This window comes from Crinia signifera, chromosome 2 (genome assembly GCF_055691185.1).
Source record: "Crinia signifera chromosome 2, ASM5569118v1, whole genome shotgun sequence".
Taxonomy (NCBI): domain Eukaryota; kingdom Metazoa; phylum Chordata; class Amphibia; order Anura; family Myobatrachidae; genus Crinia; species Crinia signifera.
Window position 1 is genome coordinate 286,487,169 of NC_139218.1, and position 144,179 is coordinate 286,631,347.

The 144,179-nt window shown below is 42.9% G+C and overlaps 3 protein-coding genes, 1 non-coding gene and 1 pseudogene across 5 annotated transcripts; 4 read left to right on the forward strand and 1 right to left on the reverse strand.

Annotated features, from left to right (window-relative positions):
* Nucleotides 1-26,750: 26,750 nt before the first annotated feature.
* GPR180 (G protein-coupled receptor 180) lies at nucleotides 26,751-47,817 on the reverse strand. Its single transcript, XM_083168793.1, has 9 exons — nucleotides 47,400-47,817; nucleotides 45,559-45,717; nucleotides 42,584-42,784; nucleotides 40,752-40,932; nucleotides 39,435-39,484; nucleotides 38,968-39,125; nucleotides 36,917-37,108; nucleotides 31,981-32,058; nucleotides 26,751-28,159 (listed from the first exon to the last, which is right to left on the reverse strand). Exons 1-9 carry the CDS (start codon nucleotides 47,530-47,532, stop codon nucleotides 28,001-28,003), a joined length of 1,311 nt encoding a protein of 436 aa, XP_083024919.1. The 5' UTR covers nucleotides 47,533-47,817; the 3' UTR covers nucleotides 26,751-28,000.
* Nucleotides 47,689-95,838, forward strand: TGDS (TDP-glucose 4,6-dehydratase). Of its 2 annotated transcripts, none has more exons than XM_083168794.1 (12): nucleotides 47,689-47,938; nucleotides 58,193-58,259; nucleotides 62,644-62,712; nucleotides 63,340-63,430; nucleotides 66,723-66,865; nucleotides 69,046-69,144; nucleotides 70,660-70,719; nucleotides 81,024-81,067; nucleotides 83,435-83,600; nucleotides 87,285-87,343; nucleotides 90,280-90,346; nucleotides 92,047-95,838. In XM_083168794.1, exons 1-12 carry the CDS (start codon nucleotides 47,868-47,870, stop codon nucleotides 92,158-92,160), a joined length of 1,050 nt encoding a protein of 349 aa, XP_083024920.1. In that variant the 5' UTR covers nucleotides 47,689-47,867; the 3' UTR covers nucleotides 92,161-95,838. The 2 variants fall into 2 exon arrangements, with proteins under 2 accessions (XP_083024920.1, XP_083024921.1); XM_083168795.1 differs by having other exon boundaries at nucleotides 47,692-47,938; nucleotides 90,280-90,377.
* On the forward strand, nucleotides 73,971-74,041 carry LOC146060917 (U2 spliceosomal RNA; annotated as a pseudogene).
* Nucleotides 95,839-100,437: 4,599 nt separating the features above from the next.
* On the forward strand, nucleotides 100,438-100,510 carry TRNAF-GAA (transfer RNA phenylalanine (anticodon GAA)). Its single transcript has one exon. It is a non-coding gene; the product is annotated as a tRNA-Phe (tRNA).
* A 14,257-nt stretch (nucleotides 100,511-114,767) lies between these two features.
* DCT (dopachrome tautomerase) lies at nucleotides 114,768-132,692 on the forward strand. The gene is made up of 8 exons (XM_083168796.1): nucleotides 114,768-115,255; nucleotides 119,872-120,171; nucleotides 121,103-121,203; nucleotides 122,322-122,488; nucleotides 127,690-127,869; nucleotides 128,815-128,950; nucleotides 129,763-129,964; nucleotides 131,176-132,692. Exons 1-8 carry the CDS (start codon nucleotides 114,964-114,966, stop codon nucleotides 131,355-131,357), a joined length of 1,560 nt encoding a protein of 519 aa, XP_083024922.1. The 5' UTR covers nucleotides 114,768-114,963; the 3' UTR covers nucleotides 131,358-132,692.
* Nucleotides 132,693-144,179: the final 11,487 nt, after the last annotated feature.

A 144,179-nucleotide genomic window follows, 5' to 3' on the forward strand; every position in this document is an offset into this window, starting at 1 on the left:
ACAATGAGATTTTGAGATTATGGGTCAGATGTATTAAGCTTTAACAAGAGATAAATCCAAGGGTGATAAGGAGAGATAAATGCCTAGCCAATCACCTGCCAACTGCCATGTTACAGGCTGTGTTTGAAAAAAGTCAGTAAGGAGCTGATTGGCTGGACGTTTATCTCTCCTTATCACCCTTGCATTTATCTCTTGTTAAGGCTTAACACATCTGCCCCAATAGGAGCTATTGGGACTTTGAGATGACAAAGGAATTGCAATAGTATAACATGCAGAGCAAGTATTTTCAGGTGGTAGCAATAGGAAAAAAGGTAGATTTTGAGATAGTTCTCGAAAGACAAAATGTTAGGAGAAATTGTGTTCAGGTGAAGTAAACAGTTCAAAATGTGGAGCCAGATTGTAGGAGTTTTAGATGTGGTAGTGACAGGTGATTACCAGACAGAACAAGTGGTCAGCAGTAGATTGTAGAGGGCAAGTAGGAGCATACCTCAAGATGAGAAGAGCAGCAGTTAATGAAGATTTTGAAGGTGATGGCAAGACATTAGAATTTGATTCTTGAGGAAATAACGAGTCAGTGCAGGGATCTGCAGATAGGCACAGATAATATGGACTGGGGAGAGATCAGTCTCGCAGCAGCATTTAGGATGAATCGTATATGCAAAAACAAATATGTACGCAACGCCAAACAGTAGGAAGTTGCACTGGTGTAAGTGGGAGGTTATGAGAGACTGGATAACAATAGTCAAAGCAAAGTTTGGGAACGTGATCTTTGTGTGCATAAAATAGAGACCAGTGGTTCCCAAACTTTATTGGATCACGGTGCCTTATAGTACCAGCATTTTTGTTCACATATCCTCTAGGATAAAAGTTCTTTACTGATAAATTTGGGAAAAGATATAACATTAAGTAACTTGTGCCTAACTGTCATCCTTAGGGTCAGTTATGTAGTGGTGTAAAGTAGTTCTTATGACTGACAGCGACTAGCACTGGTTTGTCCTATCACTTTGACCATAAATAATTTGATTTGGTCTTGGACCACCAACCCGAGGCACCTCTGCAAGGGCCTTGCAGCATCACAGGGTGAAGTTTGGTAACTACCACATTAGACCATCCTTTCCCTCCCCTATTGTAATGATGTCAACATTTACTTACCCTTTAGATTTTGAGCATACACAGTAGCAATTTGCAAAGTTTATGCAAAGTACAGACATTTGATAAACTCAGCATCAGACCAATTGTCCGCAGAGGTATAACTAACTAAATAAAACTGTGTCTCATGATATGATAAAGGGGATTATACATTTAAAGATTTCATTATCATTGGAACTGCTAAAATGGGATAATCAGGCAATAATTTTATGCAATAGATTTTATAACAAGTTACTCACTTTATTGGCTTAATTCAAATAAGTCAACATTCTCTATAAAATAACTGGCAACAGTAAAATAACCCAGATTTGTATGGCTTACCAGTATAATATGTCCTTTTATTAAAATAAATGTAAAGACCAGAGGCAAGAGCAGAGGCAAGAGCAGATGATAAAATATTTTTGTGCAACTAAATGTGTTAAATACGCCAGTTGAGGTTGCAAGCAAAGTATTGTCTGAATAGATAAACACACATAGGCAATATCAGGATTTCTTTAAGTCATTATTATAAACAAATGTACAAATACCACTGGTCCAAGCACTGATAAAACTGCTTAATTCAAAGAGTTGATGAATCTATTTATCTTATATAGGTAATAACTTAGGCACCCAATACAAATCATTTCCGACAAGGCTCCATATGTACCCTAACCCTTTACCCTTACCCCCCTAACCGTCCCTGCTAGTACCTAAACCTAACCCCTGCAACCCACCACCTAAACCTGGTCCAGTGTCCTGGTCCATGTCGGCGTCCAGGTCCATCTCGGCGTCCGTGTCAGCGTCCGGGGTCCGAAGTAATCCATAGGGGACCTGTGGAAGGGAATTATACTTACAAGCATCCTATGGCGAAGATCTGTCCTCTTCAATCAAGCAGTAGTCCAGGGGTCTTGGCAAAACAAGAAACCAAGTACGCGACCAAGCCGGACTGAGCAGAGCCGAACGTGTGTTTGTTTACATCGTGCGGCTCCGCCCCAGAATACCGCTATTGGCCGGTTTGCGGCACCTAGCAGCCAATCAGGAGCCACTAGGCCGCAAGCCGACCAATAGCGGTATTCGGTGGGCGGAGCCGCACAATGTAAACAAACACATGTTCGGCTCTGCTCCTGGACTTCTGCTTGATAGAAGAGGATGTGATCTTCGCCATAGGATGCTTGTAAGTATAATTTCCTTCCACAGGTCACCTATGGATTACTTCGGACCCCGGACGTCGACACGAACGCCGACATGGACCCGGACGTCGACACGAACGCCGACATGGACCCGGACCAAGGGAGACCGAGGGCTATCTACTGGCTCAAGATAGGTAAGTATCAGTATGTATGGGCTTTGGATGTAATAACGCTTTATTTTTCTTGTGTGTCAGTGTGTTTATTTGACTATTTTTACTACTGTGGAACTACAAGTGCCAGCGGGCCCTTTAATGCCCCTCATGCTGGGACTTGTGGTTCTCCAAGTCCCAGCATGCGGGGGAGGCTTGCTGGGACTCGTAGTTCCACAGTATTAAACAATCGTTTATTCTTTTTTTTACACAACTTCATCAGCCCGTTGACCACCTCACAGGGTCACCGGGGACAGCACCAGGCTTCAGCCTGGTCAGGTAAGTCCTGGAGGGGGGGGGCCACACCCACCCAGGGCCCCTGGCCAGGCTGACTGGTCAGTAGGGTGATGTTTTGGCCTTGGGACCTTATATAATAAGTGTCCCCTGGCTGTGACATTACCCTGTTGGCTGGTTTGGCCTGTGGCTGGTTCTTAAAATACGGGGGACCCTAGTCATTTCGTCCCCTGTATTTTGGGAACCAGTCCCAGCCCTTGAGCCTGGGGCTGGTTTTAAAAAATCGGGGAACCCCTATTTGCCGGGTTTCCTGATTTTTTTTCATGTCAGCCCCAGCTCTTTCAGCCTGGTGCTGGTTACGGCTGTGGGGGAAACCGTGCAGACTGGCTATACAAATTTGTATTAGCGGCCAAGCGGCCATATATACGGCCGCTAATATGAATCATTATGCCATCAGAGGGTTACAAAGCAGTCGTATTTGACTGCTTTGTAAATTCACCTCCGGAACACGACTTTGCATACGGCTGAAAATTTTGTATTCGTATTCTTAGCAAATTTCCCCCTGTGACTTGCTTATGGTAAATATTTATTTTTACAATTTATTTATATAGTGCACATATATTCCACAGCGCTTTACAGAGAATATTTCACCATTCACATCATTCCCTGCCACTGTGGAGATACATTCAGTGGAAGGTCCAGAACTGGCTCTCTAGGTGAAAGTGCTGTCCAGCACATTCTGCTGTGAAGGTACGACCCACCCCAACACCCAATGTCTTTCATGATACAATTTTACCAATCATTGACAATGTCATCCAAATCCAAACAATAGAAGGCCCAGAACAGGCTCCCTGTGTCAAAGTTCTGCACAGCGCACCCCAACCCACTAGTATGTTTTCTAGGATCCAATGTTACCAATCCGTCCAGTGCCAGGCCCAGAACAGGTTTGCCAGGTCAAAGTTTTAGCTGGTGTACAACAATGATGATACATCCTGCCCCAAGTATGTTATGTTATATTTATTAATAATTGATGGTGTTTTCAATAGTTGTTTTTCTTTACAATGCAAGTTTTTAATTATAATTTTGGCTTGGTTTACATGGCAATCTGTTCCATTACACTGGTATTGTGATAATAGTTTTATTCTAAAACAGTTAAGCATTTGATACCTGACTGCAATCAATTTGTTTCCTTATGAAGATTTACATGTTGTTTAATTACTTTTTGATACCTACATATGCATTTTATTTATGTCCATTTTTGTTTATGGTTGTCTTGGTGGTCTGTGATCTGGCACTGCTGTTATGATGACTTTAAAAGTGATGATTTGAAACATTTAAGTTTAATTTATATATACCTTTCATTTACTGAATTATGGAGTGCAAAGCAACCCGCCAGCCATACATACATACATACATACATACATACATATATCTTTCTTGGTTTTTTTTTTGTACTGCCTGCATGCTTGGCTAGGACATGTATATATTGATTTTGTGTTTAGAGAGGGCTATTCATGTGCTTGAAAGAAATTAATACTGAGGTGTGGCTGTGGTCATACTTGCAAGACTGATGAGGGTGTTTTGAGTGAGATTGTTTGTGTAGATACAATAGGAAGTATAAGAGTGGATGCAGTGGATGGTTTTTTATAAAGAAAAGGAATAAGAAAGCATACCTCTTTGACATATGGATTTCACACTCACCTCTCCCTTTTTATACCTTTTGCCTGGGTGGCAGTATAGCATGGCAAGCAGCAGTAACATTGGTCTGGAGCACCTTTTTTGGAAGACATGTGATATCACTTGTATGGAGTTTATTTGGATACCACCTTCCATTGGGTATTTTGTGCGTTCACTGCTCATTTTATCCTTGTATTGCTTATTTGTCATATTGTGACCTAAATGGCTACCTATAGTGCTCCCAAAATGGCTACCTGACCCGGTGCTTTGTGAAAAAAGACATGGTTCTGACTATCTTACAAGGATCTTGCCATTTGTATCTTGCCCACTCTCTTTCATCAGACATTACCTGCTTTGCCCAGTAAAATCCTTGGTAATGTCCCTAAAATAGTTGACTCAACTGGATCCTTTGTGGGTCAAAGGTTAGGATGAAAATTAGTGGAAATTGATGACCTAATATGGCTGTGACATGCATTGAGTGATAATTCCACGGTCTTTATATATCTTGCATAGCGAAACCCCCTTTATTGTGTTCATTGATTCTGTATTATATTGTGATATATTGGTATATTGATATATGTTGTATTCTGACAAGTGTCTTGAGACCTACTGGAGAAAGAGCACTTCTTAAATAAAAATAATTATTATTATTATAATTATTATTATTACTATTATTATTAAATACTGACACCTGATGTAACCTGACAATGGGGTTTCATAAATGTCTTCTTCTTCACAAGCCCTGCAGTGTTTCTTCTTTCGGTCTCACACTTTCAACTCTTATTTATCTTAGATATATTTATCTTTATTAATGGCAAGGGTCAGAAAACATCATAACAGAATGGGCTGTAGATAACAAGAAAAATATGTACTTAGAGCAGCCTCTAGGAGCACTTCTGAATGGGGGTGCACCGGACCACCCATTAGACTGCCAGCTAGTGTTACCAGCCGTCCAGGCAGGGCCGGCACTACCCACTCAGCAGAGGATGCATGCAGGGAGGCATCAGGCAGGAGAGGCACTCGCCCAGCCCTGCATCCCCACTGTTGTCCTCTGTGGCTGCCAGCTGTCAGTGAGCCTGTCACACTGCATGACAGGCACCGGCACCAGTAGCACTAAACTCCCTCCCGGCTCCTAACCCCCTTGACTTCATCAGCAGGGCCTGAAAAGTGGATGGAGCTACACGGGATGGAGGGGCAGAGCTACACGGGAGGAGGGGGTGGAGCTACAGCTTAAAGTATATTAAGTGAGAGAGAAAGTTTTATACTGTGAGCAACTGGTGAGGGTGTTAAGCAGCGCTTCTACTGTCAGCAGTTGATGCAGGCTTTATGCAGCGCTACTACTGTTTGCAACTGGTGAGGACGTTACGCAGTGCTACTACTGTCGGCAACTGGTGTGGGTGTTGTGTATAATCAGCGTTACTGCTGAGGGCAACAGTGAGCTTTACGTATAAGCAATGCTATTAATGTGGACATTATGTGTAAGCCGCACCACTACTGTGGACATTATGTGTGTGTAAGGGTTTTACTACTATGGGCATGATATGTGTAAGCAGTGCTTCTACTGTGGATAATTTTTGAAAGGGGCACTACTGTGAAGTGTAATGTGAATAAGGGGCACTAGATGTAGGGCCATAACTAGGTGTGCCACTGTGGGAACACCACCTCATCACAGTTCACATTGCACACTGTCCCTGTTGTCCCCATTTAGAAAGGAAAATGTAGAGCCCTGGCATAATGTATATTGTGCATTATGGCATGTGGTATAATATGTAATGGGTGTGTGATGTGTAATAGGCATTACGGCGTAATTTTTTTGGCAATGTCCATTTTATCCCTTTTTATTTAAAAAAATTGTTGAGTCCTGGCATAACATATAATGGGCATCACAGTGTGTAGCATAATGTGTAATGGGCGTCATGGTATGTGGCATAATGTGTAAAAGGCATTACGGTGTGTGGCCTTATGTGTAATTGGCATTATTTTGTGTGGCTTTATGTGTAATGGGCATTACAGTGTGGTATAATATGTAATACCACACTCCCTATTTGTGATACCATGCCTCCTTTCCATGGGGCCACACCCTCTTTTCACTACACAGCTTCACTGCGCAAGGGTCCCACCTGCGGAAGTAGTTGAATCAGGGACCAGCCATTACCATATTTCTAGATTTGCCAGTGCCCATACAATACCACAAAGAAAAGACTTCAGTGTGTTCCTTGGCGCTGATCACATTTATTGTTGTCTAATAGATAAGACTCTCTCATACCACTTTCACACTCTCACAAAAATGGTATTTTAAAACGGTATTTAAAATGGGTCTGAGCCTTGACATTGCACTAGATTACCGTTTTAAATACCATTTAAATACCATTCCCATCAATCAACCCGTTTTAATCCCCTCAACACATTTCAAGGCAGAATGCAGGGGACAGCCTATCACAGGTCTGTAATCTGTTGTTTTTGCTAAATACCGTTTCAGAGCCATTCTCACTGCATAAAAAACGGCTCTGAAACGTGTAGGACTCTGCTTTTTAAACGTGTTGAAATACCGGTTATCTTTAACCGGTAAAACAACTCTGGCACTTTCCCACTGCAGCCTTAAACATGTTAAAATGTGAAAAAAAAACGGCAATATACCGTTTTAAAAGTGCGGTGTGAAAGGGGTATCAGTAAGGGGGTACCCAAAAGAATGCAAAATACAATATAATAGTGAAGTATTGTTAAGTTCTAATCTTCAATAAAGCATGCCTTTATAAAGATATACCATATATCGAAACTGGTCAGCCATAAGTGGGAGTATCGGGACGGAAGAACTTTCTACACATTGTTAGGAAAACAAGGCCCACCAGGGATGCCTGTTGACTTTCTATTGTGCCTTTGTTGTCTGCAATTTTATTGTGGACCATCACTTTTGAGTGAAAACAAAATAAGCGGACGCAGTTGATCCAGGGGTGACGGCAGTGTCCCTCACCATGCGATACTAGTCTAATATAAACAGTAGACCATCTGCTTTGGTACAAGTCCTAATGCTTTGGTACTTGATTGCTGTATTGGAGATTACTTAACAATACTTCACTATTATGTTGTATTTTACTTTCTTTTTGGGCACCCCATTACTGAGAGTCTTATCCATTAGACAACTCTAAATGTGATCAGTGCCCAGGAACACACTGAAGTCTTTTCTTTGTGAGAAATGGGATGTAGTCTAAAGATTGTCAATTATAATGTTGACACCACTTGAAGCAGGCTAAAGAATCCTATTTATCAGAGTATCCCCTTATAAAGGTTAGAAGGCCAAGTAATGCAAAAAAACATCCTCTAGAGCAGTAATAGTCAACACGGTACAATATTCTCATGCGTTTTAAACTAGATTGCATCGCATGCGATTTGCATGCAATGCAATGCGATTGGGACCTAGTTAAAAAAACATGGGCTGCAGAGACTTTATGTTCTGTGCGATGGGATGCCCGCGGGAGCGTTTTGCTTCCGTACAGGACCATTTTCAAGACCATGTTACCCCTACCAATAGCCAGGCTGCTAGTCAAGCTATCCAAGGATGACTTCTATCTACTTCTATCCCTGCCTTACCCCTCCGCTTGCCGATGCCTTGTCTGTGGTTGGGACCCGCAGATCTGCTTGTCTGCAGTCCCGGCGCTCCTTCTGGCTCCTGGCCCCCTTATAGCAGATCGTTTTTGAGGATGCGAGAGGAGGCGGCGGCCTCCTCTCGCATCCTTAAAAACGGTCTGCGGTTAGGGGCAGCCATTTTATGAGGGTCACTGCCTCTCGGGTATGATGCGTGGTCCCGAGAGGCAGTGACCTGACCTGAGTTGGAGATCGGACCGCCTGCCCATCTGAGCTCCGACTTGGCCCTCCTCCTGGCAGCGGGAAAGCTATAGCATGCAATGTATTGCATGTAAAAGGACCACATGTGATCCTGCTACCATGGAAGGTCACAGGCAGCTCAGGGGGAGTCAGATGACCATGAACTGCTGCAATACATCGCAGTAGTGTATGGCCACCTTTACACTTAAGGCTGAATTAGAAAATAATACTGAATATACGCAGCTTTCACATTATATAACTGTTTTATTTCTTGAAGCTGGTTCCCGATGCTTTCTGTTGATTACACTCAAACTCAAATTCTTCATGTAAAAGCGCTAAGTGTGAAGAAGATAGATGATGAACTTTGTTCAACGGAGGTGTGGGACTTTGCGCAAGAATGCCCGTATTTTTAAAACAGCAATCATTTATAAGTGATTGCTGCTTTAAAAATACAGAAATTCTCGTGGAAAGTACCGCACCTCCCGCTTCTGATATGCTGTTACATTTAGTCCAGAGTCACTAGGGTAAATTTAATAAAGCTTCTAAATATCAAAAGAGGTGATGTTGCCCATAGATTCTGTCTATCATTTTCTAGGATGCAATAGAGAAAAGCTAGACATACTCTGATTGGTTCCTATGGGCAACATCATCTCTTTTCATTTTTAGAAGAGTTAGTAAATTTACCCTACTGAACATAACTTTACAAATAGATTGTGTTTAGGCCCACTGACAATTCCTAAATGTACGTGAATCACCAAATTTTGCTTAAGGTTTGAAGAGGATAATGCATTGTTGCGCAAGTTTGGGATTCTCCTTTTACTGTATATAGAATTCTGATTAAAAAAAAAAAATCATTCAAACATTAACACACTTCACAAGTAAATATTATTTATTATTTATATTACTGCATTTTTGAAGGCAGCTCTCATCTTTTCCAGCATAATGATGATGGCGACAAGAACATTTAGTTCTTCCGATGGAATAAGCGGAACAGCAGTGGGGGACTGGAGTATTCCCTGCAGAATGCAGACTAGGCAAAGTAATACTCATGACAGCATTATATGTAAAACATTTCATTTTGGGGGATAAGATATTTAAATGTCCTTCAAGGGAGAGGGACTGAGCATTTTAGGAGGCATATTACTGAGTGTCCATAGAGCCTGTTTGGACAAACAATATGAGATTTTACATGTCCTCTGAAAGTTACTGTGTTTGGACTGCTTCTCGTTTCTTTATAGAGAAACACTTATTGGACATTCAAGGCACATTTTGATTGAAAAATCATGTTTATATTGACTAAAAAAGCAAAGTAATTACAATGTTAACATGTTACATAAAAAACAAAGGCTTAAATAAATTATGATTGAGAAAATGTAAAAGAAAATGTATTACGTAAGTATAAAAAGAAAAAGCTTGGTAATCACTAAGTTGATCCAAAAGCTGAATTGTCATTTTTACTTCTGTGGAATGCAGCCTCCAACGAAGGACTACAAAATGACAAGAGCATGTATGGCAGCATATCATATACCAGCATGGGGCGCGAGCCTGTGTAGGCACATGGGGCACAGATACAGCAGGTGCATTTCAGAAAAACACACTTTGGGCCTGATTCAGACCTGCTCGTTAGGTTGCGGCTGTTCGCAGCCTAGCAAACAGGTAAATGCCGCTTGCACAACCGAACACCCATCAAATTATTTTTTTCCCTATGCGCCATCCACCCCACGCAGATATCGATGCACCTGTGTTCCCAGGGAAACGCCCAGCATTTTTATGGGGATGTCCATAAATGCTGGCTGTTCTACTCGTCCCAGCCCCTTGCCCGTGCGAACACCTCGGCAAGTGTGATACTCACCAAAGGTGTTCGCACAGGGGGGCTGCACATGCGCATATTTGCCCATGTGCATGTGCCGGCCCACACAATTGGAAACGGGGCCAAATTCGGTCCTGACTGATTGGGTCTGAATCAGGCCCTTTGTTCATACCCTGGATTTTTCTCACTTCATAGAGGTCTCTTACAGGTCCTGATACAGGAGTCTCTATGTTTCGTTGGTAATCACAATACCGTCAGTCATTATTTAGGCACAATAACGACAATACGTACATTACGTCAGCTTGCAAAATGATGACACTGGCAAAATGACGACAGCTAAAACATTGACTGGAACATAATGTTGACACCGACTTTTAAGACTAACCAAAAATTTGTATTGTAGTCTTTTTAACTGTCTGTATTTTCTGTGTTAACATTTGTCAGGTGTTGACATGTTAGGTGTTGAAATTTTAAACATGTCAACATTATAACATTCAACATTGTGGTGTCAATCTTTTGACTGTCAGTAAAATTACTGCACACCATGATATATAAACGAGATGTGGTCGGGTTGCCAGCAGATGAAATCCCAGCACAGGAATCTAGACTGACAGCCACAAATGCAACATGGATCATAATGCAGATGATCCTTATGATCGGGGTGCCATCATGACAATGGCATCCCAATCGTAAGTATATCAGGTCTGGTTGGTGGGGATAGATTCGCCTGCAGGGAGGGAGTGTTATCAGTGGCACTAACCAGGGCAAAGCTAGGGTTAAGCACTAAAGGGGGTGGGTTAGGTTTAACCAATAATGGAGGGGAGGTCATGGTTAGCCTGTGGCGGGGGGACGTTTAGGCTGCAGGTACGGAGTGGGAGGAGAGGATTAGGGTATTTACGGGACACCTGCTGGGATCCCCAGCATTGAAATGCCGATGTCAGTGTTTTGACCACTGATATCCTGACCACTGGTCACGCATATGTATTATGTATCAAACATACTTCACACCAAACAAGTGTACATTGCAAAACACCTATATTAAACTATGAGCTTAGTTGCCTGCTTGCAACCACCTTTATGTGTGGGTCCTTGCCTGCTACCAGTCACCACCATCAGTGAGCACTTGCACCTTCCTTATACTAGATGCAGAAGATAGCTGCCCCACAGGCATAATTACACAGCCTGCATAGCCTGCAGTTCTGTTGACATGAGCTTATTGAACTGTTCCAACATGCCACATTACAGTACAGTTCAACTTCTTTGGTCTTATATATAGATGCAATAGAAATGGGTGCGGGATGATGGCCCGACAGTCGGTGCCTGACGGTCAGTACACAACATCAGAATCCCACCTGTTCAAATGGCTGACAGTTAGGCTCCTGACTGACAGGGGCTATTCTCCCTTGTGAGGGTCCATGACCCCCATAGAGAGAGAATAGAACCTGTGGCGAGCGCAGCAAGCCACCCAGCACGCAGTGTGGCGAGAGCCCGCAAAGTTTCTTCATTATGCTCGTCCCCTGTTGGAGAACCAGTGGTTGGGATGATGTCAGTATGCTGACCATCGTAATCTTGACCATCGGCCCTTGATATCAGACTCATAGAAATACATATTACTCTGCACTGCATGAACCTATTTCCAGAACTTGTGCAGCGTGTAAATTTCCATAAGATATACTCTTCAAACAGATGTATGTTCCACTGACCATAGCGTTCCTAATCCTTAACCTTAAATCACATAATTCAGGTAAGAGATAATTTCTTCTAATCTATAACATCTATGACCAACCTTTCCGCCAGAAGATTTTAGAAACTATTTATTGGCATTTAGGGACTTTCTGTGCAATCAACTAACAAATATATCCATGTCTAGTAATCTGGCAAGTAAGGCCATCTATTATTAATGCATTATAAAGTAAATATAGGAAAACTGCTCTTTCCATTCACATTAGATTCAAGCTGTGACTACTTGGCTATATAAATCTAATTTTCAAGGCGTGATGTGTTTAAACAGAGATTATCAATGGTGAGATAATATTTGGAGGATCTCACTGGAAGTGACTTTGATTGACTAGGATTACACCTAAGGATGGTCATATCCTTGAAAAGAAACAGCAGAGAGGGAGAAAGTGAGGGGCACAGGATTTGCTGGGCTTTGAAATCAGCTATTTAATGCAACAATCCTCTTGTAGGACTGAACCACAGCAGGCAAGTCACAATGCAGAGAAAGAAATGACACAATGCTGGATAAACATTTTCTTTTGGGCTAAGAAGACAGAGAATAGAAGACATATAAAGTGCATATAATGCATATAAAGAATCAAATCAAAAGGCAATAAAAGGGAGAGAAAGTGAACAAAAGGCGGGACGGGAGAAAAGAGAAATGCAAATGGATGAGACAAAAAAAAGGAACAAGAATGGAGAACAAGAGGGGGAAAATAAGTAATATTTCCTTGATAAAAATGCACAAAAGGGAAGATGAACTTTGTTCTTTTCCCCTCTCTTTCTACTTTCCTCTCTTTCTCCTCCTCGCCTCGCAGCACGCCAGCCTAAGCTGAGAGCTGTAATGTCATTAAATTGCAAATGCTTTTTCATTTCCGACACACACTGTTTACTTATCTGGCAAAAACATATGTTGGAAGGAATCCGTTAAATTCTGCCCATTGCCTTGGGTAAAAGTGCAATAGAAACGGCCCCAGTGAGCTCCCTCTTTCTTCTCCCAGCACTACTCTTATCAGGAAGACTGCTTGGCAGAAACTGGCTAGTTGAATGAAAAAGGAAGATACAGGCGCAGATTACGGAAGAACACTGAGCACAAAATTCCTGGAGAGAGGGTCACTCCATAGCAAATGATTTCACTGCTCTAGATCTGCATAAATTACTATTTTTAAGGCATCTCCAAACTCTGTATATTTTTCTCACTCTGTCAAACATTTAATTTCACGCCCCATGTTCTGAATATGCTAAAATGCATATCTCTGATGCACCTTTAAGCCAGAAAAACGAATGCAAAATTGAAGATAAAATGATGTGATTTGCACTACAAGCCTATTACTTGAAGTATTTACATATAGTTTACCTCCGCAATTCTGCAAACCATTTATTTTTCTTAAAAGGAAATAATATCTGGATTAAACTCATATAAATATGTATAGAGCTTTGTTTAGAGAATAGATTTGATAGTTAATGTAGAAAAAAATAAGAAATAAAAATAGACATTTTTTTTAGTAGTATACTCCCCAAATAACAGAATCTGACACCTCACTTGGAAACAAGAGATTCCACGATTACTGGCCTTATTCATTCTCCCTTAATATACTGTAGTGGGGATAAAGAATGCTACTTAAAATAGTTTAGAATAGTACATGTGTAACATTTCATACTGTAGAGATGATTTAAATAAATCCAAGTTTCATGTATTTTCAAGCACGGCCAAGACATATTAGCATTGTAATTGAAGTTTTCTACTGACCGACTAAGCCCAAAATATACAAATTATATGTGAGAAAATGGTAAAAATCACAACACAGAATAAGATGGTTTTTAATGTATCTTACAATGGAAAGTGTAATAGTAGGTGGTATTTTAAAGTTTGTTTTATTCTGGTTATTTAAGCTCAGGTTTTTTTTTAGGAATTGTCCACCAGTAATCTGCAAGTGGATGTTAGAGTTAGAAATATGGATTTTAACCCCACAAGCTGAGGTGTGTATCATTTATCACAAATACATTTATTGTCATAAGCTTTGCTGTGTTCCTAAATTGCATTTAACAAATCACATAAGAAAAGGTGTTAATTACATATAACTTAAAAAAACTCCTTTGATCTTGTGTTTGTTTTTTAATAAGGTAAATGTTGTGCAATGCACTGCAACTGCAATTTAATGTGACAGTGTTTTATATCCAGGTAAATTAATTGAATTCATTTCATTTAACTGGAAGCAGTCAGACTGAATTGCACCATACTGACACTATGCCGGTTAGTCAAAGAAAATGTTAACCATGTACATTATTGAGAAAAATGACTGTATGAGAGGAACAGTGGCATTTGTTTGTATAACTAAAATTGGTCATGTCTGTAGTTAATAGTAAAAGATCCTCTGCAGTGTATGTACATGTTCTCCACTTGGTAAACACAAGAACCAGTGATTTTAGTTTGCGATTCCCAAATTCACAAAACAACACTGATCATGTTAAGGTATGTACATACGCATCGATTTTACTTTCGATTTCCCCAATTCCACCCCCTTTCGATTTGGCGTTTGCTTTTCATTCGATTTCACATTCGATCTGCTCTTTAGCATTCAATATCGATTTCGATATCTAATTTGATGTGCATTCAAGGCACAATGTACACATTCAATTTACTGGATCAAATTCGATATTTCCTTTCCTGCACAGTTTATTTTTTTTTTCCGATATAGAGAAAACAGGAGCGCACCTCGAATCGAATGCAAATCGAAAGCATCTTAAAAACCATTCGATTTAGATTTGATTTTGCTTCTATGAGCAAAATTGAATTGAAAACCTGTCAAAATCCAAGCACGTGTACACCCCTTTATGCTTATGCCCACAAAGTTAGGCAATAAGAGTGAAAAGACCTTCTCTCCGAATATATAATTCCACCTACAGTACAGTATTATTAGTTTCAGCCTCACCTCTAGGAGGTAGCAATTATTCTAATAATAATGGTATTTTTGTGCCATTTACATAATTATGCATTACAAATGTAATTGTGTGGCTTTGTATAAATTATTATTTAACAAAGAAATGGGTATGAAATGTATGTTAAAATATATTGTAAATATAAAAATGTATGTGCTAATTAAGACAAATATGTATTGTTTCATCTACTTATAACTGGAAATTAGGAGTGAATATCCCCTTGAGCTGTCACAGGAGAAAATAATGGTATAAGAGGGATAGATTGGCACGTTCTATTACACATTTGTTGAAGCCGAATGCGATTTAAGTAATGTAACAATCTGCTGCCCTGTACCCCCCTCTTGTGGCGAATTCATAATGCATCCTGAACAGTACGTCAAAGTGTACAGGATTAAGTACCTAGTTAAAAACTTCATTTCATTTTAGTTTTAAAGTTAGAATAACAAATAAAACAAAAATTATGGCAAACATAAAATTGAGCACTTAAACTTTAAAAGTGGTTTAAAATGTAATTATGGTTTTATACGATTAACAGGATAAATATGTATTTAGAAAAAAAAACTAATATGTGATATTTACTACATGCAATAGTTTACAGGACATTAATATAAAAAAAAAGCTAATCTACATAAGTATAATTGAACGATGTTTGTGAGTGTGTTTGTGTCTGTGTGTGTGAGAGTGTATGGATGTTCCACGATAACTCTCGAATGCTTTAACTAATCATCTTCAAACTTTGCACACTCACTACCTTATCATCTTAAGGGACAATCTAATTACGAAGATGGGTTTAATCGGACGAGCCCTTAAGGGTGCTTCATAAGGGTCCATGCTATTTCTGTTGTTTTCATGCATTGTGATACAGTATGTCGTTGGAAAGCTTATGACTTCATGAATACAACACAATAAACAGACCCTTAAGTGGACCCTTAAAGGCCTATAAGGGTCCATTAAATGAAAAAAAAAATTCACTTTACAAAACTTTTGAAAACTGAAATCAATAAGCGACTCATCAGCAGAGTGGTCTGGGAATCTCCTCGAATTATATTAGCACCCAGAAATCCAGATCTTCCATTTATTTTAAGGAGAAGGCAGTTTCCTGTCATGTTGGCCTTTGCCATGACTATCAACAAGTCTCAAGGACAGACATTGGACAAAGTTGGGATATACCTACCAGAGCTCTTCGTTGCCTTTTCCAGGGCTCGAAAGTCAAGTGATGTAAAAGTGCTATTTGTAGATGATTTTTCACAGGGAAAGCTTTTGTCAAACTCTGATAAAACTTTTAAACATCGTGTGCAGAGGTTTTTCAATAAAACGTTGTTACTTGAGTGTGCCTGCATAGAAAATTTATTTAAAACATACTAAAATTTAGTTAGTCATTGGTAGTACTTTACCAATACGAAGATGTGTATAAAAAAGATATTATTTATGAACAAGCTGTGGGAAAATTGTTATTGTTTTTGGTTTTTGAAAGGAGTTTTTTTTTCAATTGTCAGATGTATTTTTGATTTAATCAATTTTTTTAAAATATCATTCTATTAAATGTTCACAGGATTTGTGCTGCAGCGTAATAAAAATTTGATTTTACTAATCCAACAGTAATTTCTGCATTGTTGTCATCTCACCTGATTTCATGTGGTTTTTGTTGGCACATCATTAGTGCAAACAAGAAGTGGATAAGCATAAACTTTAGTTCTATATAAGGGATACAGATGGAGCCATCGTCAGCCAGCCTGCCTGATCACAAGATCTCAGGTGCTGGCGTAGGCTGGCGGATGGCAGACCGGCTGACAGGGAAGCGGGATCGGCTCATTTGCTCACGTGTCCCCATCAGCACGGCGGCAGGGAGCACAGACCAAAGGCTTCCCTGCCCATCTCCACTTCAAGGAGATTAGAATGGAGTGGGAGCTGACTGGGCAGAGGGCTGCTACAGCCTCCAACAGAATGGGAAACTCTAACATCTTGTGGGCACGTCCCATTTTGTCGGAGGGGCGCATGGGGATTCTATCATCAGGAGATGCTCTAATGAGAGCAGTTCCATCTGTAGATAAAGTTGAATGGAGGTTGGGATGTTGGAGATCACAATACTGAAACTGGCATCATGAAGGAGAGAATGCCAGCAGAGGTCAGGTAAGTATACTTACTTTACCCTTGCCTTTCCTTACTCTCCCTCCCTACAGCTGAACTGTAACCCTAAATTGCAAATTGTGCAAACAATTGTTCTTCACAGCAATAAGGACCAAAATCTGCTACACTCTGTATTTTATTACTCATTTTGCATTGAAATATTTTTGTTGTAAGAGAGAATGGTTTGATGTTTCCTCATTGGTCCTGTGTCCCCATGGATACAAACAAGGTTGGACTGGGAGTCCAGAGAGCCCGATAATTCCAAGGCCCAACTGCTTCTTGGCCATGCTCCTTTATGGGAGGAGGCAGGGCTTTGTAGACCATGTCTGGGTCCAACAGGTGGGTGAGCTGCAGAAATTGTGGGGTCCAGGACTGACAAAATAGACAGGGCCCCCCCCCTTTTAGAACCACAGCTTGTTCAGTGACGCTTCCAGAGTCCTCAGCACAGGCCTGACTACTCTTCCTCTACTTTTGCTTCAAGGTAAATGTAAATTTTTTTATGGCAAAATACATTTTATAGACTGATGGGTTTCATTTTGCCAACAATCCACGTGGATTCTGTGTGACTGCTCTGCATTAATAAATTAAAACCTTTTGTAAGTGTTGCACTAATATTACTTCTCCGTTTGCTTTTTGAGTTTATCAATAAGAAAAAGGATCATGAAGATATGTGAATTTGGAGCATAATGAGTACAGCATAACATGGTTAGGATGCAGTGGCATAAATTCATCCCAGTCGCCCAGAGACATGATAACTGTTGGTGCCCCCTTTCCATAGAGGTCACAGGTACCGGTCACAGGTCCGGGCAGCACAGCACTGTGCTGCCTGGACACAGGTGAGGGGGGGTCGCAGTAGAAGCCCATAGGCTTCTATGGGGCAACGCCAGATTTTTTTGGCAATGCCCCATCGCGATAACCCGGTGGGGGATGCTTAGAGCATCCCAAAATGTGGTAAAAACCCAATAACGGGGTTTTTACTGCTTGGACTATATCCATCATTTTATCATATTATTAGATTGGAATATTAGGGGTAAATTTACTAAAGGTTCTATAAATGATAGACAGAGTCTGATTGGTTGCTATGGGCAAAATCGCCTCTTTCATATAAATTTGCCTGTTACTTTTGATTTATATGTTCTCTTTTTTTTTGGGGGGGGGGGGGGGGGGGAGGGCACATCTATTGTTTCTATAGGCTGCTACTCACATCACTGTTGCCCAAGTTTTTAGGTAAAATTTTCTTTAATTATTCTAATCTACTCCCTGTGGGGCCATCATACCCCAGCCTGACACTGATAACAGAGGTGGTCTCTCCTAGAAATAGTGCCATGGCATTCTGATGTGGCATTGTCAATGCACACCACTGTGTCACCACCACCAGCCACACTACAAGTGCCACAGTCACCACTGCATATATTCCCAGGTGCAATACTATTCCAGGATTGCTCTACCTTGCACTGCATTTTACTCAGTTATGCTGCATTAACCCTGCATTCTCACACCCTGCTGTTCTCCCTGGTTACAAAACAATACCTGGTTAAGCTCCTTCAAACACACAATCGGATTTTCCAATAATATTTACATAAAACCAAAGGTGGCTCTTAACTTACTGCAGGAGGGCGGCTGCCACTGGCCGCGCTGTTGGCTCTCGCTCCCCACTATCGGGAACCGCTTTCCAGCACTGCCAGCTGCTCCGCGCCCGATGCATGTGCAGTTTCGGTCTGGCAGTCCTGAAGGAAGGGGTGTCAACACACACCTTCCAATATCACTGCCTTTACTGTGGGTGACTGACAGGTATTACTTTAATTTAGAAGTCATTGTTAGTCACACTGAAGTCATTGCAGTCTCACAGACTGCATCTGGCTTTAAGACTTAACTGAGTGGTGGATTTTTAGTGGGGGACTGCAGCCCATATGCAAAACCCGCCACTGCATAAAACTCTTTAGACTATGAAACAAATGTACAAGTTATGGCAGTACTTACTAGCTAGCTCCTGTTTGCACTTCCAAAGCCAAACTAGAAGAGTACATGTGATTAGTAATGAGCTCTTCACTGACCGTATTATTGTAAGTGCTACAACATTCATGTTCTTTTCATTTAAATGCAAAATGAAGAATATATTAAAATCGAAACACATTGTGAGAACACAATGGACAAATGACAGGTCAGAGTAGAATTTTTTTTCTAACATAGAATTGTGTCTTTTCAGGCTTGTTAAAAATGTGCATTCAAAAGCACTGTGTGTGGAGACAACATGAATGGCACGTTTATCAGTCTTGACTATGGTTAAAAAAAAACAAGTTACACCTCAGTGCCTACTATAATATAAACAGGGGTGTATGGCTACAACGAGTATAGGTAGATTTGTGATAAGCAGCTCGAAAGCCAACTCAGGCAGTATGAAACTGTGTGATAATAGTATGGCATTGCTCTACATCAACCACTTTAAAAAAGAAGTTTAAAAGGTACTTTATCATGTACTTATATACTAGCTAAGCGCACTCGAAGAAAAAGCTTTGAAAGCTAATCTGCTACCTTCTGTGTTTGTGCATGTGTGAGAAAGAGATGTAGCTTCGCTCTCTGCCAGCAGAATCCAGTGTTTTGGAGACTCACAGACACTAAACCTATATATAGATGATTTATCAGCTAAATGGTGCTTTAGCCTAATTAAGGGCCTAATTCAATAGGAAACACGAATTAAAGTATTTTCAAATGAGCGGTTATGAAACGACTTCTGATTTGCAGTCGGTATTTCTGGTTTTGGTTGAAAAAAATGCCGGTGTGCCCAGTGTCTTGAGGGGGTCTCTGACGTCAGCGATGACCACTTCCAGCTCTGTTGCAGATTAGTGGGAGCCTCAGACATACTCACATTTGCACAGACAGCCCGGAATACCGGTCGCAAGGTATTCTGGGGAATGATTCCTGAACTGATGTTAGCAGTCACAAACCTCCACATGACTGTCGGGGATATGGGGTCAGAGGATATCCGATTTTCGCCAAAAAAAAATGCTGCCAACATTAGCAGAGTTGCACAGGAACGGTCAGCTCACTACTACCAGGAATCTCGTGGTGCATGGCATATAGAGGCTAGATTTATACTATTTTTCCTAATTTTTTTGTGAGGAAATATTGATATTTTCAAAATCAAGTTGCAAAGTAACAAAAAGCAGTACATGTGGGAGGTACTGCATGCAGCTTCCATCAGCATTCTGACTCCTTTTGAGAACATGTGCCTAGCCACTTTCATACAAACACATTTTCTCTCAAGGAGCTTATGGATTATTGCTTGTACACATGTACACTACTCACCCAAAATATACCAAAGATTGGGACCATAGCCTACAGCTTGCTTTGGTGGAAGATAATTGGACCAAAATCTTTCAGAATACATTTGTTAGTTCTGTTAGCTACTTAGTGATTGATACACAATGTAAGGTTTTGTAAGGTTCGACTACTGAAATGATGAATTGTTACTTCCCTCCTTTGTCCTCTTCTCCTTATGCTATTCTCCATCTGCATGATGCTTGTAAATTATCTTCATTTATATGTACTTTATTGAATTACATTATTTGTATTACTATTTACAGTGCAAATCTGTCTTACTTAATTCAATGCTTCCAATGCCCCTGATGAAGTCTTCTTTTTGACGAAACGTGTTGGGCCTGTTACATCATTGGAAAGACAAAATCTTTGAAAAATGATTCATTCTTTGCTGTATTGAATGTTTTATTATGTATATTATGTAGCCCATGAGGCACTCTTTTATTAAATATTGTGTTTATTTTTAATTGTGCAATCATTGGTACCGTGCGTCTGAGTCCCCTTGCGGGGCTCGCTACACTCGCCCACGCTGCGGGCTCGCTATGCTCGCCACGCTATTTAAAATCAACTCCATGCCAACATGGATAGTGGAGGTATGAACTATCCATGTTGGCATGGAGTTAAGTTACTTTTTTTAACATAGTTTGTGGCCAGCGTAGAACCCGGAAGTAGCACGGCGCCATGAAACTACACAAGTACCCAATCATTCATAGCACATGCTGAACTTCTTTATTTCTATCTCCAAACTCCTTTGGTCCCGTCTAACAGGGGACCCTCAGATGTGCTGCTACCTATCTCTAGTGCGCCGATGGGGTCTCCTTGTATATATATATATCTATCTATCAAGAATAACCCCAACCGCGCTCAATAGGTTTAAAGTAGCACCTCTGAGGGATCCCCTATTAGAGATTTTAGAGATGAAAAGAAAGGAGTTTCAGAGTGCGCTAACAACAATTACACAGAATTGATAAAATAATGTTTTTTTTTAATAAAAAACATTCAATACATTTGATAATATATAATTTTCAGTAGTTTGAACTTTCAGAGAGTGTAGCGGGCCAACGTATTTAGTCACCAGAATAACTTCATCAGGGGCGAAGGAAGCAGTTTGTAACAGAACAGATTTGTGCAGCAAATTACAATATATCAGTGTGAATTTAGAAAAATAAAAAATTCATACATACATTTTAAAAAATTTGGTACTTGTTTCCTAGAGCGGCCACAATCGCGGGCATTGAGTACCTTAAAGTTAAGGTACACGATGATCGCGATGGACCCGATTTCCTTTGAAATCAGGTCCATTTTCCCGGCAAAGGCAAAATCGGGGGCATCGCGTCGGGCGCGTGCATTAACATGGCCCCCGACGCGATGCCCGCGATTTTGCCATAGGCTTCAATGTTAAAATATTTTTAACATTGAAATCGGGAGCATCGCGTCGGTCTTGTGCCATTATAATGGCACAAGATGAGATGGACTTGATTAAGTCCATCTCACATAGGAAACAATGTGAAATGGGCCAATATGACCCATTTCACATTGTATATGGCCCCGTCATGGGTTACACAACCCCATTGTGAGCGTCACCTCACGATTGACGCCAACCCGAAGCGTAGCGAGCCCGTGAGGGGCGGCGGTGCGTGTCCTCCGACCTTTTCATACCCCTACTATCCACGTCGGCGTGGAGTTGAGAATATAAAGTGTGGCGAGCGCAGCGAGCCACCGAGCCTGAAGCGTGGCGAGCGCACGTGTATAACTTCACAGGTATACGCATCCGCTCGCCACGCTTCGGGCTCGGTGGCTCGCCACACTTTATATTCTCAACTCCACGCCAAAGTGGATAGTAGGGGTATGAAAAGGTCGGACGCGCACCGCCGCCGCTCGCCACGCTTCGGGTTGGCGTCAATCGTGGGGTGGCGTTGAGGGGGTAAAATTGGGGGTCTGGGGAATACTTTACATTGAATCCAATGTAAAATAGGGTCCCAGGGACCCTATTCACATTTGATTCAATGTAAAAATCAGGTCGATCGCATGCGATCGACGCGATTTTTCCGACACGATCACCCCGATGCAAATCGGTGTGGCCGTGCTAGGAAACAAGTACCAAAAATTTTCACAAAAAAGCATAGTGTGGATGGAGAACAAGATATGGGGAGAAGGACAAAGGAGAAGAGGATTAATTTATAGTTTAAATTGACAATTACTTATTGAATCAACCAGAGGGTTTAGTTAAGGGGACAGGAATCCGCATACAGAGATGAGGTTCAGTCCTTAGTTAGATGGAGCAAGGAGAACAACCTCTTATTGAATCTGGCTAAAACCAAAGAAATCATTATTGATTTTAGAAGGGGGAAGAAAACTGTATTGGAACCTCTTTTTATTGATCAGTTAGAGGTAGATAGAGTGAAAGAATTTAAGTTGCTGGGGACCACGATCTCTGAGGATCTATCATGGACTCCTCACATTGGGTTGGTAGTCAAGAAGGCCCAGCAGCGCCTCTTCTTTTTGAGGAGACTGAGAGCTGCCAATTTTTCTCGGGAGAACCTAGTGAGATTTTATACCTGTGTAATCGAAAGTATATTGGCGTATTGTATTACAGTATGGTTTGGAAATAGTTTAGTTAAAGACCTGAAGAAAATAACTAGGGTAGTACGCACTGCTGAAACCATTATCGGCTGCGACTTACCCACTATCTCGGACATCTTTGCAAAAAATTGCAGACGTAAGAGAACTAGCATTATGCAGGACCATTACCATCCTTATTATCATGTCTTTTCTTTTTTACCATCAAATAGGCGGTTGAGGTGTCTAAAAGCTAGAACCTCCCGTCTGAAAAATAGCTTCTTTCCTGCTGCAGTGTGCGACTACAATGTAAACTGTTAGTGCACTGTCGTCTCTCTTTCTGTTGGTATCTCCTCTGGGACCAAGTGTGTAATTTCGTTGTGCTGGCAACTGTACTTGTTGTTTTTACAATGACAATAAATTATCTTATCTTATCTTATCTCTTATCTTATCTTATCTTATCTAATTGATTGTTAAGTAAAGAAATTAAAATGATCAAAAATTAGTAAATGTTACCTCCAGTGAAATGGAAAGTTTGCCATATAGAATATATATTCACGGGAAAGAGAATAATAAAAGAAATGGCTCATACTATATATCATCATAAAGAAACAATCTCATATGAGCTGCGATCTTGCAATAACGGTCCCAAGTGGTGGAATCAGTAATTATTGAGGGCAATATAAAGAGAAAACATTAATCTATAATATATAACCTCCTAATTTCAGGTATGGAAAGAACCACTCAATGAAAAAATATTACATACCGCCATAGATAAATTTATTAAAAATAGGGCTGAATATAGCAAATCAAATCCGTATCAGGAATTCACAACTGGTTTGAAAATATTGACCCCCAATATAGTAGGCAATCAGCAATAGGGTTCAGGTCAATCTACAAAAAACAGAATTTGGAATGACAGCCGTTTTAATACCATACAAAACACTTACGTGACAGTGATCAAAAAAGCAGTGCTAAGTAAATAGAATCAATAGGACCGGATGTGCACTCTAGGGATCCAAGAACAGAATGAATCCCTAGGTGCTCATGGGACTTTATATAGGGCTTAGGTGATTACATAACTTCCTGTATGGAAAATGTATTTATTAGAGTCTAAAAAGTGGTTTAAACATACTTTCACTTAAATTGAAAAGGATAATTAAGGTGGCGCTGATATTGGAAACAAAAAAAGGATAAAGAGATAAGGATATATATATATATATATCTATATAGATATATACTGTAATCGTGGCACACACTCGGACTCATAAAAAGAAGCTGGGTACACGGAGGTACGATGCCAACGTTTTGGGTTTAATTTCAAGGCCTACATTGGCTTTTTCATCAGGTAATATAATGTGCATTGTAAGTAAATAAGTTCACTTATTTATCCAGCTTACTTGCTGCAATGCACGATATATGACCTGATGAAAAGGCCAATGTAGGCCTTGAAACGTTGTCCTTCGAGTGCCACCCTACACACACACACAGGCTGATCTCCTCCAGGATGAGATTCATCGCTTCATATAGCTCTTTTGTTACACCACCGAACATTAAGCTCCTTGATAAAGGTCCACTATATAAGGACCGAATCGTCGGGGCATGTTTGGATTTATCATGATACATGAATTGACCCATTTGACTACGTGATGAAATAAAAGAAATTGAGATGATTTACAACACTTCATGCATTAGTGTTGTTTTGGTGAGTGCTCCACACCTCGGATCTTGCAATTTGGGGACGAACTATATTGTGGGTGCACTAACCCTTTGTTGGGCACCCCACTGCTGTGTCTCAAAGTGAGAGTGCGGTCTTTCCGCTCTACTATTATAGATTATTTACTTTAATTATTCACATGAAAATATAATCCTGGCTCTATAAGTGTCCTAAGGCAGCATCTCATTCATTCAAATGCTTCTGTTAGATTAATTTGGGGCTATGGTTTCATTATGATTTTATAACTCAAAGGAAAACAAAAGCTATAAAATGAGCTTGTTAAAGGCATACATATAATGGTTTGTTATGAACAATCGCTTCCCAGAATTGAGAAGTACCACCAAATGATGTGTTAAACAGGAGCCCAGGAGTGTCAACAATAGAGCAAGCATTCCGCTCTCCTCCAACATGAATAATTCTGTAGTCTCCTGTGGGTTGTCATGTTACCCAGTATATGCATGATGGTTCTGGTTACATTTGTCATATAGTTTAGATTTGCATAAGCTGTTGACAATTAGCATTGCATCTGAAACAATTCTACATGAGTGCTCCGAATGTTGAGAATGAACAGATTTCTAAACACTATGAATATATCTGTATTGAGGCTATGTCTATTTATGGCACCTTATTAATGACTAAATTCATTATCATGTGTTTGCAGTGAATTATAATCAATGCTTGTAGGAGAGAAGCTTATCCTAACTATCTGGCACCAGGACAGTGATGTTCTACTGGGACTATTAAAATACCATAGGAAGCTATCCAGCCACCTATAAAATGGGTAAATCGAATAGGGACCGGCCTGCATATAATCCCATTAAGACATTTTTCAGAAGGCTGTCAACTGTACCACAGGGATATAGGGCTTGTACAATTACGGAACGCTGTGCGGATGCGCTGGCCATCCCCCCGAAGGCAGCGAGCAAAGGCTAGCCATTGATCACTGCTCACAGGGGTGATTGACATGTTGCAGGAATTTTCTGGGTGTTCCCCAGAGAATGCAGACATTTCCTGATCATTGGGAGGGAGCAGTCTCCTTTTCCTCATGGCCTTTGCAGCACTGTGTGAGTCCTTGCTCACTCAACACTGCGAGCGTGCGGGGGAGAATAATTGGATGGTGAATAAATTTCCCCACAAGCACGGTTGCGTAGCATTCATAGTCATGCACAGGGGAAGTGCGCGCAAGTGGGGAGTGCATTTGGCAGGGCGAATGCTGGGCTCCGAACACTCACAGCCCAGCGAGCAGCTCTGAATCAGGCCCAGAATACTAACATGGCGTTGACACAGCACAGAAACAAACCAAAATGAATCAGACCACAACAGGGTTGGGTTCAAATATATTCCAATGCTTATCTCTATCTCCTAGTTCAGGGGTTCTCAAACTATTTTGCTCCGGGACACCATCCGACAATATGAATTACTACAGGAATGCAGCAAGTTACTTGCCACACAAGCATAGTAAGCAGACTATGCATGCACAGTATAACCTCAGGCATAAAACCAAAGTACAGCGACTGTTAACGCAATAACTTCATTTCTTGCATATTACAGGCACACTAAAAGACACTGCCTGGCAAAGGTGAGAAGAACATTGGTAGGAGACGGATAAAGGATGAAACTGCAGCCAAGGAGAGAGAAGAGCTTCTAAACACACACCAGAAATCAGATGTAGAGCATAGAAAAGCAGGGGTGACTCCCTGAAATCCACTTTTCCACTACAAATTTGCACCTAGCATCCCCATGGAACCCTTATTCCTGCTAGGCTCACTGGGAACTGGTAGGACACTTTTGGTAACAAATAGCGAATTGCCAAATACTACGGTGACTCCGGTCAAGTAAAATTTGTCATAAACAAAGTTCGCATTTCCCTTAAAGCAATGTAGAGGTTGATTAGTGCGGCCAGGGCTGTCAACACCGGAGGTCCCACCGGGCATGCTGGAGGTTCAAAAAGGGGAAAGAGGGCCCTGCCTATTTTGTCAGTCCCGGGCCCCACAATTTGTAATGGCAGTCCTGTCCGGCCAACATTTGTGTGATTAGCCTGTCTACTCCATCATTTTATAGTGTGTACACAAAGCAACAAAAAAGCACAACTGTTACCATACTTGTAGTCACTTACCCTGGCTATACTTAATATTATAATTTATTCTACTGCCTTATGGTGCCCCTGCCCATGATTTACCAGGCTTCTGCTGATCTTTTCAAGAACTCCCTTGGCACTGGTTCAGTGCAGGAAAAACTCAGTTACAGTATCTCAGTAGTGGGCAGGACGTGGTTCTGTTACCTGGAAACCATTCAGCCACATTTTTAGATTTCCTTGTTCTGTTTTTTTTTTTTTTACACATAAACACAACAAACACAGGTTAACCGTATGGCAAGTTATATTGTACTCCTTTCATATTTCACATTCAAAACAAGTTAATAGATTTAATGCAAGTTAAGGGCACCCATTGAAATCTAATTACAGTAACATTCTACTTCTAAGATTCTTTGTTGAGTAGGAAAATAAAACAATAATATCATCATCACAATATTAAATATAACAAAACATATGAACTATGTTATGTTTGCTTTTTCCATACATTACATACAACGGAGCCAAACAATATATAAATAGAAAACATTTACATATCATGCACATATAAAAATAGACGCATACCAAGGTGGTGCTTCATTTGGATTAAGCCTAGTGGTAAAACGGTCACAGTCCCAAATAGCAAAACAATCAAATAGCACCGATTGAGTTTTGAAATAGACCAGAACCAATGTAATACAGGGTATTGTTTAAACACAGCTCACTGCAAGAGTATTTGGGGTACATTTATGAAGACTTCCATTGATTTCTATAAAAGATGGGATGTTGCTATGACCAACCAATCAGATTCTAGCTATTATCTTCTGAAAGGTGCTAAATAAATAAGAAGTAGAATCTGATTGGATGAAGTGGGCAACATCCCATCATAGAACTCCCACCTTAGTAAATTTACCCCTTTTGCCTGGTACACACCAGAACGATGCAGGTCGTGAGCAGATCATAAGACGATCGTACGAGAGCTCACAAGCTGTTGGAGCACACGATCTGATCACTACCTGCACATGATCTGAATCCAATATGATCTCAACCTGTACCAAGCTGAATGGTCATTTCCAGATCCTACCTGCTGCAGGTAGGATCTGTGAAACCAATAAAAGACGACCCACAGGGCTGCACATTGGATCGGAATCGGATCAGAAATGGCCCAAAACATGCTCACTTTCCATGAAATCAGTCGAGATTGTATCTAAATTGGGTGGTTTAAGGCCAAATCGTTCTGGTGTGTACCCTACATTTGTGTCTGGTAATCAAGTAATCTAAATAGTAAGACTGGAAATGCAGTGACGAGCAACAATTTAACATATGGATTAAAATCTTTGCACCCTTAGATCCTTAAAACAGGAATTCTCCGGGCAACACGATATCCTGTGCCAGCCTGTGCTGGAAATGCAGTGACGGTTAGTCTTCGCTCACACTTCTTCTGTGGACAGAGGCATCCCTCGCTATCTGGCACAATGTTGGAGTTTGGCACTGCCAAGTACAATTTGACCGTAAGTAGAATTTCTGTCCCTGACCACATCAAGAGTAATATCGACTTTTGTGTCCCGATGATACAGTTAGTGGCAGTGTTACTGATGACAGGGAGGAGACCTCCCAGTACAGACTATGTGACAGGAAGAGTCTATACAGTATAATCATAGAGAGGGACTGAGATAGGATGACGCCCACTGTGATAACCTAAAAAAAAAAAACACACAGGTCATTAGTCTCCTCAGATTTAGATGTATATTAACACATATTTTGTTCTGCAGTCATTGATTAAACACGATTGTATAGATACAGTTTGGGAGCATGTAGCCAGTTAGGTAAAGCAAGGTAATCAAGGTTTAGCAGAGAATCATTAGGCAGAAAGAGAACATTACTGATCTATCAACCTCTGGTATTCTAAAACATTTATATACTGTACTGTTACGGAGGAGCCTGGTGACAAAGCTTAATAACATGCTACAGGATATGTCCCCACTCCCACCTACAAGATTGTGCGTGTACTGCTACTTATCGCTGGAATACTCTTAAGCTGGCCATACATCAGAAAGATCGATCTTAAGATCGATTGCACTCATGATTGTGTACAATTTCCCTTGAAATCCCCAGCAGTCCTTGGTGGTTTTTGGACACACAATCTACACACAATCGATCATATGATCAGTCATACAATCCATCTGCTGCATGATTTTGTACACAAGATGTGCACACAATCTGCATACAATCCATCATACAATCAGTCATACAATCCATCTTATGATTGATTGTATGATTTTGTACACAAGATGTGCACACAATCTGCATACAATCCATCTTACAATCAATTGAGATTGTATGATTGGGTACAATATCTTTCTGATGTATGGCCAGCTTTACTCTATCAGACTCTTCACTGCTCTACAAAACCTCAAACGGGTGCTCAAGACCCACTTCTTTATCAATGCTGTCACCCTAACCCACTGCTCCATGCTCACTAGCACTCCCCTCACGGTGTCACCTCACTCTGTCTACTCTTACCATTTAGACTGTAAGCTCTTAGGAGCATGGACATCTTCCCTTATGTGCTTTTCCTTCTCTCTCTTATTCTATAATCTTCTTCACACTACGTACACTGGCACCTAAGCCTTGGCTTCTGCCATATAATATGCTTATTTGTGTAATATGACTGATGATGTTGCAATGTTTATAAACAGTCCTGCATTGCTCTGTATTGTAAAGCCCTGTACATATAGGGTTACCCGTCCTCTGTGCTGAGCGACGGGCTTAAGCATGGATTGCTGAGCACACATCGTGTACACTTGTGATGCTGTGTGCTGAGCGATCGTGCTGGGTGGGGCTTTACCTAATGTTTATACGCACTGGCTTTCCCTGTGGGCAATAGTGATGCACCTTTCCCTGTGGGCAAAAGTCATGCATCACCATCGCTGCAGGGCATACACACTGAGTGATTGGTGCTCTATTTCTAAGCGATCTAGTCAGAATGATTTCAGTCTAATTTCAAATTGATCTGTGTGTATGGCCCCTTAAGTGACTTTTCCTGTTTTGTTTGTACTCTTTGTGTGTGTCCATGTACACATGTTTACGGCAGACTTGATGTACCAAGTGGTTCTTAACTGCCAGCAAATTCTATGTTTCAAAGACGCTGTTAACCATACCAACAAGATCGTAGCCTTTATTAATTGTTATTAGAATATTTGGTTGGTTGATTTTTCAGCCAGTAAACTGGCTGATTTCAGTAAGGTGTAATTGGTCATATTATTAAAACAAATAGTAAAAATTGTAAATGGAAAAACAAGTGGAATTAGAAGACTTATTGTTTTTTTTTTTAATTATTGATGCTATTTTTTTCAATGATACAAAGTCAATAAAATGTAATCTGATAAGGGGATACCAATGAATTATGCTTAAATAAATTGTCCTGTTTAACCAGCACTTCAGAATGGGAAATAAATCAAAAGATGGCTTTATTAATATATAAGAATAACAGCTTAACTTCAACAACAGACTAGTATTACAAAGTGTCTATAAAAAGTTGATATATTTAGATTTAAAAAAAGTATTAACCTATTGTTGAGGTGCATTGGTTTGGAAGGCAGACTAATACTGCTTTCACATTGCAACCCTGCTTTCAACCCATTTTTTAAACGTTTCATAAAATGGGTCAAAAGCCAGTTAAACCCCTTCACATTGCATGTTATAACCAGTATATAACTGTTTATATATCTTTCACATTCAACCCGTTTCACCCATACAAAAACGGCTTCTTTGCAATGAAACTCTATTGTGCAATTCCTGCTTGTGGGCAGTGACAACATGCAGGGAGACAACCAATGACCCTTGTGCAGATTATCATGTGTAGTTCAAACCGGTTCTGGACCGTTCAGATTGCAGGAAAAACGGCTCAGAACAGTGTAGGATCCTGCTTTTAAAACATTTTCAAATGCCGGTATTCTGTAACCGGTAAATTGACTAGGGAGCTTTCACATTGCAGCTGGTACCGTTTCAAATTGCAAAAAAAAACGGCAATATACTGGCTTACAAGTGCAATGTGAAAGGGGTATAAGAGAAGCAAGAGTATACTGTACATACAATTATTTACAAGGCATGGTTTTATATTGTAAATGATTACCGCTTTAAAAACCTTCAGACATCCTACTCTTCCAGCAAACCAGACCTTATTACATCCTGTTGATTATGTTGTCTTTAATCAGTTGTATTTCTCAATCTACAGATCAGCCTGAACTTTGCTTATTTAAAATATAACCATATAAACAGAACAAACTCCTTCATATTGTTATTTTAGAGTACAGGATAAACACAATAGGGCTTTAACAAAATTCTAATTTGAAGTGTTTTAAATATTTTCTCCATTTTCAGATTTACTATGAATGCGCAACATTTTGTTAAATATTCTGCATGACAGAATTTGACCAGGACTTGGCAGAATTACGTATTTGCAGTTAATAGTAAACTGCTCAGTGGGCATGTCACCAAATAATTGTGTTTCGTGTAATCAAGACCTTATTACAATGCATTACTCAAAGGGCAGTATTCAATGAGGCTGATTCTCCATGTTCTACGGTGAATATGTGCTATTTTTATGCTCTAAGGTGAATCTTTTTACTGAAAAAGTGATTCACCCTATTCAATGTACAATATTCGCCGACGGCGAACAGTGAATGACGGACAATTCACCGTCTGATAGTCACCACAATTCGCTGTGGTTTTTCAATGGGTTTTTCAATGTGATTCGCCGTGAGTGTATTCAATGATCAGATGGCGAATTGCCTTCTAAGTGATTTTCGCCGTGTGTCACCGTGTAGCAATCGCCATCTTTTTATGGTGAACTTTTAAAATAAAGTTTTTTTAATTTTGTGTCAAAAAATCAGGAATTTTATTATGTGAAGGGGCATACTATTTTTATTCATGTGCTTACAGTACAGGAATATATATTTAATTAAAAAAATATATATTTTCTTTACACATAACAGCCAGCAAAGGGCCGAGAGCCGCTCATTAGATATTCATATATTCACTGCTCCCGATCATTACATATACAGGATCGGGAGCAGTGCAAGCGTCTGCCCTACCTGCGTGCCCTGCTAGCTCTCCTGTGGGGCAGCTTGTGCTGCCTGGGTCTCGGGGAGCCCTCCTCCCCCCACATACATTCTGGGGCAGGCAGGGACACTTCCATCTCCCTGCCTGCCGCCATCCCCCGGCTCCCTGCGGGGTTAAGAATTGCAGTCAGGGGCAGCGAGCCCCTGCGGCATTGAATACTGTGACAGCGAGGGCTGGCAGCAAAGGCTCCAGCCCTCCGGAACACTGTGACTGTGCAGCGAATCCTAAACAGGGGGACAAATGTGAAAGTGATAATGATAATACTGTGACTTTTATACTGCAGTTTTGAAAAAGAAAGGTGCATCAGTAAATGGTCTGCGGGACCTCTGAATAGTTAAAGAGGTTATATAATGAATTAGAGTATAATGATTGGCAGCTTTTATTTGACCACATACCTTTTCTCTTTGATACTCTTTAAACAAGAAGGAGATGCCTACGAAACATGGGTGGCACAAAAACCACAAGAAACAGCCCTGAGAAAACAACAACTGAGATTTAGAATATTCATTACAAATACTCCAGTTATTAAAGGGCCTATAAATGAATATCATGTGACAGAGATAAGATGCTCAAATATTACAGTACATATAATATACGAATGACCTTTTCTTCAAAATACAAGTTTGAACATTACAATATAGCTAATACTGTACTAAACAAAAAGATTTACTTGTAGGCTAGCTGCCAAAATCGGATTTCATATGTGCACCTGTATATTCCAATGTTACATATACTGCTTTCCCCACTATCGAGGCAAAATCTCATTGATGGGCAATTGTTTTCTAAAGTCTTGCGAAAAACCGCCAGAATTCAGAAGTCTCATTTTTGGCACCATATGTGAATTATAATTATACAAAAGTTGATTATTGGCGGTTATTTATCTGCAACAAAACCCAGCACTTGTGTGAGGTAACGACAGAATCAAGCAATATATCAGGATATTATAGGATATAAGTGGCAGCAATAAATGTACCAATGTTCAGGAATGAAGACATGGAGTGAAATATAGAATAATAAAACCTGCAAAAAGGTGCTTCAACAGAAGTAACATACAACGGTGAAATCTAATAAGAAAAATATATAAGACAGCACAGCTCCATTTGAAGTAATATATAGCTGCACAATGCACATCCATACACTGCACAGAAATTGTAAGGATATAATGATAGGAGTATAAGGGAAATAAATGTCAGAAAATGAACAGTGCTACATAACTTGAATGCATAATATCAATTTGAATAACTGGTAAATAGAAGGCACACTCCATCAGTACTTCAGCATATATTTTGTACTACAATATCTTCATTTTACATAGTGAGCTTCTATCTCCAATGTGTGAGATGTACTAAGGGGGGTATTCAATCACTGGCCGACAGGCCCTATCCAATACTGTCTTCCCCGACATCAGTGAACAGGGGAGCTCGGCAGAACAAGCCCGACTTCACAAGCAGTCGGGCTCGTTCTGCTGAGAACGGCCGGGAAGTGACGAGCTGCCGGCTGCAGCTTGCCTCTTCCCGAACGCATGCTCGTGGCCACGCCCCCTTCTCGTCCCACTGCCGGAGAGACATTGAATCCTGCCTGCTTGTTCTTGGTCGAGCTGACAGAGAACGGGACTGGGTCACGGCTGTTAAGCCAGCTCGACAGCCGTGACCCGCAGATTGAATACCCTCTAAGCCTCAAAAAGTGATCAAGTGTATAGTGATAAACCACCAGCAAATCAGCTCCCAACTGTAATTTTACAAACGCAGCCTGTAACATGACAATAAGGAGCCGATTAGCTGGGTGTTTATCACTATCCATATTATTACATTTCAAGCAGCTGGTCATTCACCTAAAGATTTAGGGCCAGATGTATCAAGCTTTAAAAAGTGATAATGTGGAGAGTGATAAACAGCCAGCCAATCAGCTCCTAACTGTCATGTTACAGGCTGGGTTTGAAAAATGACATGTAGGAGCTGATTTGATGGTTGTTTATCACTCTCCATTTTATCACTTTTTGAAGCTTGATACATCTGGCCCTTATTGTCCAATCTGGCTGGTTGGAACAAAAATGTGGTAATATGGCAGCAAATTACAATTGACCATTTGCTTTTGAATGCTGGAAAACTTCATATATTACCAGATTTTTGTTCCAACCAGCCAGACAATAGCCTGGATAATAGATCTTTAGGTGTATGGCCAATTTTAGGTACATCAGGCCCAATACCAGATACACTGATAACTCAACTGCAATATAAAATAAAATAAAAAACTGAAAAAATGGTGTTTGTAAATTCTATGAATGCGAAAATGTCCTACATATAATGTTGTGGTGATGCCCCAAAATAGATCTATGGCTTCCTCTGGAAATAATCTTAACTATAAAACACCAACAATATTTATTTATTTATTTATATAAACAGGGTTCTCACCACTCACCAAATAAATAATGGGGTTTTAAACTATTGTCCTCCGATACAACTCAAAAATCTTTTAGTGTATGTAGAAGAAATGCTGTGCCACTGGTTGAGTATTGGCATCTACTGCAATCAACGCCTTTTTGATGGGTGGCCCTTGTAATAAGTGCTATCCGTCAAAATCTCACTAATGGCAGCAATACCTTTGTCATTCACAATAATGGTGTATAAGCTGCTAAAGTCTATGGTCACAAGAAGACAATTGGCAGGAGGAACTGTAAATTGTTTAAGCTTCAAAAGGAAATTAGTGGTGTCTCTGGAAAAGTACAGAGTCATAATCACTACAGGCTATAAATAACTGAGAAAGGGGTTGGCAGAGTGATCCCCTCACGGAGATAATGGGCCTCCCTGGAGGGGAAATCAAACTCTTATGGAGTTCTGGAAGAATGTAGATAAGCAGTACCTTGGGATAGTCCTGTTTCAAAAAGTCCCTGGTGATGTATCAACCCAACAATTAGTGTACCCCATATAGATCACAGCATCGATTTCTTTTTTATACTTCGTTGTAGGATCATACAGTATGTTAGCTTCATATAGGTCGAAGCATCATCCAATTGTCTCATGAACTCCATGATATAATCATCATGGTGGATGATTGCGATACATCTGCCTTTATTGGCGGGGCAGATCACTATATTGTGATTATCATGTAATGACCGGATAGCTAAATTTTCATCTTTGCTGAGATTTGATCTATGGGAGATAGCGCTATTATAATGAGGCAACATCTCCTGTTTAATTAATCTAAAGAATGTATCAATAGATTAATTATTAGTAGGGGGGACAAATGTGCTTTTCTGTCTGAAAGGAGATTTATGGGTAATTTCAGTATCATGTTTTTAAAAAAAATCAAGAAGATTGAGTTGCCTGTGAAATTTGTAAAGCTCTACCTCAAGGTCAATAGGTTTCTGTTTGAATGTTTGAACGAACGTTAAACCCTTTGAGAGAATGGCCATCTCTGCAGGGGTAGGTGTATAGTTTGAAAGATTAAACACCACTAAGTCAGAAATCCCTTTTGGAACTTGGTTCCTTCTCTGTTTGTGCTTGAACCCTCCTTTCCTACACAGTCTCTTGGGCCTTTGTTCCTGCTCCGCCTATATACGCGTTACCAGGAAAAAAAAGTTTCCTTGGACGGGAGGGATTATCAGAATCACTCTGGGGTAGATTTAACGCGCCGCTATAACACTTCCTGCTTCGCCTCATTAGCGAGGCGAAGCAGGAGGGAAGGCCGACAAGATGTATTAACATCTCGTCCGCCGCAGCGGGGGAGCGCTAACTCCCCCCTCCGGCGATGTCCCCTCCTGGAGACAGCGCATCAGTTAACACTGATGCGCTGTCTCCTTCCCCCCGGCCGGCTCACTGCGCATGCGTGGGATCTCGCTACTCTTGCGAGATCCCCAGCGCAGCTCAGAGCCAGAGGGTGTCATAGATCAGGGGAAGCGCTATCCCCTGCCATAACGCACGGGGATAGCACATTTTCCCATAATCGGCGGGTCATAAATCTACCCTTCTGTGAGGTATGTGATTTATTATCAGTAAACTTCCTGTCAAATCACCTTCTTGTGCCCTCAGCTGGATGGCAAGGTTACCTAGAATGTTGTCTATTTAATCAAGGGTATACCCTTAGCTCCTTATAATCTTCTCTAACATGTCTGTACAGTATTTAGTTTTTTTTTGAATGGTAGAAGTTCTGTACTTATCAAGGCTTTCAGTAAAGGCCCCCATACACTATGCGATTTTGGGACGATTTCATCCAATTTCGGCACTTTGTGCCGATAATCGGGTGAAATCGGCCCAAAATCGTAGGTGTGTTATATCTGATCCGATGCGCGGTCCCGTGCGCATCGGACTGGATCAGGGAGGTCGGACGGTCTGTACATACGATCACGTCCGACCTCCCTGTATGCATATGCCTGCCACCTGACAGGCATATGCATGCAGACACCGGGGGAGCAGTGGGGTGGGCAGCGGGTCCCTGAGCGCCGGCGAGTGCTGCTGACTGACCTGGCCGGGCAGTGTACTTACACATAGCAGCAGCGGGGACGGGACGCGTAGTGGCGGCTATTAGATTTTTAAAATACTTGTCAAATGACCGGCCGCTCTCTGATTGGCTGAGAGCTCTCCGGCCAATCAGAGAGCGGCCGGTCATTTGACAAGTATTTTAAAAATCTAATAGCCGCCACTACGCGTCCCGTCCCCGCTGCTGCTATGTGTAAGTACACTGCCCGGCCAGGTCAGCAGCGCTCACCGCACCCGCCGCCCGCCCCCACCACCGCCGCCCCCGCCCCCACTACTCCTCACCGCCCTGCAGCTCCCCGGGTTTTTTTTACATGGGATAAATCGCATGCGATTTATCCCATGTAAAAAATGGCACATCAAGTGCCAAATTGTATGTGAGCCTCCCGGGGAGCTGCCGGGCGGCTCGCAGGTAAATTGGGTCCGACTTGTCCCTAGGACAAGTCGGCCTAATGTATGGGGGCCTTAAGCTTTAGCATCCAATCTGTACATTAGACTCACATTCTGCAATCTCAGGACTTAATCTATACGTACGCCGATGTTCCCTCCCACATAACCATATTAGGAGATCCGGTAATTCCGGACTAATGAGTATTCTTTGTCTATTGGATAAAAGCTGCAGCAACTGACAGGTGGTTCAAATTGTGTTTGAATGAGGTTCCTATAGTTAGACAGCCTGATTCATTTAATCTTTGTGCAGTCCATGAGGAAGGTGGTATGTCCACCTACATAGCTGTTGTGCCTTGTATTTCTTTTTGCTTTTTCATTAAATCCAAATTCATAAGGTGTGCTGTCCTATATGTCCTATAAGCAAGGTACTTCTAAATAAAAATACAAACATTAATTATAATTAACCTACTTTTGCAAAGGTGATGTAGAAATGCCTCTTCATTGTGGTCCGCTCTAAAGTTATAATGTGGTATAGGCCACAAGCCAGTGATGCAGCTAAGCAAATCTTCATGGCAATGAGAAGGATGCCAGCCAGGCTCTGATGGGCATGGTAACTGTGGTGATTAGTATCTTCAAACAGCTCCCAAACCAGCAAAATCACCTGCAATAAGCATATACTGTATGTGAAATTATATATTGTAAGAAATGATGTCATATTGTAATGGTGGGTGAGAGAGAGAGAGAGAGAGATAGAGAGAGAGAGAAAGAGAGATAGAGATAGAGAGATAATATATGTATATGACAAAAGGTGAGTAAATATAGCCCTGAAGTGTTGATTTAATCTCTGAACTGTGCTAGCTGCTGTAAAGTGTCACCATTCCGACTTATATAATTATCTTCACCCAGCCAGAAGAGGTAAAAACGTCAAGCCCTTGGGAGAATTATTCAAGTACGTTTATCAACAGAAGAAAGCTACAGAACTCCATGTCAAAAAGAACATCTGGTAACAGATACAAACTGTACAAATAACGGCTCCCATCTTATTATTAATTATATATTTATAGTAATATATATGTGTCAAAGAACAGAGGTCTGTGGCATAGGAAGCACACATTACACACCAAATGCAGACTGACAAAAAAAAAAAATGGAGAAACCACTTAAAACCAATAAACATTACCATAAAGTGGCTTATGCAGTTGAACACAAGTCCATATGCGGAGCGTGTCTTGTATGTTTTCTCGGCACATGAGCTGGGACCAAGTGTGCGGGACTAAATTCAAAGTGTGTCACCAGAACTGGCGCATGTGCAGGCGATTTCGCCGCACGGATTCTTTATACGCCGCACAGGGGGCGTAGAGGGGCGTGAGGGGCTACTTAGCCTCATTACCCTATGCATACGCCCCGCGTTTCATGGGCGTTCCCATGCAAACGCGGGGCGTATGCATGGTAATGAGGCCGTGACGCGTGGGTACGGGGCGGGCATCTGACATCGCCGGATGTCAGCTGCCCGCCCCCATACATGATTTCACACGGACAAGTGTCCGTGTGGTCTTGTGTGGCGGGACCTGGTGGAGCGTGCGGCCCTGCATTCGATGTTCGGCGACCATCGAATGCAGGGGCTGCTCCCAAGACGGAGGAGGCGTATCCCCGTCCAATTTCATGCGGATCGCCACATATCCGCGTACGGACGGCAGGTGGCGATCCGTATGGAAGGCGGGGATTCGCCTGCACGGTCGCGGCCGCATATTCTGATCGGGCCGCACCGATCAGAATAAGGCCCATAGTCACATGCTTCTAGATTGAGAGACAACTCTCCAGGAAGCACTACAGGCAGGGCCATCTAAATGTATAGGCACAGTAGGCAGCTGCCCAGAGCCCTCTGATTTTAGGGACATTCAAGCCATGGCAGGCTGGCCTGGTGCCTCTGAAGCTACTTTGGAAGCAGAAAGACAAGGCCTTGGAAGTTGGGTATTGGGATGCTGCGCTGTGGACTGCTCTAGTAATGGGGCTGCGGATTGTATATTAGATACAGTACAAATACCTTACCAACATGTAGAAAAGAGAGGGGTACACCAACAGGTGTCAATCTGCGCTCACAATTTTACTAGGACCAATGTAATTACTAGATATGAATAAATGTCATACTATGAGTATTTCAATAAATTATCTATTTACTGTAGTTGATCTCACAGAGAATTTATATAGCTAATACATATAAAATGACATCAAAACCATAAAAAAAATTTTTATATCCTACATAAAGAGAAATATTTGTTAAACAACATGTACATAAAAATTGAATACAGTACTGTATATGGATGAAAATAATAATTCTACAGTCAATGGTAGATTTTATAGTGGACTACTAATACAGGTATACACATACACACGGGTGGGTGGGAAGGGGAACACAAACAATGATGAACAGTGTGTGTATAGAATATATAGGATGAGCAGTTTGTCTGCACATAGAATAACATGCACACTGGGATGTGTAAACTGGACACAATCACAAACCTGAGCAATGACTGCAATAACAGCGATCCCAGTGGATGTGGGTGTGGAGTCCCACTGAAGAGGTCTCCCTTGTGATTTCTTCATTCTGCTGAGAGTCCAGCCTATACATAAGCTTAGCAGTAGGTATAGCATCTGGACTTCTGAGGCTATGTCACACACTGGAAGCAAAGAAACAGGAGATTGAACAAGATATATTGTCACGTTCTTATGCACTATAAAAATATTTTATCAAAGCTTTCATTCGGTGAATGTACAGTAATAAACACATGGCTGAGGCTTGGAATGGACATTACAATTATTACTTCTAAACTATGCGACGTTACTAACATAGCGATCAGACTACATAAATATCCCAATATCTATGGAGTGATCTATGATTATTCCAGACATTGTTATGTTACACGTGGGGGAAAAAAAGACGTTAATCTCAAATTACAAAAGAGTAATAAAAAAGTTTAGATACCCACATTCTGCCAAACTGCCAATGAAAGGAGCGCCTTTGCCGTCTTTAGCATACCTGGGATAAAAGATGAAAACCTGTGGTGAATATACTGTATTGATAATAAGGTACTCTTTACCTAGAACGCCCGCGATTACAATCGCGGGCGTCGGGGGTAAAAAATCGCGGCCATCGCGGGTACATAAAAAACGGGTGCGACGCGATGCCCGCGATTTTCCCATAGGGATCAATGTTAAAAGTCAGATTGGACGCGATTTTAGCGTTAAATGCCTCAATGCCCGCGATTTTTACATAGGAAACAATGTTAAATGGGCTACAGAGCCCTAATAGTCCCCCTGAAGTCTTAAATGGCCCCCACAATTTTTAACGCCACCCCACGATCAACGTCAACCCGAAGCGTGGCGAGCGCAGCGAGCCCGCGAGGGGCGGCGGAACGCGTCCTCCGACCTTTTCATACCCCCACTATCCACGTCGGCGTGGAGTTGAGAATAGAATAGTGTGGCGAGCCACCGAGCCCGAAGCGTGGCGAGCGCAGCGAGCCCCGCGAGGGGACGCGGATACCTTCACAGTTATACGCGTCCCCTCGCGGGCTTCACAGGTGTCCGTGGCGACGCGGACACCTGTGAAGCCCGCGAGGGGACGCGTTTACCTGTGAAGGTAACCGCGTCCCCTCACCACGCTTCGGGCCCGGTGGCTCGCTGCGCTCGCCACACTATTCTATTCTCAACTCCACGCCGACGTGGATAGTGGGGGTATGAAAAGGTCGGAGGACGCGTACCGCCGCCCCTCGCGGGCTCGCTGCGCTCGCCACGCTTCGGGTTGACGTTGATCGTGGGGTGCCGTTAAAAATTGTGGGGGCCATTTCACACTTCAGGGGGACTATTAGGGCTCTGTGGCCCATTTAACATTGTTTCCTATGGAAAAATCGTGGGCATTGAGGCATTGAACACTAAAATCGCGTCCAATCTGATTTTTAACATTGGTCCCTATGGGAAATCGCGGCCATCGCGGGCATCGCATCGCACCCGTTTTTTAGTGCATTCGATGGTCGCGATGGGCGCCGTTCTAGGTAAAGAGTACCGATAATAATGTACATTGAATAACACTGACACTAGGGGGTTTATTTATTAAAGGGCAATTCTCATCGATTTTTATCGATCGCCATTGAAGTTGGGTTATAGGAGCTGAAACACAAATTTATTAACAGATGATGTTTGTTTTAGCCCAAGAAGAACTACATTGATTTAGATCGATTGTAACCGATTTGAAATCGAATACAATTTCTGAAAATCAATTCTTAGTAAATACCCACATAAATGTTTACCTTGAGAAATGCAGATAGTTTGCCACGGCTGATACAACCTGCAATAACAGTGCATTTGATAGCACCTTCAGCACTGTATGCATAGGACCGCCTTTTTTAATCGTCTGCCATAGAGACTGGATGTATATGCAGGCAGCCACAAAATACACCAGCACAAGCATGAAAAAGAATTCATGTAAACCTAGAGGGGAGATAAAACATGTTTAGCAGACAAATCATCAGCCACACTGATTAAAAATAAACCGGAGAATGACATAAGGTAGCAGCTAGTTCCCAGGCTGTGAATGTAGCTTTGGACTGCATAACTGATGGCACATACCATGTGCAGTGGCAGCAGAAAGGTCAGTCACCAATTTCACTATCCACGCCACCACCGGTTGCCTTTAGTAACCAGGTGGTGAGCAAAAGCGGAACAAGCCACCGGACCAGAAGCCTGGTGAGCGAAGCAAGCCCGCGAGTGTACACTTTGGGTATCCTCTTGCCAACATTCAGCCTCCCCTGCCCTTCCACCACATATGGTCTGTGCCGCCAGAAGAAACATTTACTGCATGGGATGTATAGCCATCCACACCAATAAGTCACAACAAATTTGTCCTGCAATCAGGTCTGAATCTGGCCCCATGAGTAAGGTGTGCCATTGGAATTACAGGCGGTCCAGTTTTGCGCCCTTTACACCATTGTAAGCGCTGGGCAGCATTATTTTCTGTGATAAGAGGTCTATGAGCAGTTACTTGCCTATACCAGTGGCTCTCAACCTCAGTCCTCATGTACGCCCAACAGTTCATGTTTTCCAGGTCTCCACACAGAATCACAGGTGAAATAATTAGCTCCACTTGTGATCTTTTAAAATGTGTCAGTGAATAATGATTGCACCTGTGCACCTGCCGGGTGACCTGAAAAACATGCACTGTTGGGGGTAGTTGAGGACCGAGGTTGAGAACCACTGCCTATACTATCAAAGTGCTTGGGCCTCTCTATGAAGTGTTCTTGTCAAAAATTACGCATTAGTGGGCATTTTAAAATCATATAGAATATGCAATAGTGTTCATGCTGTCTTAACATGTGCCCTGCCCTTTTACCAGGGTCCTGCTATAACAGCCTGCACCGGCCATGGACCAGTGAATAGATGCCATGCGCGTGGCATCTATTCACATTTAGTGGAGAGCTTGGGGGAAACCCAGCACTTCCATAGGTGCCAGGCATGCCCCCATTTGAGACGTCGGTGGCCAAGCACGCCCACGATAGTGACGCTGACAGAGCCTAGCCATCCCTACTAGTGATGTTGGCTGGTCTGCATCCACCCCCAGATTCCCGCACCCCCACTTTTCGAGCGCGTACTGCAACCCCCACGTTTTGCCCTGCCTACATCCTAGCAGGACCATTTGTATGTATGGGATGACCCCTGTTCTTTTGCAGCTCCCTGGTTATTACTTTCCTGTCCCTAGGTTGCAGTTTCAGGGGTCTCCAAGGACAAGATGCATTCCTGCAATGACTGTTATTCTTTCAAACATGAATGACAAAATACACAGTGGCTTCTTAACATCTGCAATGCTTTTGGCACTCATACCCCCGATCGAGCAGTCTAAGATTATCCACTTTTCAGACTCTGCTAGATCCTTCAGGCATGCCATTTAGTTAGCAAATGATCTAATCAGTGCCCCTCTAAGCGTTTTATACCATCACAAACACGTGTCTGCTGTAGGAGCACACCATTTCCCATGTGCGGTGCGGTTACACATAGTGTACAGCTATATAATTACATTGGAAAACAGTGCATTCAAACTGAGACAAATATGAGCATAAAGTCACAATCTAGTCCAAGCACACTTTACCGGACTCATCTGCTCCGAAATGATCAAAGGGATTCCCTGCTGCATCAGGATTCAAAAGAGTGATTTGAAATGTGATCTCCTCTGACTTGGGGTCCTCATAGCTCATCAGACAGGTATATTTGTCCACATAGATGGCATACCATGCTGCAGGAGAGATGATCTGTGGCAGTGTGTAGTTATATTCGGTTTGGTTCAAGGGAACTAAAAGAAAGAATATAAAATACAATTTGTGACATGAAGCCGTTTATTTTTTATTTCGTAGTAAAAAAAAAAAAAAGTTTGAACTTGTAAAATATACCAAAGTAGAATTGGAAATAAGTTAATCAGGAATTGTATTTGCGCCCTTATTTTGAATTTGCAGTAGCCCCACAGACTACTGTGCAATAATAATGCTGTTAAAGGGGGTTCCTGTTGGTTTAATACAGCTATGGATTTTACCACTGTCACACATAACTTCAAAACGTTAAAAAATCGCGTCGGTCGCGTCGCATGCGGCTAAATAAGCATTAAATGGTCCCGACGCGATGCCCCCGATTTCCCATAGGGAACAATGTTAAATGGCTCAATTTAACCAAATCAACAGGGAACAATGTTAAATGGTCCAGAAACCCCCAAAAACACCCCTGAACAGTGAAATGGCCCCCCAAAATTAGTTAACGCCACCCCACGATCAACGTGAACCCGAAGCGTGGCGAGCACAGCGAGCCCGCGAGGGGCGGCGGTACCGTCCTCCGACCTTTTCATACCCCCACTATCCACGTCGGCGTGGAGTTGAGAATAGAATAGTGTGGCGAGCGCAGCGAGCCACCGAGCCCGAAGCGTGGCGAGCCCCGCGAGGGGACGCGGATACCTTCACAGGTAAACGCGACCCCTCGCGGGCTTCACAGGTGTCCGCGTCGCCACGGACACCTGTGAAGCCCGCGAGGGGACGCGTATAACTGTGAAGGTATCCGCGTGCGCTCGCCACGCTTCGGGCTCGGTGGCTCGCCACACTATTCTATTCTCAACTCCACGCCGACGTGGATAGTGGGGGTATGAAAAGGTCGGAGGACGCGTACCGCCGCCGCTCGCCACGCTTCGGGTTCACGTTGATCGTGGGGTGGCGTTAACGAATTTTGGGGGGCCATTTCACTGTTCTGGGGTGTTTTTTGGGGTTTCTGGACCATTTAACATTGTTCCCTGTTCATTTGGGTAAATGGAGGCATTTAACATTGTTCCCTATGGGAAATCGGGGGCATCGCGTCGGGACCATCGCGTGCGATTTTTTAGCACGCATGCGATGCGACCGATGAGATTTTTTTACCTGCGATGCCCCAGATTAGAATCGGTGTGGCCGTGCTAGGAAACAAGTACCAAAAAATCCAAACCCAAAACATTAGTTTACGTATAGAAATTGAAGTCACTAAAACAAATTACAGTTATAGAAAACTAATAATAACACAATGATACTTCTCTCTATAAATTCACCACTTTAATGCACTTACATGTGATAGGGGATGTTATTACTGTCTAAAGTACATGCTAAGCAATATGCCAAACAATAGTGTATACGCTCAATATCATGAAGGAGATCATTCAGTGTGTACACATGATATTATTCGCTTAGAGTTCAGATGTAAATCATTGATGATGTAATTTATAAATGATATGGTCTAGTGTTTATGGCTCTTAAAACTCAATGACAATGGAATTAGGTCTAGTAACGGCCAAATAAGTGCCACTGTAAAGAAAGAAAACAATTGTCTAAGCTCTCAGCACTGGGATGACTTAATGGTAGGATAAGGAATGAATTAAAGCTACAATGTAATTCCAATCACTGGCAGGAACTATGAGCCTAATTCAGACCTGATGGCAGGGCACATTTTGTTTGCAAATGGACAAAGCCATGCTGCACTGCAGGTGGGGCAGATGTAATATGTGCAGAGAGAGTTATTTTGTTTCTGTGCAGGGTAAATACTGGCTGCTGTATTTTTACACTACTATTTAGATTTTAGTTTGAACACACCCAACCCAAATCTAACTCTCTCTGCACATTATATTTGCTCCACCTGCATTGCACATGGTTTTGCCCAGTTGCAAAATATGTGCCCTGCGATCAGGTCTGAATTAGGCCCTATGATCATTATGTTAAAAAACAACAGCCAACAAGGGGAGACGGTTGTGACCACCTTCTTTAATTTTGGCATATCTTGGTGTAGTTTCTAGAGATGAACCAAGCAACCAGTAAATTACCCTCTAATACCCTTTTTACACCAAACAATAACCCGGGTTGTTGCTGCTGAGTCAACCCGGGTCACTGCTTGGTGTAAATAGGGTAGGAGAAAAAACTTTTTACCTGGCAATTCAACCTGGGAAGTTTTCCGTATTGAACAAGGGTGAGACCCAGGTTCAGGGGCAGTATAAATGGTTAACCAGGGTCAACTAGTTTCCACCATTTGGTGAGCCCATACCTCCCGACCGCAGCATCCTGCGGTCAGTCCGGAGGATGGGCAGGGGGCACATACAGCCTCCGCTGCTGTCTTTTGTACTATGCAGACAGCAGCAGAGCCTGGGAGAAGGTGAATGGCTGCAACTTTCATGGGTGCTGAGTTGCCCCCAGCGTGTCGGTTGGCATCACGAGGGTCCTGGCTGGCAGATTTCCTGGCACTTGGAGATGATGTAATCTCCAAGCGCTGGCTCAGGTTCCGCCTCTGCCGGCATCATGCTGGATGAGGTTTCTGTGTAAAAGAAGTCAACTGCCGAGTCGCACCAGGGTCCAAAAAAAAAAACGGGTGCGACATGCATCTTGGTGTAAAAGTGGTATAATAGAGTAACAATGTATAGTTCAGTCTGAAACCTGACCCCTAAAGGAGGGGGTGTTCCCTCAGGCTGAGGGACCACCTGGTGATTTTCCCTGTATCCAAATGGGCCATTCTGTGCCTGCATGCTTTATAAAATGGATGAGATATATACAAAGACTTAGCTGTAAAACACACTTGATGCTTGTGCCAGTAACAATCTCTCGGGGCAACTGTTCTCTTCCTTGCTCCCATGAATTTTTATCCATTCTTCATCTTGATAAAGGTACAGGGCAGCATCTTTCCCAACCGCTGCTGCCACATTGCTAATTCGGACACGTAGCACAGCTTGTTCACCTACAAAAGAAGAAAAAAGGTCTAATAAGACTTCAGCAACATTACTCTAGAAATGATCAAATCTTTGCAATCATCCATTAGAGATTCGCCCAACTAGTGCTGACAGGCAGAAAGACGCAAAAAAGAACTCCAATTTGTTATTATGTAAAGTTATTTTTAAACCTGTCATCCAAATATGGACCATTCAAATTAAAACACATTACAAATTATTTAACGTTAAATGTAATTTATTCCCATATGGAGAATTTTCAGGCATCAATAAAAGGGGTACAAATGTGAAGATTTTTCTGCATGCAAGATAAACACTACTCCATGCACATACATGATTTGTATTTTTACACCGCATTTTAGATTTAGCCCAGACCGTGACCCCAAGACAAATCTATAACAAATTAATAATAATAATGCATAATAATATCATCAACAATTTTGCTCGTTAACAATACTGTATAGTGTATACCATGCTAAAGTCTTGTTTATTTTTTAGATACATATCATATATCCAGTTGCTGTGTTTTGTTTGTGACTTTTAAGCATGGTGTGTCCACTGCATTTACTGATCTGAATAAGCATTATCAGATGCTTTGTTCATATAAACATATTTGCTCTAGAACAGCAAATATTACTAGGACCCAGTTTTGCTTTTGTTATCTGTGGGGCTGATTTACTAAAACCAGATTTTGCAGTAAGGTTGTTTTTGCTTCATCTCAATTTTACCCAACACAGTGAGACAAAAATGTCTTCATCAACCTTCCCATGTATACTGAGAAGGATAAAGACGGACATGTATCTAGCAAGCTGTTGGACATTACATATTTTAATCTGCATGTCCAGTTTCATTATAATTCAATGGCAGAACTTGTGGGTGGTAAACCCTGGTGCAAAAATATAATTTGTGCCCCCTTCCTCCACCCTAACTAGGGATGCCAATTGCATGGCTTTTTTGTAAATCCCAGGATTCGGGACTGAAAATGCTCAATCCAGGGATTGGCCTCCCCAATTTAAAAAAAGGGTGGTGCCACCGAAAGCCGGTGACCAGGTGCGGGGGTGATGCCAGTAGTGTGTGCATGCGCAGTTTAATCTCAAAATCCGGGCATTGGAAACTCCAATCCCGTGACTGAAAACTCTGCAATTTCGGGGCCAAATCCCAGGATTGGCCACCCTAAACCCAACCCAAGTTCACAATATGGCAGTGGTGAAAGGGAGAGGCAGAGGGTGACAGGGAAAATCAGTGGGTGACAGCAAGATGGTGACAGGGGCAGCAGTAGGCCCCTTAGCCCTCAGGGGCCCAAGTGCACTGCTCCGGCACCAGTGGTAGAAAAACCGACCCACTACCAGCTCCCTTATTAATTTAAACACAGTAGTTACACACATTGTATTTAAAGTTGGGGTTATGGAGCATCTATATACAGAGTGCACAATGATGCCTGATTGTCAATCAGGAAATACAGTATTTTTGTTTTATATTTTATTGTGGTGAGGGCATGCAGGCCACAGTGTAGTGACAGCACAGTGTTCTGCTGCAGGGGACAGTTTGCCCAATCACTGTGATGGGTCATTAGGACTTTGCTGGGGCTGCTGGTGATCAGAGATGTAACAGGACATAGGTACTCTGCCGTGCACCAGGCCCAGGTTCGGTCGCACTATCACATGCATGTGTGTATCTGCCATACTGTACCCACCATGGAACAAAAAGGTGAATATGTGCTGCCCCCGGCTGTGCCACGCCAGGGCGCTGTCAAAGCTGCCATGCACTGTTTTAGCCCGTCCCGTGTGCAGAAGCGATAACACTGCGAGCAGCAGTAACCCGAGCATCTCCCTCCTATGTACTAACCGGTACCGGCCACAGCGGCAGCTCCAGCCGCCACATCTGCAAACAGCACGGGGGAGCGGCCATGACGTCACACGCCTCGTCCAATCAGCGGCACGCAGTAGGCGCGATGCTCCGGCTACGTGTACGTTGCCAGGTAGAGTCGTAAAGCGTGGTTGCTGTCGTGGCGTTCTACTCTGCTGGCGTCAGTCGAACTGGCTGTGTTTGCGACATGTGATGATCGGGCTCTCAGCTTCGCCAGTGTGACGCGTTGCGGAGCCGTTACATACACGCGCGATGTCCCTACCGTCATCTGCTGAGCACACGTCATCGTGACGCAATGAATAATGACGAAGAGCCGCCTGGGGGCTTTCGCAAGAGGCTTCTGGTGACCGGCGGCGCTGGGTTCATGTAAGTGCCTGTGTCCAGCTGTGGCGCATCTGTTCCCTGCCTATGTCGCCTCTGAGCGGACATACAGTACATCATCATACCTCCCAACAACATGACCGTGTCCAGGAGGGACAGAAATCAGAATGCTCTGGTTCTGGACTTGCTTGTTAATGAATACCACCTGTGGGGGAAACACATTTCTTACCAATTTATCTGTTTAAAAAAAGTTGATGGCAAACATACTTCAACAAAGAAGTCCAGAAACAGAGCATTGTGTCCCTCCTGGAGAGGGTCATGTTGGAGGTATGAGTACATATATACATAGGCTGACAGTAACCGGCACCTCTAGTTTTTTGTACCCTATTGGGGTGTCAGGGAATGGACATCCCTTATAAATAGCCATTGATGGGCTGATTGGAAAGCAAATAAACCTTGGCTTCTGTGGATTTATCCGGCCTAATTAGCCTGAGCTAGACTATTACCTAAGACCATTGATCGTGGGTATTAGGATATTGCCTATGTCATATTTGGATGAGTTCTTGCTGAGAAATAGCCCTTAATATCAAGTTACATTCCACTGGAGGTCTTGTAACATTGTGACTGCAATATCATGAGACTGCATATTAATTTCCTGAGCTGGTTCTAGACTGACACTAACATCGCTTTGATAACCTGTAACCGAAATAAAAAAACAAACAAACAAAAAAAACTGTCTCTATCCCTTTCATTAAACTTCTTTATCTGTCAGAATTTCCCTGCCTGTGTCAGTGTTTCATTATTCTACAATAGAGTCTTAAGGAATGTACGCATGGTGCGATTTTTGCTAGTGGACGATTTTGACTAAGCGATTTTGTCTATTTTCACTGTTAGTCCAGGATCGAATCAAAATAGACTTGCCTGCACAGTCTATTTTGCGATACTGACTTGGCTGGACCACACATTGGTAATGGCTGCATGTTGGACACCATGTGATTTTGGCTAACCTTCCAGGCGATTTTGACTAGTTAAAATCGCACCTTGTGTACACCCCTTTAGTTAAAGCAGGCATCTTCAAATTTTGGCCCTCCAGCTGTTGCGAATTTACACATCCCAGCATGCCTTGCCATAGTTTTAGCATTCCTAATAGCAAAACTGTGGCAAGGCATGATGGGACTTGTAGTTTCACAACATCTGGAGGACCAAAGTTTGGACATGCCAGCGTTAAAGGGACAAATATAATCATTGATTTCATGTAGTACTTCACACTAACATTGCTACTAAGAAAATAGCTTCTCAGGGTACAGATGTGTTTTCATACACTGGGCATCTTTTCACCATACAGCTCGAGATACTTGACTGAGGCACTTTGAGAGAAGTAGCTTATCATATATTTCTTTAGATTTAACTCTTATGCTGGGCATACACATGCAGACAAAGTGCCTGTCCGGCATTATGGGGGTTATTCTGGTTCATTCGCTTCCCGTGTGTTTGCATGGGGGATCGATGCAGATGCATTTCTGTGCATGTGCAGACGCAGGATGCATGCGACCACAGCGAGCAGGGTGTTCCGGCACACACACCCAAGTGTGCGGGCGGCGGGCTGGGCTGTTTGCATATTGGAACGCTCAGCGTTTCATGGGCGTTCTTATGCAAATGCCCCAATGGTGCGGGGGGTGACCAGCTAACATCATCTGCCCGCCCACTTCCTCCTGAGCGCCAACGCATATGTACGTGACTTGAGAGTCACTTTTATATGCATGCACCTTCGCCATCATTCGATGGTTGCAGACCATCGAACGATGTGGGTGGATCCCACTAGGCTGCGAATGGATGTTACTATGTAACATCCATTCGCAGGCCCTGTGAAGGAATCGCCTTTGCGAATGGGTGGCGGCCAGGCCACCATTCGCAAGGCGGGGTTTGGCGGACTTGCAAGGCTTGAAATTCGCAGCCTTGCGAATCAACCAGAATAGCCCCCCTGCAGTCTGTAACCCTGCATATATTGTGGCCATTCACTGTGAGATCTCTCACAAATGCCTGCTATGCTCCCCTGGGGAGGAGACATTTCCCAATATGTCCCTAGGTCAGCCGCAGCAGGGCATACGGTGTCTGATTTGGGCCACTTTCATCTGAGAAAATATTGTATGGAACAGACATGCTGGATGATCCATATTTATATGATATTTCAGGTGGATTTTCCAGATAATTGTAGGGAGCGCCAGCAGATGGCGCCCAATGGGGCTATTCAATTATAGCTCAGTTTGGGTGATATTGGCTGCCGGCATTTCATCTCTCATTCGCCATGGTGGCATGCTAAAATAAGCGAAAAGTGACCCTTTTGAGTGCGCTTATTAGTTTGGTCGGATTAAGATGCTATTCCTGCCCATAATGAGCGCAGTTTCAGCCATCAATTGGAGATTGGACGACGATAACCTCTGAGTCTATCCGGGGAACACCTCTTGACCATTTATTGAGGATTAAGGAGTTAGGTCTTAATAGGATAACCTTTCAGTGGTACTCCTTCCTCAGTTTGAACTTCAAAAGTGTAGGTTAAAGAAAGATAAGACCAGGATCACATCCCGCTCGTAGACTCAATCACATAAGGGAGGAATCCCAGTGCCTCCCAGGTTGTCCTAGAGAAAATGATTTAACCTTAAAACCAAAATCATATATTTTTTTTTCCTATCTCCATCTGGGAGACTCATTTGGACCATGGAGATGTACAGGAGTTGGCCCTAATGGTATGCTTTGCTTCCCTGGGTCATAAAATTTGGTGAAATTATGAACAGAGAACTATTTATCATGTTATACTATTTACTAGTGAGCCTGCTCAAAGCAAAAGCTTCAAAAGCTAGTCTGCTACCTTTTGTGTTTGTGCATGTGTGAGAAAGAAATGTAGCAGCAGATGGCAGTGTTCCGGAGACTCACGGACACTAGGCATATAAGTGATATAGATGATCTGCCTCTGGGGAGTAGTGTGGGGCAAACCCTGCACTTTAATGAATCTTTCCCATATGTTCCAGTTCATTCCACCACTAGTTGTGTCCTCAATTCTAAATGTTGTTGTGTTCACTTTAGGATATATCAGCCATGGTGCTGATTACTGAGGAGGACTCATTTTTTACATTTAATTTTAATTTAAGGGAAAACATTTGTATGCAATGCATTATGTCGCTAAAGCTGAAATTATACATTTTAATGCATTTAATACATTGACCCCTTGTGGTATATTCAATGCTCTTTAGCGAGCTGTGACAGCGAGCAGTGCTGATTGCTGCTCAACACAACTCGTGGGTCAGTATTCAACTGACCCCCCCTCCCCTGCAGCCGCTGTTTCCACCTCGCTGGGATTTTACCGTGAGATGGAAACATCATGTGCGGCTGGCAAAGCAGCGAGGCTTACTGCTATATGCAGCGGGCTCCCTGCACTAGCTGCGATCCACGCTGTCCTCTGAAAGCGATGATTCCTCCAGAATGTTGAATAGGGCAAGCGGCCGGTGCGGGGGTTAAATGGCATAAAACAAGCCATAAAAAAACCCTTGCCGGCCGCATTGAATACACCGTTTTGTATTTAAAATATTAGTTCGTTTCCAAAGTAATAGATAGATAGAAAGACCAGGGGCAAGCAGGAGATTTCAAATGAATAATTTGAATAGGGCTGCCGCTGATTGGCTGAGAGAGCTCTCTCAGCCAGTCTGCGGCCACCTTATTCATTTGAATAGATGTGTGGTGGTGGGGAAGCAGTAAGCAGGAGATCCCGGTGTCGGGACATGGGCGCATTGTGCATCATGCCTACACATGGAACGATGTGGCCATGATCCTGCACGATGGGTCATTCATCTTTCCGGATTCATTATTAAATCCAGGCGGTCGGGATCCCGGCGTTCAAAATCCCGACCGCCGAAATCCCGACAAGGGGGGGGAGTGGATCGCCCCCCATTGCAGACTCGCTGCGCTCGCCACGCAGTGGGCCCGGTGCCTCGCTACGCTCGGCACTCTAATTTATTCTCCCTCCGAGGGTGTTGTGGACACCCTCAGAGGGAGAAAGTGTCGGGATTTCGGCGGTCGGGATTTTGAACGCCGGGATCCTGACCGCCGGGATTTACACTGCATCCCATCTTTCCGCCTACTGAAGGGAACAGCAAGCTCTATGGCTGACCCGCGGGCTCCCACATCGGATCGCCATCAAGTCCACACATGGTAAATTTTGAAACAGTTGATCGTTCTGATCGTTTACAAAATCTTACCGTGTTTGGGCATCTTTAGATTTGAGTGAGTTATTTTGTTTCTGTGCGGGGTAAATAATGGCTGCTTTATTTTTACACTGCAATTTAGATCTTCGTTTGAACACTCCCCAACCTAATCTAACTCCTGTCTGCACATGTTATGGCCCATACACACAGGGTGATTTTAGGTCTATTTCTAAGCAATCTGACTAGATCGCCTTGTGTGTAAACCCTCCAGCGATGACTTTGCTATTGCCTGACTAGATCTTGACTGCATGCAGTCAAAATCTAGTTATGGTCATTGTTCTCCCACCACATGTGTTCCGAGTGATCGCACGTGTGTACGGGGCTTTACATTTGCCCCACCTGCAGTGCACATGGTGTGGCCCTTTTTCAGATGTTCTGCAATCAGGTCTGAATTAGCCCCTATGTTGGGATGTGCCCCAAAAGCAAAACTATAATTGCTTAGTTATTCAAATATTTGAGTATATTTGTATATTTCACATAACATAAGAATATAGTTTGGTACTTATGTATTATCTGGCCTCCCATGTTAAATGCACCCCATTTTTTCATACCCCTACTATCCAAATACGCATGGAGTTGATTTTATATAGTGTGGCTAGCGTGGCGAGCGGACGCGGTCTCATAAGAAAAACGGGAGCCCAGATATTACATAAGTACCTATAGTTTTTCCAATATGCTGCCACAAAAAAGCCTTATATCAAAAGTACATTTTCAGTCAAAATAAGTTCTTGCTGGTAAACCAAAAATCAGTACAAGTTGTAAGCTGTATGGAAATGATTCTGGTCATTAAGTGGTTTACCTATTTTTTTATTTATTTTGGTCTAAATTGCGTCTCTTCATGTCAAATATTTTATTTCCTCAAGATAATGTAGCCTTTGTAAGTATGTGCACTGTTGGCCCCTGGAGAGGATCACTTGATCTTATGAGGGTCTTGTGCCTTCACATATTGTACAGAATTATTTCTTGGCATTTAGAAATGCTGCAAGCGATGTAACTTCCTCTGGTGTTTCAGTCTGCAGACCTGGCAGATCAGCTGCCGCGCAGGCATGTGCTACACAAGTCCGTTAAACGCTCACAATCCTCCATTTATAGTGACACCTAATTCACCCATATGGATAGTACATTTTCCATTTTCTACTAGAATAAAGGTCAATGTGTTCTTCTAATTTTTGTCCTGAGTGTCAGCATTACTTCCTAATTGTTGGCATCTGTGCAAAGATGTTGAATTTTACTTTTTGACATAATTAATCAGAACCTTAAGTTATTAACACTATAGCGCAAATTCACTGTAGTAATAGACGTAGATGCTTATCTAGGAGTGTTTCTTCAGCATTGGTTTTTGCATGGGATGTTAGACATGGACTCAACATCTTTATAGAAAGAAAAATAAGCCAAATATTGAGCAAATCAATCGTTGCTCTGTTTAGGTGCAAGTGCTGCAGGGTGACACATTTCTTCTCGCAGCCTCCGGATGTGGAAGATGAAATGTGCTTAAAGACTGTTTGCGCACTCTACCTAGGGCTTTAGACAGATTTAACCTATATATTACAATTGTAAAGCGCAACGGAATATGCCGCGGTATATAAGAAACTGTAAACAAATACAGTATATGCAGCTAAACTTTATCTATTTGGACAACCACAATAATTTCATGGTTACCTGGAACAATGGAATTTGGCTAAAATGATTGAATGTTGTGGGTCCATCAGTTTGTGATTTCTACACTGAGGGCAATTTCACACACTCTGGCTCCTGCCCGGCGGGGAAACCCTGCACGGCCAGGAAGCCGTACCACACACAGCAGTTAATAATGGACTCAAATAATGGACACCCCGGCCGCCCGGTTGCAGCCGGAACCCACCACTGGAAGGGACGTCTGCCAGGCTGTGGCCATCCCCACCATTGTAAACTGCTGTGTGCGGCATGGCTTCCTGGCAGGAGCCGGAGCGTGTGAAAAAGCCCTAAAGGCCCCCAGACATTAGGCCGACTTGTCGGCCCTGACTTACGCTGAGCTACCCCGGCAGCTCCCTGGTAGAGCTCAATGAGATGTGATTTATCACGTGTATCCCAGAAGGCAGGGGGGGGGGGGTTGGGTAGCAGCAGGAGAGCAGAGTCCAGGGTAGCGCCAGCCGGCGAGTTGCGGTATAATATAAGAAAATCCTATGCAAAAGACTGGGCTGCTGCTGATCGGTTGAACTCTCAGCCAATCAGCGGCCGCCCAGTCTTTTGGACAAGATTTTTTTTCCTATTCTTGCGATGCTCCCCACCTGCCGCTACCCTGGACTCTGGTCCACGCCCACCGCACCAGGGCCCCGGACATTGATGGCTTCACATAAGATTTATCTTATGTGTAGACAGCCGCACTATGGCCCTGCTCGCCTGCCCTTGCACTCCATCCGGCTCCCCGCAACAGGGCCCTGCTCCCTTGATCTCGCTCCCTGCCGCATTGTTAGCTGCATATAATATTTATGTTATGTGCAGACCGTCCAACCGCCGAATCCGATCCGATGCGCACGAGACCTTGCATTGGATCAGATCGAAATTCATACACTACGCAATTTGGGCCTATTTTAGCCGTTTTCTTTTTGGTGTACACATGATTGAAACGATACAAGGAGCCACCAATTTATTCTTAAATTGCTACTAAAATATCTCCCCTCAAATTTTTGTTCTGTGGAACTGCCCTTTAAGAGAAGAAGGCAAACACTGATACAGACCTATTCAAGTGGTCTGCTAGGCTAGCAATAACTGTTGGTATATTTGGATAGAATCATAAGTAGGGGGTGGTCAATCCTGGCTGAATTCCCTTTCCAGGTAAAAAATCAGCAATAATTCTTAGATTAGTATTCAATAAGCAATTGAATACTAATCTGCGAATTATTGCCGATTTTTTTTTTTTGCATTCTCAAACATTTTGAGTCCATTTTCGCTGATGTATTTTCCCTTTTTTGGGGGGCGAATCTGGATGGGCAAAGACGGCCGCAACTTCGACAAAGTACTTGAATTTGCGGCAGTGTCTCCAATGCTGAATTTTTCGCCCAGGCGAAAAATAAGCAATGGGATTGAAGGCCACCGGGTGGAATATATTCCGCCAGTTTGATATTCTGCCTATTCAGAATGCTTTCCTGGCGGAAGATCAAACATTGTCTAGAACCATTCTGCACTCACAGTAATAATGAGCCGGCTCGCAGTGAATATTAATGAGCAGGTCCCCGCTCTAGCACAGAAGGTGTATACTTGCGCTGATATACACATAAGTAATGAGCAGGGATCCGCTCATTAATATTCACTGAAAGCCGGGTCCACACTCATTACTTATCGGAATCAGATCAGAATCAGATTTATTGGCCATGTGTATTTGCACATACTAGGAATTTGACTTGGATTGCTGTGCAACAGACAGTTTGCTTCAGTTAAGCAGTGACAGATATACGAACACATACAGGTATACGCTAGAAGTAGCCTGGGTGATATAGGTGCAGGGGGCACATACCCGCTAAGCGGCACATCACCTAGGCAGCCATCAGCGGCGCCACTGTTTTTTGCAGCAGCCAGGTAGGTAACAATACAAGCAGGGACAGTACAGTTATCACACACGGAAGACATACCCGCCGAGCTGCACAGCACCTAGGCAGCCATCAGCGGTGCCACTGGTCAATGCAGCTGCCAGGCAGGCAACAATACAGGAGGGACAGTACAGTTATCACACAGGGAACACATACCTGCCGAGCTGCATAGCGCCTAGACAGCCATCAGCGGCTGTCAGCTCAACTATCCCCAGCAGCGCCAGAGCGGGGACCCGCTCATTAATATTGATGTAAGACCTTATAGGTAATAAGCTAGAAACACAGACATGACAGAGAGGGGAAGAAGATATTGGGGGTATGCTAAGTAAGGGGGGGTGAGTATTCTCTTGGATTCTCCTTCTCTCTCTGGGACCCGTCAATCTTCTTCAAATCGCTGGACGAATATCTATGGATCCAACTATTGAAGCTGTTTATTATACGCAGATGTTCTAGGCAGATGTCATCTCCAAGGGCAGTCGTATCATATAAAGCTTCATGAAGAAATGGGTATGAGCAGGTTGTGCTAGACATGCCATTTCAGTATAGTGGGCTTTGTTTTATTTGTTTTGTTGTATTAGGGACTGGGTTGGTAGGATATGTAGAGTAACTCTGACTTTTTGCTGTTGGTGTAGGGAGTTTATGAAAGCATCCCATTTCCTCAGATACTTTTGGGGTGTAAAATGTGTGTCTAATTGAACTGACCTTTTATCGAATAGTGCTAGTTGTAGTAATTTCATTTCCAGTTCTCTACCTGGATGTTTTTTACCAATAAATGTTTGTTCAACATTATTTTAAACGTATTTATTGAGTCAGCTGACACCACCTCACCTGGAAGAGAGTTCCATAGTGCTCACGTGTCCTAGAGCCCTTCCTTGCAGTAAAAATGGCGCTTGACAGTTCCTTATTTTGGCCCCTAATATATTTGTACATGTTGAGCATGTTCCTCCTTAAACGTCTCTTCTGTAGTGGAAACAGTCCCAATTTGTTCAATCTTTCCTCGTAGCTTAAATTCTCCATTCCCTTAATAAGCTTTGTTGCTCTTCTTTGTGTTTTTTCCAATTCTATGATGTCCTTTTTTTAGTGTGGGGCCCAGAATTGTACTCCATATTCAAGGTGTGGTCTAACCAATGCTTTGTACAGAGGCATAATTACTTTTGAGTCCCTAGTTTCAATACCCCTTTTTATACATGCTAGAATTCTGTTGGCCTTTTTTGTTGCTATACTACATTGAGCTCTACACCCCAGTTTGTTATCTATTTGGACTCCTAGATTCTTTTCCAGTACTGAATTACTCAATGCCTCCCGCTTAGATTATAACCATCACACTGGTTATGTCTCTTAATGTGCATAACCTTGCATTTATCAACACTGAACCTCATCTTCCGCTTTTTTGCCCACTCATCTAGTTTATTAAGATCATTCTGAAGCGCAGAGACATAATCGGTTGATCTTATTACTCTACTCAGTTTTGTGTCATCAGCAAAGATTGTTGGTCTACCTGACCGTTATTTGGTTTCCACAGAATCCCTCATTTTCCACTTCTTAGAGTTTGCACACTGCTGACTGGCATTCTCAATTGCTTGGATATCTTTTTATATCCCTTTCCTGTTTTATACAGTTCACTTACCTTTTCCCGCAGTTCCATTGAGAATTATTTTGCTTTCCGAATGACTCAGAATCCGGACACGTCAGTGCAGCACTGGATGAAAGATGCAAGGGTCTTTCAGGAGCCCAGAATCTCACTGACCCTTTATACACACACACACACACACACTCACTGATTAAAAGTAAACAGATCACAGGTGAGGATGGTTACCTTTAGTAGCCATTCAAGCCCATTTGTGTCAACTTGTGTCCATGTTATGAGGCCAAAATCTCTAAATCATAGACTAAATCAGGTTAACATTACAGAGTTTTAACAATTAGAGGCAAACGAAAGGAGTTGACAGGCAGAATGCTTTAGACTGGCAATAAAATATGACCTTGAATAGGCTAAATCAATTTGACTCTTTTTTTTTTTTTTAGGCACAAAATATGCTGTTCCTGCCAAAACGTAACTAATGACCAACACTGAATAACCTACTTAGTTGTAGGTAGTAATGTATTCTGTAGTCGCACCATTTATAAGCCAGTAAAGTACACTTACCCATTAAGCTTTATATATATTTGACTGCTAAATGAAGTCAGTGGTTTTGTTTTGATATGTATTTTGCACATAGTTAGGTTTTGGTGTATATACACATTAATGCATGTCATATATCAGGGATTCAAGATTACAGGTGATCATTTGATCACTTGGCCATTTATTGCTGTTTCTCCAAACTCCGTTAGATGAAATGCAATAGACTGACCAGTCGCACATAAGCAATTTGTCATGAAGAGCCTATAGAAACTCTTTTGCCAAAATACTTTTCTGTAAATAAAATATTTTGTGCCAATACATGTTTGTGAGCCTGCAGGTATTTTGTGTTTTGCAGAGCATCCCATATGATCCTTTCACTGGTCGAAGACTTTCCTGAATATCTCATTATCAATCTTGATAAGGTAAACTGTATTTTCTTTGTATATTATACAAAATCATCTCTAAGGGCAGTATTCAATGTCAATTATTCTCCGTGCATGGCGAGAGATTTTTTCTCTCGCCATGCACTCTCCGTGTTCCGGAGCCTCCTGCTCCCCCTATTCAACGTGTTAAAGACTCGCCGCCACTCGCGGCGAGTCTTAACCCCTGCAGCGGACGAGCGTCCGCGGCAGGGAGCTGTCAGGGAGCCGGGGGACGTAGCAGCCAAGAGAGATTTAAAGTCTCTCTTGGCTGCTGCAGGGGATATGGGGTGGGGAGCAGGGCTCCCCTGGACCCAGGCAGCACAGGCTGCCCCCCCTATAGCCAGCGGGGGACCCAGTATTCACTGTACCCGAACGTGCATCGGGTGCAGTGAATATATGAATATCTAATGAGCGGCTCGAGCGCTCCGGCCCCCTGCTGGCTGCACTGTGTAAAAAAAAAAAAATGTAAAAAAATATATTTTTTTTAAATTAAATATATATTCATGTGCTATAGGCACATGAATAAAAATAACATGGCCCTTCACAGAAAAAAAAACCTGATTTTTTTTACACCAAAATTAAAAAAAAACACCCTTTTAGTTTAAAAGTTCACATTCCTGCTCTCCATCAAAAGATGGAGAATTTCTACACGGAGAGAGACGGCGAGAATCACTTAGAAAGACGGAGAATATTTCACATTGAATAGGGTGGCTCGCCTTTGGAGAAAAAAAACCTCTCTCCACCGCGTGAAAAGCACAAACTCTCCAGAAATCACAGCGAATTTTTCTCATTGAATACTGCCCTAAATGTTGTCTAGTTGGAGCTGAAAACTATTTGACTACAAAATATCACTTTATTTTTATTCCACTTAAGAAACACAGCTCTTTTGTTAGACGGGAATAGGGGTACCATAAATTGTGGGCTGGCACATTGTCTGATACAGGTTGAGTATCCCTTATCCAAAATGCTCGGGACCATGCGCATTTTAGAAAAGGGAGTTTTGTGGATTTTGGAAAAAGTGGCAGTGGCATCTCCGGTCCCAGGGGTGCATTATGCAGGTGCGCCGGTGACGTCACTTGCACACCCGTGCAATGCATCCTTGGGACTGGGGATGCCGCTGAAGAGAATTCCAATGTCTACCGGGGATACTGGGGGACGAGGTAAGTATGAAAAGAGAGTGGGTGGGGAGGGGGGTGGGGGCAACGAAATATTCAGAAAAATCATGGTTTTCTAAATATTTCTATTTTGGAATAAACAGAGAAGGGAGACTTAACTTGTAAAGGCTTAGCATTTATTGTATGAGCTAAACATGCTTTCAGAATAGTAAGCCTTTTTATTTTGGGCAGTTTAGACATTTCTGTTAGCATCTGAATTCAGAATTTGAAATCATACATTTTACTGTTAACCCCTTTCAGCCATCAGCTCAGCGGCGCTGCCCGACTCTAACCAGCGGTAGAATAGAATTTTCCGGGCTATGCCTTACTGCGCAGAGTGGCAAGCCTGGAAAATTCTCGTGATTACCGCTGGTTAGAGCCGGGCAGCGCCGCTGAGCTGAAAGCTGAAATCAGCTTTAGCGCTGCCCGGCTCTGGCTACTCGGTGGCCCATCTCCCTCCCCCGACTGTGTGACAGTCTATGACTGTGCAGCGACGTCACGCCGGTTGCTGGGGGCAGGGCCGGGCAGCGGCTAATACACAGTTCAGCAGCGCTCCCTAAAAAAAAACCACCACTGAAGGGGTTAATATATATTTTATAAAGCTTTTAGGAGGATATAGTATTTGGGACTGGGTTAATATATATTTACTAGTTCTAGTTAAAACATCAGACCCTTTTTTACCATGGATGCTACAAAGACCCTCATTCTCTCATTGGTCATCTCCAGTTTGTACTACTGGAATCTCCTATCTGGCCTCCATGATAAATGCCTATACCCACTCTAATCTATCCTCAGTGCTGCTATCCAGCTCATCTTTCTCTCCAAACAAACTACCTCACTCTTGCAAGTCCTACACTAGCTTCCCTTCCCCTTCAGAATCCAGTTGATGCTTCTCACGGTTATGTATACGGCCCTCGCCCATTCCTCTCCTATTTATGCCTCTTGTTTTATCTCAGCTTTACATTCCTGCCTGTCCTCTTTACTCCACAAATGCATGCCACCTCTTCTGTCTGCTGAGTACTTCCTCTCATTCCTGTCTACAACATTTTGTATGTGGTGCTCCCTATATGTTGCATTGTTCACCTCTCCCCATAACACTTTCCACCTCTCTTCAAAACTTCAAACAGGCATTCAAGACCCACTTCTTCATCAAAGCCAGCAATCTCTCATCCTGAATCTGTGTTCCATACTCATTGTCTCCACCGCATCTGTGTCACCCCTGTCTGTCTGCCCCTTCCCCTTTAGACTGTAAGCTCTCATGAGCAGGGCCCTCTTCCCTGATGTGCTTTTCTTTCTCTTATGGGGCCCATCCACTAGCTGTTTATCTGGGCAATTCCACATTTTCTTGACCATCACAACTGGGGAGCGGGGATATTAAACATGCTTAAAAATCCTGATTCTCTGATAACCGGATGGATTACTGATCATCGCTTCCCGACGTTCATCCGGTGGTATAGCGGAGGATCGCCCCCCCAACTGGTGTAAGGGGCCCCAATATGTAGGCTATCTTCTTAGGAGGCCATCTTCTACACCATACGTCTTACAACAGCAACTAGCTCTCAGTTTCAGCCAACCTGATACTTATTTTAGCTTCATATCCATTGATACAGAAATGTTTATATAACATGCTAGTAAGCCCGCTCGAAGCAAATGCTTCGAGAGCTAGTCTGCTACTTTATGATTGCCTCTGTGTTTGTGCATATATGTGAGAGAAAGATATGTAGCTTCACTCGCTGCCAACAGATGGCAGTGTTTCGGAGACACACAATCAGACACTAGACATATAGAGATGAACCCACATTGTCATGTACTGTAAGTTCATATTACAAACACACAGAGTACAGCTGTAAAAAGATTTTTGCGGAGCTGTCACAGTGCCAAGACTTTTTGCTTGACCTCAAGACTTTACCATGCTTACCGTGACTGGTCAGCCCTGGGGGAGTGGGGACCCCCTCAATAAAGCCCCCCCCAAGGTTTCACTCGTCCAGGGCTGAAGCGCAGAGCTGTCCCCGGCGTCCCAGCAGGCCTCTCCCGCATGCTGGGACTTGGCGAGCCACAAGTCCCAACATGTGGGACATTAATGGGCCCCCTTGGACTACTTCTGCGGGTAGGATCTGTGAAACGACCAAACGACCCGCGGGGCCGCACATCGGATCGGATCAGAAATGGCTAAAAACATGCCCTATTTACATACAATCTGTTGAGATTGTATCTTAATTTGGTGTTTTGAGGCCAAATCGTTCTGGTGTGTACCCTACATAACAGTGAGGCAAGGTCTAGATTAAGTGTAGCTTCTGTCTTCATTGGCTGTTAAATTATCTTTCCAAAACCTGACGTGTTTCCAGATTGGATTTTTATGCTTGCACTGTTATGCTGTGTACACACGGTACAATTTGTCATTCGATTTTGACTATATAGTCAAAATCGAATCAGATTCGCATAGACATAGAATGGAGATAAAACATGTTTTTAAGCTTTCTATCCCGATTAAATGCCGATGCGTGCTCCCGTTCAGCTGAAATCGAAAGCCAAATAGACAGTGCAGCAATGACTATATGGTGCAGATTGAATGTAGATAATATGAATTGTATGTAAATAGCAAATGAATTAGCAAAGATTGCATAGCAATCGAATTTTAGTCCAATAGCAAAGGAATCTCACCGTGTGTACACACCATTACTTAGAAGGTGTTGGCTTCAGTCAGGCATATTAGAGATCAGTGCTTGTCAAGCCAGTCAATTTGCACTTTATGCATCTCCACTGAGTGGAATATTTAGGGGTCTAGCTTTGGAGAGAGAGAAAGTGGATGCCGATAAAGTAACAACTAACCTGCTCCTAAATGACATTTTACAAACCCAGCCTGTGACATGGCAATTAGGAGATGACTGGCTGGTACTTTATCTCCACCCATTTTATCTCTCCCCAAGGCTTAGTACACAGAACCCTTAGATGCTTAAATCTTACATCCTGGCGCCCTTTGGAAGTTATTGCAAAACCCATATAACTCATGCACTGCTGTGTATCTACGTGCAATTCGGAAGGGGGAACTTTTGTTTTTAATAAAGGTCTGACACCATCCTAAATATTTTGAAATGTCGCTGTTTAAAGGAATTCCTAATGCACAGTGAAATAATCACACTACGTACGGTTTAGGTGTATATAAATGGTGAGAAATATGTAAATGATGTATTATAAGTGGTATTTGTTTATAGAGTGTTCTGTTTCCCCAGCTTGATTACTGTGCCAGTTTAAGAAATCTTGATGCTATCGCAGATCGACCAAACTACAAGTTCTTGCAGGTTTGGTAACAAGTGTCATATTTAGTGAATAATTTACCATATTTAACTATTTTATGTGGGGTGGGGAATGTAATAGCCTGCGAGATGCCTTGTATTTTATTCCTCTCCACTTTATCTCCAAGCTTTGATACATTTGGCCTTTAAAATGGAAATGACATTGTAGATGTAGATGCTGGCCGGTTGGTACTTTATCACCACTGTGTCTCTCCAAGTTTGGTACATCCATCCTTCTCTGTCTTTAACCCTTTGAGTGCCAACGTTGCTGAGGGAGATCCTCAAAATATCAGCTAAAAATGGCAGCGCCACTCACAGCAACCATTCTGTTTTTGGGTGCAATATTTAACTAAACTTCAATTAATTGACTTGGCTGTATTTATATTTATTTATACTAAAATAACAGTCGCTGTGAGTGACGCTGGCATTTTTAGCGGATACTTTGTGGATCTCTCACAGCACGTTTGCATTCAAAGGGTTAACCAGTGCAATATTGGTACATGCTTCCTTGGTGTGTGGTGATTGAGCTGTTAAAATAGTCTGTATTTTAGTTAGTTTGCTTACAGATAACCTGATGTGTGATTTTCTGTTTATTTTAATTCTGTATTGTAATGTTGTCCTTTTGCACCCTAGGGAGATATCTGTGACTCACATTTTATAAAACAGCTCTTTGAAACAGAAAACGTAGATGTGGTTTTGCACTTTGCAGCACAAACTCATGTAGGTGAGCAAAAGCCTTGGGAAATTCTAATCAATCTCGTTTGTTACCGCCCACTTACTGTACAGTAGATATGAAAAACTTGCTCAGTTGCATGCATTGCATCCAGAAAGTATTCACAGCACTTCTCTTTTTCCACATTTTGTTATGTTTCAGTCTTCTTCCAAAATGGAATAAATTAATTTTTCCTCATAAAAATTTTGGGGGAAGAATGTAGCAAATTTATAAAGATAAATCGCATGTACATAAGTATTCACAGCCTTTGCTCAATACTTTGTTGATGCACCTTTGACAGCAATTACAGTCTTAAGTCTTTTGAAATATAATGGCACAAGCTTTGCACACCTATATTTGGGCATTTTTGATCATTCCTCTTTGCAGCAACTCTCAACCTCCATCATGTTGGATGGGAAATCGGTGCACAGCCATTTTCAGATCTCTTTAAGGGGCTCTGGCTGAACCACTCAAGGACATTCAGAGAGTTGTCCTTAAGCCACTCCTCGATATCTTGGTTGTGTGCTTAGGGTCGTTGCCCTGAAATTAACCATCTCTCCAAGAGCGCTCTGGAGCAGGTTTTAATCCAGGATGATAAAGTTGTCAGAGTGCAACGAAACGCGTCAGGTCTACCCTTGTCTTTACTTGTGACTACAACTTTGGATACCAACCAACTACCCCTTGAACCAGCTACCGCTTTTTTGCCCCCCTACGAATTCAGCCGTTTCCGACTTGGATGTACAAATTGGGACCCAACACCTGCTAATTTCTGGAGCCCTACCCGAGCAGTGAGGTATTCAAAATCTTGCCCACCAGTGGAAACCAACATCAAGGCCTCCAGCAGGACAAACAGATCCCCACCAGTACAAGCTGATTCCGAACCCTCTCCCCATTTCGCCCTTCCCCACCTGTGGACTACAAATTTCTATTAAGAAGGTAGCAGTGCTTGGAACAAGCGGGACTCACTTAAGTATCCTATTCCTTATAATTTCTTTGATAAGCGGTAAACTATATGCCTACTTCTCACAAGTGCAATAATTAAGGTTTTATTTATATGTATTTGTATTAAATATGTTTTTAATTGATGTGATAATTAAATGTTCATTTTTGTGATACCCAATTGATCAAACCTATTTTAATTTTATTTAACAACTACATTTCCTTTTGGCGCTCCACATCTTTTTGCTCTTTAATCCAGGATGTCTCTGTACATTGCTGTGTTCATATTTCCCTCTATCCTGACTAGGCTCCCAGTTCCTGCCACTGATAAACATCTCCACAGCATGATGCTTCACTGTAGGGATGGTATTGGCCTGGTCATGAGCAGTGCCTGGTTTCCTCCAAACATGACACTTGGCATTTACACCAAAGAGTTCAATCTTTGTCTAATCAGACCAGAGAATATGGTTTGAGAGTTCTTCAGGTGCAATTTGGCCAACTCTAGGCAAGCTGTCATGTGCTTTTTACTAAGGAGTGGCTTCCGTCTGGCCACTCTACCATACAGGCCTTATTGGTGAATTGCTGCAGAGATGGTTGCCCTTCTGGAAGGTTCTCCTCTCTCCACAGTGGAATGCTGTGTCTCTGACAGGGTAACCTTTGGGTTCTTGGTCACCTCCCTGACTAAGGCCCTTTCCCCCAGATTGCTCAGTTTAGAGGCCCGGCCAGCTCTAGGAAGAGTCTTGGTGGTTCAAAACTTCTTCCATTTACTGATGGTTGGGACCTTCAAAGCAGCAGATAGTTTTCTGTCCCCTTCCCTAGCTTTGTGCCTTCTGATAATCCTGTTGTTAAGGTCTACAGACAATTCCTTTGACTTCATGCTTGGTTTGTGCTCTGACATGCACTGTCAAGTGTGGGACCTTTTATATGTGTGTGCCTTTCCATATCATGTACAATCAACTGAAATTGCCACCGGTGGAATCCAAATAAGCTGTAGGATCATCTCAAGGATGATCAATGAAACAGGATGCACCTGAGCTCAATTTTGGGCTTTATGGCAAAGGCTTTGAATACTTATTTACATGTGATTTCTTAGTTTTTATTTTTAATACATTTGCAAAAATCTCCCCCCAAAAAGCTTTTTCCAAGTTCTCATTATTGGGTATTGTGTGTAGAAGTTTGAGGGGAAAAAAATATTTTGTAATAAGGCTGTAACATGACAAAATGTGGAAAAATTGAAGTGCTGGAAATACTTTCCAGATGCACTGTATAATACACATTTAATTATATTTCAAATACATAGGATTTGATCAGTTACACTGGTTTTGATTTTTAATTTTTTTTTGTTAATTTTTATTTACATTTTCTGAAATCTTACCACCTGTCTGATAACCATTAATGCCATCCCAGAACATTGAGTGGTTCAGGACGCCGAAGGCCAACATTGAGTATGCGGTCCGAGATAGGGTGCTGCCAGGGAAGGGGGTGTGTTAGGTTTAGGCACTAATTGGGGGAGTTACGATTAGGCTGTGGGGAGGGGAAGGTTTTTAGCTATTTTCTAAGCGATCTGAGGAGATTACCCTACATCGCTGTGTGTGTGTGTAGGGGCCAGTGATAGCGGTGCGTGGCAGGGACCATAAATATCATCATCGCCAGTGTTCCCTCACCGGAGACAACCAGGGTTGAACATGGCTATGACCCGTGTCAGGTGCAGTGTGAAAGGGTAACCCAGGTCGAGCGATCCGGGTCCCATTAACAGTATGGATAAGGCAGTGCTGTCAGCTCCAAGCACTGTCTCCTCCCGGTGAGGCGCCGAAGCTCAGCCTCACCCCGAGTGACGTCACACTCCTGGGATGGACCCGTCTCCTAATCCCGGGTGCGACCTGGTATTTGCTGTCTGAAAGTGGTATTAGTTGATGGGGCAGTTTTTAGGCCAGTGTTTCACAAACTGCTCTGAATCACTACACACTATAGTATCAGCATTTGTGTCACCCCACTCCTAGGCTAAACGATTCTTACTGAGAGATCTACCAAAACAAATTGTAAATTGTGCTTACCTGTCATCTGTAGGACAGTTATATGGTGGAGGACAAGGTTGTGCATCTCTTTCTCCACATATTTTATGTATGTTGGCCACTTGCAATGGTTTGCCTTTCATATTGACCATAAATAGTTTGGTATTGTCCTGAGCTGTGAATCCAGGATACCCCAGTATCTAAGGCACCCTGTTTGAAAATTTCGGAAACAAATTATTCTGAAAACGTGTAGCAGCCACACATCAGCTTTGCTTTTTGCATGTTTACACTACTTACCTTCTCTGTATTTTAGGATGTGAAATATTTAGATTCTTATGACTCTCTTTCTGCAGATCTCTCCTTTTTGGAGTCCTTTAAATTTGCCTATGTGAACACGTATGGAACCCATGTTCTTCTTAATGCTGCTCATGAAGTTGGAGTAGAGAAGTTTGTGTACATTAGTACAGATGAAGTATACGGCGGTAGCCTTGATGAGGTAATAGTACTTTCTGCAGATCTGTTTGTATTACTTTGTTCCTTGTAATTCTATAGATCTTTCCATACATTATCATCTTACAGCTTACCCTATAATGCAATGCAAGACAAATCATGTCCTCTCTTGTATGTGCAGCCTATGGAAATAGCGTTAACATTCCTCTGCTGCTCATCACTACCTGCCATGGGTGCTGAACCACATTGGTGCTGCTGTATGCCTTTTACTCTATAATTCTTTCTGTATTTTATGGAGGATATGCCAGTGTTCTCCATTGTAAATAAAAGACAATACGGCTATGGGGGGTATTCAATGATTGTCGTGATCCCGCAGCCATCTTCCGATGGGGGAGATGGCTGCGGGGCCCTATTCAATGCTGTCTTCCCCGACAGTATTGAACAGGGGTTCTCGGCAGAAAGAGCCCGACATCACTAGCTGTCCGGCTCGTTCTGCCGAGAAAAGCCGTAAATAGGCGAGCTCCCGGCCGGAGCTCGTCTTATTTCCGCCCTCAACTCGCGGCCACGCCCCTTTCTCGCTGCTCGGTGACCGGGACATTGAATCCCGACTGCCGAGCTCAAGTCGAGCAAAGTGAGAACGGGACAGGGGCATGGCTGTCGAGTTGCTCGACAGCCGTACCCCTGACATTGAATATCCCCCTTAGCCTTTAGGCCCCCATACATTACTGTGACTTCTCTGAGGGGAGAAGTCGCATCAGATCCCCCTTTAGCCACCCAGGAGCTCTGATGCGATGTACATGGGACCACGGATTGGTTTGGATCTGGAAAACATGCAATTTCCCCAGATTTTCTCGGCCCGATGCATTGGAATTGGGTGAAATCGGGGCAAAATTACTTAAGTGTCTGCCCAGTTTTTGACTCAAGTCTTTACATACTGCCACAGAAAAAGTCTGGGCATCACATATCATCAGAAACGATATACTTTTGTAAATCTCCTTGTTGTATCCCAGAACCGTTGAATAACAAACCTGTCAGAACAACGGCTACATCATATTCCAGCATTTGGTTTAGGGCTTTTTCCTTCCTTTGAAGGCTCCTTGCATAAAGGTAGCAACTTGATTAGTACAATAACAAATATGATGAAAGAACAAATTTATTTTAAAATAAACCTTAAAACCACAACCTTGGAGGTCTGTGTGATTGTACAGTACATGAAAGTGGGCTCCACCCGGACCGTAAACCTTCATGACAAACACAGAGCACAGGCACATGCAAATGTGTCCTCATACTCCTAGCTTCAAACTGCCTTTTTTGTGCCTTTTTCCTTGAAAAAGAATATTAGTTGCACCAAAATGCGGCTAGGATGCACCATCGAATGGACCTCCCCTCCCCATGTGCATCTAATACTAGATTTACTTGGCGCTGAGATGGCCCTGGGGAGGTCGGGCCACTGCTGATGTTAGTGGCCCTACCTCCCAATGTCTGGGCCCATCTGCATTTTTTCACAAATGCTGGCAGGCTGTCAATCAGCCAGTGTACGGCCTACATTCACAGGTCATCGCTGGCTGTGACCGAACGGGGGGGCTCGTGCATGCGCACTGCAAACTGTGAGCATGTGTGGTCATCCGATATTCTTCTGCGTTTGGGTCTGAATCGACCTCTCAGCCTCTCTCCCACACACAAGGGTCACATATTAAATGAATCGGCACATTTTACTGGTGATCCATTGTGACTAAGATGTATTTTCAGATAAAGTAACACAAAAAGTATGGCTGGGACCTGGTGTGCTGAGAGCGGCATTAATGTACGAGGACACATCTGTATGCAATACTGTATTGCTGTTTAAAAGCCAATGTGGCTTACAAGCAGCCTATTCATATCTGCTTCGTGTCTTTTTTTATTCTTGCCACCAAATGTTTATACTCAACTGGGTTTCTCTAAAAATGTCCCAAAGTGTTTTAAAATGTCTGCATTGAAGATCCGGCATCATTGCTTATTGGTGATAATGGATTCACACATATTTTGTTTTGCTTAATTATTCCTCATTTTACGTATTCTAAGTGGTTAGAGGTCACATTGGTGTAAACAATGTATCTGAAGAATTGGATTGCGCTATTCCCTGTACAGAAGTTATGTAAATGAATCTCTTTATTACAGAATGTTGTGCCCAGTTTTCTGCACATTATTTCACTTCATTGGCATCTTTAAAAATTCATATTTCATTAGGAATTTGATGAAACATCACCAAATCGGCCAACGAATCCATATGCGTCATCTAAGGCAGCTGCCGAAGGCTTTGTGCTGTCTTTCTGGGAAAGATACAAGGTAAGGAGGCAAGGAGAGAGCCAAGGATATATTAGCACTGGGAGTCTTAGCTCTATTCATCGGGGTACATGTGTAAATGGAGCATCCCATAGCCATATGTTGTGAAGTGTGAAATGATTATTTATACTGCTGGATGTATTTAGGATGTAGACCAAAGTGTCCCACCTGCTCTGCAATGCACCAGCTGTCAGTCATTTTTTTTTCTTCATGCTCAAATTGTTTACACTGCAAAGCTACAGTTAGTAATCTGTCCAGAGTTAAAGCACAAATACATTGATGCCAATCCCCATTTGAGCAGCATATGCAGTATTCTTACACTCGTGAGAATTGTTCTGTTAAATTAATTTTCTTTTTCTACAAAAACAATGTATATTTTTGTATATACTAGAAAAGTTGTTAAAGCAGTTTATGTGCATTCCGACTTCTGTCAATGATGGTGCTACAATTGCTTTATTGTATATACCTGTGTTCGGATTTATGTTTTATCTGTCCACCTCTCACACACGGAAATAATAGTAGAGCGCTTGCTGACGGTCAGTAAAAAATAATGGGGCAGATGTATTAAGCTTTAACAAGAGATAAATCCAAGGGTGATAAGGAGAGCTAAACGTCCAGCCAATCACCTGCTAACTGCTATGTTACAGCCTGTGTTTGAAAAAAGTCATTAAGGAGCTGATTGGCTGGACGTTTATCTCTCCTCGTATTAATCTCTTGTTAAGGCTTAATACATCTGCCCCATTGATTGTCAGTGTTGTGTCCCAAATGTGGAAATGCAATGTCTGTATTTTGGTAGCCATGGAAATGACAGAAATACATGCTGGTGTGGTCTTTCTTTGTAAAGGTTTAACCAAACTTAAATCATCCTGCACCCTAGCAAAAGTAGTGATCTAGAACGACCTGCATATGACCTGATTGTACGCAGGTCGTAAGAGAGATCGAACAAGCAATTGTATGTGCTTTAAAATCACATCCGATCTGCTTCTGACCACACTCAAAGCCGATGGATCATGTGTGTATCATATATGATCTGAGGATCGACCTCTCGGCCCACGGAACCACACATCATACTGATATACCTCACGATGTGCACACAATCGATCACACGACCCATCAAAATTGTGCATTCGTACACAATATTGTTCTAGTGGAAGGCCAGCAAGGCTTGTGTCATGCCTGCCCAAGCCCCAGATCACTCTTCCAAATGACCTTGTAACGCTGCTGCCCCCCACATGAGGTCACACTTACATAACTGTGCTGCCTGTTATTTACCAGGGAAGGCTATGAAATAAAGGTTATTACCAGTGGCAGTGGCACACCTCAGCATGAATGTTTAATATACATAATGTACACAAGTCTGATGAAAAGATGTATTTTTTATTTCTCCCATTTTGTTTGTTTAACATTGTCTACGTTTTGACTTGTTTATATTTCTATCTGTATGGTCCATGATGCCACGTTTGGCTCACATTTGTGTAGATGCTTGGTCATAATTCTACTCCTCTTGTTTCTCTCAAGTTTCCAGTTGTTATTACCAGAAGCAGCAATGTGTATGGACCACACCAGTATCCTGAAAAAGTATGTACTGTATCATTGAAATCTGTACTAAAAGGATAATGTTATACTGTACAATGTTGACCTGTTGACTGTCACCCATTAGTGGTGGACCATATGACTGTAGACCTAGACATTGTAGATGTAATATACCATAACCGCGCTAGACAGCTGGAGATAACTAGAGGCTGTCTATCATATAGTCACTACATAGAGATACTACATGTATGCACTAGCTCACCGTTTAGTGTAGCAGCAGCGTCTCGTAATGGCTGGTATCTGAACACTATATTGAAGACTAGACAAAAAACATTATCTTATTGTACTGATCACAAGTTGCATCCATAGGGCTAAATAAGTAGATCTCCATCACAAGAGTGTAGACGCTGCAGCTTTCCTTATTAGCAGATTATGATTATGCCTCTCCATGTTATATACAGAGCTGCTTTATTACTGCTGGCCTGCTTTTATTCATATAAAAGAACTTCCAACTGCAGTCCTAATAGAGGAGGTAGAGTACCTGTGGTCATTCATATTACAGTGCACATAATTCAGTCTTGCTCATGCTGCAGAATATGTGTTAATAGCAACATAAAATAGACACTGAAAGCGGACATTTAGCATCATAAGTATCATGTGCGTGTATAGATAATTTGCCACTATTTGATCAGTGACATTTAGTTTAATGTTTTCACTCCACGAGACCTTTTCATGAGAGCGGTTCTGTATTTAATCTTCTAAGACTCGCACTATGGAGATCATAAAACTATGTGCCATTGTTTTTACGCAGTTGTCTACCATAGAGACTTATTACATCCTTTCCTTTGACAAAATGGTAGCAAGGACAGCACTAAAAAGGTTATTTGACTAATTCAAACAAATTGATGGTATAATGTAGTTTTATATATCTCTGTGTATATATCTGTAGATATATACCTCATAACCACAGCAACATTTGTGTCTTTGAAGTGTAATAGCATCTTAGCAGGAGATATTACAAGGCAATTATTAAAGAAATGTGTTCTTTTCTATAGACTAATAAATAGAAAAACATGACGGTACTTGTGTAGTTTCACAGCGGCAGCAGTACACTAAGTTTGAAGCTACGTTATCAGCGTAGCCCAACGGCTGCCTTCTGTAGTTTTACGGAGGCAGCTTAAACTACGTTGTCAGTGTAGTGACTCCGCAGCAGCCCTGCGGTGTCATTGTAAAAATAGACAGCCCGGAAAACCGCTAACAAAGGGGGCGTCTAAAATAGACAGCCTGGCAAACTGCTAACAAAGGGGGCGTATAAATGTAGACGGTCTCTAGGGTGACTATGGGGAGCCTAAAAATACACCCTGGCAAACCACTAATAAAGAGGGCGTCTAAATTTAGGCAGTATCCAAACCGCTACCAAAGGGGGGGTCTAAATTTAGACGGTCTTCCGGGTGATTATGGGGAGCCTAAAAATGCAGCGCCCGCAAACCGCTAACAAGGGTGCGTCTAAATTTAGACACTCTAGTGTCTAAATTTAGTCGGGAATAGGGGTGCAGCATTAGTCAAAAATAAACAGACCGGCAAACCACTAAACAATATGCGGAGTGCTATGAGGAGACTCGGGCATCTAGATTTAGTCAGGTATGGGGGTACATAGGGGTGCAGCGTGAAAAATACTATTTACCTGTCTACAATGACACTTGTCAACATATCAGCTGTCGACCTTGTTTATTCAACCATCCATGCCAGTCCAAAGCGTGGTGAGCGGACACATTACGCGTCCTCCCGACCTGTTCATACCCCCACTATCCACGTCGGCGTGGAGTTGATTTTATAAACACGGATTACTTCACATGTGTTCCGCGTCCCCTCGCGGGGCTCGCTGCGCTTGCCACACTTTATAAAATCAACTCCATGAAGACGTGGATAGTAGGGGTATGAACAGGTCGGGAGGACGCGTAACACGTCCGCTTGCCATGCTTCGGGCTGGCGTGGATAGTGGGGCTGTTTCAGGAACAAATTCACACCTGCCATATCATACATCTGAGACAGTAATGAAGACATGTGTTAACTGGTAACTGGATTTTAGTTAATAAGAAGAAAAAGAAGAAAGCAGCTTTCCTACGCTAACTACGCTACTTCTGACTGACTACGATGATTCTGACAGGGATGCTACACTGACGACGTAACTGGCGGTAAGGAACACTAGGCTGATTCTGACAGGGACCCTACGCTGACGTCCTAACTGCCGCGCAACACTACTTCTGACTGACTACGCTGACTACGGGAGCACAACGCCGATTCTGACAGGGACGCTACACTAACTATGCAAGTGCCGCCGTAAAACTACACAAAGTACCAACATGACTTATTCAAAGGTTAAATGCCAAGCACTTGTTGCTGACAGCAATACGAATAACCTATTAACTCTGGTAGTATTAATCACACTTGTTAGGATGTTGGGAGAGGGAGGTGGATGATGATGTTGGTGTACTTGAGTTGTATTAGCAATTATGGTTCTGTGTGGTGAATTTTCACTTGAATTCCCATAATCCTTTGCAATATCTGGTGCAAAGCCCATTCTGCTCTCCATAAAATGGTATGGACATTGGCCCTTATTCTGATTCACTCGCAAAGGCAAATTCCTTCTCAAATTAACAAAACCATATGCACTGCAGAGGGGCAGATGTAACATGTGCAGAGAGAAATTAGATTTGGGTGAGGTTTTACTTCAAAGTGAGATCTATATTGCAGTGTAAAAATAAAGCAGTCAGTATTTACCCTGCACAGAAACAAAATAACTCACTCAAATCTAATTCTCTCTGCTCCCACCTGCAGTGCACATGATTTTGTCCATTTGAGAAGGAATTTGCCTTTGCCAGTGAACCAGAATAAGGACCATCATCTGTCCCCAGTTTTCGTTAGTGATGCATCAGTAATTCTGGAGTGCTGTATTATCTTCCCCAGAGTTCAGAATCTAATTCTGGGGTGTGTTTCTAAATTATAATTTATATGTCATGATAGAAGTGTTAAATACACTGAGCATGATTAACATCTGTTTTTCCTTGTAGGTAATTTTAGCTTTATTGCCTACTCAACATGTCATTTCATTAGTAAAACAGTATGAAACATGCCATTATGTGATCTTAATTGCACTTTGCTGTTTTTACAGCTCCCATTACTGCTTAAATCTCCATGGGTCTGTAAAATAGCCTACAGAAACTCTGTCATGCTGCACTACTCACTGGGATAAAACACGTCTAATTAACGTTATACTTTTTTCTTATCTTTTATATTTTGCTTCTCGGCCATTTGGCTAAGATCAAGTGTAATATCTGTTCAAATCAGTGGGTATGGACTAGCCCCTGGCCGAAGAATAGAGAAAGGCTGCACAGAGTAACTGCTCTGATGAGCGGAGGGTCCCCTCATGCCTGGGAGTGGCGAAAAGTCTGGCTGAGTACCTTCACCTCTGCCATGTGGTTTGAGGTGTTGTTTCCGTAAACCCACTGGTAGGAGGGGGGGAGAAACACTGGGCCCAGTAGTTTGAATCTCTTGATGGGGTTTGTAGCCCCTGAAGGATGAAACAGAGAAAGGCTCAGTTTAGTATCCATTCCAAGGGAGTGGAGAAAAGCTGGGACTGAGTAGATTGCTTCCATTCCAGAGGTTCATGGCCTCTGATGGGGAGACAGCGAAAGGCTCAGTCTAGTTTCCATTCCCAGGGAGCGGAGAAAGGCTGGGACTGAGTAGATGGCTCCTGTTCCAGAGGTTCGTAGCCTCTGATGGGAAGACCGCGAAAAGCCCAGCTTAGTACCTTAACCTTGGGATGCGAGAAACACTGAGACTGAGTAGATTGCTCTTCCGAGGGGGCCTCAACCCCTAAGGGAGTCATTCGAAAAGCCCAGTGGAGTATCCATTCTCATACCAGGGGCTGGAAAGTGCCCTAGATGGGAGCAGAGAAACAGGACAGTTTTTCACACCCCCACCCCGGCCTTCTGGCTGGGGTCTCTTTATTATTTATTTCTCTTCCCCTCTCACGTTGTCACTTTTCACGTTTTCCGTTTTGTGTAGTGTGTCACTGTTTTTTTTTTTTAGGCCGTGTGTTTGACCCTTATGGGCCATTCACTCCCCAATGTACCGAAGCTCTCATCCTTTTGGGGAGAAGTTCGGTCCCTCGAGGTCGACCCCAAAACCGCAAGGTGGAGGGAAGCCTACTGCGGGTCTCTCCAAGCTTCGGCGCGGAGGACCCACCGTCCTAACCCTTCCGGGGGTTGAGGAAAGCGGGTCTCTCTAAGCTTCGGCGAAGAGGACCCACCGATCCCTTTTTTCCCCTCTTTGGCCTTATGGCTGTGAGGGGTTAGGGGAGTAACGGGGCCCTTCTCCTTTGGGAGAGGGTTCATTCGAACGCACGACTCCCTATGCACAATTTAGGTCACGCACTGGTTGGTGGGAGCACACCTTGGGCTCCCTGAGTTTCTTCAAACTCATTTCCTCTACCTCCCCATGGCAGCCGAACACATGGGTTTCCTCCCTTATAGGTAGACATCTGGAAAGGAAAGAAAAGACACTGCCCCTATATAAGGTCCGCCCACCTAAGGCTCTGTGTCTTTTTTTTCCTTTCCAGGTGGACAGGAGGCTTACCCTGTGAACAGCTGCTGGTCTTCCCCACTGCCTAGTGCAGCAGGGGTTTTAGACCTATGGTGAGGTAGAGGTGGCCCGCTACCTAGTGTGGTTGGGAACCTGGTCTGCTAGGCGGCCCGCTGCCTAGTGCAGTAAGGGCCGTTCTTTGTGTTTTGCCCCATGTACTGACCGTCTAGAGTGGATACCGGGCGTCCGGTATAATCATAGTGCCTCTGTGAGCCAGGCGGCTGGCGTGTACAGCGTCTCCCCCTCTGTGTAGCGCGGATGCAGGCGCTTCCTGCCGCGTGCGTGTCTGGAATGCCGGGGGGCGCGCGCGCGCGCGCGTACCGGCGCTTGATGATGACGCGGCGGACGCTGCGGCGTCTGACGTCGGGCGGAGAGGCAGGGGACGCTGAAGGGGGCTGCGGCGGTGACGCGGGCGGGCGTCCGGCGTCATAAGAGGGCGCCAGGACAGCCTGGCCTGCGTGTATGGAACACACGGAAGTGGCAGTTCTGAAGGGGCCTGAGAGTTATCGGAGGGGCTGTATCCCTGCACTACAGAAATAAGGATACTTTACAGCAGACTGGTAAGGTCCCTTACAGCATGCGCTGCAGGGACTTCTTCTCTCTATGTCACTGTGGCTGATTGGTGTTGTTTTTACAGTACTATATAATGGAGGAGGAGAGAAGGCAGCCATCTAAGTCAGGGTAAGCCTAGGCTGGATGTTTTTTATTTTTATTTTTTGGATCTTTACTGGGCTAGTTATGGTAGCTGTTTCTATTTGATACTTATGGTATATTGCTGTATACTTAGGTCTGAAACTGGCAAGGAGAAAGCCGAGGCCAAGGCAAAGCACAAGAAAAGGACTGCTAAATGTGTCCTCTGTGATAAAGACCTACCAGATAAATGTACAGGGTCTGTGTGTGAAAAGTGTAAAAGGCCGCCAATGCTGGGGCCGGATCAAATGAAGGACCTGGTGTCCATGTTGAGAACCTCCTTGGCAGATACCTTTGTCACAAAGGATGACCTAGCCAAGATGTCCCTGAAAAGACCCAGGGAAGTTTTGTCAGAGGATTCGGATGGATCGGAGGGCCCGGCAGCAGGCCATGATGATGATGTTATAGAGGAAGGCGAAGTTGTACAGGAAAAACCAGATCCTGGGTTTAATCCAGACCTGCTGGAGAACTTGCTGGGTCTAATCAATAAATCCCTGAACATAGAAGACCCCCCTGAGGAGGGCAAGTTGCAGGACTTGCTGTTCAAAGACAAGAAGAAAAAAGCCAAAGCTTTTCCCTTGTCTGAGGCATTAAAGGAGGTAGTTGAGGAGGAATGGGCCAACCCCGATAAGAAGGTTGCGGCCCCAGTCAGGGTGGCAAAGATGTACCCTTTCGAGGATAAGCTTGTTAAGCATTGGGAAGCTGCTCCCAAAGTGGACGCGGCTATCGCGAGAATATCCAGAAAGACTACTCTCCCGTTAGAAGATGCCAATATCTTTAAAGATAGCATGGAGAGAAAGATGGAGATTACCCTGAGGAAACAACATGTGACATCAGGGGCGGCCATTAAAGCATCCTCAGCTATTGCGGTGACTTCACGGGTTCTTAGGTCATGGTGCCAGGACCTAGAATCTGACTTAATGGATGGCATCAAAAGGGCTGAGCTACTTAAAGTGGTACAGAATATGCAAGTAGCCATTGAGTTCGTCTGCGACGCATCTTTGGATGCGGTAAGGTTGTTGGCAAGGGCTAATGCGAGTGCAGCAGTAGCAAGGAGAGCTCTATGGCTGAAGCCTTGGGCGGCAGATGCCCAATCCAAGAATAAATTGGTTTCATTGCCCTTCCATGGTGAATATTTGTTCGGTGCCAAACTGGACGATATTATCTCTAAGCTTTCTGGAGGAAAATCAGTATGGCTCCCGCAGGACAAGGCAGCAAGGAAACCCTTCAATAGGTTTCAGCGGTTTCAAACCCCAGACCTTAAAGAGGCCAGAACCTATAGGCCAGGTAGGGGGTATAGAAGGCCCTGGTTCGGGAACAGAGGTTCCTTTCGAGGGCAGCGAAGCAAGGAGGGCAGGTTTGGATTCCGTAACCTGTCCCAATGACGCCAGGTGCAGGGTCGGAGGCAGGCTATTGAAGTATCAGCAGGCTTGGCTCCACTCCACACAGGACAAGTGGGTGCGGGAGATCGTTTCCAGCGGGTATCGGATAGAATTTGTCAAACCGCCAGGGAACTGGCAAGAAGCTTCTCCCATGCCAAAGTGCCTGCAGGAGAGAAAAGCTCTTTTAGACAGCCTAAAGACAATGATGGCTCAAGGAGTGGTGGTGAGAGTCCCGGAGGATCAGGAAGGCCGGGGGTGGCAGTCCCGGTTCTTCGTGGTGAAGAAAGCCTCGGGGGGCTTCAGGACCATTCTGGACCTGAGGAGGCTGAATTCTTTCGTGCACGCAAAAAAATTCAAGATGGAGTCTATCCGGTCCATTCTACCGGATATAAGGCAAGGCTCTTTTCTCACCACCATAGACTTGAAGGACGCTTACCTGCACATACCCATATACGCAGATCACCAAAAGTTCTTAAGGTTTTGCCTAGGGGGAATTACGTATCAATTCACAGCGCTTCCATTCGGACTCTCCACGTCCCCAAGGACTTTCACGAAGGTTCTGATAGTGCTCATTGCCAACCTCAGGCAAGAGGGGATAGCAATTTGGGCGTACCTGGACGACCTTCTGATAATGGCCAGTACAAGAGAGCTAGCCTTGACTCATACACAAAGAGTGATACACTACTTAGAAAAGCATGGCTGGATTGTAAATATGGAAAAAAGCCAGCTGAGACCGTCAAGGGTGGTAAAGTACCTAGGGGTCGTGATAGACACCGGGCTAATGAGGATCACCCTGACGGAAGAGAGAATAGAAAAATTGAGAAAAGAGATAAGGAACCTTCTGGTAAAGCACGCAGTAAGATCAGCGGACTGCATGAAAATTCTTGGCCTAATGGCGGCAGCTCAGGACACGATCGGTTGGTCTCGGTTCCATACAAGGTCCCTACAGAACTGCTTCCTGTCCCAATGGGACGGGGACGGAAAGAACCTGAATCAAAGGATCACACTATCGAGAGGCGCGATGGCAGACCTCAAATGGTGGTCAGAGACAAGCAAATTTCGCCAAGGGAGATCTTTTGTAGAGGAAAATCAGGTGGTTCTCACAACCGACGCCAGCAAGACAGGCTGGGGAGCAGTCTATGCAGGAGAGGCCGCTCAGGGAATTTGGAGAGGTGCAGCAAAAAGGTTGCATTCCAACTTAAAAGAAATGAGGGCAGTCACCTTGGCCTGCAAGCATTTCCAACATCGTCTATACCAAAAAAATCTGTTAGTAAGGTCAGACAATCAAGTTGTCGTGGCCTATATAAACAAACAGGGAGGCACGAGAAGCAGGAGCCTCATGAAAGAAGTGGCAGTACTGCTGCAATGGGCCGAGACATGGACGAAGAATCTGAAGGCAGTATTTATAGCCGGAGAGAGGAATCAGCAAGCAGACTCTCTAAGCAGGGTATTACTAAAGCCAGGGGAATGGGAGCTGCGTCAGGAGGTCTTCGACAGAATAGTTCACAGATGGGGCTTACCATCAGTGGATCTGATGGCGACCAGCAGGAATGCGAAGGTGCCGAGATTTGTGTCAAGACACTGGGAGCCTCGAGCGTGGCAAGTAGACGCTTTGTCGGCGGAGTGGGGGAGAGGTCTGCTGTACGCCTTTCCACCATTCCCTGTGATTCCTCGGGTCCTCAGCAAGCTACAGAGGGAACAAGCCACTGTAATAATGATTCTGCCGTTCTGGCCGAGGAGATCATGGTTCTCCAGGGTGACGAGGATGGCCATAGAAGGTCCATGGTTTCTGCCTCAGGAACAAGATCTACTGAGGCAAGGGGAGTTCGTCCAACCACAGCCAGAGCACTGGAGATTAGCGGCGTGGTTACTGAAACCAGAACCTTGAGGGGTGAGGGGTTCTCAGTGAGAGTTGTGAACACCCTGCTGAAAGCTAGGAAAAACTCGACATCAAAGACCTACTACAGGATCTGGGAGGCTTATGTGCGGTTCTGCAGAAGTAAAAACAGGAATCATCAGGACATCTCTACGATCCTAGAGTTTCTTCAAGAGGGCTTGGATAAAGGGTTATCGGTAAGCTCCCTCAAGGTGCAGATCTCAGCGATTAGTGCCATGCTGGATTCCAGGGTAGCGGAAAACCGCTACGTGCAGAGGTTTGTGCAGGCTATTAAGAAAATCAGGCCGGTGTTTCACAACCCAATGGCACCCTGGGATCTCAATATGGTGCTGAATGCTCTGACCGAGGAGCCTTTCGAACCTTTGGACAAGGTGCCCATGAAGTTCCTTACGGCGAAAGTGGCGTTCCTGGTGGCCATCACATCGGCCAGGAGGGTGTCTGAGCTCCAGGCACTCTGGGCCGAGGAGCCTTTCCTAAACTTCTTCGAGGAAAAGGTGGTCTTGAGGACAAATCCTCATTTTCTGCCCAAAGTGGTATCCCAATTCCACATAAATCAAGAGATCGTTTTACCCTCTTTCTGCAGCAAACCAAGTAACACCAAGGAAGCCAGGCTTCATAAACTGGACGTTAGCAGGGCCTTGAAGATCTACCTTCAAAGGGTGGAATCGGTGAGAAAAACCAAAAGGCTATTCATAATCTCAGAGGGGAGAAATAAAGGACTGGGAGCCTCAAAAGCCACCATTGCAAGGTGGATCAAGAATTGTATTGTAGAGGCATATAAGATAAAGGAAGTGGAACTCCCAAAAGGCCTGAAAGCTCACTCCACCAGAGCTGTCGCTTCATCCTGGGCCGAGAAAGAAGCGATTTCTTTGGATGAATTATGTAAGACAGCTTGCTGGGCCTCGGCTCACACTTTTACTAAACATTATAGGGTGGATGTGGGATCCTCAAGCGATGCCAAAGTAGGCAGAAGGATCCTTAGTGCAGTGATTTGAATAAAAAATATTAAGGAGTGGAGAAAATGAGAGAAGGCTGAAGCTCGGCAAAGTAACTGAGCAGAAAAGCGCTAATACGGAGTGTAGTTAACTCCGCGGAGTATCCTTTTTCTTTATATGGTTTTGTTTTTCTTCATTAAATCTTCTCTCTCTCTACTTCTTATATTACTTGTATGGTATATGTTCATTGCATTCAATTGAGCTTAATATTATGTTGCCCGCCCAGTGAGTGAAACTGCTAGGGTATTACCCATGTGTTCGGCTGCCATGGGGAGGTAGAGGAAAGTACGGATTCTTACCGGTTAATACGCTTTCCTCTACTCCTCCATGGCAGCATATTTCCCGCCTCTTATGGGACTGTTTAGATTAACATTTATTATTGTTTTGTGGTTTATTATGCTATGAAGAAATAGTGTATAAGCTTGATAATTGAAAGACACAGAGCCTTAGGTGGGCGGACCTTATATAGGGGCAGTGTCTTTTCTTTCCTTTCCAGATGTCTACCTATAAGGGAGGAAACCCATGTGTTCGGCTGCCATGGAGGAGTAGAGGAAAGCGTATTAACCGGTAAGAATCCGTACTTTTTATAAAATGACAAATATTTTATAAAGTGAAAACCTATATTAGGTCCCTATGTATAAACTTTGGATACAAAATACATTGTGACATAGAACTGTTGTATTAAAGGTGAAATACATACAGTATTTTAGTAAACTGTAATATTTTTTTTTTCCTTTTTAGGTTATTCCAAAGTTTATTTCTTTGTTGCTGCATAACAGAAAATGGTAAATCTCTATGAGAAAATGTATTTATTAAGTAAAAGATGAGAGCAGAGCAAAATGGTTCTGTCTAGTAATTTCAAGCCCGCCAAATTGCACAGTTCTCCATGCATTTATATTATAATGCGGTGATGGGGTAAAAAAAACTGGTGTCTTGTATGCCCTTCAGTGACAGGAACCTGCAGAAGGTTTAGCTCATCATACTACAGGGTGTGGAGTATTGCACCGTGTCTAGCGGTTCATAGTATCAGGTAATGGTAAAATGTTACGTTTCCGGTCAGACTCGCAGCATGTCCTCCAATAAGCGATCTGTTCTTCATACATGTACTGTATTAAGGCTAGATTCATATTTGTTTAGATAACCTAAGACCCCCATACACCAGAATGACATTGAACCCGAAAACATAATCTCGACGGGTTGTTCAACGGATCATGTGCACATCGTGGGTATTGTCGTTACAATCCCATGGGTTGTGAGGTCGGCCCTCAGATCAGATGTTCTGCGCGTTTGATCCGTCGGCTCTCATTGTGGTCATAAGCAGATCGTATGTGCTTTTAAGCACATACGATTGCTGTTTGACTGCTCCACAAACTGCATACGACCAGGTCGTATGCAGGTTATCCTGATGTATGGCCAGCTTAAGACTTTTCTTATTTTAACAAGTGTATGTTTAGTTCTTTTTCCCCAAAAGTTGGAATTCCACAATAGCTCGACCAATTTGAAAGTGTTCTGAGCAGTTGATCCAACTACTTAATATAGCTATTAAAGTGCCCATTCAGACATTTCACAGGGTTGTGTATTAAATAGTTTGAAATGTTTTTACGAAACCAGTTGTGGAGAATAGGATTTTTACTGTAACATCAGGAATCTCTAATGGGTGGTATATAATGTTTGTCGGTATTCTTATAGTCAGAAATATTGGCAAACTCCTATTCAATGTGGCTGTTTTGGGCCGCATTGAAGCCTTTTTAAAAAGTCGAATCTGTATTGTCAAAAAATGTCTGCTAGCTAACCTGCATCCGTTTTCGACAATCCACGGCTGTTCCGGAAGATTGAATACCGACTGTCGAATCGGCCAGTATTTCCGACTGTCGGAAAGGTAATCTCCTGTGTTATGTTCTCCATTACACTGTGAAGTATGCTGGTGCTATGCAGATGTAGATGGTAGTAATATTTCCAGTTTGAAGATGGATTTCTCTTCAGATTTAGGCGGCGGTACGCGTCCTACAACCTTTTCATACCCCCACTATCCACGTCGGCGAGTTGAAAATAGATTAGTGTGGCGAGTGCAGCGAGCCACCGAGCCCGAAGCGTGGCAAGCGCACGCGGATACCTTCACAGCTATCCGCGTCCCCTCGCGGGCTTCACAGGTGTCAGCGTTTGCTCGCCACGCTTCGGGCTCGGTGCGTGGCGAACGGACGCTGACACCTGTGAAGCCCGCGAGGGGACTCGGATAGCTGTGAAGGTATCTGCGTCCCCTCGCCACGCTTTGGGCTCGGTGGCTCGCTGCGCTCGCCACACTAATCTATTCTCAATTCCACGCCGACGTGGATAGTGGGGGTATGAAAAGGTCGTAGGACGCGTACCGCTGCGCTCGCCACGCTTCGGGTGGGCGTGGAAAGTGGGATTTACACGGTCCACAGCTGTGGCGTCCACTAGTGGCACTGAGGGTGGGTTTCAATAGTGTTCCCCTAGGGCCACCTAAACTTCTTAGCGGCTATCTATGTGACTCGAGATTCAGACGCAGTTGCGTCTGAATCTCGCATACAGTTTAGAAGCCCCGGCATCGCTGTGCCGGGGTGTCCACTTTAACATACCCCCGTTGTCAGCGGTGCCCAGGCGCTGCCTATTTCACTGTGGAACTACACTGTGCCACAGTGACATTGACCTGTCAGCGCCTGGGCAGCGCCGCTGCTGCTGCTGCTGCTGGCCGGCCGCTACGCTGTTTACGTCCAGCTAGAGCGGCACAAGCTCAGTCAGACAGAGCTAGAGCGGCACGCGCACAGTGAAACAGAGCCTCTGGCAGGCTGCCAAGTTTCATAGCTAGAGCGGCACGCGAGCCTCTGCACTTCCGGCGCCGTGAAACTACAGAAGTACCGTATTGTCTACAACACTGCTGAGGGAAGACCATATATTTTCTTATAAAGAGAAATATCTTCTATTTGTGTCTATGAAAGATTGCTGTAGACATACTCCTCAGCCATATACCTCACTGCACGTCACTAGGTCAGATGTCTGAGACTTTTAGTAGCATTAACAGTCTAGATCTGTCCTTCCCTTAGTGTGTGTGCATCTATTCAACATTATTACATATTGCAGACCGTAGTATACATTTAAGTGATTATACCTGTTTTTCTTTTCTCTCTGTAAAGCTGCATTCATGGGACCGGGAGACAAATCAGAAGCTTTCTGTATGCATCAGACTTGGTGGATGCTTTGCTGACCATTTTAAGGGTGGGAAAGGTTGGGGAAATCTACAATATTGGCACAAATTTTGAAATGTCTGTGTCCCAGTTGGCTCGAGAACTAATCCAGATGGTAAGTTTTTTTTTTTTTTTTTATTGGAATCCCATAATTGATATATCTGCATAACATTCATACAACACAGTTCATGTACGAGTTATTCATGGCTGCATCCTACTGCTGCTGGCTGCTTTTGATGCATTCAAGTCTTTTCAGAGAAGAATGTCTATAGACAAACACATGTCCATTATTTTGTGTAAATTGCCCAAAGCCATACCTCCTGTGTGAGTTAACTATAAGTCCATGTGAGTTAACTATGAGTCCATGTGACTGCCATTGAAGCGAAGAGACTTGTGATGCAGTAATAAACCATAGTACTCTCCTTCACAAAGATACAGCAGCTGCGTATTACATACTAAAGGGATATGCATCAAGCCTTGAAGAGAGCTAAAGTACCGACCAATTAGCTCCTGTCACTGTTGTGTGAAAGTGGGTTGCCTTTAGGGATTTTGTTCCACCTGCCTGAGGCAAGTGAAACAAAATCCCCAATAAGCCACATCTCCTGCTAGCTTTATTGGGGCTAGTTGGATAGCCCCCGGGGATACAATTGCCCACTATAAATTACTACAGTAGATTGGATAACCTACTAAATATCAGTATACATTTTCCTAGATTAGATGCCCAGTATAAAATCGCTGAAAATCTCCACCACAGAGGTGGCAATTTGTCATGGTCGGCTTAAAGCAGTAATGTCATTGCCGTTTTCTGCTTATGAATTAATTAGCAGTTGCAATCTCACTTGCTGCTGAAAAGCCCTCTGGTTCCCAGGAGAGAAGTTCACCTTGCAAGTCTACAGAGGCACTCAGACTCTGCAACATGACCCGATTTGCAACAATGGTACCAATATTTTATCAATTATATGGTGTCAGACAGAAATGAAGAGCAGTCTGCATCCAAATGCTTAGGTTTTCGTATTTAAAAGTCTAACTGTCCTGCAAATATATTGAATAATACAAGGTTACGATAATAGATGCTCAAGATAGGTGGTTTTTACAGGCCGTGTTACCCAGGACTATATATTTCATCTGTTCCAGGAAGATGTAACACCAAAACAACATATTACAGGAGTTGGACATTTTACATTGTTCCTATTACTTTGGCAATGCAGTGAATGGTTTGGGTTATTTGCTTTTTGCTGCATAATAAATGGAACTGGGTTTGCTTAGTATGATATCAAATCGAATCCCAGGTAAAAATATTCCAATTCAATTCCAAGGAAAATCTACGTCATTGCACAAATCTTTTCATTTGAAAAACTGAGCATTATAGCCTAGTGCTCTTCCTTTGCACACATTATAGTTAGCACTTAAGGCCCATACACACTGGGCGACTTTGAGCTGAAAGTCGCTCAAAACACCCAGTTTGAGCGGCTTTCAGCTCAAAGCCGCCCAGTGTCTATGCCCCGGCGATGAGCGCTGCTGCGCGCTCCCGCATCATCGCTGGGAAAGCCGTTCATCTGCTGGTAATACCAGCAGATGAGGGGCTTTCAGGATGGCTTTGCATAGCTCTGCGCTATGCAAACCTGTCCTTCCCCCTCCGTCGGCGCCGGGCAGGGAGAAAGCCGCCCAGTGTGTATGCCCCAGCGATGAGTGCTGCTGCGTGCTCCCGCATCATCGCTGGGAAAGCCGCTCATCTGCTGGTAATACCAGCAGATGAGCGGCTTTCAGGACGGCTTTGCATAGCTCTGCGCTATGCAAACCTGTCCTCCCCCCTCCGTCGGTGCCGGGCAGGGGGAAAGTCGCTCAGTGTGTATGCACTGAGCGGCTTTCCCTGCAGCGCTGATTGGCATCATCGCTGTCCATACACGCTGGGCATAGTCACCCAGTGTGTATGGACCTTAAGTGTTTTTAGACCAACTTTTTTTTTTTTTTTTATCAAAGATAATGGTTATAACAAATGTCAAGATATAGACAAACTGAACATAAGAAGTATTTTGAAGAAATTGCACTTCATACAACAAGGGAAAAGGCCAGACTTTAAATAATCACATCTAGCAATCAAATATAATCACAAATCCATCAAGGTCTTATTGAAAACTGCAAAATACAGTGTATTACATAGAAAGAAAACCAAGGGTGATAAGGGAGTAAATAGGAAAGGAAGAAAATCGAGAAGGGAGGAACAGGACGGAAGGTAGGGACAAGCAGACAGATACCGTACCTGATCTAGAAAGAGGCATAGTGAGGGGAAATAAGGCTCGGTGAATCATGTTTGCAGAGGAAGTAGAGGTTTTGAAGTCTTTTTCAGCGTCAGTGGAGTAAAGTAACATGGTGGTATCAGTAAAAACTGCATCAAACTGTATTAAAATGCTGAATTTGTAGTATTGTCTTTGACTTCTGCGCCTGGGACAAAACCCACCTGTCCAGAATGAATTGCAGTCTGGAGAAACGGTTTTAAAGCAACATGTATTGTATTGTTTATTCTGTGTATACCCTCTCTATAAATTAGACACATGTGCCATGTAAATACACTGCTTGCACAGATACCGCGGCTGATAATGTACAGGCACGTCTGTGCAGTAGGAACACACAATTGAGCAATAAGGTACCACACAAAGAAAAAGAACCAGCGCAAGCTCTGGCAGAATGTGTTGGGCCCTTGTGCCATATGTGGAGAAATATGGACATTAATGAATGATTCAGCATTATTGGTACCATTCATTGGTAAGGAGGGTCCCTGCCTATTCTGCAAGAGGTGTTAAACATTTCAGTTATTTTATTTATTTATTTACAGTTTCTTATATAGCGCAGTAGATTCTGTTGCGCTTTACAAATGTTGACAACACTGAAAGAACAAACTGGGTAAAACAGACAGACATAGAGGTTGGAGATGCCCGGCTGCAAGCTTACAATGTATAGGGAAATCGGAGGGAAACACAAGGACAGGCACCAGTAGTAGCGTAGCAGTCCCACCAAGTTGCAAGTCCAGAAGGGAAGCTATATAATACATGAGTGCCTTTGTGAGTGGTACCTAAATTTGATAGGCTTGCCTGAAGAGATGAGTTTTCAGGGAATGCTTGAAAGTTTGGAGGCTAGTGGAGAGTCTTGTATATCTCATCTCATAGCTTAGGTATCGACCCCTCTCTACCAATGGCTGGGGGGGGGGGGGGGGCAGTTTATCCAGTGATTGATAAATCCAACATTAGGCTAGAGATGATTAGGGTGGGGATGGTATACCTGGTAATTACGTTGAAAGTTTTTTTCTTTTGTATTCTTTTTGGGGTCACATGTGGTTAGTACTAATGGGTAATGATTACCTTTCTGCAATTACTTGTATTTTCCAACCTGCTAAATCGCTTTTTTCTTTTTTAATGATAAAACCTTTCCTTTAAAAAAAAAGATTGTGTGCCTTGGCAATTTCAGCCTCTTGCTCAGTGTGCCACGAGTGACAATAGACTGAAAATCTCTGCTATACTGTAAGTAGTGTAGTTACAGTAACAGTTATCAGCTTGTGACCTTTTAGAGAAAATACCAGAAAAAAAATCCATGCTAGACATATGAATTCACTATGACAACTACCTGCTAAGTATAGCACATAATGCCTTTCTTTAAAGTACCTTAATGAGGTCGTTCCATTGTGTATAAAGGTCAGGTGCTCTTTAACCCTAAGCTATTATACCTGCCTTGTGGTGAACAATTCTAAAGACCAAACATGGTTAAACGTATTTTTAAAAGATTGTTTTTTTGTTTTGTTTTTAAGATTCGAAAGACTTCTTCAGACACAGAAACGGAGTGTTGGATGGATTATGTAAATGATAGGTAATTCTATGTATATTTGCAGTAGGTGTATTACTAACAGCAGTAATTGTTGGTCTTTTTCTCCCTTGTTACATACTGATGTTTTATAGCTAACCAGGGATGTGCTTAGGGCTAAGATCAGAACATTATGAGCAGCAGAATAGAAAAACCTGTGTCTTTTGAACAATACAGTATGTGCCTGTTTGTAAACCAAGCACATTATTAAAGTACACTGCTACGTCCAACAGGATAATGTCCCATGTCACAAAGCACATATTGTCCCATGCTGGTTCCATGAACAATACAATGTTTTCAGTGTTCCAATGACTTCCGTAGTTACCGGAACAATCCAATTGAACATCTTTGGGATATGTTGAAATAGAAGATTTGTGTCCTGTGCAGATTGCAACATTGCAGCAACTGCATGGTGCAGTCATGTCAACTTGGACCGATATCTCAAAATATACTCAATCACAACATCATTTGCAGATATGATAACCTTGTTTACTCAAATGAACATGTACGATTAATAACACTTGCCGCACTTGTGGGATGCTGCCCAATCTTTGACATTTCCTATAAAGGGGCAATCATTTACAAGGCATGGTTTTGTCTGTAAATGATTGTCCCTATAAAAAAAAATCCAAGCAAAAAAAAAAACATCTGGCGATCTCAGGCTCCATTACATCCTATACCTGGTCTCCTGAAGCCATGTATGGTCTAACATAATTATAACAAACCATAAGGCGAGGTTATGGTGTAGACCAGAAAATCTGAGGTACAGATTAATTGGAGTCTTGAAGAAAACCCTATGCTACGACTCTTTTTCCACAACAATAATAGATATTGACGGGAAGCGGTCATCTATTAGAATGAACTTAGGTCTACAGTCATTAGGTCGACCCCACAAGGTCGACTGGCAGGAAGGTCGACCTGACTTAAGGTCGACATGGGCCAAGGTCGACATGACTTAAGGTCGAATTTGCATAAAGGTCGACATGAGGAAGGTCGACTGGTCATAAGGTCGACATGGGTTTTTCACTGTTTTTTGAGCCGACATGTGCCGACAGGCGGTATTTCATGCCCTACCATCCACTAGGGCGTGGTGGGAGAATAAAATAGTGTGCCGAGCGCAGCGAGGCACCGTGCCTGAAGCATTGCGAGCGAAGCGAGCGATGCGAGGGTCCGATTCTCATTGCCAACTGTGTCCATGTCGACTGTGTCGACATTTGGATCAAAAAACAGTGAAAAACCCATGTCGACCTTATGACCAGTCGACCTTCATCATGTCGACCTTTATGCAAATTCGACCTTAAGTCGTGTCGACCTTGGCCCATGTCAACCTTAATTCAGGTCGACCTTCCTGCCAGTCGACCTAGTGGAGTCGACCTAATGACTGTAGACCTAAGTTCATTCTGACAGATGTACCGATTCCATATTGACTTGGCTCTAAAATAAATGGAGCTCTTATTTTCTTCTGCAAAATAAATATCATGGGATAGACAGGGCAGACATTCTGTTTCCACATTTTTAAAATTACTTTTATTCTAACACTTTATTTTTGGCTGAATATTACATTGCAGGTTTAAATTTCATTGCAAAAGTTTGCAGGTAACATTGCAGATGATTAAGCCGCTTCTTTCTGGGATCAGCTATATTTACAATTTGTACTTGTGTATTATATTCACCTGCATTGCTGTTTACTTTTTTTTTTTTTTTAAGTACTGTGTGACAGTAGTGCTTATATATCACAGTGGTATTCATTGTACCACTTTGCTCCACTGCCACTGTGTGCTGGTTGCATCCACAGCATTTTAATAAATTCCTCTTTGGGTTTTCAAATGAATGAGCACTAGGACCCTGTTATTTTGACAAAGCTCACACTACATAGATGTTAATCACATTTATTCTCCCAAAGAAATTCTTTTGAAAATGCAATCTAATAAAGCGATACCGCCCTACTACAAACTTCAACATTACTTGCCTTTATCATGGTGCAAGCAAATATAGTGACCTATACAATAAAGAGGAAGGGGGTTATTCAATCTCAGGTCACGACAGTCGATCTGGCCAGACAGCCATGACCCTGGCCTGTTTTCGTTTGGTGTGATTCAATGTACCACTTTTTGATTGGCGAAAAGGGGGCTTGTCTGTGTAAACGGCCGTGGATTGTCGATATTTGGCCGCGATCGCGAGAATTCACGGCCGAAATCGACAAAACGGGCCCGACTGCTTTTAAAGTCAGGCCCATTCTGTCGATCTGCCTCTTCAATGCTGCCGGGAAAGACAGCATTGAATAGGTGTTCACCGCTATTTTCCCCGTCGTAAATAGTGGCCCAGATTGAATACCCCACTTAATGTGTCTTTAATTGGATCACTGTTTATCATCCTAATGGGCCCTACATATGGGCCGACGAGCGTTGTGAGTGAAGCTGCTTCACTCAGAACCCTCCGTCTCTTTCAGCGCACAGCACTACAGAATGCTGCGTGCTAAACGTGGCGTCAGGGTTCTCCATTATGAACACTGGTCCCAACCGATTAATAACCTGCATGCAGGCTATTAATCGCCACCGGATTCAGACTGGCGGGGCCGCACATTTAAATTGCTGTGTATTCCACACACGCAGCGATTTCACATGTGTTTTCAGGCATTTTTTGAGTGATTTATTAAAATCGCTCAGAAAATGCCTGAATGTCGCACCGTGTGTAGGGCCCATAAGCGTCTGTATACAACTCATCAGTGATACACAGGTCCTTGACTTCAACACTGACAGTAATTGTTTGTGTCAGTCAATTTTCCCTTTCTCCCATTCAAATTAAATGGTTGTGTTCTAAGAATTATGCTAGAGCTTTAATTTCAGTTTGTTGCGCCAAATGTTGTCCCTGAATGTGAAGGTTTGTGACCAAAAGTAATTCTACTAGAACTCTGACTTTCTTTTTGTTCTACCTTTAACAAGGCCGGTCAATGATCTTCGATATTCAATTAACTCAACAAAGATGCACAGTTTAGGGTGGAGGCCTAAGGTAAATTGGAAAGAGGGCATTGAAAGGACAGGTATGTTGTATTCTTGTACCAAAAGTTACAGTGCTTGAAAAAGTAGACAAGTCAGTGTCTGTGTGTTGTGCAGACAGCTTTATAGAGAACCAACAGCTGGAGAGCCACAAGCTATGTAAGAATAAAAATAAAAGGTTTGCTTTCATTTGGGAAATGATCAGTTGTAAGATAAACTGTCTTACAAGGATTATAAAGGAACACTCATAGATCCACTATGTTTGATCCATCAGTGTATAGAAGTAATAGACATTTAAAGAGTCGGGATTCTGATGTCGGAGTACTGACTGTAGGAATCCCGGCTGTTGGGCCATCATCCGACACCCAATAATTAGGGCAGGATGGTTGGTGTACTGAATGTGAATGACTGAATATTCTCTGTAAAGTTCTACAGAATACGTCTACACTATATAAATAATTGTTAATAAATACTTCTGAAGCTGCACAATCTTCATCCTTTCTACAATGTACTTTAACCCTTTGTTGCCAAACTATTTTGTGATCCCAGAGGCCACATAATTTTTACAGACTTTTCATCTGTATAATATAATCAGTCTATGTTTTACAGCCTACTTGGCTGGGACAAATGTGTTTTTTATACATATAAAATAAACAATGTGGCCAACATTGGGACAAACAAGACTTACACACATAGATTAGTAAACTTCCCCGCTTGATAGCACTTTCTTAGTAATGTCAATGTTAGTTAATTAGTAGCAGCATGCAATAAGATGGATTCCTTTGTTAAACCGGTTAGTAGAAGTTCAATGAATAAGGTTTCCCATATTATGTGCACAATGTATGATTAATACTTAAGTGATCGTCCGGATAGAACAACAGGGATCCTGCTTGCAGTCCCCAGCGACCTCTCCGACTGCTAGTTCACTTCTGGCCGTGGTCTTTTCTGAGACGTGAATCCCTGGTTCTGTCAGTTTGCAGCTCAAGTAGAGGATTGGGGACTTGAGCTGCCAACTGACAAAACCAACTGACAAAAATGCTAAATTTAAATTTGTCTGACTGGATCTTATCTAACCATTAGCAATTTGTAATTTTTTTTCTTTTGACGATTAGAGAATTTGGAGGGTATGTAATATATAGGGGTGTATTCAATGCGGCGGCGAGGGCTGTTTGTATGGCGAGGATGGCTTATTTTCAGCAAGGAAAATACATCCTCGCCATCCAACCCCCCTCACCGTATTCAAAGTTTGGAGAAATCCTCACCACCAGAGGACGGCAAGGATCCCCTTAAACAGTGAGGTTCACTGCAAATGCAGCGAGTGGAGAGCCCCGCCGCTTTAATGGGCACACTCGTCGTTTCCACCTCGCTGAAAAGAACCAGCGAGGTGGAAATGATGAGTGCCGTCAGTTGAATACTCTGACGGCGAGCGATCTGCACTGCTCACCGTCATAGCTCACCATCAGAGCATTGAATACACCCCATAATCTCTCATACCCAGATACTGTATATATGCTGTAAATGTGCAATACCAGAGGCTTTTAATTCCTGGTTTTCCTGATTATCTATGATATAATTTAGAGGAGTTTAAAGCATCTGCAGTGGTTTACTGGAAAGGATGTATATGCGTGATTTTTGTTCATTGTCTTGCTAACAGCAACAGCGGCTACCTTCTTTGTTGTTCTTTTCAATTTATGTTCTTTTCTCGTTTGATAGTTGAATGGTACAAAAATAATTTCCACAACTGGAAGAATGCGGAGCTTGCCTTGGAGCCGTTTGTTTGCCAGGCATAGCATGAAAAGAACACTGGGAGAGAGCGGCGCACTGTGAGGCCACAAAGCTGTAGAACTTTTTTCTACCTCTGAACAAAACATTGTCCGTTAAATACACTTACTGAATGTAACGAATGTGTGAAATTATAGCAGTTCACTCATGGAATCCATTTATTTGTAGGTCATGATGAAAATGTTACAGTCATGATCGGTTCATTCACATTGAAACATCTTTTTGAAAACAGCAAGTGTACTGAACTGCTCTGCCAACATTGGGGCATTTATCCTCGTCATTCTCCAGATTAATGGGATTTTTTATTATTTTAAAGTTATATATGTTAGTTTACAAATTATAATGTAACAGCAGCAACAGAAATATTGGGGTCTACAATGGAAAATAGACATTGGGGGAGATAATGTACCAACCATTCAGCTGCTGTCATATTGTATAGCACAGCTTGTAAAGTGTTAATTGGTACTTTATCTCTAAAGGTCCATACACACTGGGCGACTTTCCCATCAAAGCCGCTGTTTTCTCGTTTGAGCGGTTTGCATGAAAGCTGCCCAGTGTGTATGGCCCAGTGGTAAGCGGTGATGCGTGCTCCTGCATCATCGCTGGGAAAGCCATTCATCTGCTGGTATTACCAGCAGATGAGCGGGTTTGAGGACGGCTTTGCATAGCGCTGTGCTAATGAAAGCCGTACTCCCCCACTGACAGCGCCGTGCAGGGGGAAAGCCGCTCAGTGTGTATGCAAAATTGGCCAGCGTGTATGGACCTTAAGGGGGGTATGCAATCTGGGATCACGGCTGTCGATCCCCACCGACAGCCGTGATCCTGGCCCGTTTGCGGTCAGATCAACCGCATAACGACAGACGGGATTTAATGTTCCATCTGTCCCTTGGCGCAAAGGGGCGTTGCCGCAAAAACGGCCGTGGATTGTCGATATGCGGCCGGGATTGCGACAATCCACGGCCGTTATCGGCAGAATGGGCCCGACAGCTTCTGAAGTCAGTCCCGCTCTTCCGTGATCCCGCATTAATGCTGTTGTTAATGACAGCATTGAATAGGGAGCCACTATTTCCCACGTCGGAAATAGCGGCGACACATTGCATACCCCTTAAGACTTGATAAATATCTTTATCACCAAAAAGCTAAGAGAGTCCATTTACTATTCATTTCAATTGATGATCTATATTTTGTTTGATTTCTTAGTGTTAATGCATTAATATCATGCTGTAAATTGATGAATTTCCTGCACTAAATGAAGACCTGCTTTTGGACAGGCATATGACATCTCCAGCACTTTTGAGCATGTATAGATATATGTAATGAAGGATATTAAAGCTGCACTCTTAGTTATTGAGGGTAATGTTCCACATTTAAAACTGGCCACCAATGTGGGAACGAGTCTGTCTGCATGCTCTGTTCCCATGGCTTCATATTGATCTTTGTGGCTAGGGGGCCTCACAACATAATGACAGAGCTCTTGGACAGGTGACTGTGGGGCTTCCTTTGGATTCTGGTCAGGGATAAGGGGATTTTGATATTTTTCTTTTCACCATACCCTGCAGTGCAGCTTTAATGATTTTAATGAACAAATTTTGTTTTAAATGCTTTATTTTTAAGAATTTGCACCTTATAACCTTTTAAAACTGTGCATTCCAAATATTTTAATGACCAGCTTTATTGCTTGTGATGTCCTATTTATTGTAATGTGGGAATCTCATTCTCACTGGTGTATTTGGATACGGTCACTAGGTCTATAAGCAGATGGTCGACAAGCATTAGGTCAACATGAATTAAGGTCAACATGCAGGAAGGTCGACGTGAATGTAGGTCGACAGGGTCATTAGGTCAACACAAACATTAGGTCGACATGGGGAAGGTCGACAGTCAAAAGGTGGTATTTCATGCCCTACCATCCACTAGTGCATGGTGGGAGAATAAAAACAGTGCCCGAAGCATAAGCATGGCGAGCGCAGCAAGCCGTGTGAGAGGACGCGGTGCTACGTTTCAATGTCAAGAAAATGTGATTGACCTAATGACCCTGTCGACCTACAGTCATGTCAACCTTAATGCATGTCGACCTAATGCTTGTGGACCATAATGCTGTCTACCCAACGATCCATACCCATTTGGAGGCCTTAGTCCATGAAATTATTGATGAAATGCATTAAGGTCTTATTTACTTGTTAATGGAGATCCCAAAATATCTTCCATTTACACTTTTAAGGCTCTTGCAGGGTTTAATGCAAATCTGCCAGCAGAGCGTATCATATGTGTTTGTGTGCTGTGCATGCCCTGGAGCCAGACGCACACAACTCCTGGAGATACTAAGTTATACTGTACACATGTCAGGCCCACCTCCATTGATGGGCTGAGTAGACAGGCCTGAGCTGTGATAATGCACTCTCATGTAGGCTCAGAGAGTCAGGGGAACTGCAGGCTTTGCATAATTGTAATAGAGTAAGCCTAATTCCACATGTGTCTTTTACACCAAGGATAAAGCTAGCCATACATCAGAACAATTTTAGTCCCAAATGCACAATTTTAACGGCTCGTACTATGCATTGTGTGTTTTTTGCACATTGTGCGGTGTTTTGGTATGATTACGATCCCATGTGTGGGCCCACAGGTCATGAGATGGATCTTCTGGTCTTATGTACTGCATACATGTGTACTGATCTGAAGATGCTGGGAGTTGCAGATCTTACAATAGATCTTATGTTAAATGACACACATAAGATCTGTTATGTGTCTGGGAAGCTGGCGGGGGAGTTCAAGGGAAATCGACACAATCGATCGGAAGCTGGTTGTTCTGATGTATGGCTTAACACTGGTACACACTGGCAAGTATATGTATCAAAATAAAGGGCCTTATTTTGGTATGTTCACTCCCCTGCGCGGTTGCACGGGAGAGTGATGTTTCTCTTTTTCTGCACATGTGCATTCGCAGGGTGCGAACGGGCATGGTGAATTACTAGTTTGCCGTCCCGTTTGCACCTAGTAGTGCGGGCATGGGCGAGGGGACACACCCATGGGAACACCCAGTATTTCATGGGTGCTCCCATGAAAATGCTGGGCATTCCATGGAAATTAGGCAGTGACGCGGCTGATGAGGGCAGGCGGCTAACATCACCTCTTCCCGTACAAGGAGCACGCAAAGGTTTTGCATGCTCCTTCCAAATTATGTGATGGTCGGCAACCATCGAATTATTTGGCCCCCGCGCCCAAGGCTGCGAATGGATGTTTATGCGGGGAGCTCGCCAAGCGAGGCGGGTGGCTGCGCGAGCGGTGTTAAATCCACATGCGAAATTCAAAACGTTGCGTGTGGACCAGAATAAGGTCGTAAGCGCACAGACAGGGGTGGTCCATAAACAGAAATCTGATTAACTCAACATACAGATGATAAACATTTAGCACAATGGGGTAGATGTATTAAGCCTGGTAAAGTGATAAAGCGCAAGGATGATAATGCACCAGCCAATCAGCTACGTTTTAAATATGACAGTTAGGAGTTCATTGGCTCGTATGTTAGCACCTTCCAATTTATCACTGCTTTCTCATCGGGGACATTTAGCATTTTTATGTTGAACAGTAATTTAAGTTTTCGCACTATCTGAAGACAGAATCATTTGACCTTGTGTTCCCTTTTATATGTGAACATCTTGTAAATAAAGAGTACTTTGTAAATGTAATCTATTGTAACAATAAATAGCATACTTTTGCACAGTCTTTATTTTTGTTTAATTCATCGATAATAGACTATTGTTAGCAATTGTAACAATTGTTTTTCTGGTACTGCTAAAAATAAGACTAAAGTGTTTTATGGAACACTAGGCTGTTACTAGCAAGTAGCTGATCTGTGCACTTTTCAACAATTGTCTGGATTGTTGTCTAGCACCATGCCTGGACTTGGGATCCTAGTCACGTGAGATAAGGTGACTTTATATTGTACAGCGCACTAGAAAGAATAGTAATCATCTGAAATATCAAATTCTCCAGGATGGCTACGGGTGTGGTACTACATACTGTACAGTGGTTCCCTAATGCAGTCCTCAAGACACCCCAACAGTACAGGTTTTAGGTATAGCTGTGCTTAAGTACAACTAAACTGACTGGGGTGGTAATTAAGCATTGTGCTTAAGCATGGATATAAGTTAAACTTGGACTGTTGGGATGCCTTGTGGACCGCATTTAGGAAGCAATGTATTAGGCCTGATCCAGAGAGGTACATAAACCCAATGCAGGTCTGGGTATGTGATGTTGCTCTCACTGCCCTAAAAGCCACTGCATGATTGACATGCTGATGGCTTTTCTGAGATTGGTGAAGTAAATGGATGTGTCCTTGTCCAGCTTGATTTCACCAAGCATCTTTAGTAACCTGCAGGAATCCGATACTGCGCCTTCAGACACAGTAGTAGGTGTGTGTTTAGACAAGAAGCTCTCCTGCAGCTTTTGGATATGTTAGTACAGCCACTGAGTATAAAGACACGGCAGCGGTGCTAACTGCATCCACCTCTGAATTAGACCCTTCAAGCACAAGATGATGTTCTGCAGCTGGGAGCACCAATCGGATGTTGTAATGAAATAGGGAGGACTAGGTAGGAAAAATACACATGACATATATCCAAGCAAGCTGAGGTCAGACCTAGAAAAAGTAAGAGTACAAGCAAAGGGCAGAACAGACTCCGTACATATACTATAAATGGGGGATTAACTTGTGCATTGAGGCTTCTAAAGGTCTGGGTTGTGCTGCTGACTGAATGCCCGGCCTTACAATCGATGATCAATGAAAATAACTGCACTTATACCTGTATATTTGTGAAGTGTACTGCGCATTGTTGCAGATGTAGGATATCAATCGAGCACTGAGACTGGAGGTCACTGGCAGTGAAGAGGTGTGCAGGACTGCAGCAGAATAGAGGAGTCTGGATGGCTGTGGAGAGCACCTTCCAGATGCCGGGCTGCATTCTATGTGAATACAGCACAGGTGTCTATTGGAACCAGTCTGCAGAGCACTTAAAAGGAAGGAAAGTGCTTCTAATGGCCTGAATTCTGACAGGTGGGCTGCTTCGGACTTACCGTAGGTGTTAATCCATCTAGGGCTTTAGTGCAATAAGGGTTGTTAGTGGGAGACGCTGGTGGTCTGTTCAGGATGCACCCTGGGGCAACCGTCTTTTCTACTGGTATCTCTCATAGCTAAAAGATGCAGTCAGTGGTGATGTGTTTGGGACACACTGATATTGATCTTGTCATTCGGTACCTGTTGGTGGTTATCTCTGTGCTCAAACTGTGGTGTTAGGCAGCCTTCTGGGAGTAGTGTGATTTGGTTTTTGTCTGGTTTTTTTTTCATTGTTCATACTGTACGTAAAGCATCAATTGCATTGTGGTTTAGAGACTGTTCCCTCACACACACTAGCATAACCTATATTGGATATTCTACATTGAGTCTCCACATCCGCAATAATACACCGGACACCACATGAATATACAGGGTTGAGCACAATACTTTCCATTGCATATAAGCACCATAAGATGGAGACAAAGGCATAGGACATGTATAATTGGTGACTGGAAAATGGAATAGTGGAGAGGTGATGAGGGAATATTCACACCTGTGTAATAAAGCATTGCCACAAGCTTTAGATAAATATAATAATATTAAAGCGGATGTGCGATTTGATTAACATCTAATTATAATTAATAACTATATAGCTTAAAAGTTATTACACAGCTATTCATAACATACAAGTTATAACTAGGAACTATGGGGCAGATGTATTAAGCCATAACAAGAGATAAATGCAAGGGTGATAAGGAGAGATAAACGTCCAGCCAATCAGCTCCTTACTGACTATTTTTTTTAAACAGCCTGTAACATGGCAGTTAGCAGGTGATCGGCTGGACGTTTATCTCTCCTTATCACCCTTGCATTTATCTCTTGTTAAGGCTTAATACATCTGCCCCTATACATGTTAATATCACACAAGGACAATACAATTCATATGTAATAGAAATACAGTTATAACGTCTTGCGTGCAATCTTTTTTAACAATTCATTTTCATTAATAATCTTATCTTATATACAGTTGAATGGTTGACATTAACCAAGTGGACATCCTCAAACTGTCAACATCTGAAATGTCGATAGTTCAGGGTGCTAAAGGTCTGGGTTATTCACCAGGGTGAAAAATACAGGAACAGTGCAGCATTGTAGGTGGCTGTTGCATGACTGTCGGGACCTGGAAGAAGATGCTGGAGCTACTTCTGCCACCAGGAGATGGTAGACCAGTGGTTCCAAAGCAGGAGTGCCATGGGTTCCTCATCAAAGACCAAATAATTGTATTGTTAATGTGATAGGTGAAACCGGTGCATGTGGCTGCCAATCATCAAAGGTTTGTACAAAAGTGCACCCTGTCCGTCACCACCTAACTGAACCTAAGGATGACATCTAAGCAGATCAAAACTTACTTATTGAGAAGTTCAGCAAAAATTATTAAAGCAATAAACGTTTGGCCTACAGGTGACATGAAAAAAATGCGGATACTCTTGGGTGCAGTGATTTAGTGGAAACTTACTTTTATATGCGACTGCTGGGATGAATCCGGCAGGCATCGGCCCGCCCGCGTACCCATGGGAACATGCAGGGTTTTCATGGTCATCACCTAACTACCATATTACAGGCTAAGTTTGAAAAATGACAGGTAGGAGCTGATTGGTTGGAGGTTTAGCACTCTCCATTTTATCACTTTTCAAGGCTTAGTACATCTCACCCTAAATATTTAGGTCACCTGTAGATAGATTGGCTATGTGTAGTGAGCTGTAAACCTATTTGAACTTCTACTGCTTATATGATAGGACTTCTGGTCTCAAAGAGTTAAATTAAAAAAATAATATAAATATACTGTATGCAGTACTGTGCAAAATGTAAATGATAAAATGGAGAGTGGTTTATCACTCTCCATTTTATCATTTTTCAAGCTTAGTACATTAGCCCTTAACCTCACATCTCAAGTGTCACAATATTGCTAACATACTCATTCATAATGGCAAAAGATCCCCATGACAGGGTCATTAGGTCAACACAAGCATTAGGTCGACATGGGGAAGGCCAACAGTCAAAAGGTCGACATGGGGGGGGGTTGTCCCAAATGTTGTCACAGTCGATATGGATGCTGAAACATAGCACCACGTCCCCTCTCGTGGCTCGCTGCACTTGCCATGCTTCGGGCACGGTGCCTTGCTACACTCGGCACACTATTCCATTCTCCCACCACGCCCTAGTGCAGGCTTTCCCAACCACGGTCCTCAAGGCACACCAACAGTGAAGGTTTTGTAGATATCCAGGCTTGAGCACACCATCTGTGCTGAAGCCTGGATATCACTAAAACCTGCACTGTTGGTGTGCCTTGAGGACCGTGGATGGTAAGGCATGAAATAACGCATGTCGGCTCAAAAAAAAAAGTGAAAACCCCATGTGAACCTTATGAGTGTTGATCATTCCCAAGTCGACATAATGTGCTGTGACGACCTAATGACCATGCCGATCTTCCTGCGTGTTGACCTTCAGTCATGTCGACCTAATTCCTGTAGACCTAGTAACCGAATCATTTACAGATAGCCATCCTCTGATTCTCTCTCCCCAAATACTCACACAATCCTCTCAGTGACCCCACATATGCAAGTAGGGAGGGGGCAGATTAGTGGCCTGTTACAGATTGATCCAGGTGCTGTCAGTCCGACTCCTATGTAACTAGCACCTGATGTGAAGACTATTACTGACCAGAATGCTATATAATCGCGCGCACTGACAGAGGGTGCCACTAACTTTGTGTTTTTAAAATAATTTTCAATGCAGAAACCAATGCCTAGAGATAAAGATCAATCCAATCAACCTGTCAGTCTCCCTGTCAGCATTACACCCGACAGCTGTGTGACATGCATGTGCTGTGCTGTGCCGCTAGATGGCAGTACTGCCACTCAAACGGTGATCTGCGCATAATGCTACACGGCATACGGAGAAATGCCTGCCTGCAAAATGTCCTGTGAGCGTTACCCAGATTGGAAATGATATATTCCAGGAAGTAGTGAATATATAGATAGCATACACTGCGGACCAATAGCACCTCGCTATTTGCTGATATAATACATATCGATGTTTGCAATTGTGCACTGCGTGCGTGTTAGTATCGGAAGAACCACATGACGTCACATACCCAGGAAATAACACAGCGCCGGCGGGCGGAAGGAGCAGTAACAGTGCCACAGTGTATTTCACACAGAGCTGCCCACTAGCGCTCATTTGGTGTAAGAGGGAAAGTGCTCCCAGCAGCCGAAATAGCTCAGTTGGGAGAGCGTTAGACTGAAGATCTAAAGGTCCCTGGTTCGATCCCGGGTTTCGGCAGTCTTTTTTTATTTTATTTTTTAGTTGCTTCCATCCATTTTCACGTGATTATAGCTTTTATTATATTATCAAGTATTTAGGGTTTCCATTTACATTTAGTTAAGAAGATGCATACATTTTCCACATATGTAAAATTTGCATTTAGAATTATACGAGGTTAGATTTCAGATTTTTATTGGTTTTTGGATCATATTTATTAAACATGAAAATTCTAGGTTCTACACTGGCCAAATATTGTAACCACATTATGAAGCTTTAGCTGTATCTAACAAAATTACATTACTACATTTTTCAATCTCATGTTGGAGAGCATCTTTGATGTCATGTTATTAATTCCTCACAGAATAATTACACCGCAAACTGCCGATACTACCAGGACTGTTATGGAGGGGTATGGGTAAAAACCGGACCAGGACAAAACCCCTCTGCATTTTGGAGCTTGTAGCCTCCGGTCCGGGGGGTTTCCTGTCCGGGGCTGTCCTGTCCGGGGGGGGGGGGGGGGGGGGGCTGCCTGCCACACCTGTCACCAGGTAGAGGAGGAGGGGGAGAATAAAGCCTCCCTGTATGGTCCGGGCATGTAGCAAAAACCGGACGGTCCGGACCACCCGGGGAGGCTGTAATCTCCCCTCCCCCATGTCCCTGGTGATAGCTATCACCCCCGGACCGGACCCTACAAGCTCCGGACTGCAAATTTTGATGTCCTGTCCGGCGGTCCGGAGTGTAGTCCGGGTCCGGTTTTTACATAGTCCCGTTATGGAGGCATATCTATTAGCTCACATCGGGACTATGTAAAAACCAGACCCGGACTAAACTCCGGACCACCGAACATGACATCAAAATCTGCAGTCCGGAGCTTGTAGGGGTCGGTTCGGGTGGTATCTTGTCGGGGGGGGGGGTCCCTGTTATAGCTATCACCAGGGACATGGTGGAGGGGAGATTACAGCCTCCCCGTGTGCTCCGGACGTCCGGTTTTTGCTACATGCCCGGACCATACAGGGAGGCTTTATTCTACCCCTCCTCCTCTACCTGGTGACAGGTGTCACAGGCAGCCCCCCGGACAGGACACCCCCGAACAGGACACCCCCCCGGACCGGAGACATATTACATCAATGTATGCTATAGTTATTACAACAGGGTCACCTACCCTGCCGGAAAGGCCGGGAGGCTTCTAAAAAGGGGGTTCCCCGCCCGGCACATGGAATGGGAGGCAATTCCCCCGTATTGCCGACAGTCTCCCTGGATCAGTATTACACCTGTAAACATATAAATAAAGGTGCATACACACGGGGGGGGGGGGGAGATATATTGCTCAGCCATATATTGCTTGCAATATATGGCTGAGAAATATATTACTCAGTGTCTCCTTTTCATCAGCGACCAGAGATGGTCGCTGATGAAAAGGAACCTCTGCTGGGGGAGCCGCAGAGGTAATTAGCTGGTCGCAGGAGCAAGCTCCTGCGACCAGCGATTACAATGGGGCAGAAAACGGGAGTGCGCACCCGGCGATTTATCGCTGGGGCACACTTCCATCACTGGCAATATGGTCGCCTGCGACCATATTCCCAGCGATTATAGCCCATATCGCCCCCCCGTGTGTACACAGCATTAGGCAGCATGTTGTGCTATCAATTCAGTTAACATGCTGTAAGTACTGTAGCACGTTAACATTGTAAAAATGTCATCTGTATTCGGGTATGGATCATTCAATAGACATGAACTATGTCGACAAGCATTAGGTCGACACCACTAGGTCGACATGACTGAAGGTCGACATGGGTTAGGTCGACAGTGTCATTAGGTTGACACAAGCATTATGTCGACATGGGGAAGGTCGACAGTCAAAAGGTGGAGTGGGGTTTTTCACCCCCCCCCCGAATATCGACATAGTCGACATGGACACAGAAACGTAGTGCCGCGTCCCCTCACATGGCTAGCTGCGCTTGCCATGCTTCAGGGCATTTATTCTCCCACCATGCCCTAGTGGATAGTATGGCATGAAATACCACCAGTCGGCACATGTCGGCTCAAAAAAAAAGAAGTGAAAAACCCCATGGCGATCTTTTGACTGTCGACCTTTCCAATGTCGACCTAATGCATGTCAACCTAATGACCCTGTCAACCTAACCCATGTCAACCTTCCTGCATGTCGACCTTCAGTCATGTCGACCTAGTGGTGATGACCTGATGCTTGTAGACCTAGAGACTCCATCCTCTGTATTTTGGAAACAACAAACATTTTGCAGACCACACAACTCATTTAGAATTACCACAGGTATGTGTGCAGGGTAGGCGACCCTGTTGTAATAGCTGTAGCATACATTGATGTAATATGCCATGTGAGCTAAAAAAGATGCGACCACAGAACACCGATCACAATGCTGACTGAAACGCACACACCTGACTGTCGCTGACTTATGGTGTCTCACACACACACTGCCCAGGGGGCAGTCACTGGCAGTGGGTCTCACACACACATTGGGGGTCCCGCACACACTAATTTGGGTCTCACACACAACACACTGTTCTCGAATGACAGAGGGGCTGGGGGCATGCCAGCAGCTCATATACTGACATGTTAAATGGTTCCCCAAAAAAATAACCCTAGTGTGTAATATTGTGTATTTACAGACTAGAGCACAAGTGTTTTTTATCTGCCTCAAATCTATGTTTCTGTATTTAAGTGACAACCAGGGAATAGCTGTTAATGGGGCACATCATCGTTTGCCACGATAGCTGATTGTTTTGTTGATGGCAGGATCTGATGCTTTTCCACCATCGAGCAGCAGTTGCAAGTCCCAAGTAGTTGCCAGGATTTGTTCTAAAGAGGGTATAATACTTTTTATTTCTTTTACAAGCACCTGGCTTACAGGATCATACCAACTTGTTCTCTGCAGTTTAATTCAATTAGCTGCAGGCTTTGCCGTAAGGCAAAGATCTTTTCAAATAAACAGCCTTGTCCCTGAGCGTTAAACCATGGATTTCTGTGCATTAACCCATCCATTCCCTCACTTTTTGTTACAGAATTTCCCTTGCAGCTTCAGACGATTTCACTAATATCCACTGTTAAGTTTGGTATGTTTTTTTTTGTGCTGTAAAGACAAATGTAAAGCACTTTGGCCTTTAGTCAGATCTGATCGCAGTACAAATTTGTTGGAAAATGGGCAAAACCATGTGAACTGTAGGTGGGGCAGCTGTAACATGTACAGAGAGAGTTAGATTTGTGTGAGTTATTTTGTTTCTGTGCAGGGTAAATACTGGCTGCATTATTTTTACACTGCAATTTAGATTTCAGTTTCAACACACCCCACCCAAATGTAACTCTCTCTGCACATGTTACATCTGCCCCACCTGCAGTGCACATAGTTTTGACCATTTTCCAAACAAATTTGTACTGCGATCAGATCTGAATAAGGGCCTTTGAGTCCTATTGGGAGAAAAGTGCTATATAAATATTATTATTATTATAAGAAGCAATGAAAAGACCACCTCTGGATCTTATCTCTACTAACTGAATTGGCCAGCAAGGGTAATTAGCCCCGTAAAAAACATAAGGAGGATGAATCAGGCTTGTCCTCCACAGAAAAGGGGTTAGACCCATTGCATACCTCCCAACATGACACTCTCAAGGAGGGACACAATGCTCTGTTTCTGGACCTTCCTCTTAATTTATGGATGTGCTGAAACACCTTTCTTATCAATTACCCTGTTTAAAACAGGTAATGGCAATCATAAATTAAGACGGAAGTCCAGAAACAGATCATTCTGTCCCTCCTGGAGGGGGTCATGTTGGGAGGTATGCCCATTGACGTTAATAAAGATGACCCGTAATATGTCATTTTAAATACATAAGGTAACTCCCATTTTAATATTACTACTACTGAGGTGTATATTATAGCTAGGTTAAATAATAAATAGTAAAGCCACTATATTACAGCTAATGGGTTACATTTAACAACATGAGAGAATCAGAAAGTGAGAGATTTGGTAAGAAATCTCTACTTTTTTGAAAGCGGCAATCATTTACACTGCAAAATCAAACTGGTTTTCCAGTGTTAATGATTGGCGCTTTAAAAAACTGGAGATTTCTTACCAAATCTCTCACTTTCTGATTCTCTCATTGTATTACACTGTAAAACCTTCCACCGGCCCTGAGCAGCAGGTTGTCATGTTAGAAGGTTTATGTGTCTCTAACTAAAGCAACATACAATAAGGGAGATTGTGGTGGTGTGAATAAAAATGGGGGAAGCTAAACCGTAACACTGATGTAATACTAATTATGGAACTATCTAATTTAACAAAAAATGTTGCCCAAAAACATTTTTGGTTCGTATCTGGAGAGTTACATTTTGGAATTTATATCCCTTAAAAATTGGTCCTACACAAAATATAATAGTACCAGTAACATAATTGTGATGCAGCTATGTAAACTGTACCAGTCCATCAGCAGTTTAAGCTATGAATACAGATGAGTGAAGATTCAAGATGAGAAAAAGACATGGGAACATTAGTTTTAATTTAATCTCTCCAATTTTGTCATACATATATTCTTTAACATAAGCAAAAAACCTCAGCAGCAGGGGGTGCCTCAGAATGTGGTATCCCAGAATCATTGTGCTGCATGCCTTGTTGCGTGCTCACTCCACTGCATAAACCATGTGCAATAGTAACAGCATTTGTAGGACACAACGACATAGAAGACTCAGCCTTTGTGGTGCACCTCCCTTATGTTTGGTAAATAAACCTAATGTCTGGATAAACACTAGGATTAGCAGATGTGTGACAGGTGACACAACAGGAAATAAGTATTTATCGTTCAGGTGCACAACATTGTCTAGTGAGTGTTCAGTCATTAGACTGACTCATCCTCGTCAGCTTTAAAGTACTTTTGGAGGACGAATGAAGTTATTCATGAATATGGCATACTAATAATTTCAGAAAAACTAAATATAAATCAGGTGATGTCATTTTGTTTACGCGCTTTGGTTTTTACGATCTCAAGCTGTAAGAAAAGAGGCAAGTTTTAAACAGCACTGACATTGTGGGGTTATGCTCAAATCTATTCTAGAGAAAGAATTTTTAATCCAAGAATAGCAGGAGCAAGGGGGGTATGAAACATTGAAAGTGGGTGAAGCTGGGGTACAAGACACACCACTAATTGGGTTTACGCACTGTAATCTTACTTAACTTCAGTTACTTCAGTTAACAGCTGGAACTCTGCTGGGAGTTACAGTATGTGTGTGCGGGTGTAGATATTGCAGAGTTATATGGACACACACCAGAGGCCCAGTTACTTGGCTAGTGGTGTTGGTTTACTGATAGCAGGTACAGCCGCTCTCACTGTTAAATGTACACTGGGGAGCAGAGTAGCTGAACCAGGATTTGGGGACAGATTTATATCAGCAGGTCTCTCTGAATCTATGTAAGAGACTTCTATCGCCCAGCACATCACACTGCACAGCAGGAATAGAGATCGGGTGTGGTATAATTACCCGACAGTCGGGATTCCGACAGTCATTACTCAGACGTCGGAATCCCGACTGCACAGCGTGGGGAGCGCAATGAAGCCCCTTGCGGGCTCGCTGCGCTCGCCACGCTGCAGGCCCGGTGGCGAGCTGAGCTCGCCACCTATTTTATTCTCCCTGTCTATGGTGGTCATGGACCCCCACGAGGGAGCAGTCGGGATTCCTGTACAGTAGTGCACTCTTTCAACTCAAGTCCTCATGCAATTTGCAATGACTAATGTGGAAGGAAAAGGGATTCTATAAGTGGAGTTGATAAAGGGATAGGTAGGAAAAATCACATGTTTATAAATTTGTCGCAATGGCTCCACTTAAGTCAAAAGTGGAAGTATGCATAATAGCATTGTGGCTTCTGGTACATTACAATACTGGAAATCAATCAGGGATTTAAAAGAACTTAATACAGGTTGAGTATCCCTTATCCAAATATCCGTTATCCAAATTATTCCGAAACTCATACATTCCAGAAAGTGAATTTTTTTTTTCCGCTAAAAGCACTACTGGGGACATCTGTAACAGCACTGCAGAGGACATCAGAGGTGTAACTAGATATTCGTAGGCCCCATAGCAAAAGTTTATAAGGGCCCCCTATTAAGCAACTGGTGATAAATGTATGTAAGACATATTAGTTAGACAGCAAAGATGGGCCCCCTTCAGTTCTGGGCCCCATAGCCGCTGCACCCCTTGCACCTATGATAGTTACGCCCTTGGGACATGATATGTAACTGGCACAAAAAATTCAGTATCTGAGATAGTACACAAACTTTGTTTCATGTTTTGATACCTTGTTTTATGCACAAATAAAATATATTTGTGTGTATCTCATGTTTTGATGTGTTTGTACAGCATAAATGCAAGATACCTCAAGATACATCATTGAAATATAAAAATATTCTCAAATATGGAATAATCCGTTATCCAAAATTCGGTACTTGTGTAGTTTCACGGCGCCAGCTACTTCCGGGTTCTACGCTCGCCACAAACTATGTTAAAAAAAGTAATTTAACTCCATGCCAACATGGATAGTTCATACCCCCACTATCCATGTTGGCATGGAGTTGATTTTAAATAGCGTGGCGAGCTGGCGCCGTGAAACTACACAAGTACCCAAGATTCTTCTGGTCCCGAGCATTTTGGATAAGGGATACTCAACCTGTAACTTGTTTGCGTATTGCTTAATATGACTCAGTAGTTTAAGTCTGATAGCATTTAGGTATTCCTATAGCCAGATTAAGGGGGACGCAGTGGATACTGTACTCCAGGCGTCCCTTTGCTCTCCTGATTCATGTCCCAATGTTTAAATATTACAGAGGCTGCTGCATGCATGTGACAATAAAGATGACATTGTAGATTTCATTTTTCTATGTGTTTTTAAGGTTGTTTCAGTTGTCTTTGTTCGATAACAAGAAAATGTTACAAAATAATTGTCTTTCAATTAGGTGGAGCTACGAACAATTTCAGTCTAATATACATACATCCCAACATGACCTATTTCAGGAGGGACAAAATCCACTACCTGGACTCCCATCTTGATATATGGTTACAATAACCTGTGTTGAAATTCCTTTCAACACAGGTTACGTCAATTATATATTAACAAGGAAGTTCAGATGAAGAGCATTTTCTCCCTCCTGGAATGGGTCATGTGTGTATAAAATGAAAATGGACAAAAACATTCAGTGAAATCATTTAAATCAAACAGACACAACTACATTACTGAGCGGCAGGTTTTGTCCGTTTCCAGATTTTCGGAGCAAATTACTGAATTACAAATTACATTTGCTCCCATTCAGTACCAGATTTTTTATTTTACCCAACTAGTTGGATGGTTGGATGAAAGTTGGTCTGATGTGTGGTCAGCATAAGGCTAAGGACATTCTGAGCATCCATCGAGTTAACATTATTGATTACAATTGTTACAATAGTCAGAAGTATTTAATAGATATATTTTTTCAAAAATGCTATTCTTTTGCATTTCAAACATTTTTGTAGACATTTCTACTTGGATTAAAAGATATTTCCATATAACCACTTAAATGTGTTACATTACTGATGGCCTGGGGACAGGTGGAAACTGATCTTGTATTCCTCCCGTTGTATTTATAGTTGATGGTATCGGAAACCCCACAGTCAGAATACTGGCAGTGGCATCCCGACATTCAGAATCCTCACATAGGCCCTTATTAGGGTTACCACCTAGTCCCTTTAATTCCGGACACATATTAATTACACAGGTTCTGTGGCTGGCTGACTTCAAGACTCCACTTCACCTGATTTTAAACTGCCACAGAACCTGTGTAATTAACATGTGTCCGGAATTAAAGGTCCTAGGTGGTAACCCTAGCCCTTATTCAGATCTGAGCTCAGTACAAATTTGTTTGGAAAATGGTCAAAATCATGTGCACTGCAGGTGGAGCAGATGTAACATGTATAGAGAGAGTTAAATTTGGGTGTGGTGTGCTGAAACTGAAATCTAAATTACAGTGTAAAAATAATGTAGCCAGTATTACTCTGCACAGAAACAAAATAACATGTTACATCTGCCCCACCTGCAGTGTACATGGTTTTGCCTATTTTCCAAACAAATTTGTACTGCGCTTAGATCTGAATAAGGCCCATAGTGAATATTTTAATTGTACACCTAAGCCTCCCTCCCGTGCAGCCTAACCTAATTGTCCACCATCGCAGCTGACCCCTAACTCTCCCCCTAGTACCTAACATTGGGGCAGATGTATTAAGCCTTAACAAGAGATAAATTCAAGTGTGATAAGGAGAGATAAACGTCAGCCAATCAGCTCCTTACTGACTTTTTTCAAACACTGCCTGTAACATGGCAGTTAGCAGGTGATTGGCTGGACATTTATCTCTCCTTATCACCCTTGCATTTAACTGTTGTTAAGGCTTAATACATCATCCCCCCTATCCCTAATCCCAGTACTTACCGATTGTCAACCACATCTCGTTTATATCACATCAGCATGGCTTGTATTCTCTGCCTGTTGCAGCTGTCAGTCCCATCTATGCAGCTTGTGTCCTTTCAGGTTTGCTCCATGGCACTAGTTCCTTCCTGAGTTGGATGCCCAAGCAATCACTCCACTCTCTGCCTCTCCCGAGTCTCCACAATATACCCTATCTGTAATTTTAGAGTCATTCTTATTGAATCTTCTCCTCCTGTCCCTGGCCAAGACCCCGTTCTCGCACATCAAGTTCCCACACCTGCTTATGTGTGGATCAGTGGCCTCTGCATTATATGGTGGTCACAACAATGGTCTCTGCATTATATGGTGGTCACAGCAATGCTCTCTGCATTATCTGGTGGTCACAACAATGCTCTCTGAATTATATGGTAAACACTGAGATGCTCCACATTATGTGGTGGTCACTGCAATGCTTTATGTGTTATATAGCGTTCACTTTGTTGCTCTGTGTATTATATGGTGGTCACTGTCTTGCTCCCTATTATATAGTGGTCTTTGTGTTACTCTATTTTATATGGTGATCAATGACACTCTAAATATATATGGTGGTCATTGCATCGCTCTCTGTAATATATATGGCACTTAAAGTTAAATTATCTGTATTATATGGTGGTCACTGTGATGTTCTCTGTTTACATGGCAGTCGCTGCATTGCTCTCTGTATTATATGGTGTTCACTGTGATGTCCTCTGTTTACATGGCAGTCGCTGCATTGCTCTCTGTATTATATGGTGGTCACTGTGATGTCCTCTGTTTACATGGCAGTCGCTGTATTGCTCTCTGTATTCTATGGTGGTCACTGTGATGTTCTCTGTTTACATGGCAGTCGCTGCATTGCTCTCTGTATTATATGGTGGTCACTGTGATGTCCTCTGTTTACATGGCAGTCGCTGCATTGCTCTCTGTATTATATGTTGTTCACTGTGATGTCCTCTGTATACATGGCAGTCGCTGCATTGCTCTCTGTATTATATGGTGGTCACTGTGATGTTCTCTGTTTACATGGCAGTCGCTGCATTGCTCTCTGTATTATATGATGGTCACTACGATGTTCTCTGTTTACATGGCAGTCGCTGCATTGCTCTCTGTATTCTATGGTGGTCACTGTGATGTTCTCTGTTTACATGGCAGTCGCTGCATTGCTCTCTGTATTATATGGTGGTCACTGTGATGTCCTCTGTTTACATGGCAGTCGCTGCATTGCTCTCTGTATTATATGTTGTTCACTGTGATGTCCTCTGTATACATGGCAGTCGCTGCATTGCTCTCTGTATTATATGGTGGTCACTGTGATGTTCTCTGTTTACATGGCAGTCGCTGCATTGCTCTCTGTATTTTATGGTGGTCACTGTGATGTTCTCTGTTTACATGGCAGTCGCTGCATTGCTCTCTGTATTATATGGTGGTCACTGTGATGTTCTCTGTTTACATGGCAGTCTCTGCATTGCTCTCTGTATTATATGGTGGTCACTGTGATGTTCTCTGTTTACATGGCAGTCTCTGCATTGCTCTCTGTATTATATGGTGGTCACTGTGATGTTCTCTGTTTACATGGTAGTCGATGCATTGCTCTCTGTATTATATGGTGGTCACTGTGATGTTCTCTGTTTACATGGCAGTCGCTGCATTGCTCTCTGTATTATATGGTGGTCACTGTGATGTTCTCTGTTTACATGGCAGTCGCTGCATTGCTCTCTGTATTATATGGTGGTCACTGTGATGTTCTCTGTTTACATGGTAGTCGCTGCATTGCTCTCTGTATTATATGGTGGTCACTGTGATGTTCTCTGTTTACATGGTAGTCGATGCATTGCTCTCTGTATTATATGGTGGTCACTGTGATGTTCTCTGTTTACATGGTAGTCGTTGCATTGCTCTCTGTATTATATGGTGGTCACTGTGATGTTCTCTGTTTACATGGTAGTCGATGCATTGCTCTCTGTATTATATGGTGGTCACTGTGATGTCCTCTGTTTACATGGTAGTCGCTGCATTGCTCTCTGTATTATATGGTGGTCACTGTGATGTTCTCTGTTTACATGGCAGTCGCTGCATTGCTCTCTGTATTATATGGTGGTCACTGTGATGTTCTCTGTTTACATGGCAGTCGCTGCATTGCTCTCTGTATTATATGGTGGTCACTGTGATGTTCTCTGTTTACATGGTAGTCGATGCATTGCTCTCTGTATTATATGGTGGTCACTGTGATGTTCTCTGTTTACATGGTAGTCGATGCATTGCTCTCTGTATTATATGGTGGTCACTGTGATGTCCTCTGTTTACATGGTAGTCGCTGCATTGCTCTCTGTATTATATGGTGGTCACTGTGATGTTCTCTGTTTAGATGGTAGTCGCTGCATTGCTCTCTGTATTATATGGTGGTCACTGTGATGCTCTTTGTATTATATGCTAAACAAAAATAACGTATGATAAAAGCACTCTAGAAGGTACCATATACAACCAGTGAATGACACAAGGAATGGATAAAATTCATACAGTACATGTGAAGTTGTATTGCAGTATCAAAGTTGTCCACAGGGGGATATGTAGCAGCAAAGTCTTCTTTAAGTAGAACTCCCATGTTAGTACATTTCCCCCTTAGATTTGGGTGAGATATTAGGTTCCTGTGCAGGGTAAATATCGAGCTGTCATACCATTATTGCTCATCTAATTCATCTTTAGAAAAGGGTTTCCATTATACCATTATATAATTGTCTTTCATGCAGCATTTTTTCAAGAATAAAATACAAATCTTTGCTTGTATACAAAGATAGTGAAATTGATTGATAAACAATGATCACCTTGAATTTTCATATGAAAATAATAGGCAAAAAAGCGAAAATCTGCTTAATCAATTCCCATCTCCTATACCTATACCATGTATTTGTTTCAAATTGTTTTGATGGTAATAATCAATGCAATGTTCATATGGACATACACAATTTAGCTTTTTTGCTTTTTGTTTAATAAACCAAAAACTGCTAACATTCAGAAAATGCACATTCCAGCCTCCTTATGACACTCTTGATGTGAGGCACTCATGGGTAATAATCCCTGTAACATAATCTATCTGATTGGGTCACAGATATGTTGGTTGCTATAATCTGCTATGAAATTTTTATATATTTCTAGAGTTGAGGTAAACCAATAAGAGAAGCCATCGCTGAATGCATATTGAAATTGATGGTACTATTTGACCCAATCTTTTGTACTGTACTGAAGCATGACATGTGAAGCTAATTTACTAACATTGCAAGCAGGTACACAATTTACAATAAATGTCTGCAACCAATCAGCAGTTGGCTTTGATCTTTCTGGTACAAGCTAAATTAATTATAATGAAAGCATTTCATTGGTTACCTTTTTAAAAATATGTTGTGCACTTAAATGACATTTTATTAAATAAGTCAATCAAGAAAACCACTAAATATTAGTATTATTTTCCTTGCATTAGATAAGCCCCCATGTAGCCCTTGGCAAGATACATTTATGCCCCTTATCCTTAGCAGCTCAATACACCCATGCTAAATTGCCTTTGCTAGGGCGTTCTTTGTCACCTTTCCACTATAACACTCTAATTACAGTACCTATGTATGCCCCCAACACTTCTCTTACATGTTCAAGCAGCATCAGGCGATGGTATCTTAAGAACAGCTGTATTTGGGAACATACTGGAATGCTCAAACAGGGATAGGCATTATTTATTTCCTGAAAAGCCATGCAACAAGTGAACCTCTAGACACCCACAACCAGGCCTGACACTAAATAAATAGCACCGACAATTAATAAGTATCCCTAACATTATCAGCAATTACATTTAGTAGTCAAGATCATTCACATTTAATAAATAGGCTCTGTTCCTAAATTAGTTCTGAAATTACATTTATAGCATAGACACGTAGGTTAGACAGCCCGTGGCCTAGGTAAGGGCTGTTTTAGAAGTGCAAGAGAAGAGGGCTGCGAAAACAGGAGGGAAGAGGGCCTACTCCAAGGAGCTTACAATCTAGGAGGAGAGAAAAGGAAGATAAGTGGCATCTCTCCAGCGTGTTTCCCCAGCGTGAGGTGATGACGTCACATGCATAACGGAGAAGTTAAAGCAGGATAGAGGAAGAGAAACCAGCAGACACTGCTGCTTCCCTTGGCTTCGACGCATCCCAGGCCGTCCCAGCATGCCCATCCGCCCGCCCATCCTGTACACAGTAGCCAATAGCTGGCTCTGTGTACAGTCAATTGAATCAGTGGGGGGGATTTGTCATCTCTGCCATGGCCGCACCCGCGCTGCGGCTGACTCCCTCCGGTGCTCAGCCAGTGGGCAGTGGCAGGCAGCAGCATGTCAGTGCGTCCAGCGGGTGCTGGCGCCCACATAGACCCCAATGTGGCTTGCTCCCCCAAGCGGCAGCTGGGGCTGCCTTACAGTAGTTACGCCACTGACATGTGCCCTTCTTTCAGTGTTTCACAAAAAGTGGTAAACTACTTTGTTGTGTATAGCGTATACATTTCTGCCAGCTTCCAAAGAACTCAAAGCCATACGTGGTTTCAGTGAAGCCTATTGTGGCATTGCGGAGTCCCTGCTGGGTGAAAGTGCCATGCATATGACACAGCAGCCTCTCGCTGTCAGCAGTAAACTATTAGAAGCAGAGGCTGGTGATGTCACTGGACCTCGCTGGAGAGGTAAGTAATGTTCAATAGCAACTGCACATTTGTTAGTATCACTGCATTACTAAACTAAATATGATGTTGGTAACAAGTCTTGTTATAAAATGGGCCTATGGATTACAATTACAGTATGAAATGCCCCCTGCACCCTAAAGGTGCGTACACATGTACAGATTTCTGTCTGATCTATCTGGTGGGAACAAAAACCTGGAAATGGGAGCAACTGAAAATCAAAAAGTTGTTCCCAAACACTTGAAAACAGACAGTGATCAGTCAGACAAATTGTTTAATCGTTCTGATATAACAAATTTATCAAAGCATATATATTTTTTCTGTTTTCCTGCATTTGGGTGGAAATTTTTGATTGTCATATTCTCCCACACATTTCCAGGTTTTTGTTTCCACCAGATAGATCAGACAGAAAATCTGTACATGTGTACACACCTTTAAACTGACCATACACTTGTCCAATTTAGCCACTTTTCACCCAATTCTGATGTACAGGACTGAGAAATCGGCTGAAAAGTGGCCAAATCGCAGGTGTTTGACAGCTGATCCAATCCGCGGGCCCCTGCGCATTGAAATTGGAGGTCGGACCACCTGCTGCATATAGCTTGTGGGATCGGACTGCCTCCGGCAGCGGTGAATAGGCATCATATGCAATATATCACATGCGATCCTGCTGCCTGGGATGCTTCCGGTCAGTTCATGAATATCTTCAGCACATAAGTGTATGGGGGACCTTTACACCCTATTTAATACCTTTGAAGGCATGTGTGCAGCAGGGAACACATGATACTCTCCACACAATATCGACATTCTTTCCTATAGGATTGTCATATGCCATCCATGTGGGTGCCCTGCAGCACTAATCCCTCCAAGGCCCAGCACCCCCTTCTATATAAACCAGGAGCAAATACTAGAGCTGCCTGTCCTTAATGAAGGGCTGCTAATGAATGAACAAAGGCTTGGGAAAGGAATCTCAGCCTGCAAAACATTTTTTTAAGAAAGTTCTGAAGATTATAGAGTCACGTGGAGGCGGGCTAGAGGCTGTGGTCTGAGTATTCTGACATGAGTGAGATTAGAGAGAACGTTTAGTTTGGCAGAAACAGGCTGCATGTAATAATCACTAATTGATTGATTAATTAGCTGTTTAATACATGCAATGAGTTGCTTCAGTTAGGCTGAGAAAAGGGGCGTATCCTCCCTCCCTGCTGACGGCATCTAGTGCTAATCATCTCTCGGTATAGCTGTGACTTATTTACTAAGAGGCTGTTACTCCAGGTGATAGTCACCAGCCATGCCGTACGCCGCGCATCTCGGGCTTGTGCTGCTTGCGGTGTGCTCGCTGCATCTGGCTCAGGCACAGTTCCCCAGGGCTTGTACCACGGTGGAGGCGCTGGTGAACAAGCGCTGCTGCCCTCCGCTGGGACCGGACCCAGCCAATGTGTGCGGCTTGCTGCAAGCCCGCGGCAGGTGTGTGACAGTGGTAGTGGATGACCGGCCCTGGAGTGGCCCGTACACCCTGCGCAACGTGGATGATCGGGAGCGCTGGCCTCTGAAGTTCTACAATGCTACCTGCCAGTGTGCTGGTGAGTATTCCTTCTAATTACTATCTACTGTATATGTATTATTCTCACTAGATTATTACATAGGTTACGGCACAATTCTCCCCCTCTCTTTCCTCAACTGAATGTTCAATTATTCTCTGTAAAGTGCTGTGGAATGTGTGTGCTATATAAGAAACTGTTAACAAATAAATACAATCATACTATTATAAATTGCTTCCGGTTACTTAATACCATTTCATATTCTAGTTCCGTGGTTCCCAAACTGTGTGCCGCGGCTCCCTGGGTGCCTTGGGGGTGCCACAAGTTGGTGGTCCAGGACCAATTCAAATTATTTATTGACAAAACCAGTGCTGGTGGCTGTTAATCATAAAATCATACCTCCCAACATGACCCTCTCCAGGAGGAACACAATACTCCTGTTTCTGGACTTCCCTGGTAATGTATGATTGCCATCACCTGTTTTAAACGGGTTAATTGATAAGAAAGGTGTCACCACAGGTGCTGGCAATCCTACATTAAGAGGGAAGAGCAGGAGCAGAGCATTCTGTCCCTCCTGGAGAGGGTCATGTTGGGAGGTAAGTAAAATATGTGTACAACTCGGGTACTATTTAAGTCACCTGTGCTCAAGCCCGGATATCACTAAAACCTGCACTGTTGGTGTGCCTTGAGGAACGTGGTTGGGAATGCCTGCTCTAGGGTGCCGTGAGTCCAAAAAAGATTGGGAACCCCTGTTCTAGTGATTACTATATGATGGGATTTATCTAGTTAGACCGGTGGTTCCGATCCTCTGATCCGTTGTACCCTGGGGTGACTTGGTGGACTTTCAGGGGTGCCCTGGATGGGTGGTCCATGACAATCTTAACATTTTTTTGTCAATGTAATAGGCAAAATGTGGACAAACAGAAGTGAATCCTGCCAATTACCGCACGATAGGATGAGATATGAACACAATTTAATGTAATATATATTTTTAGCAATGGAAAATTTTTGCTCCGGGGTGCCGTGAAAAATATTCTGATACCCAGGGGTGCATGATTCAAAAAAGTCTGGGAACCACTGAGTTAGACCATAAACTACTGAAATGCCTGTATAAAACACTGGGGCAGATGTATTAAGCCTTAACGAGATAAATGCAAGGGTGATGAGGAGAGATAAACATCCAGCCAATCAGCTCCTTACTGACTTTTTTCAAACACAGCCTGTAACATGGCAGTTGGCAGGTGATTGGCTGGACGTTTATCTCTCTCTTTATCACCTTTGGATTTATCTCTTGTTAAAGTTTAATACATCTGCCCCATTGTCTCAAACCTAGGTAACCTGGTGTTTCAGGTATTGTATAAATGACTACCCCAGACTTAACTTTGCAGAAGTTTAGTTCTGGGATATTCCATTATTTATTTATTACCAGTCATTTATGTAGTGCATGCATATTCTGCATTGCTGTACAGAGAATAGTTGGCAACGTTAGTTCTATGCTAACAGTTTAAGATTTTTTTTTTTTTTAAATCGCTGTTCACTGGCTCAGTAATGCATTATCTATATTGTAGCCATTCAGTGTTAAATGTTTACGATAAGGCTAAAATGAATGACAGTTGCAGAATTTATCACTGTGCTAGAATCTCTATTAGTTTAGTTTACAGGTTCCTAAATGGCAAGGTTTACACTGGTTGCTATTTCCACCATGTCTGCTCATTGCAACAAAATATACACAGACTGTCTCATTTTACTCTTATAAGAATAAATAAATAAAACCATTCATTGTCATCGCTTTGTCTGTCTGTCCTGGGCAGTTAGAATGTATTCTGTCAGCCTAGATCGTACCCATGGCCAAATGCATGGAGGGGCATTTGGTGTGGTTGTCCTGGGGCCTCAGGCTCACACAAGGATATCATTTAAGGATCAAATAGGGTTCAAGACTAACAATGTGGTTAAAAGGGGCAGGTTAGATGGCCGGAATGATTCATGGCTGCTGTCATTCTGTTTCTGTTAATGAAGGTACTGTATTCCAGCCTGTCAATGTATATGATTTATCCCCAAAATAGCTAATTATTGTATTTCCCTATATGTTTTAGCCGCACTCACACAATTTGAATATTTAAAGTGTGAAAAGTTTTTCACATTTTTTATTTTATTCACCCGAATGTCGACACTGAAACGTAGCACCGTGTTCCCTCGCATGGCTCTCTGCACTCTCCAAGCTATGGGCACGGTGCCTTGCTACGCTCGGCACACTTTCGTTCTCCCACCATGCTTTAGTGGATTGTAGGGCATTAAATGCCGCCTGTTGACGAGCCCCATGTCCACCTAGTGACCTCATTGCTGCATATAAAATATCTAACTACAAATATAACTTTATTGCGAGGGCCCCATAAATTTGTTATCCAGGGCCACCACAGACCTTAATCCAGCCATTGCTGTACCATACAAGTAGTTGCCTAAATTCCAAGGACTGTGGGCCAAATGTTTTAAGCTTTAACAAGTGATAAAGGGGACAATGCTAAAGTATCAACTTTATAGCTCCTGTCCTTTTTCAAACACAGCCAGTAACATTGTAGTCGGTACCTGATTTGGCTGCTACTTTTATCATTTTGAAAACAGGCAAAACGCACTACGTGTGTAGGGGACAATGCAATCTGACTAGATTAATAGTCAAACATTAGGTTAGCACAGATGGCTCAGCACACATTGCTGGTGTATAGCATGGGTATCTGTGTTACCTCAGATCGCTTTACACAGAAAGTACCCTTTTGAAATGGAAGGCTGGATATGTCAGCCCTAATGCATTGGGTCGGAATCAGATGGATAAATACTGTTAAGATGTGACTGTTAAGATGCACCTCAACATTGTTTTCAGCTATTAGAAAACAATGTGTCGTTCTGCATAACCAAGCACTCACTCAGCAAGAAGTACCTGTGCTAGCTGTAATCACACTGTATGTACTTACACAGAATAGCGAGCCTCAGTGGGGTTATACTATAGCTTGTGAGTTGCCGTTGGCTGCAAGATGCACATGATCTATAGCAGCATTATTTGGTCACCCTGTCACATTTAGTACCTATGTATAGGGGGGGAAAATGTATCAATAATGAGTAGTATCAATAATGAGTAGTATATTCACCAATCTGCTTCTAGCTAGCATTTATCTAGTACAGACTATAAAATGATATACGTTGATGGTTTGCTATGGGTGACTCATACCTCCCAACTGTCACGATTACAGCGGGACAGTCCCGATTTTAGGGTCCTGTCCCGCTGTCCCACCCGCGGCAGGCATTGTCCCGCTGCGGGGGGTGGCAGTTGGGAGACCCCCCCAATCTAGTAGAATAGACGCTGTGCGCACAGCGTCTATTCTCGTATGAAAATGAGGTCACGGCTAATTAGCATAAGCCGCGTGAGTGTCCCTATTTCTACAGGTCAGAAGTTGGGAGGTATGGTGACTGCTGTACACTTTAGAACTGGGGTAGCCAACTCTAGTCCACGAGGCTACCAACAGTGCAAGTTTTCCAGATCTCCTCACATAATCACAAGTGAAGTAATTGGCTCCACCTGAGGATCTCTTATGTGTTAGTGAGTAACAAGTACACCTTTGCAGCAGCTAGGTTGCCAGGAAAATGTGAACTGTTTGTAGCTCTCGAGGACTGTAGTTGGCTACCACTGGTTTAGAAGGTATGATACGTTTTCCCATAGTGACTATTTGTTCCTGTTGTTCACCATTATGGGGACTCTATTCTTTGCTGTTAAGCATTCCACAGTGTTTCTGGCTAACAGACCAGTCCCGTGGCATTGGTTTGTACTGAGTGATTTAGCAGCACAATGCTGGTCAGGTGACTTATCTGGGAATTTGGAAGCTAACTCTAATTCCTCAATGCAGGGGGTGGGCCTGCTAGCTTGCTAAGGCTCAACGCCCCCCCCCCCTTTTTTTTTTTTTTTTTCTTCCCCGTTTACTATTACAGTGGTTGTGGGAATTTAATAGGGGTGAATATTCACTAACCCATGATCTCGAAAGCCCTGAAGTAGAAAATTTAGTGGTAGTGGGCAAAGGTTTTATTGGCTTTTATTCTATACATTATGCCGAGCACTGCTAACTCTGTACACTTGCATACTGCCAGGAACAATGAAAAAGCCAGAACGGTGGCTAGGGGGAAGGCTGGGTGTATAATTGTATTAATCATTTCTAGCCCATGTGATCCCAATTACCCATACTGCTATATCCATGCAATGAGACTTTTCATTACAGCACCTGAAGTAGATACTGTATGCCGAAGATCCTTGCAAATAGATTTAAATATATATAACTGGCCAACTAATGTTAAATTAGAAATTGGTTTTGGGTGATCCCCTAAAGTAGACCTAACAGCTTGGACAAGGTGTGATTAGTAATGTTGGGACCTTCTACAGGTGCTTAATCTCCTAGAGTTTGGGTCCCCTTTACTATTGTATCTGTCACACCCTCTCCTGTACTTGGTGCCTCTATTCTGCACTGTTTAAATGGAGACATACTTGTTTTATTAAGGCACTCCTATTCACTGACTGTAGGGGTGTAATGATGCGACCAACAAAATTCAAAAATAATGTTAACTGGTTTTACATTCCAGCTTTCTTTTTTCTTTAAAACTTCTGTTTCTGTCTCTCTCAGGGAACTTTTCTGGATATAACTGTGGAGACTGTAAATTTGGCTGGACGGGACCAAATTGCGACCAGAGGAAGCCACCAGTTGTGCGGAAAGACATCCTTTCTTTAACTCCCCTGGAGAGGGCTCGTTTCTTAGAAGCACTGGACCTTGCTAAGACCACCATTCATCCGGACTATGTGATCGCTACTCAGCATTGGCTTGGTATTCTTGGCCCCAATGGAACCGAACCCCAAGTATCAAATGCCAGCATCTATAACTTCTTTGTCTGGCTTCATTACTATTCCGTCAGGGACACACTCCTAGGTTTGTTCATGATTTTTGAGATCACAAGATGCAATAATTAGGAACTAAAGCACTAGATTTGTGGCCAGAGCTTGCATGCACAAGCTTTGTGAAGGAATAAGGGGAATGCAGTAAACATTAGAAGTTACAGTAAGAGGAGTTGCTCCTAGATTGTCAATTTATTGTATGTACAACATTCGGTCCATACACACTGGGCGATTATGCCAAGTGTGTATGGACAGCGATGACGGCTGTCATCGCTGGGGGTAAAGTCGCTCAGTGCATACACACTGAGCTGCTTTCCCCCTGCCCAGCGCTGTCAGCATGGGGGATAGTGGACGGCTTTGTATAGCGCAGCGCTATGCAAACCCATCCTCAAAGCCACTCATCTGCTGGTAATACCGGCAGATGAGCGGCTTTCCCGGCAATGATGTGGGAGCGCACATCACAGCTCATCACTGGGCCATACACACTGGGCGGCGACACTCAAACTTGGTGTTTTGAGAGGCTTACAGCTCAGTCGCCCAGTGTGTATGGGCCTTAAGTGCAAAAGTGAAGCAGCTAACTTTTTTTTTTGGGGGGGGGGGGGGGGGTAGCATTTTTTTTTTCTTTTGCACTTTAAATAAACAATGGAACAGAAATTTAAGTTTATTTGCTCTACTATGAATACTATTTATTCCTATAAAATAACTTGCCCAGAGATCGATCTATTCTGTACAGCTATTAAAAAGCAGCAGACCTAGAAGTGAACCTTGCTATATCATTACTCTGCCATACTAGCTCCTCATAATAACTTGTAAGAAATTGCTCCACTGGCACCTAATTAATCTATTGATTGTCCTGCATAAGATGCTCATTTATCCTCACATAACTTTGGTGCAGCAATGAATATAGAATGCTTAAATCCTACAGCACAACTTAAAACCAGCTTTTTTTCCCCTTTCTGCCACAGGGCCAGGGCGTCCATTCAAAGCCATTGATTTGTCTCACAAAGGCCCAGCTTTTGTTACTTGGCATCGCTACCACCTGTTACTGTTGGAGAGAGAGTTACAGGTAATGCAGCACTAACTGGTTGCCATACAAAACAATCTTTGATGTCCGTAATTCCTATCATATGTAGTAACAACTGTAGAATTACAGTAAGTTGTGAAATGACTATCCAATGTGGGCTAATACATGAATTATGCATAGAGGGCCTAATTCAAAGTGGATTGCAAAAGACAACTCTTAAATAGACAAAACTGTGCTGTACTGCAGGAGGGGCAAATGTGACGTGTAGAGTTTGGGTGTGCTACAGTAACTTGTTTACCTGCAGGGTAAATACTGGCAGAATGATTTTTTAGACTGCAATTTCAGATTGAACACATCCCACCCAAATCTAAAGGATCCTACACACGTAGAGATTTGAACAGTGCTAGTACGCTCAGTGCACAGCGATACATGCTGTATATTAATCGCAGGGCGATAGCAACGCATGGAGCCTTACATCGCTATTTCCCCGTAGCTCTCTGTACATGTTACGTTTGTCTCACATGCAGTGCAGGATGGCTTTGTCCATTTTCCAAAGATTTGTCTTTTGTGGTCAACTCTGAATCAGTCCCTTAACCCTTTGGGTGGTATCCCCGGAAATTTTCCGGGCTCAGCTGTGCTGCCATGTCCCGGAAAATTTCTGGGCATACCACTAATATGCAGTAGGTGCACGCCAGTGGTGCCTCCCAGGTGTGCATCACCTCTAGAGCCCCCCACCATCACCTTTGCTCCAGCTATCATACGCTGGAGCTCCTCCCAAGCGGCAGGCTTGGGGAAGTTCGGGGAGGACTTGGCAGTGCTCAGAAGTTCAGGCGCCAGAGTCCTCCCGAGCCACCACGAACATCCCCCGAGCCTGCTGCCTGTGGTCACTGCTGTGACTTGCGGCATGGGAGCTCCAGCATACAAATGCTGGCGCGGAGGTGAGAGGAAGCCCCTACAATCTCTGGTGGGTTTTGCTGGGGCAGGACAAACCTGCCCTGGTAGGTTTGTCCTGCCCCAGCAAAATCCACCACTGAAAGGGTTAAGGCTACATTCTGAAGGATAGTGGTTCAGTCCACAAATTGGCAATATTGAAGGAATTCATAGTGGATTGTCTTTTGCCTTGGTGTGTGGTTTTTTTTATTTTTTTTTATCCTCAACAGAAAATGCTTGCCGATGAGTCCTTTGCTTTGCCATACTGGAACTTTGCCACTGGCAGAAATGAGTGTGATGTCTGTACAGATGACTTGTTTGGTGCACCCAGACCAGATGACCCTTCTCTAATCAGTCTGGGTTCCAGGTTTTCACGTTGGGAGATTGTCTGTGACAGGTAAGATCTTTCATAAGTTCTATAACGTTAAAAAATTCTTGAAACTGCGAAGTGACCTTGCCCAATTCAATATCTCCATCCAGCACTTGGACCTGGGAATGATGAATGCACTACCTTCGGCTTGTGCACTACTGCAGCAGGACAATGTCTTCAGCTTTGTCCTCCATGTTAGGTCTTGCCCCCGAGAGTCTACAGCCATAAAGACTGGTGTCTGTACTGAGCCTTGGAGAGAAAGTACCAACAAGTTGATTCAGGAGCTGGTTGGTGCTTTTAGCCTTGGAGAGAGATAAAAGTACCAACCAGCTCCTGTACATGGCAGTTCTAAATCAATTGGCTGGTACTTTCTCTCCAATGCTTAGTACATTGACACCACAGTCCCTATGGCACAGTCTCCCACTTGGGCACAAGTCTTAGCATGAAGAATGGCGCAGAAGACATGGTCTCCCTGCATTTTTGCAGTAGCTCACAAAAACAAAAATCGGTACTTGTGAGTTATCCGGGCGTCCGATTTTTTGATTGTATGCCTTAAGTTAAGGCATACAATCAGATGCGATGCGATATCGCATCGCATGCGACCATCGGATGCGATGACCCGATTTTTCCATAGGAATCAATGTTAAAATGATTCCTATGGAAAAAGGGGTCCTTTTCATACCCCTACTATCCAAGTGGGCATGGAGTTGGATATAAACCTGTGGCGAGCGTAGCGAGCCACCGAGCCCGAAGCATGGCGAGCGGACGGTATTCCGTGTCCCCTCGCGGGGCTCGCCACGCTTCGGGCTCGGTGGTTTGCTACGCTCGCCACAGGTTTATATCCAACTCCATGCCCACTTGGATAGTAGGGGTATGAAAAAAAGGACCCTTTTTCCCATTGAATTCCATGTTAAAATGGACTCAGTCCATTTTAACATTGATTCCTATGGAAAAATCGGGGCATCGCATCCGATGGTCGCATGCGATGCGATGTCCCGATCCGACCCGATTTCAAAATCGGACGCCCGGATAACTCACAAGTACCCAAAAATCATTACCAGTGGACAAGTCTTCAGGTGTATACCCAGCCTTACAGTTCCACTAGCCAAGATCACACTAAGCTTATAAGACACTGTTTGACCAGAATCCTGTCTAACATGAATCTAATTAGTGTGATATGTATTTAATGAGGAGGCACTTGATCATATGTTAACCAAAGGTTTGATGTCACCTGTGCAGACTGCCTTTCTGTGGCCTGGTATATGACCTATTCCTATGTGATTTATTATGGCTGCTCATACCCTCTCTTGTGTGGTTTTATTTTGTGTATAATGACCCTTTGGAGTAAGGGAAGGGTGCTAGAGAGCAGGGCTGTCTGCTAGAGGCACCATCTCTCACCTTGTGCATGGTGTCTCCATCTCTATCCTCAATGTTAGAAGTACTAGCTCCTGAAGGTTTCCTGAAATACAGATTGCACTTACAGAAGGTAATTATCCCAGGTGCTTCAACTGCACCATGACTGCTATACTGCTGCCTCAGGTCCATATTGGGACATCAACACAATTCTCATATTTTGGGCTCTATACACCACCACAATGGATTTGATTTGAGGGTATAAACATCCAAATCGGGCAAACGGTGTAGGAATTACAACAGTTTCTATATGTGCCTCCCACTTTTTAAGGGACCAAAAGTAATGGGACATAACGCAAAAGCTATTTCATAGACCAGTGTGGGCTATTCCCTCGTTATTTCATAATCAATTAAGCAGGCAAAAGGTCTGGAGTTGATTCCAGGTGTGACATTTGGAATCTGTTGCTATAGACCAGGCTTTCCCAACCACCGTCCTCAAGGCACACCAACCGTGCAGGTTTTAGTGATATCCAGGCTTCAGCACAGATGGTTTAATCAGAATCAGTCAGGTACTAATTAAGTCACCTGTGCTCAAGCCTGGATATCTACAAAACCTGCACTGTTGGTGTGCCTTGAGGACTGTGTGTGGGAATGCCTGCTATAGACTCTCAATAGGAGATCCAAAGAGCTGTCACTATCACTGAAGCAAGCCTTCATTAGGCTGAAAAATCAAAACGACCCCATTAGAGAAATAGCAAAAAACATTAGGTGTGGCCAAATCAACTGTCTGGAACATTCTTAAGAGAACTCTGCAACACAAAAAGACCCGGAAGACAACTGTGGTGGATGACAAAATAATTACTTCCCTGGTGATAAAAAACCTCTTCACAACAGTTGGCCAGATCAAGAACACTCTCCAGGAGGTTGGTGTATAGGTTTCAGTCAACAATCTTGAGAAGAGAAGTAAATATAGAGGGTTCACCACAAGATGTAAACCATTGGTAAGCCTCAAAAAAACAGAGAAACCAGATTAGTTTGCCAAACCACATCTACAGTAAAAAAAAAGCCTTTACAGTTCTGGAAAAACATCCTATGGCCAGATGAGACAACCATCCACTTGTACCAGAGTGATGAGAAGAGCATGGAGATGGAAAGGAACTGCTCATGATCCAAAACATACCACCTTATCAGTGAAGCATGGTGGTGGTAGTGTCATGGCATGGGCATATATGGCTGCCAAGGGAACTGATTCCCTTGTATTTATTGATAACGCTGGATAAGAAATTGCTCATAATGACCATGAAATTGAAAGATTTGTTGCAGTTTTATAGTTCACATTTGTTGTTTTCCTAAACAAATAGCTTAATATACATACACAACATCAACAATAATAATATTAATGATTGCTTTTAATGCTGCTTTCATTTTGCAAGTCGCTTGTACTCTATTTCTGGGGCATCTGACATGCATCCAACAATATGCTGCTAGCATTGAAACATTCCATTTCCCCTGGTATCTCTTCTCCATCTCTGAAATATCCTGGTGAAAAATGTTTACAGTGTTAATCACTAATGGCAGTTAGCTGGGAAAAAAAAATAAGTGAGAATGAAGAAAATGCGTCTTCAAAGACATATTGCACCCAAGTGTCTGATATGAGGAAATATTTTTAACCAGATCAAAGAAGTCTGCTGCCTTCTTATTTCCCAAAAAGTTTTGTGCTACCACAAGCAAAAGGATCTTCAAAACTTGAACTAATAAACAATTTTAAACATCATATTCCTGTTCAGTGCATTGAAATGAGTAAGAATTGGTGTTTTTTATGTAGGATCCTTTTTGGCTGCTGATAAATGCATCAGGATGAATTCTAAAATTTCGGGCAAGATCTGCTCATATTCAGTCAAATGCATCAGAACTCATTGGACAGCGCTTCACAGTGCAGATAGACTTTGCAGTACGCTTCGGGTCATTGTCCATCGCCTGACCTGAATCCGATTGAGCATGTATTTCACTTGATGAAGACAAAACTTAAGGGAAAATGCCCCAAGAACAAGCCAGAACTGAAGCCATTTGCAGTAGAGTTCTGATGGAGCATCAACAGGGATGAAATAAAGCATGTGGTCTGTGTTCCAGACTTCACGCTGTAACTGGCTGCAAAGTATTTGCAACAAAGTATTAAAGTGAAAAAGTTTGATTTAGGATTGTTTAGTTTGTCAATTTTTGGACCCTTAAAAAGTGAGAGTAACATATAGAAACCGGTGTAATTCCTACACCGTTCTCCTGATTTTTTTAGATGTAAATACACTCAAATTAAATCTGAAAGTCTGCAGTTAAAGCACAACTTGTTTGGTTCATTTCAAACCCATTGTGGTGGTGTATAGAGCCCAAAATAAAAATTTTGTCCCAATATTTATGGACCTGACTGTATGTACAAACGTAGGTGTCTCGTGTAATTTGCAGGTCACCTGTATTCCCCTAAACACTCCTATCTGAATCTGGTACATAAATTATGGGTATTATGCGCTGTTTATACCTACTGCATTAACCCTGTGACAATTTTTAAGTTCTCTACAAAGCTAACCTCCATTATATTATTTACATACATTATAAATTTACATACATAACAAAAGCGTGCGCCCACAAAGCTTTTTTCTGTATCATGTTTGCCCTCCTTGAGCAAACAAAACCCCTCATTCATTAACCTCCATTACACACAACTGCCATCAATATAAAGTATAGGATCTTCGAACAACCTTCTCTACTGTGATTTTAAAAGGTTTGCACATATTAATAGAATATTCTGAAATTCTATGTACTGTTCACTTACAAGTAAAGTTATTTTCAAAGACACTACGGCTGTCCTCTCCCTCCCCAGCCTTTAATAAAAAGGTATACTTACTGTAAATGATGTGACTAATGAAGTATTAAACCCATAGTAGTGGTGATTGCCTCTAATTATTCCAAAACTATGCCAAATCTGGTCAGCAGTCTCATTGAATTTATTTTGAGTCCTTTCATCTCTGGAGACATATGATTACCATACATATGATGGCGCAATATTGACTTGTATATGAGTCAAGTGCAGTGTATTAAACCATGACTGGTTTAGATGAGGAATGCAGTGTACCTTACATTAAATCTATCACATTGCCTAGTGGGGAACTTGCATGATATTTGTCATGGTGCTTCTGAGTCATCTGCTTGGCTCAGAGCAAGTCGATGGCTTTATCCAGCTCAGAATCTGAAGGCGGAATTCAATGGGGGTATATCTGTATTGAAGTCAGGACAACGCCTCTCCACAGGCTGTGTAATGCAATGACCAGGACTCTGACATGCCAATATCCTATACCTTTGCATTCACATGTCCCCGACTAACCCATATGCAGATGGTGCGCCAAGCTTCACATCCCTCTTCCTCTTATGTAGCAGCACTTTTCTTAGAAATCTAGGCTGAATTCAAAGGTCAAAATGACAAATCATGGGATTTGAAAACTAGGGAAATGCAAATGTACCTAATAATGCGGCCCAATTAACTGGTAAAATTATTTGTAGGTTGTAATAAAGTATTTGCGTGTGATGCAATGTGCCGTTCGACTTTATAATGTTTGCCAAAGATGATTATCTGTGGAAACATCATTCAGTTGAGCACTTTACTACCCTTCTCCAGGCTTTATACAATTTTTAGTTTCATGTCCTGGGAAACCATATCTAACTTCACCTTACAGGCGAGGTCTGTTCATGGGTGTAAGGTTCTGTTTATTGCCCTTACCAAAGTATTTGTTCTCATGATAGTAACAAAAAAAAAAAATCAGTCTTCCCCCTTGATATCTGCAGTATTTATTCTATAGGGACTGTAAAGAACTCTGTTTAATTTCTAGCTTAGATGAGTACAATCGCCTGGTCACACTATGCAATGGAACAAATGAAGGACTTATTCGGAGGAGTACAGCTGACCGGTCTGGTGGGAATCTGCCAACTATGGATGATGTAAAGAAATGTCTCTCGCTTGGAGAGTTTGACCGTCCGCCTTACTTCACAAACTCTACTTCAAGCTTCCGGTATGTGGTTTTGCTGATCTGTGGAGTTTTTTAAAGTTATGATATTGTGCTTGTGGTATGAATCTAGGGTCATTATTTGGTTTAATATAAAATAGAGTGGCTTGTACTGATTTTGTTCTGAATTTGATCTGAAATTTATTCCAAATGTTGTGTAAACTTTATCAGCAATGACTAACCATGCATAACTAAATCTTGTGTTTGAATAATGACAGTGCCTTAAGCCTTCCAGGACAGGTTCAATTGGCCTGTAACATGGCTGAAAGGAACCACCCCTCTGGCCCATTCTGTTGTAGATATTGGTTACTGTGCTGCATCACCCACTTCTTGTTGTTGCTGCGAGAGTGTAGATGTCCTCCTATGTTTGGCCACTGCTATCTTGTCACTTGATTACAATGTATATTCTGACTTATGCCAAACGGCATTTAGCTTAAATATCTTCATTTTCTAGGCCAAACACTATTGCATGTTAAATGGATTGGTATTACAAATGGCCGCTGGATGGCTTGCTGACAGTGTATCCTGGTGGTCACAATGCAGATGGTGAAATCAACTTGTGGTGACCACAGTAAAGCCTGCAAGGGTTTTTTTTTTTTTTTGTGCTCCCCACTGGCCGTGGGGATTCCAACAGTCAGCGAGTTATACCGAACACCTACAAATGTGATTATGCTTGATTTTTTTTTTTTTTTTTTTTCCCTGTCCTGGTTTGCACTTTTTTATTGCCTTTTTAATATGATATTGCTTGGCGTTTACTCAGTTACTCATTATGGCATATTAGTATACAGTATATGAATGTGCATCTTAATGCTCCTAGTATTACTAGGTTTTGGCTTACACTTGCATAATATTGAGTTACCATCTGACAATGAAGACTTATTGCCTTAAGTTCTTTTTTTCTTGAGTGTAGATCCAGATCTCTTATAATATTTTTTTTAATTATTTATACAGGAATGCACTTGAAGGTTTTGAGGAGCCAAATGGAACACTGGACTTCCCGGTCATGAGCCTTCATAACTTAGTACACACATTCTTAAACGGAACCAGTGCATTGTCCCACTCTGCTGCCAATGATCCTCTCTTTGTGGTATGTATGTTATATAGTAGACCCACCTACCACTCTGAATCGACTGCCCATGTCTGAAGGGCTTTATACTCCAGAATTGGTAGGAGTCCCCTTACGAGGGGGGTATTTGCTGGCATTTGTCTGATCCTTTTAGTAGGAAAATTGTAGTAACCAAAGATAATCCAGGGAAATGGTGGAAGAGCTTACACACTTTACATGTCCTGTACATCTTTGTTAGCTAGAACGCCTTTTACAGAGAATGGCTAAGTGTACCCTGAGCTGAAACAGTCTCCTAATTACAAGACTTGTGACTCTAGGTAATCTAGTTTTCCAGATATTGAATGGCTTTATCATAACCTTTTGCAAATGCATAGAACATACACCCCTCCCAACTGTTACCTGATCTAATATCGCTGATTGAGTATTTTATAATGTCCCTGATGCACCCCCATACAACATTTAATGATCTCTAAGCTTCAAAAATGATAAAATGGAGAGTGATAAACAGCCAGCCAATCAGCTCCTACCTGCCATGTCACAGACTGTGTTTGAAAAAATGTCAGACAGGAGCTGATTGGCTGGCTTTTATCACTCTCTATTTTATCACTTTTGAAGCTTAGAGAATCTGGCCCTTAGTCTTACTTGTGAAGATGTCCGCTGCTCCTTCCTGTAATTTGATGGTTAAGGAAAGTGGTACTGGGTTTCTTCCCGGCAGGGTCCTTTCATATTGAAAACCTTGGTCTGGGTTTCTTGTACCCTACTGTTCTTGTGTGTGTGTGTGTGTGTGTGTGTGTGTGTTTTGTATGTTGTGTTAATGTATGTTTTATTTCTAGGTTCTCCACTCATTCACTGATGCAATATTTGATGAATGGATGAAGCGATTTCAGCCCACAGATGCTGTTTGGCCACAGGAACTTGCACCACTAGGACACAATCGCATGTACAATATGGTGCCTTTCTTTCCTCCTATAAAGAATGAGGAGCTCTTCACACCAGCTGAGCAGCTAGGATACACCTATGCTATTGAATTACCAGGTAAATATTTAAAGTCCTTCAATTTGGCTCCTATCTGCACCCTACTGTTCCTGTAATCCCACCTCCTTACATCTATAATTGTGTACACCTTGTGTGATATTTTTTTTTTTGGCTTACAATTTTGACTAGATTGTCAAAATTGTATAGAAAGTTGGCCAAAATTGCAGTGTTAACACTGCTTGCAATACCGATGCGCAGCAACTTGGTCACTATTGCATGGCTAAAAACTGTGCAGGCAAGGCAATTTTGACTGTTGCTTGTAATGTATTTGGATATAGGCCAAATCGCACATAGTCAAAACATCAAGTGAGGATTGTTGTATGGTTCTATGCTCTGGGGAGTTTCAGGGAAACTGCATAGTCCAAATCAGTGGTATTCAACCTCGGTCCTCAAGGAACCCCAACAGTGCACATTTTCCAGGTCTCCACACAGAATCACAGGTCAAATAATCAGTTACAGCTGTGATCTTTTAATGTTTCAGTGAATGAGTTCACCTGTGCACCTGGAAAACGTGCACTGTTGGAGGTCTTTGAGGACCGACGTTGAGAAACCACTGGTTCAAATCGTCCATAGCCAAAATCACACAGTGTTTACACAGCTTTAAAGTTCAGGCTTTAAAATATTACACCAGAACTCGCCTGATATTGTAGCACACAACGGTCTAAACGCATAGTTTGATCTATTTGTAGGATTTAGCAGTTCAATTATTTGGAAGCAATTGAAATACAGATAAAGCCAGAGGCTCCCAACAGCAGTCCTCAAGGCATCCCAATAGTCCAGGTTTTAAGTCTATCCATGCTTGGCCACAGATGACTTAATTAGTACCTCAGCCAATATGACTTAATGAGCTTAGCCTCAATACACCCAAACTTGGACTGTTTGGGAACTTCTGGATGAAACTGTAGGTTTATACTTAATTACATGCATATCTCACTAATGACCTGGAAGACAGATAGCACTGTGGGTATTCTAGTGAGCTGGTACAGGTACCTATGGACCGTGCACTAAAGTAGCATTCTGAAGCTATAGCACCATATTCAGCTAGTTAAGTGTTAACCAGCCAAATGGATGGTTACATCATGGATCAGTAGGAAGTGGAAGCTGGTATTGAAGTAAGATTTTATGCAGTGTCAGCACTTTCTTTACTAATTACTACATATTTACCAACAAATTCTGTAACAAACCTAAGTTATGTTTTCTTCCCCCTTCAGCCGCCGACACGGACAGTCGTGCAGTTGCCGTGGTTATTGCATCAACTGTTGGTGGAGTCCTCATAGCCTTGCTTGTCCTCTTGGTGCTGCTTGTTCTCTTTATGAACCGAAAAGGGCGGCGAGGTTTTGAGCCGTTAATGAATGCAAGTTACAACAGCAGAAAATATACAGAAGATGCATAAAACGCCAAGTTTAAATCTTTGTAATATTCCTTTTTAATTTAGATTTTTTTTGTTTTTAGTATGTATTAAATCCAACTACTCCTACACCAAAATGTATTAGCTTTAAATGCTTTTAATGAAGTGCTCTCGCGCACCTTTTATTGTCCCCATATCCTGGCATTATGTAAATATATTTTCCCTCTTTGTAGGCTGTATGCTTGGACATCCTCACTGCTCTTCTACCTAGTATACATGTACGGAATACTGCCTCCTAGTAGTAACTGCTTACCTGCAGTGTCCACCATCCTGAGTGGTGCCAACTGGTTAGAAGTGTTTGTGTTACAATGTAACCAATATATAAAACATCACACACCGTCATTTAATGGTGGGTAAATCAGCACATTATTAAACTGCTGGGATAATCTGTTACTCCTACTAGTGTTGGACACATTAGATTTATAAAAATATACATGTAGGATGCATCATGAAGAGGTCCTCTCTTGTAATACATGAACAATGTGACTTCTCCGTTACGGATCCAGCTATGTAAAATAAAGCTGGTTTAAATGGTAGAGCAAGTATGGCCCTTCCCACCCACCTCAGGTTATGTTATAAATCGCCTTATTTTGACCTGAGTTTGCATTGCCCATACCTGGATGAGTTCTACTGCGTGGATTACACTTGTCAATACTAACCTTTCGTATGAGCGATTTATGTGTACTAAACAAGGTTGTAAGAATAAATGACGTTTGGGATCTCTGGCAAGATTCACCGTTTTATATAACTCATGATGTTTTCATAGTTTGCCTCTCTGGGGTGTGTTCTTCCGGCCTCATACATGACCATCTCTAACCCTTAGCTCTGACAGTATTTTTGCTATATGCCAGTCTGATTGTTTTTTTATTCTGTTACTGTTCTTGTTGGAGAAATGTATCCAAAATTTACTCTGTATTTGTTTTTTTTGTTTTAAAGTTTATTTTTGATTATCAAAATTGATCAAATACATTTAAAAAATAATAAAGCAATTCTAGTGGGGTGGGGTGATGCCTCTGTATTAATGAGCAGAAATAAGATTATAAATACCCCTCCCATATTCTACATTACCTACTTGTCAAAAACTAAATTCTGATCACTCCATGTCATTCTTATTTGGGAGCAGATGTTAATGTAACTTTCAGTTGGTGCAATATTAAACTGCTAATCCAAATAAAAAATCTGAATCTTTATCCAAATATATGGAATACAGTATAATTAACCTTTTTTTGCTATAAGATTCTGTTAAAATGTCAGAGTATGCAGCAGTTAAAGACCTAATTTTAAACATTTACTGTGTCAATAAATGACTTTAAACCCACACATCCATGTAATTACTTATGCACTAGAGAAGGTTCAATACAATATCAGTATGGTTTGCTCTTGAATGCTGTGTGATTCTTATACAGGCTTCAATTAACCATGAGCAGTAAATGCATTTGCAAAGGAATAAGTTTTTTGCAATAATAAAGCAGATAAATGGTTTTAGTATTAGATGCAGAAGCATACAGTACCTGGACAATTCTCTAGAAGTGTTTGTAACCTAGAAACCTTTATTGCTATGAGTGACCAGAATGACTGGCATTGCTTTGAATATCTCTTATACTTGCTGTATTGACCTGGGTTTTTTTTTCTGTCTGAAAGGGTCAACATGGGTCTAAATTCCCTGGACTTCGACCCAGGTATTTACCTGTGTTTTTTCCGCGTCTCACCCGTGTTCCCGGCTGTGGGAAAGGCTCCGACAGGATTTTTATCCCGGCACTTGATAAAAAAAAGCGCTTATTGGCTGTGCAGCATGGCGCTGCGTGATTGGCTGATCATTTCTGGTTCTCTGACTGGCTGAGCGGATGTGGCAGTGGCATCAGGCGTGCTGCAGCCCAAAATCAGACAGGCATGGTGAATTGGAAAGGCGAGGAGGTCCGTGAGTTGCTGGCGGTCAGAGGGGAGGAAGAGATCAGGAAACAAATTACTGGCACAGTGAAGGACGCTGTAGTCTATACCAGGGGGTCCTCTAACTATTTTGCTCTAGGGCCCCATCAGACAAAAATAATTATGGGACCCCAGCAAGTTACCGCAGAAGGCCAACACTTCACATGTGTAGTCGGCAGATAGCACATACATGGCAACATTGTGGAGGCACAAAGTGACGTGAGGAGTCTGAAGTAACAGACCATTCAGATTTTTCAGACTTGAATCACTGAGATTAGAAAAGTCATCAGCCTGATGGTCCGCAACGTGGAGCAACGCCAAGCTGACCCCTTTTGGGGTCAGGACCCACTGGTCTATACCAATATTGCCAAGTTCCTCACCTCAAGGGGCATTGTGCGTACCCAGCAACAGGTAGTCAACAAACTAAAAGCTCTGCACAAGTACTACAACAAAGTTTGTGACAACAGGAGGAAAAGTGGTGCTGGGAGGATGGAATGTGTTTACTTTGACCAATGTAATGAAGTCTTTGGCAATTCTGCCCTGGTGAACCCCATTGCCATATTGTCCAGTGCAGCTTCATCACGGAGCCTAACTCCAGAATGCAGCCCATCTTGCCCACCTATAATGGATGACAGCACAGACAACTGCAATCCTGATCCTGTTGCTGCCACAGAGGATCCAATAGAAAATGAGGTGGGGCAGCTCTTTTGGCAAGAGCTGCCCTTTTGTGATACTAAGCACGTATGCAATTAGTATCACTCTGGTAGCCGACGGAGAGGGCGGCAAATGTTAGTACATTCCCCCACAGTGAGAAAAATAATTGGAAAAGTCCTTTCATCCACCCTATAATACCAACTTCCTTTTACAGAGATGTATATGGTTAATCTCTTTTCATGTATTGTGATCTGGAGATCTTCTTATACCCCTTCAACCACTCAGCCAGGCTTCCGTACAGATGAGTGACTGCTATTAGGAGTGGGACTCCGGCGAGCCTACACGGGATGCGACCTGGTGATTTAATACACTCGTGCCTAATTGAACAGCGTTTATTTTATTTTTTAACATCTATGGTAATCGCAAACTTTGTTCTCAATTTGCCTGGAACTATTTCCAATTTATTTAATTGTAAATTGTATGGTGTATTACACTATGGATTTGTTAATTTCCTTTATGAATTGAACCCTCACTGAGGGGTTGCAGGGGTATAAGAAGATCTCCAGATCACAATACATAAGAGGTCAACCATATACATCTCTTTAAAAGGAAGTTGGTATTATAGTGCTGGTGAATGGACTTTTCCAATTATTTTTCTCAATGTGCCATTACACCTACCAGTATGCACAGATCACAAGGTGACCCTTCTGTTTAAGGTCCAGCAAGACTTCCATGTTTCATAGAGTTAGTATATTTGTTGGAATCCCCTTTATGTGAAATAATTATTGTACAGATATACTACACTATAAACATTGCCACACAAGGGGTGACTGACAATCTGGGCTAAGCCATGCAGATAAGCACAGATCACTTAGAACACATTGCTGCCTGCAGGATCTGTCACGGCCAGTGTTCTCTGAAGAGTATTGAGAGTCCAACCTGAAATAAGACGGGAGACATTATACTGGACTGCTCCTGCATGCCAAATAGGCATAATCAGTACTATGGCCTCACTGTAGATCACAGGTTCTCAAAGTCGGTCCTCATTACCCCACACAGTGCATGTTTTGCAGGTCTCCTCACAGAATCACAAGTGAAATAATTAGCTCCACCTGTGGATCTTTTAAAATGTGCAAGTGAGTAATTAATACACCTGAGCACCTGCTGGGTGATCTGAAAACATGAACTGTGTGGGGTCCTGAGGACCGACTTTGAGAACCCCTGCTGTAGATAATCCAAATGTATCAACCACAAGTTTTCTATATCCATACCAGTACTAATTGTAGTGCAGTAGTATTGCAAGCTGGTAACACCATTATTTTTCTGATTGGATGACTTCTAGGGAGTGCCACAGATTTTTTTTTTAAATGTATCAACCACACCAGTGATGTGAACTTGTGCTTGGGCCCACTGCTCTTTTGAAAGGAATCCGCATTCAAACTTTCGTTTTTTTTAGCAGACAGAAAACATACCTCCCAACATGACCCCCTCCAGGAGGGACAGAATGCTCTGTTTCTGGACTTCCATCTTAAATTTATGATTGCCATTACCTGTTTTAAACAGGGTAATTGATAAGAAAGGTGTTTCAGCACATCCATAAATTAAGAGGAAAGTCCAGAAACAGAGCATTGTGTCCCTCCTGGAGAGGGTCATGTTGGGAGGTATGTGCATGTTTAAGAGGTAAATTAACTAAGATGGGAGTTCTATTGAAAATTGGATGTTGCCCTTAGAAACCAATCATATTCTCATTTTCTAGAAGGTGCTAAATAAAGTAGAATCTGATTGATTACTATGGGCAACATCACATCATCAAGAGATCTCAAACCTTAGTCAATTTACCCCTAAGTATTTGGATCTCTCAGTGAACAATATTGTATCAGTTGTGAAAAAAAATGGAGGCTGCATGATATCACCTAGGAAGGGCCACATGTTGTGTGGACACATTTCCTTGGAGAAAACTGAGCATCTTAAGATTACTGATACAAAAAAAAAAACTGAATCAGGTTGTCTTACATAATATTTTCTCATACCTCCCAACATGACCCTCTCCAGGAGGGACACTATGCTCTATTTCTGGGCTTCCCTCTGAATATATGATTGCCATCACCTGTTTTCAACAGGTTAATGGATAAGAAAGGTGTTTCCACACAGGTGATGGCAGAGCCGGCCATAGGCAAGATTTTTGCTGGTGCCCCCTAGCACTGCCACTAGTTCCGCCTCTGACCCTGCTCCCCTTTCCCAGCACCATCAACCCTCATCATAGCAGTCATCATTTTGGTGCTCCTACCCGCAATATTTTAAATAGAAACAGTGCACACATTCGGTGCGCAGCCCAAACAGGAGTGTGTTCTTTCTGGGAAGGGGCATGGCCACACATTAGTACCCCCAATTCAAATTATGCCACACAGTAGTGCAACTTTATTCACATTATATCATGCGATGGTGTCCCTTATTCACGTTACATCACACAGTAGTACCACTTTACCTTATGTACATTACTCCTCACATTATTCACATTATACCCTTAGAAAAAAATCCTGAGAAAATATTGTATTTTAAGCACCTCCATGGCCACACTGCAACCCAGCACAAAGCAGTGTGTGCTGGGCAGAGGAGAAGAGCTGCAGCTGTCACTTAAGGGGAGGGGGCCCAGGGCCCACACTGGGCCCTTCCATCAGACTTTGGCCTGGGTAATTTTTACCCCCTACCCCTTTCTCTCGGCACCCCTGATAATACCACACAGTAATGCCCCTTACACATAACACACATTATTAATGTCCTTATAACCATAATGCCCCTTACACATTATGCCAACCTTTATTAATGCCCTTCATACACATAATGACACACATAATGCCCCTTACACATATGTTGCACACTATTAATGCCCTTATACATATGACACACATAATGTCCATTACACATATGTTGCACATTATTAATGCCCTTATACACATGACACACATAATGCATGTTACACATATGTCGCACATTATTAATGCATTTATACATGACACACATAATGCCCCTTACACATATGCCGAACACTATTGCACAACCAACCCACCCACAGAGAGCACTCACACAGCTGCTAACACTGTGACCTCTGCCTCTGCTTGGATACAGATGTTTCCTCCTAACATCTTGACTCAATAAGCCACGCAGCTCCTGGCCAATTCTGCTAATGTTGGGTGCCTTTTTTGCTGAAAATTCGCCTTATTTGCATTGTTATGACCAGCACACACAAGGAGCTTCCGATTATTAAAATGATATGTGGCATGAATATATTCTGTGTGTGACTGTGGCTGTACCTGCATACAGAATGCTATGTTACAGTGATTTCCATGAATACACTATTTCATATGCAGATACAGCCTCACTCACACACATAATATAGGCATGCTGCATATCATTTTAATCAGCAGAAGATGCTGATGCCTGTAGGCATTCCAAATGCCCTAGGCAATTGCCTAGTTTGCCTATGCCTAAGGCCACGCTTCGGGGCTCGGTGGCTCGCTGCGCTCACCACACTATATAATATCAACTCCACGCCGACGTGGGGGTCTGTGGGGCATTTACCTTGGTTCCTATGTAAAATCTGGTCTCAGGGACCATTTAACATTGGATCCAATGTAAAAATCGGGTCGAATCGGTCGCATCGCATGAGATTTTTCGGACCCGATGTCAAAATCAGGCGCCCAATCCTTCTTCGATGGACAAAACCATGTGCACTGCAGGTGGGGCAGATGCAACTTGTGCAGAGAGAATTAGATTTGGGCGGGGTTTTACTTCAAAGTGAGATCTATATTGCAGTGTAAAAATAAAGCAGCCAGTATTTTTCCTGCACAGAAACAAAATAACTCACCCAAATCTAATTCTCTCTGCACATTTTACATCTTCCCCCCTGCAGTGCACATGGTTCTGTCCATCTAATGCTGTGTACACACGGGGGTGATAGGGGCTGACATCGCTGGAAATATGGTCGCAGGCGACCATATTGCCAGTGATGGAAGTGTGCCCCAGCGATAAATCGCCGGGTGCGCGCTCCCGTTTTCAGCCCCATTGTAATCGCTGATTACCTCTGCGGCACCGCCCGGCAAAGGTTCCCTTTTATCAGCGAATGTTATCACTATGACTGGATCTCTAGCAGACCTCAGATGTTAGGTCCTTGTCTGATCAAGAATGCAGATCTCAGAACTGTCCTATACAGTGGTTTAGTTTCAGGATTGTTGCTGCTCCAGCCTTTCTGTTCCAGTGCATTTTATCACTGCAGTGACTTCAAGAGCAGGATTGGGGTGCTGGTATTTAATATCCATGTTGACCATTTGACACCAAAGAAAACCTGGGGTTTTCGGCAAATTCCTGGGTTGAAAAGCTTTAACCCGGTAATTTGCTTCTGGTGTGAAAGGGGTATAAGATGGGAGTTCTATTTCACAAAGGATGTTACTATGGGCAACCAATCAATCCATTTATTTAGAACCTTCTAGGTCGGAGATGATAGTATCTGATTGGTTGCCGATAGTAACATGCTATCTTCTAAGATGGTAAATATATAAGTAGATTATGATTGGTTGTCCTTCGCAACATCCCATGTGAAATAGAGTGCCCATCTAAAGGTCCATGTGTATGGGCCTTTAGTAAATTTCCTCCCTATGTAGATATTGTTCCTTTTTTTTTTATTCTCACATTTGAAACCTGGTCTCTTACTGTATGAAGAAGGTTTTAACTCCCCGGTGGGTCACTTTGCTGTCTTACCTCAAAACTGTTATACAGTATTGGCTGTGTTTGGCTGTGGTTACATGGTTGATGGTTGCAGTGGCTTCTTTTTGTATTTGCAAACCACACTTTATTGCTTAATATACTGTACATTATGGGCAGCACGGATGGTGTAATGGTTAGCATTACTGCCTCACAGCACTGAGGTCATGGCCCTAACTGTGCAGAGTTTGTATATTCTCCCCATGCTTACGTGGGTTTACTCCGGGTACTCCGGTTTTCTCCCACAATCCCAAAAAAATATACTGGTAGGTTAATTGGCTTCCAACAAAATTAACCCAAGAATGTCTGTGTGTGTGTACATGTAGTAGGTAATATAGATTGTAAGCCCCACTGGGGCAGGGACTGATGTGAATCTTCAACTATTCTTTGTACAGGGCTGCGGAATATGTATGCGCTATATAGGAAACTGTTAATAAATACATTTAGAATTGTATGTTTGTTTGCAATATCAAAATGTGAAACAGGACTAATCATTCAATACTTAAAGGCCTTTACTAATCGTATAACAATGCCTGATGCATGCTTGTAAGTCTATAAAACCGATGTGTAGTGATCTAGCATTAGCTGTGTTTATGGTTTTACACAGAGACTTACAGTCTCGGCGAGTCAGTTAGTAATATCGTACAGCACTTAATGCTCTTCTTTCACAAAAAACAAAACAACAAAAAACTTCCTCTTATATTGAAGTTCTTTCAATGTTACATCAAGGACCATAATTAAAGAAACGTTTAAACACTGATGCATTGTATCAAAGACGTGGGAGCATCTGATGAGTGTTGCTCCCAGCTGGAATGGTTTGTTCACATAAAAATGCTAAAAGCAGTTGGCTGGAACATAAACCTTATATTTATTGCTATACTTAATGACGCTACAAAAATTATCTCAGACAGGTGTTCATTTTACACTGACAGCTTAAGATCCATTACTTCATGGGTGCGTCATAACCTAAAAAAAAAAAAAACCAATTGTATATTGTCAAGGAAATCATCTTTGTGGCAGTATGTTAGGAGTGATCTATGCTCACCATATATCTTGTTTATAAAACAAACATTGGTACAGTTTTCTTACGTACGCTACCGTAGCAAAATCACATTGCATTGCATCTCATGGGCCATTATAGTGGCATGCTATGCAATGTGATTTTTTAATGTAATTTATTCACTGCTCTGTTGGCCCTAGGGCGATGATTTTGAACCTTTTTACCTGGCGGCACACTAAATAAGATTTTTAAATTGCCAAGGCACACCATAAGATCCACACAGGGCAAAACACATTAGCCCCCACAGGAAAAAAAAAAACCTATTGGCCCCCATATAAAAAACAATCACACTGGTCCCCACAGGTAACACAAATAAAATACATTGGCCCTTTACATGAAAAGAAGAGACCAGTAAATAACAGTTGAACTGGTGGTGGCTGGAAACTGGTTTGGGCATCTCTAGATCTGGGGGCACACTTGAGAACAGCTCAAGGCACACTACTGCCCTAGGGGATTGCATTGCATTGCACCTCCCCAAAGATTGCATGAGATTTTATAGGGTGCGATGCCATGCCATTAGCTATACACTTGTATGACATACAATGAGGTTTCACTGACCCCCCCCCCCCCACTATCCACGCCACCCAGGGGCGGATTTAGGGATGACGGCGCCCCTAGGCACAACAATAACGCCGCCCCCACCCCTTGTCTAATTGTATTATTTTTATTGATTACTTATAAGCTCTCATTTGATAATAGCCAATATAATTGCTTTATTTTTAAAAAAGGCCACTAACTGTGACATGTTCTTTTATTATGTATACATATTTACTTAGTAGGACAGTTTATAGGGGCAGTATCTGCATGTCCTATCCATTTACACTATATTTAAGATGGAATATAGTACAGTACAGTGGATATTTTGCAGTTATTGGTACATTTTGGGCTGACAGTACCTTCACAGGCATCCAAGTGCCGCCCCCAAACATGTGCCGACCCTAGGCACGTGCCTCATGTGCCTAATGGGAAATTCGGCTCTGACGCCACCCCAAAGCGTGGCGAGCACAGCGGAACGCGTCCTCCCGACCTTTTCATACCCCCACTATCCACGTCGGCGTGGAGTCTATTTTATATAGTGTGGCGAGCGCAGTGAGCCACCGAGCCACGTGAGGGGACGCATAATACATGTAAAGTAATCTGCGTCCGCTCGCCACGCTTCGTGCTCGGTGGCTTGCTGTGCTCGCCACACTATATAATATCAACTCCACGCTGACGTGGATAGCGGGGTTATAAAAAGGTCGGGAGGACGCGTTCTGCCACCGCTCGCCACGCTTCGGGGTGGCGTGGATAGTGGGGGGGTCAGTGAAACCTCATTGTATGTCATGCAAGTGTATAGCTAATGGCATGGCATCACACCCTATAAAATCTCATGCAATTTTTCGGGAGGTGCGATGCAATGCAATGCAATCCCCTAGGGCCAACAGAGCAGTAAATAAATTACATTAAAAAATTGCATTGCATGCCACTATAATGGCCCATGAGATGCAATGCAATGCGATTTGGCAACAGAGAATAGCCCTGTACGCTTACAGCGCACTGGGCGCCCTGCTAGGAAACAAGTACCCAAACATTCTTTAATTTGCTGGATTTGTACTGTGTGTTCTAAGTATTTTTAAACTGTATTAAAGGCCCATATACACTAGAGCAGTTGTTCTTAAAGTCCCCACACAGTTCACGTTCACGAGTGATAGGGGAGTCTGGACACAGACTGTTGCTGGAAGAAACAGAGAGAGCTGGGGGAGTGATGGGACATGGAGACTGTCAAGAGAGAGAGAAATGACAGAGAGCTCCCTGGGATTTGATAGAGACAGTTTGAGAGCTGTGGGAGTCACAGCTAGGGATGGCCATAGACCATCGATGATTCAAAATCATTGATGGTTCATGGCCGATGTCGAATACTTTAGCCATCGATGGGGGAGAACCAGATGGTTTCCCTCCATCGATGGAACAGCAAATTGATGTTTTGCTTTTTTTTTATGAAGTGCCGGGACACGGAGCATAGCTCCGCCCACCGACACCCGCGAACCCCCACCCCCGTGTTTTGATTGGCCCACAGGCCAATCAAACAGTCACAATGGATGACCATCGATATGTAAAAATATCGATGGTCATCGATAGCATAGTTTAGCACTATCGATGGGCAGTTGCAGAATTGCCATCGATGGCAATGGCAACGATGGAAATGTCCGAGTGGTCTGGAGCACTCGGAGCTGTCTGACCGCTCGGTCCATCATTTGATGGTTGGCGACCATCGGAGGATGGGGAAGGTTCCCACAGATGGGGGAGTTGTTCACATGAAACATCCACTCACGGTCCGTTCGCTCTGCGTCTTACCGCATTCGGACGGTGTAATCGATCCGTACAGTAGGCGGGGCTAAGAACACTTGGTGGCCGTCCGAAAATTCGTATCCATCCGAGTCAACTAGAATAAGGGCCTCCTGCTTTCTGTAGGAGACTCTCTGAAATAGCAGCAATCTCCCTCTCTCCCTCACTTGTCTAGCAATCTCCCTCATTTCACCTAACCCATATTACACTGTTACGTTTTTTTGGGGAAAAAAGGAATGAGAGACAGATACATTTACATTGAATCATCAGCACCATTTCCCAGCACTTTAGCAATTTGGATATACTGTAAGTCATTTTAAAAGATTCCTCTCAGATGTAGCTTTACACACCAAAGATTCTAGGTGCCACGTTCACAAGCTAATTTCACAATCTCTCCATATATCAAACTAGACACATCCTTTGGGTGGGGAATGACACACCCCTCAGTGGGGCGCTGTGCAAAATTCTATTACATAATATAATCTCCCTGAAACTAGTTTTCAAAAGTAGGCAAGTATGCTCTACATTACAGAGTAATGACCCAGACCATCGGGGGATCAGTATGAAATCCCGGCAGTCGGAATCCCGAATGCCGACAAGAGGGGGCCGTGGATCGCCCCCCCCCCCCCCCCTTGCGTGCTCGCCATGTAGCGGGCCTGGGGCCTTGCTATGTTTGGCACACTATTTTATTCGCCCTCTATGGGTGTCATGGACAATAATAGAGGGACAAAGTGCTGGCATTGCGGCAGTCGGGTTTCTGGCCGCCGGGATTTTTGACCACATCCCACCATCAAACAGATGACAAATAGAGATGTGTGTGTGTGTGTGTGTGTGCTATAGGTTGTACATTGAAGGTCACCTGGGAGTAAAGAGAAAGGGCCATGCGCCAGGTTTCCTCTGCAGTGGGATGCCACATTCCATGTGAGATACAACTTTCATCTTAGTAAATTTCCCCTTATGTTTATATGGTGGTGTGGGTGTGCTTGTGGGTAGAAGGTGGCATGCTGGGGATGTGTATGTGTAAGGGGGGCACTTTATAACCATTTTTGCAGTGTCAATTTAAATTCCCAATCTGTCCATGGCTAAGTATATCAATATTAAAGTGTTTCCATTACAACATAGGCCATTAGGAAGCAGCTCTCTTTTTAAAGCAGTGGCTGAGTTCTGATGATTGCCACCAGGTGGCACCAAAACTGTGCTAGTAACAATGCTCTGTGCTATAGATGCATGGTAAGGTGTGAAGTGCTGTGAAATCAAATCATGTTAATGCAATCCGTCATTAGTAATGCTAACATTGTCCACACTCATTATGTATATGATGCTGCTTTCCCACTGCCAAACCTGCTTTGACCCGTTTTTTTAAACGGTTCTTTAAACGTGTCAAAGCAGGTTTAACCCCTTTCCCACTGCATGTAGTAAACGGTATATTACTGGTTAATTACCGTTTTTGTACCTTTCACATTGAACCCCTTGTGAAAGCTACAAAACGGTAATTAACCAGTAATATACCCCCCTTCCCCTGGTACCTGCCCTGTGCCCACCCTCCCCTGATACTTACCTGCGTGGGTGATCCGGGCAGCAGGGTTCACGCACTGCTGGGGAGGCATCGGGTCCGGCATGGGCACAGTACTTCGGGTCCCTCTGGATGCTGGGCAGTGGAGATGCTGCGGGGTCCATCCCACATGGGCACGGTGCTGGTGGTGCAGCAGGGTCCATTCGGGGTCCATACGGCGTCGGGGCAGTCCCTGCAGCTGATGGGAACTAATAGTTCCCACTATGCGCATGTCTACTGAGCGCCGTGCATATCAATGAGCCGCTCATTACATATGCGCATATAGTGGGAACTATTGGTTCCCATCAGCTGCAGGGACTGCCCCGACGCCGTATGGACCCCGAATGGACCCTGCTGCACCACCAGCACCCACAGCACAGTGCCCATGTGGGATGGATCCCGGAGCGTCCCCACTGCCCTGCATCCAGAGGGACCCGAAGTACTGTGCCCATGCCGGACCGATGCCTCCCCAGCAGTGCGTGAACCCCACTGCCCGGATCTCCCACGAAGGTAAGTATCAGGGGAGGGTGGG

What these genes read in the sequence shown, in the direction of transcription:
- GPR180 (XM_083168793.1), bottom strand. Translation starts at nt 47,532, where the DNA reads ATGCTCGGGTTACTGCTGCTCGCAGTGTTATCGCTTCTGCACACGGGA. An exon ending in CATTGGCAGTTTGGCAGAAT is followed by an intron (nt 39,126 to 39,434) that starts GTGGGTATCTAA and finishes CTTTGCTTCCAG; the next exon opens with TGTGTGACATAGCCTCAGAA. An exon ending in TTATTGCAGTCATTGCTCAG is followed by an intron (nt 37,109 to 38,967) that starts GTTTGTGATTGT and finishes TGCTTATTGCAG; the next exon opens with GTGATTTTGCTGGTTTGGGA.
- TGDS (XM_083168794.1), top strand. Translation starts at nt 47,868, where the DNA reads ATGAATAATGACGAAGAGCCGCCTGGGGGCTTTCGCAAGAGGCTTCTG. An exon ending in ACCGGCGGCGCTGGGTTCAT is followed by an intron (nt 47,939 to 58,192) that starts GTAAGTGCCTGT and finishes TGTGTTTTGCAG; the next exon opens with AGCATCCCATATGATCCTTT. An exon ending in CAAACTACAAGTTCTTGCAG is followed by an intron (nt 62,713 to 63,339) that starts GTTTGGTAACAA and finishes TTTGCACCCTAG; the next exon opens with GGAGATATCTGTGACTCACA.
- DCT (XM_083168796.1), top strand. Translation starts at nt 114,964, where the DNA reads ATGCCGTACGCCGCGCATCTCGGGCTTGTGCTGCTTGCGGTGTGCTCG. An exon ending in TGGGAGATTGTCTGTGACAG is followed by an intron (nt 122,489 to 127,689) that starts GTAAGATCTTTC and finishes TTTAATTTCTAG; the next exon opens with CTTAGATGAGTACAATCGCC. An exon ending in CTATGCTATTGAATTACCAG is followed by an intron (nt 129,965 to 131,175) that starts GTAAATATTTAA and finishes TTCCCCCTTCAG; the next exon opens with CCGCCGACACGGACAGTCGT.